This window comes from Chionomys nivalis, chromosome 8, assembly GCF_950005125.1.
Source record: "Chionomys nivalis chromosome 8, mChiNiv1.1, whole genome shotgun sequence".
NCBI lineage: Eukaryota > Metazoa > Chordata > Mammalia > Rodentia > Cricetidae > Chionomys > Chionomys nivalis.
In genome coordinates this window covers 78,490,788-78,634,966 of record NC_080093.1, presented here as the reverse complement: position 1 = coordinate 78,634,966, position 144,179 = coordinate 78,490,788, and the positions used below count along the sequence as shown (strand labels likewise).

The window sequence follows — 144,179 nt, the reverse complement described above, 5'->3', positions numbered from 1 at the left end:
TTCTGAATCTGGCTAATTTTGGTATAAGATGTTTTTACTTTTTTGTATATTTTTAAATAATAGAATTTATAAAATTAAAATAAATAACGAAGTTGGTCAGGTTCTTCTGACCAAAACATAGTCACTTGGTCACCCAGGGCCACAGCTGCTCATAAGTCTTGGCAGCTGCATGTCCAGCTGAGGAACTGGAAGCCCATCGCTGAAGATCATAGACGCTCACGTCAGCACTCAATGTTTTCGTTCAATTCTTTCTCGAGGGTGTGTGGACTAAGCATCCTCTCTCTACGCTGTGATAACCAAAACCCTTGGTTCCATGTGAACCATATTCTTTCCTGCAGAAACACTGGTGTGGTTGCTAGGTACATGGAAACAAGAGCTGACAGGAATGTTCAGCACAGTTGTGAGAACCCTTCTCTGGGGACTTTAAATGGTGCCTACTCTTGGTTTTGTGGTTTTTTTTCCGTTTGAGACAGGGTCTCTCTGTGTAACTGCCCAGCCTCCTGTGACCCTTCTCTCTTCCTGGTTTCAGAGCTTGGACCTCAGTGTGTGTGGGTGTATGCATGCCACACATGCGTCAGAAGACAACTTTGTGGAGCCACATCTGCCCTTCTACCTTTTTATAGGATCCAGAGGTTGAATTCAGGTCACCAGGTTTGCATGGCAAACCTTGAGCCGTGGCTGACCTCAGAAACTCTATGTAGCCAAGGATTATCTTGAACTTTTGATTACTTTCACCCCTCAAACGCTGGGAGTACAAACGCATGTCACCCCCCAGTTCATGCAGTTCCTGGGTCTTGAACTCAGGGTTTCATGCGTGTTAGACAATCATTCTACCAACTGATCTACAGCTCCAGGCCATCGCTAGCTCTTTTGATGTTTTTCTTTCATTAGAAGCCTCTGGTTCTCCAAGACACGTTACTGCCATCTGCTGGATGATGTGTCAAAGCAAAGACACACATCTATAGCAACACTCCCGTTGATGCAGGCTGAACTTACACAATGCGCAGCCCCACTCAGCTGGGAGCAACTAGCCTCAATGTAGGAGACAGACACCACAGACAGATGTTTATTGTGTGGTAGCTCAACAAATAACATGGGCTCCTGATATGGTGACCTCTGTGGCTTCTGGAATAGGGAAATGTTGGATGCCTGGAGCTGACGGGCTTGGGTTGACAAGCACCAGGTCAAGACAGAGACAATGTTTTTCTTTATCTTGTTTCTTTTGGTTCTTTGGTTGAGTCTTGGTCCTTGGCTTCATGGCCCCTGCAGAGGATTGTTTTGAAACCACTGAAGAGGATGCCTTCACAATCGCTGAAGAGGATACTTTCATGACATCTGCAGAGGGTGTCTTCAAGATTGATGCAGTGGGCACCTTCAAGGCATCTGCAGAGGGTGTCTTCATGATTGTTACAGAGGGTACCTTCATGGTATCCACAGAAGGTGTCTCCTTAATTGTTACAGAGGGTACCTTCATGGAAACTGCAGAAGGTGTCTTCATGGTTGTTACAGAGGGTACCTTCATGGAATCTACAGAAGGTGTCTTCATGACTGATGCAGAGGGTACCTTCATGGAATCTGCAGAGGGTGTCTTCATGACTGATATAGAGGGTACCTTCAAGGCATCTGCAGAGGGTGTCTTCATGACTGACATAGTGGGTGCATTCCTAGGAGGGCCCCGGGCTGGGTTGATATGCTTTCTGAACCCACATGTCTGATCTGTCAGTTGAAGCCTAGCTGTAGGATCCTCAGGGATATAGGTTTCTGTTGCCTTGGGGATAGGGACGTATATCTGAGGCTCTGCAGCCAAAAGCTTCCCTGTTGCAAGGAGACACAGGTTCAGGCAGTAGAAGTTTTTAGGTTCAGAAAGGTAGTATCCACAGTTCTCTGGGAGCTGCTTGGAAATATTTCTGACTGGGTCCTGTGCCTTGGATTTGTTGGTCTTGGAAGATATGGTGGATTTGGGGGCTTCTGAAGATGTCTGGAGCAGGATATAGGTCACTGGCGTTGAGGCTGGGGAAATATTCTTGGTTGTCATCATGGGGGGATGTCCTATCGCACATTGGGTGGCTTCAGTCTGGATCAGGATTCACAAGAGGCAGTGGCTCATGGATGGTTGGTGTGGTGCAGAGATTCCTGGAGATGGCTGTCGCTGAGATGACCTCAGAGGCCACCGCATTCCTACAGGAAAAGGAATTTCTGAGACCGGAGCAGGAATTCTAGGGAAACTCTCAGAAGGGAGGCTGTCTGTCTTTTTTTCATACTTCTCAATCATTTATCTACTTGCATTTATTCATAGGTTCACTCATTCAGTCCCCCCTCTACCTACTCAGTCATTCACTTCTCATTTCCTTGTAGGCTGATTCACATACCATTCATTCTGCATTGTTAACTGACTTATACGTTCATTAATTAATCCAGTAAATGCTGACCCTGCTGGCACTGGAAACATCTATAAAGGGTTATGTGCATGCCAGGTATACTGACAAGAGCTTAACATTAGCTTAAGGGCTGGGGAGATGCTCAGTGGTTCGGGGTTTGGGAGATGCTCAGTGGTTTAGGGCCAGGGAGATGCTCAGTGGTTCAGGGATTGGGAGATCTCAGTGGTTCAGGGATGGGAGGATGTTTGATACTCTTGCTGAGGACCTGAGTTCAATTCCTACCACCTAAACGGCAGTTTAAAAGCATTTTATAACTCCAGTTCCAGGGAACCTAGTAATTCTTCTTGTCTCTGTGGGCACCAGGCATGCATGCAGTTCGTACACATCCTTGTAAGTAAAATACTCATATACATAAAATAAAAGTAAACAAATCTTTAACAAGTTCAGCTTGCGCCTCTTAAAATTTCCATGAGGAAAGTGATTATTATAGACTGAATATTTGCAGCCCCACCCTCACGTTCCTGTTGAAGCCTGTGTTTGGGAGGTGTTGCGTAGCTATTTATTCTCACCTGGAACATTCCATGCATCCTGGAGGTAAGCTCCTTAAGATTCAGAAAGGGGGGTGCAAAGACTGTAAGAAAAAAACTCTCTGGATTGAGGAAGTCCCTGAAACTTAACAGATTCACAAGGCTCCACCCCCTCTAAGGTTATATAAATACTAAGAGCTGTGATTTGAGCAGAAGCTTTTCCAGTCCAAAGTTAAAACATACTCCCATGATCCTCCCAAAACACAGAGTTAGGTCTGTCACAGCAATGTCCCAAGACCTGGTATCCATTTCTGCCACAGCTATTTTCTGTTGCTGTGATAAAATACCATAATCAAAAGCAGCGTGGGCAGGAAAGGGTTCATTCCACCTTTCAGTATGCTATCCAGGGAAGCTGAGGCAGAAACTGAGGCAGAGCCCATGGAGGGGTTCTTCTTATGTCCTTGCTCCCCATGGGTTTCTCAGACTGCTTTCTTCTTTTTCTTTTTTTCTTTCTTTCTTTCTTTCTTTCTTTCTTTCTTTCTTTCTTTCTTTCTTTTCTTTTTTTTTTTTTTTTTTGTAGGTGGCTCTGAAAAGAGCCTTTGGGGTTGCAGACAGAGCGCTCACTTGGAGCTGGTGTACTTGGTGACGGCCTTGGTGCCCTCGGACACGGCGTGCTTGGCCAGCTCCCTCGGCAGCAGCAGGCGCACGGCCGTCTGGATCTCCCGGGACGTGATGGTCGAGCGCTTGTTGTAATGTGCCAGGCGCGACGCCTCGCCCGCGATGCGCTCGAAGATGTCGTTGACGAACGAGTTCATGATGCCCATGGCCTTGGAAGAGATGCCAGTGTCGGGGTGGACCTGCTTCAGCACCTTGTACACGAACACCGAGTACCTCTCCTTGCGGCTGCGCTTGCGCTTCTTGCCGTCCTTCTTCTGCGCCTTGGTCACGGCCTTCTTGGAGCCCTTCTTCAGGGCAGGCGCCGACTTCACTGGCTCAGGCATAGCGACACAGTCTAGTGGAACTGCTCTCAGACTGCTTTCTTATAGAACTCAGGACCATCTGCCTAGGGGTGGCCTCCCCGACAGTAGCCTGGGTCTTCCCACATCAATCGCTAATTCAGAAAATGCCCAAAGGACTTGTATACAGGCCAATCTTATGGAGGCATTTTCTTAATTGAGGTTTCTCCTTGTCGGGTGACTCTCTAGCTTGTGTCTCGCTGACAGGAAACTAGCCAGGCCAGCTGCTGAGGAACGAAGGCTCTCCAACCTGTAGAGCTGTCTGCTCCGAGTAGAGAGCTCAGGGCTCTAGCTTTCATGACCTGTCACCCATATTGGTGCGGGCTTTGGTGATGCAGTGGTCTCTGAGTCTTACATGCTCTTTTTTTTTCCTTTTTCTCCTGAGTCAGGGTTTCTCTATGTCACAGTCCTGGCTGTCCTGGAACTCACTGTAGACCAGGCTGGCCTCGAACTCACTGAGATCTGCCTGCCTCTGATTCTGAGTGTTGGGATTAAAGGTGTGCGCCACCACTGTGGGGCATATCCATCTCTTGTAAGTAACCCTTCACTCATACTCTGTAGGTAATCCCAGTGACTCATTGGTTCACCAAGTTAGACTTTGATTGTATTTTGCTTTGGTCTGTCTGGGATGAGGGATTTTTGTTTTTCCCCAGGAAGGATGTCATACAGCAGGAGGTCATAAAGGTGGGGCTCTATGGTGCGATTAGGAAGGAAGACCAGAGTGACAGTTGGCTGCCCTCCCTCGGACATAAAAGGACAAAACATGAATATGGCCACCTGTAAGTCACAAAGAAAGCCCTTACCTGTCGTGGAGCCATTTGGTACTTGCTTCTGAGCGTCTAGTCTCCACAACTGTGAGAAATAAATGCCTTCTGTTTAAGCCATCCAGCAGGAGGCGTTTTGTTACAGCAGCCTCAGCGGACTAAGACACAATTATGATCACGTTCTCTTTTTTGTCTTTCGGGGGAGGTTACGGGGGTGGAAGGTCACTGAGGTACCATTCATGCTAGGCAAGCACTGTGACATTGAGCTGCTTCCCAGCTCTGATCCCCACCTTCTGATCTTCCTTAGAGGATTTCTCTGCATAGCCCTGGCTATATTGGAACTCACACTGTAGACCAGGCTTGCCTTAAACTGAGAGATTTACCTGCCCCTGCCTCCTAAGTGCTGGGATTACATGTGTGATACCACCACCTGGCCTAATTCCCCACTTTTATAGGGAACTTGTTGTCACCGTTTGGAAATGTCCCCAAAGGCCTATGTGTTGAAGGCTGGGTCCCCAGTTTGTGGTGCCACTGGGAGGTGGCAGAACGTTTAAGAGGTAGGGCATGTTTGAAGGAAGTTAGGTCGTTGAGGCATGCCACTGAGGGGGATAGTAGGCACGTTCTCCCTTCCTTGTCCCCTTCTCTCTGCTTCTTGGCTGACAGGAGGCAAGCAGCTTCCTCTGTCCTACCTCCTCCACTGTGATGTGGTGTCTTGTCACAGGGCTGAAGGTGACAGGACCAAACGACTGTGGACTGAGACTTCGGCAACCATGAGCAAAAAGGACACATGCCATCTCTCTTTTTTCCTTTGGTCATGCTGAGGATGGAGTCCAGGTCCCGATGCTTTGCATTTGAGTTACATTCCCAGCGTCAGACTTCCTTTCCTTTTCCTTTTCCTTTTCCTTTTCCTTTCCTTTCCTTTCCTTTCCTTTCCTTTCCTTTCCTTTCCTTTCCTTTCCTTTCCTTTCCTTTCCTTTCCTTTCCTTTCCTTTCCTTTCCTCCCTCCCTCCCTCCCTCCCTCCCTCCCTCCCTCCCTCCCTCCCTCTCTCCCTTCCTTTCTTCCTCCCTTCCTTCCTTCCTTTTGGATAGTGTCTCCCTATGTTTCCTTGGCTGGTCTGGCCTGGAACTTGCTATGCAGAGATCCACCTGCTCCTGCCTCCTGAGTGCTGAGATTAAAGGCATACATCACTATACCTGGTTCCTGTCTTCTTTTTAAGTTGATTATCTCAAGTATTTTGCCACAACTATGGAAAGCTGACTAGCACAGCTGCTCTCCCCAGAGCCAGGTAACAGCAAAGCTAGGCTTGGAATCCAGCTGTAGTTCTGAGTGTAGCCTCTGCCTGGCTCTGCTCGACCATCTTCTGGAAACAAGGCCACCTCTCTGTTCCCAGGTCACCCTTCAATGGGGAGGGGTAAGACTTGGGGACCACACCAAGTGCTGTGGGAATCATAGGGGAGGCTCCCTCACTCACCTGAGAGGGATGTGGGTGACATGAAGGTCCTTGCTTCCTAGTTAATCATGCCCTCCTCATCTGTGACATCAAATCTATGCCTGGAAGAGGTCTTCATGCACTTATGCAGTGACATGTCGGTGACTCAGTCACCACAGAGCACTAACTGTGGCAGGGTTAGAGAAAGGGGCAAAATTACCTTTGTCCCTCTGGAGTGTACAATCAAGTGAATGGGACAGTCAGTGGCCATGCCGAAGCCATTGCACACGGTCCACTCACCCTCGTACGTCCTGTCTTGGTCTTTGGGGCCCATGCTCTACATGTGGGCTATGAAGGTGAGGGAGCTGAGAACCCTTGTTCTAACCCACCCGGCTCCAACTTTACCAAGCTGTGTACTCAATTGTCTTTGCCCCTCTGAGCCTTGATTTCCTAGTATCTAACATGGGGTAGTTCTAGATAAACTCTTAATGCTATTATCAGTCTGGTCAGCACTGCCCACATCTGCTTTCTGTGTTCTACACAGTCATGAGGTCTGACAGCACAGTCATGTATCATTTTAAAGAATTATTGCATTTAAAATTTATTGTGTGTGTGTGTTTCTCTGTGTGTATGTGTGTGTCATGGCTTGTGAGAGGACATCAGAGGGTCACTTGCAGGAGTCTGTTCTCTCCCCTCTACCATGTGTGTGCCAGCAATTAAACATAGTCAGGTCTAACAGCAGGTTTCTTTTTTTGTTGGGCCATCTCACCAGCCCCTTGCCTGTGTTTTAACAAATTAATTGGTTAGTTAATTATATAATTGTGTGTGGGAGAGTTTATATGCGCTCTCGGGACAGCACATGTGTGGAGGTCAGAGCACAGCTTGTGGAAGCTGGGTCTCGCATTTCACCTTGTTCTGAGGTAGGGGCTCTCTTGTTTCTGCTTGACTGGCCCACGAGCTTTCAGGTGGTTCTTCTGTCTCTGCCTCTCTCCCTAAGAATACTGGGATTACAGACACTCCTGCATCTGGCTTTTTATGAATTCAGGGGACCAGACTCAGGCTGTCTTTTATCTGCCGAGCCATCCTGCAGACCCTGGCTGAGTTATCCTGCAGACTCCAGACTTACCTCTCCTGAGTGCATCATTCCGGGCCTCCCTTTTACTGAGACGTTGTGACTTGAAAAAATTCTCATCTTTGGACAGTGAACCCAAGTGTAGTGGGCAAACATAGGCACCTCCCACTTCTAGGAAGACGTCCCGCTCTGCTCTCTCTCTTTCCCAGGGCTGAGTGGCAGTCAGGGAGGACACCATCTATGACATAGAACAAAGTGAGAAGAAATTTGGCCCTGCATGACTGTGTAGTTCAGAGTCACCCCTCTAGCCAGGACTACTAACCTCTGAAGCCTCCCAAAAGTTAGAAACAAAACACCTAATGGTCTGAGCCACGGGACTTTGGGGTTTCTTTGTTACAGCCACTTGGCATGCGCAAGGACATGGGACATCTGTGGTTTTATTATTTCTTTCTTGTCTGTCTTCCTTTTCTGTTAGCCTCTCCCTTCCCCAATTTAGCTGCAGATGACAAGCACCCTCATTTTGGGTTTTTGTCTGCTTCTCTAAGCATGGGTTGTTTACCCAGCGCATGGATGGGAAGCCAGTGTGACAGAAAGACAATGGTAGAACCCGAACTCCTTGTCAAGAGGCTCCTGCATCATCTCCTCCCAAGAGGGATGATTTCCCAGAGTGTCCATCCTCACAGTGAGCAGAGCCACGTCTCACACAGTTGACAGGGGAATGTCTCATGATTGTGTGATCATTGCATTTGTAAAAAAAAAAAAAAAAACCAGTGATCATAAATAATGTCTCTCTCTTCAAGCATTCAGCTCACTCTGGCTGGTGTGTGTGGGGGTAATAGTCACCGCCTCTCTTCTCCTTCCTGCTCTGTCTCCTTCCTCCCCACTTCACTCTCTTTCCCTTTTCCCCAGGGTCTTGCCATGATAGGTAAGCACTCCGTCCCAGAGCTATAACTCTGACCCCCATTATTTTTTTGTTTTGTTTTGAGACAGGGTTTGATGCTGTAGTCTAAGCTGGGCTTGAGCTTGTGATCCTTCTGTCTCGGCCTCCTGAGTACTGGAATCATAGGTGTGTATCACTGTGTCTTGTGGATCCTCCCCTTCGAACATTTGGGCTTGCTTGCGTGCATGCGTGCGTGCGTGCGTGCGTGTGTGTGTGTGTGTGTGTAGACATGATGCACATGTGGCCGTCAGAGGAGAACTTGCTGGAGTTAGCTCTCTCCTTCCACTTTGTGGGCTCTTAGGAATTGAACAAAGGTCATCAGACTTGGCAGTTTGACTGTAAATACGTTTACCCATGGAATTATCTCGCTCCCCCCTTCAGAGATAAAGTCTCCTGATGTTGACCTATGACTCTTGGGACTCGACCCATCCTCCTACTTGAACTCTGGAGTTGCTGGGCATACTGGGACATGCCATTGTGCCAAGCTGTTACTAATCCATCACCACTTTACAGATGAGGAGCCGAGATTCAGACAACACAGCAAACCCAAGATCACACGGCCTGAAATGGCAGAATGGAGTGGGCTGACGCCCTATAATAGTTGAAAGAATTTCACGGATGCAAAACTCAGTTGCCCTTTTCATGAAATCTCTATGATATTCTCAACCATATATTCCCAAACCAAAAAGAATGACTAGACCGCAAAGAACTGCCAGAAATGAGCATTCTTCTCAGGGGAGAGACTCCACCGCACAGTGGAGGGTCAACTGGTGAGCTGTGGAACAAGGCAGATCTGGGTTCAGCCATTTTCCAATTGAAGCCTTCTGTCTTCTCATCTGAGGCAGTAGAGGAGAGGGCCCAATAGTCATCTGCATGAATAAGGGGGCCTGTCTTGTCACCTGCTGCACTTACTTTTGTTTATATTTGGGATTTCCTATGAAGTGATGAAACCCAGATGAACCAACAGCAAGTGGTGTTTGCTGCTTTACAGGATTGGGAAGCTCAGTGTCAGGCAGGGGCTCAAACAATCGTGTCAAGGACCTGTCCTTTGTCCCAGCTGCTGTCATAGTTATGGTTTCCATGGCTGAAAAACACCATGATCGAAAACAACTTGAGAAGAAGTTCATCATCCAGGGAAGCCAGGCAGAAGCTCAAGCAGGAACCTGGGGCAGCAGCTGGTGCAGAGGCCATGGAGGAGCGCTGCTTACTGGCTTGCTCCTCATGCTTTGCTCAGCCTGCTTTCAGACGCAGGACCATCTGCCCAGGGTGGCACTGACCACGGTGGGCTGGGCCCTCCTACATCAATCGTTAATTGAGAAAATGTCCTACAAATTTGCCTATTGATGGAGACATTGTTTCTATTGAGGTTCCCTCTTCTCAGATGACTCTAGCTTGCCTCAAGTTGACACAAAACTAGGTAACATAGTTTCCTTCAGGGCATTGGTCTCCATGAACCAAGGGTCATGGGTCAAGTCAGGCTACCATCTTCTCATCTTGGGATGCAAAGGTAAGACAGATCTTCCTGCCATTGATGAAACCTCAGAGAACCCCAACAAGACTAGCAGTCATGTGCTTTCCCTGGAACAAACCAGTAGCTAGAAAGATGGCTTCTGCAGGTCTTTAATTTTTTTTTAAATTTATGTTTTAATGTGTATATTAATTTAAATAATGTATATGTATATCACTGTGTATGAGTACACACACCTGTGAATACAGGTGCCTGGAGAGTCCAAAATATGCTGTCAGATCTCTTGGAGCTTCATTTATAGCAAATTGTGAGTCACTTGAAATGGATGCTGGGAACTGAACTGGGGTCCTCTGCAAGAGCAGTGCATGCTCTTAACTGCTGAGCCATCTCTTCAGCCCCATCTCTTCGGTACATTTGTTTATGTGTGTGCACGCTTGTGTGCACCACGGTGCACATGTGGAGATCAGAGGACAGTAGCTAGTTCACAGCAAGTAGATACCACAGACATTACGTAGGTCACACGCAAGCTGATCACGGCCAGCATAGGCTACACAGGGAATTTTGGGTCAGCCTGTGCCAGAAAAACAACAGAGCTACAGGAACCCCACAAATGGGCTGGCAAGATGGCTCAGTCGGAAAGGTGCTTGCCACTGAGCCTGACAACCTGCGGTCAATCCCCAGGACCTACACGGTGATGGAGATTCTGAGTGCTAATATTACAGGTGTGCTCCCCCATGCCCAGTTCTTTAGATCAATCAGTGTGTTGTGAATGAGGGTAATAGCATTTCCCCCTGTGTGCCTGAGAGGCTTAGCTGAGATGCTGGCTCTCAGAGTTTCTCTGTGGCAGGGTTTCTTGTGGTAATCTAAACTGCTTTTATGTTAGCACATTTGTTCTGTACTGAGCTGCAAATCCCTTGTGGATGAAGGTTGGATTTAATCCAGCATTGAGTATTGGGAGTCTAAGAGCCAAGTGACTTTTCTTTTCTTTCCTTTTCCTTTTTGAGACAGGGTCTTCCTTTCTGGATCAGACTTGCCTCAAACTCACAGTGAGTCCACCTGCCTTCCCAAGTGCTGGGATTAAAGGCCTAAGTGACATTCCTTTAGATATGTCTCGTGCCTGTAGAGAAAGAATTCCTTCCTCCTTGGTGTGCCAGGAAGTTCCAATACATGTAGCTTAGAAATAAGACTTCACAAATCATAGGTCAGGCCTTCTGTGTGTGATAGCTTCTCAGGTCTGAATCGGGTCAAAAGCCATGGCACAGGGACTGGGGTGAGGCTCCATTGGTAGCGTGCTTGCTGCACAAACATAGGGATCCATTGCTGGGCAATGGCAGTGTGTGTTCGTAACTGCAGCCCTGGGTGGGGGGGCAGAGACAGATGGGTCTCAGGGGTTCACTGCCCAGTCAGCCTTTACAAATCAGTGAACTCTGAGTTCAGTGAGGGACCCTGTCCTAAAAAGTGAGGTAGAAATCAATAGAAGAATAAACCCAGGGCTGGAGAGATGGCTCAGCGATTAAGAGCATTGCCTGCTCTTCCAAAGGTCCTGAGTTCAATTCCCAGCAACCGCATGGTGGCTCACAACCACCTGTAATGAGGTCTGGTGTCCTCTTCTGGCTTTCAGCCGTACACACAGGAAAAATATTGTATACATAATAAATATTTTTTAAAAAAGAATAAACCCAGCGTCTTGTGGCCCTCACTTATACTTATATAAATAAGTGCACACACATATAATGTGTGCCCAATAAGCGTGTATAAGGTCCTTTTCATAGTGTCATCTTCAAAACCAGGTATTTTTTTTTTTTTGTCTTTTTACCTTCTGTTCATCTTAAGGGCAATATGTGACATTTTGCTGCTGCTTGTGCTTTTATTTCTCTCGCTGTGGAGTCTAGGCTCTGTTTCATGTGGCTGCTGGACCTTTGGGTCTCCTCCAGGATGCTTTGGAGCCTTGGGGGCTGCACGGCTCTGGCGAGCCCATTTTCATGTTCCCTAATATTTGTGCACCTGCCCTCCAAATGCATTATCTCGAAAAGCTAGACCCGGGCGGCACCTGCCTGTGCCCGCTGAAGGGCACCAAAGTCTCTTTGTAGTCATTCCCTGTAGCTGGAAATAATACAGAACAAATTGCAGAGTGCCTGGAATAAATATGTGAGGGTTTCCAAGCTGTGGGGACTGATTGTTAAGCTGGGCGCCTTGCTGCGGGGCAGGTTCCCTGAGATCGACTGCTCTCAGGCTGTGGATACTGTATGAGCTGGCAAGCCTGCCCCCAAAGACTCATTTGAAAGCTATACAGTGCAGTGCTGCCTCTCAGGGCATATTATTGAATATGGCAGTCTGTGTGAATCAGTGGCTTCTTGGCTGCAGAGAACCTGTGGGGTCCAGCATTACCACTCCTCGTACCTCCATGGCAGCTAAACTGGCCTTCAAATTACCTTCAATGCCTTAGCCTTGGAGACTGGTGCTGGCCTGACATCTATCCTCCCTCCCAACCCAGTGACCACTGTCTCTATTTTTCTCCTTGAGAGCTTTTGCTCCTGGTTCCTTGAATATGATCACAAATTTTGAAATCAGAGCTCTGCATTGGAGTAATGGCTTCACACTCACATTCTGCATGCTATGTGCAGCGACAGATACACAGTGGACTCAACAAACTGATTTTATTTATGTATTTTTTTCTAGGCAGGGTTTCTCTGTGTAGTCCTGGCTGTCCTGGAACTCACTCTGTAGACCAGACTGGCCTCAAACTCACAGAGATCCGCCTGCCTCTGCCTCCCGAGTGCTGGGATTAAAGGTGTGCGCCACCACAGCCCAGCAACAAATTGTTTTAAGACAAATGACTCCTGGGACCTGAGAGATGACTTAGTCAGCAAAGTGCTTGCTGCTCAAGCCTGAGCACCTGTGTGAGAAGTCGGTCCTGGAAGCACATTGTCCGTAACCCCAGCATCATAAAAACAGAGGTGGGGGATCCCTGCCACTCACTGTACAGACTAGCCACGTCTGTGATCTCTGGCCTCCACAAGCGCAAACACACACACACACACACACACACACACACACACACGCGCGCGCCAACCTTCGCATGTGGATTTTAGTATCTTTCTAGGATCATGGTTTTTGGTGGTGCTGGGGGTGGAACTCAGGGCCTAGCACATGGTGGACAAGTGTCCAACTCCTAAGTTGCGCCCTTAGACTTACCAATGTGGTTCTTAGGTTATGTAGCATGAGTAGGCTTATACAAATGGCCAGTCTGAAGCCCTGTGCCCTTCCATGCTTCTGTCTTATGTAAAATCCCTGCTAGAGGTCCTGCTTCATTTTTCTTGAGATTTCCAGTCATGTCTAGCTCCTGGCTCATATTAGCTGTTCAACACATTTTTTTTTTTTTGAAAACAAAACAACAAAAAACACAGGGTTTTATTTCCATCCCATTGGGCAGGGCTCGGCAGGGCAGGGAGCAGGCTCTCATGGAAGAAAGAGGCCTCTACTCTACTTGCCGGCGATGAGCGGGTTCCGTAGCACCACGATGACCGAGTCCCCGCGCAGGAACATCTTGGAGATGTAGCGGTCCTTGTTGACAGGCTTGGACTTCTTCTTGCCCTTGCTGCTCTTGGGGACCTCAGTCCACATCTCCTTCACATTCTCCAGCACCATGTTGCAGTGCCTGTCAAAGGCCTTCACCTGCCCCAGGAGCTTCTTGTTGTTGTGACAGTTAATGAGCACCTGTGTGTTGTTTTTGACCGACTGCGTGAGCACCGAGAGGGGGCCTGTGTTGAATTCCTCCCGCTTCTGCAGCTCCTCTGGGGTCATCTCACTCTTGGGTTTATTGAGGAGACTCATGGTGAAGGTTTCACTTGTGGATCACTCCCGCCGCCAGCGCGTTGCTCAGGTCTCCGGAGTAGAGCGACTGTTCAACACATTTTTAAGTGCTGAAGACTTAACATAGTTTATGCAATTAAGCAAATGTTTTTCAAACTGTTTGGTATGTTGGGAAAAGTTAGTGGATTGTAAACATTTTTTAAAAGCTACAAAAAGGTTCTAGGAGCATGGAAGACCAGCGAGCTTGACTGGACAATTGTAGTATGGAGCTGCGGGCCGCTTTCCGCCCAGCTTCTGCACGGCTAGCTTAACACCCGAAATAACAACACGCAAATTGTATTCTTTTAAACACTGCCTGGCCCATTAGTTCCATCCTTTTATTGGCTAATTCTCACATCTTGCTTTAACCCATATTTGATAATCTGTGTAGCACCATGAGGTGTGGCTTACCAGGAAAGATCTTTCTTTCTTTCTTTTTTTTTTTTAAAGATTTATTTATTTATTTATTTATTTATTTATTTATTTATTTATTGTATACACAGTGTTCAGCCTCCATGTATGCCCTCAGGCCAGAAGAGGGCACCAGATCTCATTACAGATGGTTGTGAGCCACCATGTGGTTGCTGGGAATTGAACTCAGGAATAGTAGTCAGTGCTCTTAACCTCTGAGCCATCTCTCCAGCCCACCAGGAAAGATCTTAACCTGCATCTGTGTAGGGTGGGAGAATCATGGCAACTGCCTGACTTGGCTTTCTTTCTCCCAGAATTCTGTTCTGTCTACTCCATCCACTTAAGGGCTGGCCTAACAAAGGCCAAGGCAGTTTCTTTATTAATTAACCAATGAAAGCAACACATAGAAAGCAACACCTCCATCAGACAATGAACTCTCTCCTTAACCAGGCAGAACTTACTGTCTGATTGAGCTGTTTCAGGAACTTGGCATCTGTTTTTCTTTGTTCTTATTTTGAAAAGTCTCACTCTGTTGTGGCGCCTGCTGGAAACTAAGCTGGAGACTTAAAAAGACACGCACATACAGACAGACAGAGACATAGGGACAAGACCTTGGTACAAGAGTGCCAACTTTATTGTGCTCCAGGGAAGCTTATATAGGGATCCTTAACTGATAGCCATGCCCCTGCTCTCGGGATCTTTCAGCTGCAGGCCTCATCAGAGTCCACTCCCCTGCCATCAGGGTCTCGTGCTCAGAGCAGCTGCAAGCAGAGGCATTTTGCTCAGTTCACTCCAGCAAGCAAAGGGTCTGAGGCAGGCAAAGAAAGTCAAGGGGCCAGGGGTCTGCAGATCCCAACAGCTCCTCCTTTTCTGTATAATTAGACCTGGCCTGTCTTGGGTTACATAAATGCATATTCACATCTTACCCATCATCAAGAACACTTGCCTCAGCATGTGAGGCCTGTCTTAGGTTGACTGTGACAGGCTCCTGTCTTACCCATCTCTGGCTCACTGGTCTTTTCATAGCCTGCTAACCCATAATGCTCTTGGAGGAAGCTCACTTTCTTGGGCAAATAGCGATTTACATTGCTGTTGCTGCTGCTGCTGCTGCTGCCTGTTGTAGAAGCAGAACAACAGAAACCCTCCAGCCACAGGAGTTCCTAAGACCAGCTGTTCAGCCAGCCTAGGCCGTATGGGAGTAGCTGGACTGGCATGAGCGTGGCACAAATATAATGAAAGGAAAGGGAGCAGCCAACCGCATGCTCGACTGTTCTTATAAAAGGAGGTCTATAGGTCAAACTGAAAAATGCCCTGGCGAAAATTATATAGGGAATTCTAGATCTCTAAGGCAGTGGCAACATGTCTGGCTAGGGGACCAAGAGTGCTAGCCACAGCAGTCATCTGACTGATGGCAATTCTGGTTGTCTCAGAGGCTGCAGTGGTGACAGTAGCAGTCTCGGTCAGGATGGCTCAGCACCAGTTGACTCACTAGCACAGGCACTCAGCCTGGAACCTGACCCATAGCAGCAGTTATCTCATTCAGCATCCCAACAGCTGTTCAAAAGACACAAAACTTAAAAACAGTTAAGGGCAGAATCATTAATGAGCCACAGACAGCCTCATGAGCAGCCTTATTTTGGCTCTGATTTTCCATCTTGCTGTGCTATTAAACAAGGTAGAATCCTTCACAGTCAAGGGCACAAAATTTAAATAGGCATGAAGTCCACAGAGATACCATCCCATGAAGGTAGACCCTACACCACATTGGGCTGGATTCCGGAAATGAAACTCCCTGAGAATCTTTGCTAACATTCTTGTAAAGTGATCACAGTCTCCATCACCATAATAAATAATGTGCTCTGGCCATAAGCCATAGTATCGGGCCAACATTTAGCACAAGGAGAAAGAAAACCCAGCAAAAATAAAACACAAACTACTAGATAGTTTCCACATACCAATAGCATTATTATGTCTCCAATCAATGGAAATGACTGGTTGTTCCATAGCTCAATCAATGGAAAGGAAGTACAGCCACACGGGAATATCCAGGCCTTTCAGCATCAGCACTGATGGATTCCTGACTGGGACCCATCGTACCTATTGGTCGTGGCTGATGGTCAGGAGAACCGTCCATAGGACGTACAAGCCATTCAGGAATCCAAATGGGGCTTTCAATAACCTGCAGAAACACACATACACTTCCATGCTCCCAAATGAGGGCTGGATCAGGCCCCTTCCATGTTCCAGTCAACACGTCCTTCCACACTGTACCATCAGAGGAGTAGAGCCACAGGGCTGCCAGTGCCACTGAGCAGTCGATGAGTGTGTGATTCAATCGTTAGAAAATTTAATATATAGAGACCATTAGAAAGGATATCTCGGGGAGCACTATACTCCCTCTTTTTTATTTTATGAATATAGTCTTTGAGAATTTGGTGAGCTGTTCCACTATAGCTTGTCCCTGGGGATTATAAGGTATTCCTGTCTTATGAAGGATGTCATAACTGTCACAGAATAATTGAAAGCCTTTACTGATATAAGCTGGTCCATTGTCTGTTTTAATCAATTTTGGGGCCCCCATGTAGGCAAAAGCTTGGAGGTAATGACTTTTTACATCCTTTACCTTTTCCCCTGAGTGGGCAGAGGGAGGTAAAGAGCATGCCTGAATAAGTGTCCACAGAAATGTACAAATCCCAATTTGCCAAAAGATGCCTCATGAGTAACATCCATCTGCCAGATATGATTGAGCAAAAGACCCAGAGGATTAACTCCTAGATGAGGAACAGGAGCAAGTTCTGCACACAAAGGACATGCTTTAACGATCTTAAGAGCTTGTTCCTTAGAAATTTTATATGTGAGCCTCAAAGAAGTAACATTAAGATAGAATTTATCATGAGCCTGCTGGGCAGAGGTCAAGGATTCCTGGGGTAGAGAGATTAAGAGAGCAAGGATCATTTGATCAACCTGTGCATTGCCTTCACTAAGAGGGCCAGGTAAGCCAGAATGTGCCCAAAGGTGGCCAACATAAATCTTATGAGATCTTTTCCGTAAAAGTAATTGAATATTAGTCAACAATTCATGAACTGCAGAAGTAGTGGCTACATTTCTTGCCATTTTCAAGGGGAGAAGAACCTTAGCAACATATATGCTATCAGTAAAAAGATTAATAGGTTCAGCTGGAAAGGTAACTAAGGCTAAATAAATAGCAGCCAATTCTACTATTTGTGCAGACTTATAGGGTACTTTTATTTTAACAGTCTTCTGGGCTATGACTATGGCAGCTGTGCCATTGGAGGATCCATCTGTAAATATATCAAGGTCACAGTCTAGGGGAGCTAGTGAAATAATTTTAGGAAAGCAAACTGGACGTTCCTCAAAAATTTTACTAATTTATTAGGGGGTAATGATTGTCAAATTCAGCAGACTGAGTGGTTAAAAAGATGGTCTATTCCAGGCTAAATAACTGGAGTCAGTCAAGCTGTTCCTTATGTATGGAACAATTGCTTTATCAGTGATTTTGCCAAACGTCCTAAGACTTTTCAGGTAGGCAGTGTGCAACACCTCCAGGACAGCCAAAAGATAGGGCTGCACAACCTTTTTGGGAGAGGCTCATCTGTGCACCCAGAGAATAGGTCCCTCCTGCCAAAAGACTGCAGTGGGCTGCAAGGCTATGCAAAAGAGCAGCAGAAACAAAGGCTGATGATAATCAATATAATTCAGATGAGCTTCTGCTAACCACTGTTTGACTAATCTAAGACATGCATAGCCTTCAGGTGTCGGTAGTCTGGGAGACGTGGGGTTTGAGTCACTTCTTAAGATTTCAAATAAAGGTTTTAGTTCTCCTGTTGTTAATCTCATTGATGGTCTAATCCAATTAATGTCTCCAAAAGCTGTTGAAAATCATTAAGAGTGCTGAGCTGATCTATTCTAAGAGTGATCTTTTGTGGTCGAACTCCAGTCTGTAGGAGCTGATGGCCCAAATACTGAAAAGGAACCATAGTCTATATTTTCTCAGGGGCAACAACTAAACAAGACAGTTGGCAGTCCCTCATGAAGTGTCTGCAACCCTGCATACAAATCACATTCCCTTGAGGCTGCAATAAGAATATCATCCATATAATGAATGATATATAACTGGGGATGTTGCTCCCTTAGGGACTGCAAGACTCTGGAAACATACAACTGGCAAAGAGTTGGACTATTAACCATGCCCTGGGGCAATATAACCCGTTGATACCTTTGGTGCAGCTCTCTGAAATTAATAGAGGGAACACCAAAAGCAATTTTGGGTGAGTCCTCAGGATGCAAAAGAATAATAAAAAAGCAGTCCTTGAGGTCATGTGACCACCATGTGATCATCCTTAGGGATAGCCACAGGTCTTGGCAGTCCTGGCTGTAATGATCCCATAATTTAACCTGGCTAAGGTCCTGCAATAGTTGCCAACTGCTAGATTTCCTTTTGATAACAAATATGGGGGTATTCCAAGGGAAGAGGGTGGGACTATATGCCCAGCAGCTAACTGTTCTTGCACAAGCTGCTGAGCAGCCAGTAACCTTTCTTCTGACAAGGCCACTGTTCCACCCATACTGGCCTACTTTCTCTCCATTTAGTGGGAATTGCAACTTGTGGCTCAACAGTGGCCCTCAGAATAAATTTTCCAACCTTGTTCTGTCCCTGTCATGTCCCACAGTCAACCCTTCCTCGGCAGTAGCCTGTGGATCCCCCCTGAGGATCTCTGCCCAGCCCCCACCCAGGACTAAAGCCCTGGTCTGCTAAGGTATGCTGCATGGGTTCAGTGGTCAGAATTGCCCCCATAGCTTACAAATCTTACTGATGTGTGCCACCATAACTGGCCAGAGCAGCAGGCAGGCTCAGGGACCCTCCGTGACTGCTGCCATCTTCTGGGCCTCTCTGTTAGTATTCACAGAGGTGGCTGCCCTTGTGAAGCTAGGCTCCAGCTGCCACCTCTCCACTCACAGGGACTCTGGGAAGCGGGTTCGGGAATCATGGAAAGGGCCCAAACTCGTCCTGCCACTGCCTTCTCCATACGCAGTGGACAGACTGGCAGCCCAGAAGGGTCTGAGCGGCTCCAGCCCTCCCTGGCTTGAACACTTGCCACTCATTCACTGATGCTCCTGGCACCACTGCGGTGTCCCCTTCACCCCTACAACCTTCAACAAACAATCACTTAGGGAATTTGGGCATCATTCCTCTATAAACTACTTCCTGCTGTTTATTAGGCAATGTATCTTTGGGGGTATTCATGGTGACCCTTTGTGGGGGGGTCCTGGTCCAAACAAATCCGTAGACTCAAACCCCAAAGTCAAAATACCTTTTTGCTGGTTTATCTTCGCAGCCCTTACAATAAAATGTCTCTTCTGTGTATATATTACTTTCTGTATATACTACTTTTTAAAAACTGTGTTTAATTCCAGTGCCCTGCTTCTCTAAAAGAACTACTAATTGACCCGAACAGAATTACTGGCACCCATCTTCAATCTGCCCTCACCATCAATCTCTTACTTGTTTGCTGGCCATCTTTCCAAGGACGATCTCCCAATGTCTCCCCAATTCCTGGTCTCATTGGGGGGCCTCCATCTGTAAAACTACACCATTTCTGTTCAGCATTTTACGGGAACTAGGCTGAAGATTTAAAAACACACAGAACAGACATAGACAGACAGACAGGGCCACAGGGACATCTTTGAGACAAAAATGCCAAGAATGTCCACTTTATTGTGCTCAGGGGCAGCTTATATAGGGCTCTTGCCACGCTCCAGCTCTTGGGATCTTTCAGCTGCAGGCCTCAACAGAACCCACTCCTCTACTATCAAGGTCTCGTGCTCAGAGCAGCTGCAGGCACAGGTGTTTTGCTCAGTTCACTCTAGCAGGCAAAGGGTCTGAGGCAGGCAAGGAAAGTAAAGGGGCCAGGGCTCTGCAGCCCCCAACACTGTGTGTCCCAGGATGACCTAGAACTTATTATGTAGCTCAGATTTACTTAAAACTCACTGTGATTGTCCTGCCTTGAACTTCTGCATGCTGGAATCACCTGCACAAGTCACCATCTGGAGTCTGTGCAAAGGATTTCAGTGCCTGAGGCAGGCTAGGGTTAACTCAATAAAACCGTAGAAGAAAATGTCCCCCACCTAAGGAAGGATATGCCTACTAAGGTACAAGAGCATACAGAACACCAAATGGACTGAACCAGAAAAGAATTCTCCAGGGCACATGGTAATGAGAACACTAAATGTACAGAACAGAGAAAGTCTACTAAAAGCTGCAAGGGAAAAGGACAAAGTAACATGAAGGCAGACCTATTAGAATAATACTTGAATTTTCAAAGGACACTCTAAAAGCCACATTCTGGTGGATGTGTTGTAAACTCTAAGAGACCACAGATGCCAGCCCAGACTACTATATTCAGCAAAACTTTCAATCACAGTAGTTAAAGAAAGAAGGCTATCCCATGATAAAACCAGATTTAAGCAGTATCTATATATAATTTGAACCTACAGAAGATGCTAGAAGGAAAACTTCAGCCTGAAGAGGCTAGCCACACCCAGGAAAACACAAGAAATAAATAACATAAGACCACCAAATTGAAAGAATGGGGAAAAACTCACATCATAACAACAAATTAGTGGCATTAACAAATATTGTTCACTGATAACTCTCACTATCAGTGGTCTCAATTCCCCAGTAAAAAGACACAGACTAACAGAATAGATGTTAACATAGGATCCATCCTTCTGCTGTGTAACCCTTCTGCGCATAACCCTGACAGTCCTAGAGAGTAAGGAACTCAAGACTGGGATGATTCTCCCTAGGAAGAAAAAATAGACTAGATTGTTATGGATGGATGGCAGGGGTTGGGGGTTGGAATGGGGGGATCAACCAGGGAGGGGAAGGGAAGAGAAGGATGAAGGGTGGGAATGGGGAGGGACAGCTAAAACTAAGGACTGTTTGAAATGTCGTATGGAAATCTAGTACTGCTGTGGAGTGTCTTCCTCTACACTAGGAATATGTTTTGCTCTCATTGGTTGATAAATAAAGCTGCTTTGGCCTATGGAAAGGCAGGATAGAGCCAGGTGGGAAATCCAAGCAGAGATACAGGAGAAGAAGGGCAGAGTCTGAGACTTTTTATGTGAATATTTTCTGTGTGTGAATGAATGTGTATATCTCTGCATCTATATGCATTTTTGTGCTTTTTCTGTGTCTCTTTTTTCCTGTTTGATTGTTTTGTCCTATTCTGATTTGTTTGTCCTGGAACTAGCTCTTGTAGACCAGGCTGGCCTCGAACTCGCAGAGATCCGCCTGCCTCTGCCTCCCAAGTGCTGGGATTAAAGGCGTGCACCACCACCACCCGGCTTGTTTTCTCTAAAAAATAATATGTGATTATTTTTGAAAGGTCTTTCTTTATGTTTTTGTTGAGACCTGATTTTTCTGTGTATCTCTGGAGGTCCTGGAACCAGTTCTACAGACAAGGTTAGCTTCCAACTCTGAGAGCTGCCTGCCTCTACCTCTCAAGTGTTGGGATTAAAGGTATGTGTGTTGTGGAATATTAATTGAAGATGTGTTACATTTGTTTATACTGTGAAATATTTGTTTAATGATGCAAAGATGTGTTGCATTCTTTTATGTTGCATTTGTTTAACTCTGTAAAGCTGTGTTACTTTGCCTGTCTAAAACACCTTATTGGTCTAATAAAGGGTAGAAGAGCCAGTAGCTAAGTAGGAGGGACAGGTGGGGCTTCCAGGCAGAGAAAATAAAAAAAGAGGAGAAGGAGTGAGAAAAGGAGAAGGAGAGGAAGACTCCAGGGGTTGCCACCCCGTCACACAATTAGCCATGGAATAAGAAGGAAAAGAAGGTATATAGAATAGAGAAAAGTAAAGGCCCAGAGGCAAAAGGTGGATGGGATAATTAAAAAAAACTGTTTAGAAATAATCCAAGATTTATTTATAAATAAGAACAAGTCTCCATGTATTTATTTGGGAGCTAGACGGGGGGGGGGGGGGGGGCTCAAAGACCTAAGAGTAAAAACAAAAAATCAACTACACATGTGTGTCATCACACCCAACTGCCTGTCTGTTTTCTAAGGAGAGACAGGGTGTTGAACCAGATGGCAAGGGAAGTGAGGAGGAAATGGGGGGGGGGGGGGAGTAGGGATAAAGGAAACTGTAATCAGAATATATTGAGTGAAAAAAATTTATTTTCAATGAAAGAAAATGAAAGTTAAGCTGTTTGTTGTAAGTTCAAAGTAGAGCTTTATGATTTCAGGAGATGAAATCCCCATGGTATCCACAGAGGAAAAAAAATACATACACATAAGTATGTAAATTCAGAAAAATACACACATGTAAGTGTGTGCATTCAGAAAAATACATACATCTAAGTGTACACATTCAGAAAAAATACATACACATAAGTGTGTAATTCAGAAAAATACACATAAATGTGCGCATTCAGAAAAATAATACACATAAGTATGTGAATTCAGAAAAATACATACATGTAAGTGTGTGCATTCAGAAAAATACATACATCTAAGTGTGCACATTCACAAAAATACATACACATAAGTGTGTGCATTCAAAACATGCATGCACACAAAAGGAAATAAGACAAAACATTTTACTGTGGAGAATCAGCTAAATACAAAAAGAGGGAATAATGCAGGAAATTAGGGGCAAAAAGCTATAAGATTACAGAATGAATTTACAAAAATATGATCCAACTACCCGTTATCCACAAGAAACTCATTTTAGAGCTACAGACACAAGAAGATTGAAAGTGAAAGGAGAGAAAAATATTCTGTGGAAGTATAGATAGAAGAGAGGAGGGTGGTTATAAATAAGCCAGGCGCCAAAAGACAAACAATACATGGTGCTACTTAGTGAGGGGTAGCCTGATGCATAGAAACAGAAATAGGAATGAGACAGAAGACATCCAATGTTGATCTCTGGCTTTCAAATGTATGCTTGGGCATGTGTGTATGCACACACACACACACGCACACACACTCTAGCGAACATGCATATGTGCACATGTATACAGGAACAGGTATGTACATGACACACACAAAGTTTAAAGAAAAAGCTGGGCACAGTGGCAGCTTTTTATTTTTTTTTTCCCTGAGACAGGGTTTGTTTGTGTGACAGCCCTGGCTGTCCTGAAGCTGGCTGTTTAGACCAGGCTGGCCTTGAACTCACAGGGATCTGTCTGCCTCTACTTCAGTGTGCTGGAATTAAAGGCATGCACTATCATGCTTGGTTTGGTGACAACTATTTTAAATAACAGAATATGGAAAGCTGAGGCAAGATCCTTCTCCAAAGTTATTAATAAAGAAAATGAAAGCTGTTAAAGAACACTACATGTAATAATATTTTATGATTTTTTTGGCTTCATTTTGTGTGTCTATAGGTGTCATTGTGGGGTATCTGTGTTAAATGCATTTTCTGATGGTTGTTATATAAAAAGTGTGAAAGCCAAGGTGTGGTGGTTCTGTGCCCAGGCTGTAGAGTCAGGTAGATGTGTATCCAAACCGCCTTCTACTGTTGTTGACTATGAACCCTTGTGCAAGTTCCTTAACCACTCTGGGCTTCATTTCCTAAAAGAAGACAAGTGTAAGGGCCCATGCTCTAGAACTATTGTCTTGTGCAGATAAAGCTGGGTGCTTAGAGTATGGACCGTCCCCTGTAAGCTCAGAAGTTTGCATGCTTGGTCCCCAGCTGGCAGAGCGAATTTAGAAGGCTGTGGAACATTTAGGGAAGAGGAGCTTAGATGGAGGAAGTGGTCGTTGGGCGCAGGTCTCGAGATTTTCTAGCCTGGCTCCACTTCCTGTCTCCTCTCTGCTTCCTGGCTGCAGACACAATGTGACCAGTTGCCTCAGGCTCCCTCTGCTCTTGTTGCTAAAATTTCTTCCCTTGGCAAGAGACACAACCATTTACTCCTCCTCCACAGGCCCCAACAATAGTGGAAGTTCTAACAAAGTTCACCACTGAGTGACCTTCCAGCAGCTCCACTGGGAGCTTTGTCCCCAGCAGGGATGATGACTCTCCAAGGCTCCGTAGACAGAAACTAATCCCCCTTGCCCACCCCCTTCCACCCACACCTATATCCTCTAGCTCCTCCCCCAAAACCAGGGGAAATTAGGGCAGAATTGCATGTAGCTGGGTAGGAGTGGGTGGCTGGATACTCAGGTGAGGGTTCGATGTCCCTCCCCACCCCTCCTTCCAAGAGGGATGTCAACAGTCACCAAGTCCAGCGGTGACCATCTTTGGTGAGCAGGCCAAATTTGGCCTGTGGCACTTTGGCTCTAAGGATATTTCTGTACAACAGCCTTCTTAGCCACAGTGGACTATACCTCCTCAGACTGCGAGCCACGATAAATCCCATGTCTCTTAAGTTGCCTCTTATTTTTTAAGATTTATTTATTATATATATAGAATTCTGCTGACATGTATGTCTGCATTCCAGAAGAAGGCACCAGATTTCATTATAGGTGGTTGCGACCCACCATGTGGTTGCTGGAACTCAGGACCTCTGGAAGAGCAGCCAGTGCTCTTAACCTCTTGAGCCATCTCTCCAGGCCCTTAAGTTGCTTCTTATTTGTTCGTGACAAAAATAAAAATAACCCAGGTGGCATTCTGCCTGGCACATTGCTGGTGTTCCCTGAATGCCACCCATTGTTACCCTTAAATTTAGTTGCATTTCCTGTCAAGATGTAGAATCTAGGAACAATATAGCCAGCTGAAATATATATGTATATATGTGTATGTATGTATGTGTGTGTTTGTCTTTAGGAGACGGTAGACATTTCCTTCAGGCTTTTGCATCCTTAGGTTTGGCAGTGATAGACTCCCTGAAGGAAGCAAGCCTTGGGGATATCCCTTAATGATGGAGAAGATGCAGGTGGATGGTGTGCAAGCTGTGTGGAAGTGTGGGGGCTTAGAAGTGTGGGCCTCTCCCTGGCTTTCAGTAACTGATGATTCTCGTTTCTCTCTCTCGTGTGTGTGTGTGTGTGTGGTGCTGGGAAGAAACTCGCCCATTTGGGGAGAAACTCTGGGTGAGGCTATTTTCAGTTGTGAGAACACTGTTTGGGATGAGAATAGAAATGGGCCTCCATCTGCCCAGCTGGGTTATTAGCATCCATTTGGAGGAAGGAGGTTTTGAAAGTGCAGGGGGGCTACCCACAGCTAGCTCTTTTTTTCTTCTCTGCAAACCCTCTGGATTTAGCCCTTGGAAGTTCTTCTGAATCAGACACTTTTGGAAGAAAGTCTTAAACACCTAGGAGGCCTTAAAGGGTTTGTTTATTTATTTACAATTGTCTAATTAGACACAGGACATTGGGTATGCACAGCCAACACTCTACCATTGAGCTATATCCTCAGCCCTATTTATTTATCTCCTGTCTGGATGCATGTAGAGGTGAGAGGTCACTGGCAGGTGTCTTCCTTAACTGCTCTTCATCTCTTTATCTTCTTTTTGTGTGTTTGTGTGTGCGTGTGTGGTGGTATGCACACAGGTGTGAGTATACAGGCCTGTGTGTGTGGAGGCCAAAGGAGGAGGTAAGACATCCTGTCTTATCCCTCTGTATCTTCTTCCCTTCACATAGGGTCTTCTCTTAGTCTGGAGCTGTGCTGGCTGCCAGCCAGACCTATCAGTCCTCTGGTCTCTGCTCCCATAGTGCTGGGGCGTTGGTGAGTGCTAGGTTGCCATACAGACCTAGGTTCTTATCCACAGAATCATCTCTCCAGGCCTTTCCACCTTAGTTTTTGGGACAGGTCTCTCACTGACCCTGGAGGTCACAGTTTGGCAGACTAGCTGGTCAGTGGGCTCTAGGGGCCCATTTGTTTCCTTCCCCAGCATCACTAAGGTTATAGGCACATGGTTCTGGGAACCCAAACTCAAGTCCTTATGCTTGTGTGGTAAGCACTTGGCCAACTGGGCAATCTTTCTAGTATTGATTTATTTATTTTTATTGTGATAAAATATAGTTGTCATAGACAAAGCGGCTACCATAGCCTGAGAAGGACTTGGTGGGTGGAGAGGAGATGGAGGCAAGGATGTAGCTGGATAAAGGTAATAACTTGTATGACTCTATAACACAGGAGGGTAATTGTGATGCACAGTAACCATACATTTCAAAACGTATGATTGAGAGAACTCTAGACATCCCCAACATACACAGAAAATGATAAATATCTGATGTGTGTGTGTGTATGTGCGCGCATGCCAGTGCTTTTTGCTGAAATGCCACACTGTAACTCATACATATATGCCGCTATTATTTATCAGGGACAGATGGGGAGATGAGCAGAGGCACCTGCCACCCAGCGTGACGACCTGAATTCAGTCCCCAGAACCTTCAAGGTAAGAGAGAGGACTGACTCTTACAAGTTATCCTTTGACCCTCACACAGCCCCATGGCACATGCAGCCTCCAAATAAATAAATTTTTAAATGTTTAGAAATTGTTATTCATCAATTAAAAATAAAAGTGTTATTAATATATAAACAAAATTCACTATTTTAGCCACTACTTTAAAAGGTTTTTGGCCATTTCATATGTGAATATAATGAATTTTGGTCATTTTAACCACTCATTATCTTTTTTTGTACCCCACCCACCCATGCGACCATGTGAAGCCCTTCTGTATGTTGAGTACCTTCCTACTTTGAAGTTGGTGTGTGTGTGTGAATGTGTGCATGTGCAAGTCTGCATGTGTGCATGCATGTGTGTGTGTCCCACTGAATTAACAGTGGCTGTCTGTCTGAGCACAGGTGGAAGGTTATTTACTGGAACATGGGCAACCGTTTAGTGGCTACACCACTGAAGAAAATGACAACCATCAACTACCCATAGTTCCTTGGTGCAGGAGTAAGGGGTGGGTCCTCAAGAGCTTTCCCTTCCACGTTGGACATTTTTAAAAACGTGAGGTTTAGTGAAATAGAGTACAGTTACAGTGCTGTGGAATGACCGCTACCACCCACTTCTCTCATCGACCCTACAGAGAATCTCTGTGCCCAAATGGTTCCTCCCATCTCCAATTTCCCACCTCCTCTGATCAGCCATTTGTCTCTGGCTTTGCCTGTTCTAGTTACCTCAATGGAATCATTCTCTGGCCACTCACCGTGGGTACATGCTTCACTAACCTCCTAGGCATTTAATTAGTCCCATCAAGACTAAGGTAAACCATCCAAAGTCCACCCCTTGTCAATTTGACACCCAGACTCATTCCCTTAAACCAATGAATTTCATTCTTTACCCCCCAAAGGCTCTGTCTTTGTTCTTTTATGTCTGGCTTATTTTATTTGCATGTTACCAAGTTTGTCTGTGTTGTAATAACCCTATACATCTTTATGGCTCAATAGTATTCTCAATTTTTTATTCATTTGTCTATTCACAACATTTTAAACGTTTAGTTACATTTAGTGTGTGTGTGTGTGTGTGTGTGTGTGTGTGTGATTGTGTGATGTGGTGATCAGAAGACAACTTTCAGGAGTTGGTTCTATCTTGTTAAGTCAAGTCTCTTGTATCTGCCACTCAGGGTACTCCAGGCTAGCTGGTTCGCAAGCCTCTGGCCCACTCTCCTGTCTCCAGCTACCATCTCGCTATGGGAGTGCTGGGATTACCACTCTGTACCGCTGCATCCAGCTTTCTATGGGTTCAAACTGAGGTAGTTAGGCTTACTTGGAAAGCTCTTTTCCTCAGTGAACCCACTCTCCAGTCTAATTGAACCCACTTTGTTGAAGAACAAGCAGAGGCTTGCCCAACTAGCTCAACTTACAGAACTAGTTTGTGGTAGGACCCCATAGGTTAGAGTAGGACCCCATAGTTTGTGGGTGGACCCCAGTGAGATTGGGAGGGGCTTTCTGGTCCCTCACCCCCCCCCCCGTTGTTATGTCTGGGTTTTCTCTCACTCCCAAGTTCAACAGCCCCCAAAAAGGCAAAGGGAATCTATCACTTACTTCTTCCTCTGATTCTGCCTCTTACTTAATGGCCCTACATGGTACCAGATTTATGGAGAAACATCCAGAAAGGCCCAGAGAACACGGTGACACCCTTGAGCTCTGTCTGCTGGTAAAGAAATCTGAAGGATGTTTTGAAGTGTTCTGACGCTGGCCTTGGCACTCCAGTGCTCTCCCCTTTAAAGGGGCAGGCATCAGATCGCTCTGTCTGATTTTGTACTTACTTCCTTTTCTATTTGTGCTTCTCAAAGATACGGTCCTAGCCTCAGGGAGATGGCTCAGTCAACAAAGTTCTTGTCTTATAAGCATGAAGACCTAAGTTCAATGCTCAGAACCCATAGACAAAAGTCAGACACCGTAATGTGTTTGTAACCTCAGTTCTGGGGAGAGCAGAGACAAAACATTCCCGCGGTTTGATGGCCAGTTAGCTTAAGCTGTGTAGTGAGCCTTGTCTCAAAAATGAAAAGAAAAAAAAAAAAGATGGACCACATCTGAAGAATAATATTTTTCCATGGCCTCTACACACCTGAACACATCTGCAGCTGCCCACATACACCAACACAGATAGACACAGAGAGAGAAAGACAGAAAGACACACAATAAGCTGCTACTCGGATTGGTTAGAGAAAAAGGATTGGCTAGGCAGATTCGTCAATGGTCAGAACCTGAGTTCACGGAAAGCTGCGTTAGGCAGTGCTCTCCAGCCCAAAGGAACCAACCAGATGTGTGGTAAATCAATCAGTGATGAATAAATAAATATATTAACATTTCTATTTTAATGAATTTACTGATGGAGTTGTGGAGACAGTTACTGAGTGAGGGCTTCTTGCCCCGCGTGACTAGAAGTCAATATTAAAGCACCGGGTTTTGATTACATACCCAAACAACAAAGAAACCAGATAATAAAATGTAACCCAAATGTCCCTCCCTCCCAGACCAGTCAGCAGAGGAGTGGCTGCAGGGAGGGAGGCATTTCTTGTGGATTGGATTGCGTGCTCCCTCTTGGAGTGAGTGACATTCCTTAGAGGAACCCCAGGGAACTATGGGGCTGTGACATCCTTTAGCTGATGACTTGGCATCTTCTGTTTGTCCATTCTTAAAAAGCCAGTTTTGAGCCGTTAGCCTCAGTAGCAGAAGGCTGGAGGCCTTTCCCGACAGACCTTTGTCACTTAGGACACCTGTGTCTGAATGTGCCCAGGCTGCTGCTCATTACGTCATCACCATTCCTGAAATCTCCGGTGGGAGCCGCTTTAGATCTTCAGTTCAGAGAGCTCCCCGGGAGGAGCTCACCTTCCATCTTCAGCGGTAATGACTTAGGGATCACTGTTTGTGCACACGTGTATGCAGGTACACACGTGTGCACATGTGCTTAGAGGCCAGAGGTCGACATCATGTGTCTTCCTCAACTGCTCTTACATTAAAATATTTTTAGATTGATTTTATTTTATGGGTATGGATGTTTTGTCTGTGATATGCCCACCGCATGTATGACTGGTGCCTATGGAGGTCAGAGGTGGCACGGTATCTCTCTGGAGCTGGAGCCAGAGCTAGTATGGTTGTGAGCCATCCTGGGGTGCTCTGCAAGTGCTCTCAATCAGTGAGCCATTTCTCTAGTTGCTCTCTTACGTTTTGAGGCAGGATCTCTCACTTAGCTGGAGCTCTGTGATTTGGCTAGACTGGCAGGCAATCTGCAAGGATTTACTTGGCTCCATCTCCCCAGTGCTTGGGTTACATACGTGTGCTACCATACCTGGATTTTTCTGTGGGCGCTGGAGACCTGAACTCAGGTCCTAATGCTTGCACAAAGAGTACTTTACTGACTGAGCCAACCTTTCCAGCCCTACTTAGTGATCTCCTGATTTCAAATGTTCAGAACAAGTATGAAAAACTCTGGAACAAAGCAGAAAGCTTACAATACACAGTTTCAAAATCCAATGGAAACTTTCAAGGGTTCTCTGGCTCCCTGGGGACAGATTTGACTCCAGCTTATTGGATGAGGTGTTGCCTTCCAGAAAATTGCAAGTGATCTTTCTCCTATAGAGATGGCATTCATTTCTTTTTTTTTCTTTTAAGATTTATTTATTTATTATGTATACAATGTTATGCCTGCATGTCAGACAAGGACACTAAATTCTCATTATAGATGGTTGTGAGCCACCATGTGGTTGCTGGGAATTGAACTCAGGTCCTCTGGAAGAGCAGTCCGTGCTCTTAACCTCTGAGCCATCTCTCCAGCCCTGGCATTCATTTCTAAGCTAAAGCATCTTGTGTTATCTTTAGCTGCATTCATAGCCATTCATTGCTCACCTCTGTGTCTGACCTAATATCCTTGTAACTCAGGTAAAACCTTTGGGGATGTATTGATAGACCACTAGCTTCCCCGAACCCCAAAGCTAGGAATGTTTTCCCATAGCATCTGCAGTCTATAGAAGAGATCCCCACTCTGCTGTAACCCCCACATAATGGGTTTGAAAATGCCTTGATCCATGCCTTTCTTTTGCTCTGTGCCATACAAAGCTCATTAAATTGTTCCCATGCGGGAGAATGACATCTGGGGCAACAGAAATATGCGGCCACGGTTCCTCACATTTGCTTCCAGAGTAAACTTACCTCCTCTGAGATGAGAGCTGGGTTTTGCACGGTCAATTTCTGGGACTTTGGGTAGTCTTACAGCCGAACATTAAGAGATGGGGTGTTATTCATGAGTTAAAGTGGGTGGCAGTCAGGAGTACAACAGAGATTTTCTGACAACAAGGCTTACTCCACCTTTCTGTCCTTACATGGAGTGGCCTAGTGTCAGAGGTATGACGACAGTAGCCAGTTCTGCAAGACCCATGACAAGGGGAACCCAGGGCAGTGAGGAACAGGTCTGTGACCCCGTGTCTTCATCAGTCACGGTGGTCACAACTGGTTTGTCATGGTCTGGGTGACCTGTTTTGCTTTTGTTTTGTACACCATTGTAGTGACATTTCGTTTGTATTTTAATAAATAAAGTTTGCCTGAAGATAAGAATGCAAAACAGCTGCAGTAGTCAGCCACACAGGTCAGGCAGTGGTGATGCACCCCTTTAATCCCAGCACTAGAGAGGAATATAAAGTGGGATGGGACAGGAACTCGCTTTCTTCCAGTCTGAGGATTTCATAGAGGTAAGAGCTCTCTAGTGGCTTGGCTGCTTTGCTTTTCTGATCTTCAGCCTGAACCCCAATATCTGCCTCTGGGTTTTTATTATTCATGCTACATACCATGATGTCTGGTGTGATGTAGCCCTGCAATTATATCAGCTTCTACCCACCATGCACTTTCCTTCTTTTTAAACTATGTCTGCCAAGCCCATATGAGTACCATTTTCTATTTTCTTCTCCTTCTCCTCCTTCTTTTTACTATTATAACTATTATTATTGTGACCCACACTCACGATGTGTCCGTGGCATGTGTAGACACTAAAAGACAACCTTGTTGAGCTGGTATTTCTGTTACATCATTTCGTGGATTCTGGAGATGGTGCTCAGGTCTCCGGGCTCGCACAGCAAGTGCATTTTACCAGAGGAACCATTTCACCAGTCCTTAGTAGCTGTTTCCTGTACTACAAAATACAAGACACACATATCATTTCCTTTCTTTATTTGTGCACAATGGGTGGTGTATGTGTGATCATGTGTTCATATGTTTGTGTTTACATGCTTGTGGAGGTCAGAGGTCAACATAGAGTGTCTTCTTCTATCGTAATCTGTATTGTTTTTCTGAGGCACGGTCCCTCACTGAACCTGTTCAGCTAGAATGGCTGACCAGTGAGCTTAGAGGGTCTTCCTGTTTCTGCCTCCCACTCCAGCACAGGTATTTTGTTGTTATTGTTGTTTTTAATCCTGTCTGTAGGCCATTTACTAACTGTGTTTAACTGGATGTTTGCTCTGCATTCTTTCTGCTGAATGTTTGCGTGGACACGTTCGTGCAGACGCTTGGTGTGGGTGTTCATCTCTCTGATCCTCTTTGGACCAGGTTAGGATCCTGCTGCTTCTGCCTTTAATGAGATAAAAGAATCCGTACTATGCCTGCGTCAGTGAATTGCAGAACTGCTTTTTTTAACCTGAAAACGTATTCTGAAAATGACACCCTGACAAATGGGACGGAAACTCCTGTGGGCTAGCTTCCTCCTTTATGCCCACCCCAAGTTTATTTATTCGTCTGCTTGTTTGAGAGGGTCTCTCTATGGGTCATGTCTGAAACTCACCCTGTTGCTCGGTCTGGTCTCAGATCTGCAGAAACCCTCTTTGATTTTCTGGGTGCCAGGATTATTGGCTGCACCATAGTTGGCTCCAAATTAATTTTGATCCCAATTTTGAATGTACACTCGTATGGCTTCCTCTTCCATGACCTCGACTGCCCTCCTCCACATCGAAGGCTTTATTAAAATGTTTCCCTTGGGGTGAGAGAGATGGCTCAGTGGTTAAGAGGAGACAGGCTTGGTTCCCAGTACCCATATCAGCTCACAACCACTTGTAACTTCAGTTACAGAGGATTTAACACTCTCTTTTGGCTTCTGAGGATACCTGCATAAATGTGGCACACACACACACACACACACACACACACCTAAAACTAAATATAATGATGTTTTCCTGGGGCTGGAGAGATGTCTGGGGAGAAGGGATGAGGACCTTTGTTCAGGTCTCAGTCAGACATAGTTGAGTGCTCCTGTGACTCCGGTGTGTTTGGAGTGGGTTGACGGTTGCAGGTTGCCAGTCTAGCTCCAGGTTCAGTGAGATACCTTATCTTATGGGAACAACAAGGTAGAGAATGATCCTGATGTCGTCCTCCGGCCTCTGCACAAAATTGCACAGATGTGTACACACATATACATATAAGTGGACACATAGATATTTTCATAAATAAAGGCGGTCTGTCCGTAAGAGGAATTCGGAGGCTTGCGATTCCACTACCATCCTATTATCACTATGAGTTCCTTCTGTAACACCCTCTCCAGGAGATGCCAGCAAGGACAAGTACCCAGCTCAGGACTGGGGCTGGTGATGGGCTGGCTTGCACGGGTGAAAGGTAATGAGTTAATGACACTGGGAGTGGGTGATGCACCAAGGGGCTCATCAAGGAGGTGCCAGGGACATCAAGCTGTCAACAGCTCTGTGGAAGAGAGCGGAGCATGCGGAGGCTCTGCGGGCTCCTGCAGGGCCTCTTCCACCCTCTTCTGGCAGCTGTGGACTTGCCCCTAGGGATCTAAGGTATCATTAGTGCAGGCCAGTGCATCTCAGCATCCTTGGATTTGACAGGCCCATGTGGCTGGTGGGTTCTTTCTATTGTAAAGAGAATAGCGGTGACTCTGGTGGGTGGAGGGCAAAGTATAGGTTCCTGCCTGGGGGTTGCTGGGTACCACGGTGGGACAGGTGTTAATTAAATGATCCTTAGGCTGTGGGAGGTGGGCTTTTCCTAACTTAGGAGCAAGTGGAAAACCTGGCGCTCTTTCCCCTACCAGCTCAGGGGGATGGCCAAGAGTCTATGGAAGAAAACAAGAGGCTCGGCCTTATTTTAAAAAATTACAGCTTGCTTTGCCTTCCAATCAAAGGTCACAGATACATTTTAAAACTGTACCTATCGACTGCTTAGAACTCCCCTGAATGAATGTGCTATTTTTACATGATCGGCAGCTTGTTACAAAATCAAATATTATTTAAAGTGTATGAGTATATGCGTGAAAGCTGGTATGCATGTGCCCCAGGCACGTGTGAAGGTCAGAGGGCAACTTGAGCCATGTACGTTCTGGAAATAGAACTAGGGTTGGCAGGGTTAGTTTCAAGCACCTTAACCACTGAACCATCTTGCCGGCCCCTAGCAATTTAGTTTAGATCACTGGTTCTCATCCTTTTTTTATGCCCTCTTCTGATGCTATGGATGATGCAGGAGGCTCACATTTGATGCTTTGGAAGTGCTTTTTTATCCCTCAGAGGTTCATGGGTCCAAAGTTTGGACTCCATTATGGAAATATTGGGTGGCGATGGGACCTTCAAGAGGCGAGGCCTTGCCAGGTCAGGCCATTGAGGGCATGGAACTAGGAGGAACTCATGCTGATCTTGCGAGGTGAGTTAGTTCCTAGGACAAAGGGTCATTATTAAAGGGTGAGGGAGCGGGGGAGATGGCTCAGCAGAAAGAGGGCCTGCCGTGCAAGCATGAGGGCCTGCCCTCACATCTCTAGCACACATGTGAAATTCCAGAAGTTGCTACCTGTGTGTTTGTAGCCCTTACACTTTGGAAGCAGGGACAGGAGGATCACCGGGGTTTGCTGGTCACCAGTCTAGCCTCAGGTTCAGTGATAGAACCTGTCTCAAGGGAATAAGATAGAGAGGGATAGAGGGGGGCACCAAAGGCCTCCTATGGCCCCTGGGAATCATTCACACCTATGCACACCATACTCACACGTGCATTAGAGATTGAGACTTGCCCTTGAGCCTTTCTGGTTTCCTGTCTCATCATATAATCTCATACTCTCAACATGCTTCTACCATAATGGCATCTTCATGTTGTGACCTGGCCAGAGGAACCCCACCAGGAGCTGAGCAGGTGTAGCTGTCCAGACCATGTGCACATCTAGGCACTAGAGACAGAGAGCATAAGAATGTGCTGTTCTGAAAACTAAGGCAGCTCAGCAAGGCTCTAGCACTCCACAGCCATCAACTGGGAAACCCGTGTCCTCCAGGACCAAGTCTGCCTGAGCACCATACATGTGCACACATATACTTCTCTACTTCTGTAGAGTAAATGCATTAAAAAAAAACAGCTTTGTCAACATGTGTCTTGGTTATTTTTATGTTGCTGTGGTAAAATACCATGACCAAAAGCAACTTACGGAAGGGAGAGTATATTTTGGCTTCCAGTTCCAGAGGGAGAGAGTCCAAAATAACAGGGAAACAGGTAGCTGGGGCAGGAAGCTAAGAGATCAGATCTCAATGTGAAGAATGAGCAATGTGAAGCAGTTGGACTGTGGGCCCCTTGGAAGTGCTTGATACGTTTGACAATGGATGTCTTTTTGTTGTGTCAGCAGTGGACAGTATGACATCCATCACCATCTTATACTTGTGACCGTCCTGAGACAGGGCAGCACATGTTACTAGACCAGTAAATAAACATATATAGAGGGGTTCAGAGATACTTGTGGTCCCACTGTGTGATGGTTAATGTTGACTGTCAACTTGTCATGATTCAGAATCAGCTAGCAGCAACCTTTTAGACACCACTGTGAGGGATTATCTAGACTAGTGAGGGTTAACTTAGACTAGGTTAGCCTCCAGACACACCTGTGAGGGTTAACTTAGACTAGGTTAGCCTCCACACACACCTGTGAGGACTTACGTAGACTAGAGTTAGTCTCCAGACACACCTGTGAGGGCTTACTTAAACTAGGTTATTTCAAAGACTCACCCCAGAGGAGGGATGCATGGTTACTTGGGTTTGGGGCCTGGGTTACATAAAAAGGAGTCTAGTTGAACATTCAGTCCTGTTTCCTGATTATGGATGTTATGTGAGCTACTGTCTAAGCTCCTGATTCCATGAAGGACTGCATCCTTGAGGTATGAGGCAGGATATACCTTTCTTTCCTTAGGTTTCCTTTGTCAAGGAATTTTACCACAGTAACAGAAAAAAGGACTTGAGAGACATCCTGAGCGAGGTGAAGAACTCTGCTTGGAACCCTGGAGTCCTGAACCATATTCTCGTACAATCCTTGCTGCCCGTGTCTTCTCTCTCATCCACCCAGTGAAACCATGCAGTCAGGGGGCAGTGTGCTGTGGCCCAATTTGGTTCAAAGCTTGCTTTTGTACAATGTGAGAGTTAAAAATAAAATTTATGTAATTGGAAGAAGGGGTCCAAAGAACAATATTTCATGACACGTTGTCACGGTCATGGTTACCTCCAGCTGTCAATTTGACACAAACCTAGAGATACTCAGAAAGAGGGAAAATCAACTGAAGAATTACCTTGATCAGATAGGCCTGTGGCCTATCACCCTCCCTCCCCCGCAAAAACTTAGTTTTTTGGACAAGATTTCTTTGTGTAGCCTCGGCTGTCTTAAAATACTCTTTGTAGACCAGTCTGGCTTTGAACTTACAGAGACCCATCTGCCTCTGCTTCCCAAGTGCTGGGATTAAAGGTGGGCACTACCACCACCCAGCACAGGCATTTTCCTGATTAACAGTTCATGTAGGAGGGCCTAGCCCATTGCAATAGGTGCCATCTCTGGGCTGCTGGGCCTGGGCTGTATAAGAAATCTAGCTGCGCAAGCCAGGGAAGCAATCCCATAAGCAGCGTTCCTCCATGGTTTCTGCTTCAGGCTTCTGTTCTGATTCCCTCAAGGATGGATTGTAAAGCGTAAGATAAAATAAACCCTCCCTAAGCTGCTTTTGGTTTTGGCAAACACAAAACCAGAAGAGTACCACAGCCATTCTACGAAGCTTAGCTTTTTAGACGCAGCCCTAACCCACAGCAGGTTCTGTCAAACATGGCAGAGTTTCACAGCTACAGACAGTGCATGAACCTGAAATATCTGCTGTATGATTCTTTATGGGAAAATGTAGTAGGAAGGAGGGAGCGGGCCATGTCCCACCGCCCTGGCTAGCTTAGCCTCCGAAATAACCACACCAAAATTGTATTAATTAAATTACTGCCTGGCCCGTTAGTTCTAACTTCTTATTGGCTAACTCTTGCATATTTGTTTAATCCATCTCCATTAATGTGTATCACCACTTGACTGTGGCTTACCAGCATGAGTCTAACCAGTGTCTGTCTCAGGCAGGAGAAACATGGCGTCTGCCACACTTCTCTTTTTCCCAGCATTCTGTTCTGTCTACTCCACCCACCTAAGGACTGCCCTATCAAAAGGCCAAGGCAGTTTCTTTATTCAACCAATGAAAGCAACACAAATACAGAAGGACCTCCTACACCAGAAAAAGTTTGCTGGCTCTGGGACAAGAAATTGCTTCTTTGAATGCCCTTTTGTGTGTTGGACGCAGCCCACTCTTCTGGCAAGGAAATATGGGAATAAAACCCCATTCTTGGCATTAATAACATTAGTAACAGAAGCTCTCATACACTGAAGTCCTTCAACACATCAGGCCCATTGAGGTCCACATTCCTTAAATGTTTATATTTCTTTCCCACCCACTGAACAGACCAAGGTTCTCACAAGAGAGAGGTTGTGTATTAAGGGGTGCCATTTAGAACTGAATCCAGTTTTTCTGCTTCCATGGACACTTTACAATCAAGCCTGCTCTTCTAAGCAGAACCAAAGCTCACACCCTCTGGCCAACAGTTTATCTTCATTATCCAGAGCCCCTCAGAGGGTCTCAGCTCCCACTCCGTTCTGCCTCAGTGATGCACATCACATCAGGGCTAACCAGTCAACCTGTGTCAAAGTGATCCCGTCAATCATGAACTGAAGACCTGACCAGGATGGGGACATTCAGTTCAACCCAGAATACTGGAACCTGTGTGAGCTGGTCTGCTGTCTCTTGACCACTGAACAATTAAGGCCAGCTTGTTGAGAATCTCCACTTGGAGGGCTTCCCTTTGATGTACATTTACATTTACTTAGCGTGAGCTCTGTTCTAGATACCACTGCAAGACACCTTGGTGCTGAGTTCATACCGGGCAACAGGAAGGCATTAGTGAATGCTCAGAGATGGGATCTTGCAGACAAAGGGGAACCGCCTGTGGCAGGCGTTACCATTCCAGGACCTCAGTGCTGTGAACAGAAGAAGCAGAGTCTGGGTGAAGATCCAGCTACTGCAGTAAAAGTCACCATGTCACTGCTCTGGAGTAAAAGTCCTCTCCAGCTAGCCTCACTTGCTGATGCTTTCGGAGACAGTTATCTGATCTTCATTTCCCTTAAAGTTGGGTTGATCTGCCCCTGGTCTGGGGAGGGTAAACTTCACCTAGAGACTACATGAGCTCCGCTTGTTGGGCTGCTGCAAGATGGCCCATTTCCCGGGAGAGGAAACAGACTCTCAGAGAGAGTGAATTACTTCCTGCAAGATCATAGCTACATTAAGTAATGGGGCTGGAATTCAAACCCAGGTGTGTGCTCTTCAGTGCCCATGCCTCCATGATTCTCCAGATACAACTGTGTTCTATCATTCACAAGTGCCAGCCTGGTCTCGAGGCACTTTGGTGCCCCTTGAGCTGACCCAGGAGACTAATTCTCAGTGCAGAAAATTTTTCTTAAAAAGGAATATAGGCTGTACTGTGCACATCAAAGAACTTAATGAAATCCTTGCTACACACTCTAATTCTCTAACGCCTTTTCATCCATTTAGAGCCGGAATGTGGGCGAACCATTACAGATCACTTCAAACACTCCTCCCCATTCCCTAGAGATGCTAGCTGCTCTCCAAGGTGCTGAAAAGGACAGCCTCTTAATCCTCATTATGCCAGTCCTATCCCAGGTGTCTCTCCATGCTACCTGATGCCTCCGCATGCCTCATGGTGACTCCATTCTTCACTGGAGCCCCCATTCTTCAGGGGGTGCAGTGATTCCCCATCCCCCATTGTGTCTTTCCAGCAGCTCTGTGAGAGTCCAAGTCCCAGGGTACCCACCACTACTGGGTGGGTACCACATCTGCACACAGTCTTCTTCTGGGTCTGTATGGATGCCATCACCAGACTGACTCCTGTCCCAGTAACTGAGCCATGAGGAGAACCATCCATCCATTCAAATTATCCTTCCTGGGGTCCATTCACAGCAAGAAGGTGGAGAGGAAGACCAAATGTTGGGTCAGCTCCAGTGTAGGGACAGTGTTATAGTACTTCATGCCTGCCACCTTGCATCATAGTAATTACTTGTAATGTGTACTCTTGTGAAGTATGCCTATACACTGTGTGAATATATGTCATTGTGATTGGTTAAATAAAGAAGATGACTGGCCAATAGCCGAACAGGATAAAGTTAGGCAGGAGAGCCAAACAGAGGATGCTGGGAAGGAGAAGGGTGGAGTCTGGAGTCCCAAGCAGATTCAGAGAGAAGCAAAATGGACATGCTGTACTGAAAAAGGGTAGCAAGCCACATGGTAAAACATAGATAAGAAATATGGGTTAATTTAAATATAAGAGCTAGTAACAAGGCTGAGCTATTGGCTGATCATTTGTAATTAATAGTAAGTCTCCATGTCAGTTATCTGAGAACTGGTGGATGGGAAAGAAACAACTGTCTACATGCTGTGGCTGGCAGCACTGCTCTTCCCAGATGCCTTTGGTCCTTACCATGTGAACTTGACTCCCTTTGTCCTCACTGCCCTGCACTGCAGGCAACATCATCTTCAGAAAACTGGCCCAGATCCATTAGTGTTGGCACTCAAACTCAGGTGGTCCTGACTCCAGTCCCCAGCCTAAGCACTGTCCTTTCTCAGCTGCTGAGACTTACTCTTCCCCACCTCCTTTTGTGCAAATGCCTGTGTTTTTCTCTCCTGGTCTGGAACTACACTGTCCAATCACAAGAGAAGTCCCGCTGGCAGTCTGATTGGTGCTGTAGTGAGCGTGCAGACCAACTGCGGGAAGAGTGACATTGGCAGGGGTGGGAGCAGGAGTCAAGCCTCCTCTTGTCATTTATTCTGGTATTTAGAGCAGTACCTCTCGAAGCACAGATGATTCCGAAGTCCTTTCTACACAGTGGAATACCAGGTGGAGCGCAGGGTTTCCTCTCTCTCCACCTTCCTTGCTCTGTGACCTGGGCACATTATTTAACCTTTCTGAGCCTCGGTTTCCCATCAGTACAGCAGAGTGAATACCCCAGAGAGGTTTGAGGATTGAGTGACTTTCAAAGTATGTGAATGGCAACATGGAGCCTGGTGTACAGTGCCTGGCCCCGAAAAGAAAATAAAGCCCTTTCTCTGTCTTGTTTGTTAGGGTTATTAAGTCTTATAATACACATTCTTTCCCCTTTCTTATTTTTCTTTTCTCCTCTTTTATTTTCCTTCCTTCCTTCCTTCCTTCCTTCCTTCCTTCCTTCCTTCCTTCCTTCTCCTGAGACAGGTTCTCTATGTAACCTTGGTTGTCCTGGAATCCACTCTGTAGACCAGGCTGATCTTACAGAGATCTGCCTCTATGAGGCCATAGAGATGTGTCTGCCTCTGCCTTCTAAGGACTGGGACTACATGTGTATGCCACTACCACCCAGCCTATAATACATATTCTTTAAATTATTATTTTATGTAGATCTAACCTAATTTTATTTATTTTTGTTGATTAGGATGATTTTAATAAAAAAAACTCTCAAGTCTCTGGGAAATACTCTAAAACACAGTTAAAACTGAGCAAGAGTATTAGCTGTACACTTTAGCTGGCGCACAGTGGTCACTTCAGCAGAAATTTCCACATGATTCCACACCCCTCCCCCTTTAGGAGTTCTTTCTAACAGGAGGACCTGGGTCAGAGGTAAGGAATTGGCATGGCGGCTAGTCTAGTCTTCACACTGCTACTTTAAGTGGCAATAGTCATTGTACCACAGGTTCGTTTGGTCATTAGTTTTATGGTGCTGGGGTTGGAGCCCAGAGCCTCTGTGTGCTCTGTCACTGTATCTCAAGTCTGTACTACACGGTCTTCCTAGATTTTTTATTTGTTTGTTTGAGGTTCTGGTAGGGCTGAGACAAGAAGCCTGAGCTCAGAGCTCACGGTAAGGAACGAGCCAGGCAACCAAAAGGCATTTCATCTCCAAAGAAACAGTAGAGTGATCTACTGTGTGCTGAGCCCTGGTTCCAGTGATGCTGAAGGGGGAAAAAAAAGACCCTTGTATATCTAACCACGTTTTTGTTTTGGAAAATCCAAGTCAAAACAAAGGCTTTTTCTGATCATTCTATACGTCCCGGTCACACCCACTTCCACGGCCTCATACCCACCTCCAGGGCTAACTGAGGTAGGTCAGTGTCATACTCACTTCCAGGACTAACTGGGACAGGTTTGCGTCTATGTGCTGGGTGCATAACTGTGACTGTCATTATTAAATCAAAGTGGAGGCTTGGTGGGAGTTTTCCCACGGGATCTGATAGCTGTGGCTTCCTCGCCTCACCTGCCTGTGGTCATGAAGGCCCATCCAGATGTTGGCTGGGATGTCAGGAACACAGCTGTTCACCAGGTCATCACAAAGACATCCTCCTTCCAGCTGTGGATGTAGGAAGCACAGCAGCAGTCAGCACTGCTCCTTCCACAGGATGAAGTCTAAAGCAAGCTTGGTAATGTTTCTGGACTACGTAAAAAGAGCACAGGATGCTTTCCTCTTCTGTTCTCTTAAGATTTCAGTTAATTAACTAACGTGTGTGTGTGTGCGCATGCGCACACACACACACGCCTGAGGGTGTGCACATATGTGTATATGGTTGTGCACACCTGTGTATATGTGCGGTAACCAGAGAGTCTTCCTCTACCACTCTCTGAATGATATTCCTTTGAAACAGTCTATCCATGAACTTCTTGGCTAGAAGCCGCAAGGCCCGGTGATCATTCTGTCTGACTATCCTTGAAACTGGGGCTATAGACATTTGCTAGGGCACCTGGAATGTTATGTAGATGCTGGGATCTGAACTCTAGTCTTCCCAGTTGTGAAGTGAGTGCCCTTAGCAACCGAGCCATCTCTCTAGTTCCTCCACCATTCTTAATTAAGTCAACCCTACATGGTCATCCACACCAGCTCAGAGAAAGACTCAGCACAACACTTACTACCACTTCAATCAAAAACACTTTTCTCTCTCTCTCTCTCTCTCTCTCTCTCTCTCTCTCTCTCTCTCTCTCTCCTTTTCTTGAAAATTCAGCTCTAGGCTTGAACTCGCTTAGTCCACTCAGTGTCTTTTTGGAGGAGTCCTAGCCTTGATTTCAAAAGTTCATCAACAAAGGAACCAGTGAGGGACCCTCGTGTTTGCTCTTTGTCTAAAAACAGTGAAGAAATAGAAATGAAAGGGCAGGCAGATGGGTGAGTGGAGGGAAGGAAGTAGGGAGGGATAAATGGGTGGATAAAAGATGGGTGATGAATGGATAGAAAGATAGAGAGATATAGGGAAGGAAGGCTGAGCAGATGGACACAGGGCTACAAGACATTTATGCTAGGACTATGCTTCATGTTACCAGCCATGAATTCATTTCATCCTCATAGCAAACTGGAACTGGAGTGGACATGACTGGCTGTCAGCCCCAAAGCCATTCCCACAAGATGATTGCATCTCACTACTGTAAATATTATAGCCTAGAAAGTCATATTCTTTCCCCAGTTCTCTTTGAAGCTACCATTGCCAAAGGACCCAGTTCAAACACCTAGTTGAAAGGCACGGCTTCCAGGGAGTATCTTGGAAGCATCTTTCCCCTAGTAGAAGGAAAAAGATGAGCCGGGCGGTGGTGGCGCACGCCTTTAATCCCAGCACTTGGGAGGCAGAGGCAGGCGGATCTCTGTGAGTTCGAGGCTAGCCTGGTCTACAAGAGCTAGTTCCAGGACAGGAACCAAAAGCTACGGAGAAACCCTGTCTTGAAAAATCCAAAAAAAAAAAGAAGAAGGAAGAAGATGTGTGGAGAAGGCTCTGGCCTCGCTCTGCCCTTCCTGTTGAGGAATTTTTTGAGGAACATGAAGGTAACTGCTCACCCAAAGAGTGGTTCACCTATTGCCTTGATATCAGCGAGCCCCGAAGAAGCCATCAAACAAAGTCAGGAGCTCAGAGAAAGGGTATGAAGGCAAGCAGACCAATGACAGCACAGGTCACACAGATGTCCACACGACCAGATGAACTTCAGTGCACCAGGGAAGTCATAGTGCACCGGTCCTGGACCGGAGGTCTATCCACTTCCATGAGCATGCTCCAAAAGTCCGCCATTTTGTGGGGGTGTCCACTATGGCGGATATCTCACCCTGAGTGGAGGTCAGAGGAGGAGGTCGTGCCTTCCACTTTGTTGAGGAAAGATCTCTCTTGTTTCTGCTTTGTTGATATCTCCAGAGAACCAACCTGCAAGCTTCCAGGCAGTTCTGTCTCTACCTACCACCTCACACAAGGAGTGCTGGATAGGGACATGTGTCAGATGCAAATGTATCTGTCGCCCCACCCCTCTGCCCCCGCCCAGGTTCTGAGGCTCAGCTAGCCAGGCTTGTATCACCCGCTTTTCCCTACCATGCCATCTTCCTGACCCACCCATTCCCGTTCCACACATGTTTATCAGGCCAGCTGTTTCACCGGATCAAGAGCGCCGATGCCCTGCAGTGCATGGCACAAACCTGGCGACTATAAAGATGATTCTCCCAGCATGCTCTTTGCTCCCACTGCTGAGTTATTTCCCCTCCATTTCACCCAGATAACTTCAATGACAACTTGTGCTGGGTAAAATGGAACTTCCGTGACCTGAACCAGAAGCCAGTTGGAGACATCAGACTCCAGTCCTTTTCCCAAGGGGCACTTGGCTAAGCCACAGAGGCCCGGGCAGTCCACTCACTCGTGAATGGAGTCCAGCTTGGCAGATTTCCTGCCAACAGTGAACTGAGAGCTGTGCAGGTCGGCTTCGGCCCAGGTCATGTTGATGGGGAAGAATCTGTAGCAATGACCTTTGAACCCTCTCCAGAACAGGAGCCTCAGCAGGGGCATCTGGGGCACCTCTGAGAGGGTTGGGGAGAGAAAGAGGAGTGGGAGGAAGATTGGTGGTGCTCATGTTGTCTCTGTGACTTATTACATATTTTTTAAAAGTAAAACACATCCATTATGATTAACACAGTTCTGCATCTGAAGTCTAAAAATACATGTACACCCCAGGGCTACATAAAAAAAGACCCTGTATCAATCAACAAACAAACAAACCAAAAAAGAGTTATTTTTAAATATTTATGCATCATGTATGTGTGTATGCTGGGTTTGTGCAGGCGCCACGTTGTGACAGGGTCTACTGAGCCCAATGGGGGCGCTAGCTCCCTTGCTGCTGTAGTTACAGGTGGCTGTGAACCACCAAGTGGGGGCTGGGTCAGAACCTGGGTTTTCTCTTAAGTGCTGAGCCGCTTCTGCAAGCCCCTATTAAGATTGTTTTAACTAGCTCATGAATAGCCCCTTTGTAGCCCTCCTAGAGTTTAATAACTGCCTTATTTTTGGATAATTAGATTTCTTCCTCCCTTCATTCCTTTGTTTCTTCCTTCCTCCCTCCCTGCCTCTCCTCTCTCCCCCTTCCTTCTTTCCTTTCTTCCTTCGTTTGTTCGTTACCTCCCTCCTTCCCTTCCTCCCTCCCTCCCTCCCTCCCTTCCTTCCTCTCTCCCTCCTTCCCTCCCTCCCTCCCTCCCTTCCTCTCTCCCTCCTTCCCTCCCTCCCTCCCTCCCTCCCTCCCTTCCTCCCTCCCTCCCTTCCTCTCTCCGTCCTTCCCTTCCTCCCTTCTTCCTTCCTCTCTCCCTCCCTTCCTTTCTAGATAAAAAGCTACTAGTAATAACTGAGACAACAGTTTCATGCCAAAAGCTTTGTCGGTGACAGTTTCATGTCTCAAACCTTGTCGGTGTTTCTGATGGTTTTCCAGGGAGAGACTTGGATGGCTTTGATACAATTTCTTTCTTTTTTTTTTCTTTTTTTAAATTAGGATTTGTTTATTTCATGTATATGGTGAGTTATCTGCATGTACACATCTATGCCAGAAGAGGGCACCAGATTTCATTATAGATGACTGTGAGCCACCATGTGGGTGCTGGGAATTGAACTCAGGACCTCTGGAAGAACAGCCAGAGCCATCTCTCCAGCTTCGCTTTGATACAATTTCCCCTCTCGCTGCCATGGCTGAGGGCACCCATTTCACTTGCTCGTCCTGACTGCCATCATTTCCTGGGGAATCTTTGCAAATTTTATAAGCAAGAAATGGTGCCTTGTTTTCAATTTGCAATTCCAGGCTAGCTGGCAAGTGCGTGCATTTACTGATAAGCTAGAAGCAAGACTTGTATCTTTTGCCCTCCACACTGCTGGGGTTAGGATCGGTTGTTAATTGTGAAAAGCAACACTGAAAACAACAGCAAGGTCGTGGTGTTTGAGATGATAAATTTCTCTCAAGTCTTGGCTCCTCTTCAAATTTCTCGGGGGTGTTGTTCTTGGACACAGAAGTCGGTTGTTGGGAGAGGCAGACAATTGAGAACCTTCCATCCACTAGGTTGGGAGACCCATGCAGTGAGCAGTGGTCGTTGGTCACCTATGTTCTGGTCAGTAAGCAGTGGCCCTTGGACACCTATGTACTGGTCAGTGAGCAGTGGTCCCTGGTCACCTACGTACTGGTCAGTGAGCAGTGGTCCTTGGTCACCTACATGCTGATCAGTGAGCTGAGGTCCCTGGACATCTGCATACTGATCAGTGAACAGTGGTCCCTGGTCACCTACGTGCTGGTCAGTGAGCAGAGGTCCCTGGACATGCACAAGCTGGTCAATGAGCAGTGGTCCCCAGACACCTGTGTACTGGTCAGTGAGCAGCGGTCCCTGGACACCTACGTACTGGTCAGCTTTGTGTTTGACCTGCCATGAATGAGAGGCACATTGTCTTCTTCCTCGGGTGTCCAATTGGCAGACACCTGGAGTCTCTTTTGTAACCACCCAGAGGCACAGAATCTCTGCCTTCAAATCACTACCATAGCTGACAGACTCTGAGAATCACAGAACAGGGAATAGGGGCTGAGAGTCAGATCAGTGGGTAACATACTTGCTGTGCAACCGTGAGGACCCGGGTTCAGATCCCCAGTGGCCACAGAAAAAGCTCAGCCTGGTGATGCATGCCTACAATCCCAGCGCTGGGGGTCGGGGAGGGGCATGTGTAGAAACAGGCAGGTCTCTGGGGCTTGCTTGCCAGCTGAATAGGTGAAGCTTCAGGGTTACTGAGGACCCTGTCTCACAAAGGACCCGGCATTGTGGCATGTGGCACACGCCTTTAATCACAACACTCAGGAGGCAGAGACAGATGAATCTCTATGAGTTCAAAACACAGTGAGTTCCAAGCCAGTCGGGGCTACATAGGAAAGACACCCTGACACACCCCCCCCCCCAAAAAAGAAAAACGAACATAGAAAATAACAACTCTCTCACACACATTCATAGAACAACACTATTCATAGAGCATTTGTTTATTTGTGTGTGTATAGTTGCACATCCGTATGGAGGTCAGAGGACACCTTCAGGTGCCATCCTCAGGAACGCCATCCACTTCCTTTGAGGCTCTCATCGCTCTGAATCTTGCCAATGAGGCTGGGCTGGTTGGCCAATGAGCCCTAGGGATGCCCCCGTCTCTGCCTCCCCAGTGCTGGGATTACAAATACAGTTACTATACCTGTTTGTTTAAACGTGGTTTCTGGGGGATTGAACTCAGATCCTCATGCTTTCAGGGTACCTGCCTCCCCCAAGATGGAGCACTTATGATGGGCCAAACGGGCAGAGAGAAGCCGAGGCTTCAACAAGATCGGCCTGGCCTTCCTCTGAAGCATCACATCCTGTTTCCTTACAGGACATCAGCAGGCTGGGGTTGGCAGGACCCCAGAGCTCACACCTTCTGCTTTCATCCAGGTTGACTCATCTCCTACCATCCTCAAATACCTAATCAGACCTTTGTGGGCTTGCCTCTTGCCTTGACTTTGGCTAATTCCTGCTTCCCTTCTAGTCTCAACTGCAAGGTTGCTTTGGGTACTGCCTTAGTCAGGGTTTCTATTGCTGTGATGAAACACCATGACCAAAATCAAGCTGGGGAGGAAAAGGTTTATTCAGCTCACACTTCCACATTGCTGTTCATCACCAAAGGAAGTCAGGACAAGAAAGCAAACAGGACAGGATCCTGGAGGCAGGAGCTGAGGCAGAGGCCATGAAGGGGTGCTGCTTACTGACTTGCTTGCTCATCATGGCTTGCTCAGCCTGCTTTCTTATAGAACCCAGGACCACCAGCCCAGGCATGGCCCCAGCCACACCTGGCATGGCTCTCCTCCATCAATCACTAATTAAGAAAATGCCTTACGGCCAGATCTTATGGAGGCATTTTCTCAGTTGAGGTTCTCTCCTTTCAGATGACTCAAGCTTGTGTCTAGTTGACGTAAGACCAGCCAGCACAGGTCCCATCAGGAGTGAATCTCTGGTAAGTGCTTATGCCCTCTGGCTCCCATCTGCACCCAGGATTTTTGTCCAGTGTCATCCCTGATTGATCAATAGTTACTGCGACCACTTGTCTTCTCCCAGAGTCTTGGCACACAGAGGGTATGTGAGACTAAGATTTAAGCATTTTTATTTCATTTTTAAATATGGGGGTGTTTACATGCATATAAATGTAGTGTCCTTGGTGGCCAGAAAAAGGCATTGGATCCCCTAGAGCTAGAGTCACAGGCAGATGTGAGTCACCTGATGTGTGTGCTGAGGTGGGAACTGAACTCGGGTCCTCTAAAAGATCCCTAAGCTTAACTTCTGAGTCATCTCTTTAGTTCAGGTTTTGAATGAATGCAAGCATGCAGAAATGTATTCAAACAGCACTGAAGGTTAGTTGCCTGATCTGAGTTTTCCAGATTGTTCTGCACTATCATGGAATGAGCAATATAGCATAGCCTGGAGTCTCGGTGGCCATACAGACTCTTGGGAACACTTACTCAGTTACCCATGTTTGAAACCTGGGAACTGCTGGTCTGTAAGTAGGAAGATGAAGCCTGCAAAAGACACTTCCTGGGCCGGGCAGTGGTGGCGCACGTCTTTAATCCCAGCACTTGGGAGGCAGACGCAGGAGGATCTCTGTGAGTTCGAGGCCAGCCTGGTCTACAAGAGCTAGATCCAGGACAGGCACAAAAAACTACAGAGAAACCCTGTCTCAAAAATAATAAAAAAAAAAGAAAGAAACTTCCTTTTCCTGTCCCTTTCGTTCCTCCCCTCTTTTCCTTCCCCTTTCTGTCTCTCCTCTCTTCTCTCCCTTTTTTTCTCCTTTCCTTCATTTTTCTTGTCCTTCTCTCCTTCTCCCCTTTCTTCCTGCCTTGAACAGATCTTGGCAAAGAGGAATTAATTAAACGAAGGGTAGCTGGGCAGAAAGAGGAGGAGGTAAAAGCCCTTGGTCTCAAAGCCTTTTTCCTCAAGGTGGAAAATACTTCCAAAGCGACTCTGCATCTTCCCAATCTGGTCCCTCTGAGGTTTCCCCTGCACTAAGGAAAAGGAGTTTCTGCATGCCTGGGTTGAAATAGACCAGAAAATGGGACCGTGGCAGGTCACTGTCCAATTGCTCTCCTTCTATCCAGGCAAGCAAAAACCTTTAATCGAAGGGTTGGGAGCCACAAGAATGAGCTCCTTCCTAGGTGGTTGGTACTTCCCCTCTCCCTTGGCCTCTCAGAGCTACGAACCTTAGAGGTTTGAAGGGCTTTCATCAATTTGACCCCTGACCAACCTTTGCTAGTCTGTCCATCTTTACAGGCACACTGCTGGATTTGTATATCGACCTTTAGAAAATGGTGGTAATTCAATAACCAGAACCACTTACTGTGTACCAGGCACTGTGCTAAGTGCTTTGAACATATTATTAATTTAATCTTCATGTCTTACCAGGTAGGCACCATAATCACTGCTATTTTACAAATAAACTCAGAACACACCGAGGTTGGCTACCTTGTCAAGGTTGCAGAATTACTCTGAGGTAACCTATGGAGCCCAAGATTTTCTCTCTCTCTCTCTCTCTCTCTCTCTCTCTCTCTCTCTCTCTCTCTCTCTCTCCCTCTCTCTCTCTCTTCTTTCTTTCTTTTTTCTTTCTCTCTCTCTTTCTCTCTCTCTCTCCCTCCCTCCCTCCCTCCCTCCCTTCCTTCCTTCCTAAGACAGAGAGCACAGAAATAATGATGTCATTAATATTTAACTTGCGGATGTGAATCTTGCAGGCAAAACTGGAAACTTGCTATTTGTTTGCAAGAATTGATGGAAAAGAATTGATGGCTCTCTGGTCCCTGACAGAAAGGACCTCACAAGTAGTTAGGACAGAATACCAAGAGGTGCCCAAATGGGTGATGGCAAGGGTTGTCCCTGGAGCATCTAAACAGCACATAAGTCAGACTTGAAGATCTGAGGGGCTTCCTGGAAAAGGTAACCAATCAGTAGAGACCTGGACGATGTTAAGAGTCAGAGACTGTTCCAGGCAGAGGGCATGGCTCAGGCAGAAGGTGTGGCGCAGGCAGAGATCATGTTGCAGGCAGAAGGCAAGGTGCGGGCGGAGGGCACGGTCCAAGCAGAGGGCATCGCCCACGCAGAGAGGCATGGCGCAGGCAGAGGGCAGAGGGTATGGCTTGAACAGAGGGTGTGGCAGAGGGCGTGGCGCAGGCAGAGAGTACGGCCGCAGGCAGAGGGCGTGGCCCAGGCAGACGGTGTGGCGCAGGCAGAGGGCGTGGCCAGGGCAGAGGATGGAGTATGTGGGGGACTGAGAGTAGTTCAACAGGGTTAAGAATCTGAGAAGGAATCCAAGGTGAGGCTGGAGGGAGCTAGGGGGATAGTGGGAGAGAGGCAGGCAGGAGATGCAGGGCAGGAGGAGGAGGCTTGTTGCTCAGGAAACCAAGAAGCCAAACTGCATGGTCTTTTTCTCAATTAGCAGCAGCCACGGGCTCCCAGCTGGGGGTGTAGGGGGAGTCAAAGCCCTTGGGAGATGAGCTTGTTCTGGGATGAAAACACATCCGTGGAATCCAGCTCTCCCACTTTGCAAGAATAAATTGTCACCTTCCCACTCAATCTGGCTGTGCGCTCCCTGGCCCCGCTCCAGCCGCCCACAGATGCAACACTCTGCTCTCTGCTGCCTCCTGCAGATGCACTGCTTTGCTGCCGTGGCCTCCCGCCAAGATCAGCCTGGGGACCAGACAAGGAGAGGAGGTGGGGAGGCCCTGAGGCCACCTTCGCCTCCCCGCCCATTCCCACAGTGGGCCCCCAACTCTCCTGGGAGCTAAAGGGAAGTGTCTTCCGAACTCCAGCGAGGTGGAGGGCTGGCTGCCTTTATCACCCATCTATGGCCTGCCTGGTCTCAATTCTTGGCAGTCCTTACAGCAAGCCTTGCTAATTTCATCTTGAGCTCTGCCTTGTCCTCTCTGAGACACGATGGCCCGAAACCATTGCTAAGATTGATCCTAGCAGGGGTCATTCACCGGGTGCTTAGTGCTTGATTCCTGAGGCCAGCCGAGGAGTGATATTAGATTTGTGCCCACTTTGTAGACAAGGATTGGAGAGGCTGCCACTTGCTATCAGGTTTGTGACTCTCTGAAACTCCCAAACACTTTAGTGCCACTGGAAGACATGGTTCCACGCTCATGGTTCTGTGGCTCATAGCAGAGTAAGGATAGTTGACCTTCATACCTACAGCCTCTGGTCCATGAGTTTAACAGTGGAAAGAAACCGTCTGGGGAGGCACCGCATTTGTGCTGAACACAGACTTCTGGGTGCTGAGAATCATGCCCGGGCATTTGCATAGGCAAACACTCTACCTAGGTCCCAGCTTCTGGTGTTTGGAAATAGGGTTTCACTCTGTAGCTCAGGCTGGACTTGGATTTAAGATTCTCTTGTCTAAGATTCCTAAGTGACATAGTTGGGGGTGGGGCAGCTTTTCTTTCATGTCATCCTTCTCGACACAGTGCACCCCAGAACTCAGGAAATGGGCATTGGTTATATGCGACTTCTGCGTCCTTCTACAGCAGGGACCCAGTATCTGAGAATTTTGGCATCCACAGGAATGCTGGAACCAATCCCCTGCAGATGGCTGAGGGACCACAGTATGTTAGACATCAAGTTTAACCAAGATTTAATTAAAGACATCAGCATTTACTGGGTTCCTGTATGTCTGTCTCTAAGTGTGTACGCTCATGCTGTTCCCACATGGTATAAGTTGTCATATGCTAAGGAGTACTCCAAAGTATGTGCAGCGTGCCCTGTGACAACAGAGGAGGAGCAAGAATGGCCAGCGCCTCTGAGGCATGCTCCAGGATTGGGTTACTCTAGGAGGAAGGACATCCAGTTGCTTGAACCTCTGTGCTCCTGGCACCAGATGGCCCTGATTGGAAACTCTGTTCCCAAGCCTGTTGAATCTGCAAAATGGGCATGGGTGGGGCTGGGCAGAGGCTCAGTGGGTAAAGTGCCAGCTGTGTAAGCATGAGGACTGGAGTTCATAAGATCTCCAGCACCAAAGGGGGGGAGGGAAACAGGCACAGTGACATATCTCTGTAATCTCATTCTTGGGAATTCGAGACAGGCAGATCCCTGAAACTCATTAGCCAACTTGCCTAGCTGAATCAGTGAGCTCCAGGAGCAGCGAGAGACCCTGCCTCAAAAACAAAAATAAAAATAAATAAGGAAGACACCAAATGCCAATCTCTGATCTCTACACAACAACATTTAACACACACACACATACACACATACACACACACACACAGTGGGCTTGGATGAGTCCTTATTTCTCTGGAAAGATGCCTAGACAGAGGGAGCACCATAACAGACTTCAAGTATTACCATAGCAGAAGCAGTCTGAGCCCCAGAACCTTCCAACAGCTAAGAACGCAATGCCGTATTTCTGAAGGGTCAGGAGAAAGTGGTTTGACTGATTGCTACATCTGCACCTTGAGGCTCTGCAGAGGCAGGAGCTGAGTTTCAGATAACTTTGCTCTGGATTCAGGAGCTGGGGAAGGAACCAGCAATGGCTGAAGAATCCTAATAGCACTTACCTTTGTTACTGCTATTAGGTTCTAGCTCTAAGTACTTCCCTTGCTCGAATCCACAGAAACAATGAAATCAAAGGCAATTTCAGAGGAAAGCCTGGGGGAAGTCTAGTTTGGCTAAATGCCGCCAGGCATGTATGAAAGACTTTTTTCCCCAAGGAAATCCAGGACTGATGGGGAGCCAGTCTGTGCGTAGATCAGCATGCTTAGGGGATGGATAATGACAAGCAGGAGCTATAGGAGAATAACTGATGGATGCCCTGCACTGCTTTGTATAGAATAGCTGGGGGTATCCAGAAGAGGAAGGAAATCAAGTTCATCCAACATAAGAGGATTTTGGGGTGCTCATCCACTCTCAAGGTCTGCAAGGAACCAAGGAGACCCTACTAAGTTCTTTCTAGTCACTCAGCAATGCATGCTCTCAATGTTGTGTCAGGCTCTCTAGGTTGATATAATTTTCCCAGAGTCCCAGTCTGCTCGGTGGGGAGTCTGGGGAATGCAATTGGTGCTGTATGAGTAGTGATGATCCCGGTCAGCAGTCTGCGGCCTCAGTTTCCCTGCTGTAGACCTCGGCCATTCTGCAGTAGGTGGAGGTCCGTTCCCCCGCTGTAATAGGGAAGGGTTGAGTGGAATGGATTTCTAAGTCAGAGGTCTCCAAGATGGCTGGGTTTCATATGATCTTGTATCTATAAAAGAGGGTGGCACATGGGGACAGGTGTGTTGCTTCGGAAGTTCCTGTTTCTGGTGAATCCTGTTTGTCACGATGAAACTCTCCTGCCTTTATCACCATAACACCAGCAACCACAATGACAGGGGTGTCGAAAGAAAAAATACTGTTTTTTTTCAAATGTTCGTCATGCAGTCAGCACCTCATGTACACTGTGATTCGTTATTATCCCCCCTCTGTTGTGCATGTGCATGCGCATGCATGAGGGTGTGTGTGTATGCACGTGTGTGTGGATGTGCATGTGTGCACTCGAGCCTGTGTGTAGTGAGATGTTCGTGTGTGGGTGCAGAGTGGATTTGGATGTATAAGTGATTGAAGTTGGGTTTCTACCTCCGTCCCTCTCCGTCTTGTTTTTGGACACAGGTCCTTCACAGAACTGCATCTCACTGGTTCAGCTGGGCTGGCTGACCAGCAAGTCCCGGGCATCTTCCTGGCTCTGCCCAGCTCTGTGATTACAGGCACACTGTGGAGCCAGGCTTTTTACCAGGCACTCGGGAGAGAACTCAGCTCCTTATGCTGTACAACAAGCACTGGGCTGAAGGACAAGTTTCTGCAGTTTCAGGCCCCAGTCTATTCTGCCATCACAGCCTGAGCTGTCTATATACACACAGAGAGCTTGGGTAGAAGCGAAGCCCCCAGGCTCAGCCAGGTGAGGCAAGGCTACCCACCTCCCTACCAGGGCATTGCCAAACAAATAAATAGAAGAGTGGTTAGTGACATCAGAATTTCAGATAAATAACAAATAGTTTTTAGTATAAATTTGTTCATGCTATAACTAAGGTACTCTTAGACTAACAAAGGATTCACTGGTACCTATTTACTAGTGTTTTTTGTTTGTGGGCTTCTTTTCAAGACAGGGTCTCTCTGTGCAGCCTTGGCTGGTCTGGCACTGGCTCTGTAGACCAGGCTGGCCTTGAACTTACAGAGCTCCACCTGTCTCTGCCTTCTGCGTGCTGGGATTAAAGGTGTGCACCACCACCACCTGACTTATTTGCTGGCATTTTAACTGGTAACTCTGAGCACCCCACAGTGCCACAGCCCAGTAACTGGCTTTATGACAATCTCCATCTGAAGAGTTCATTTAAATGGGGATGAAAAGGACTGGTCTCCACCACAGGGTTACTGAAAGATTACATAAACCTATAATGAAAAGTATTTAGAACTATGCTGATATATAGTAGGGGATTTATGAGTCTTGCCTCACAAATGTGCTGTTTGTGTCTACACACACAGACACACATATGTGTATATGTGTATTTAGGAGAGGAACACATATGTACCACAGGCTAGCCTGTCACTTCATCTGTAATTCATTCGGACTTTGAACTCTCTAGCCTCTTAACTCAGCCTCCCGAATGCTGGGTTTACAGATGTGTACCACTGTTCCTGGCATTAGTGGATCTTTTGAACAATGCTTGAAAGGAACTTGGTGGAGGCTTCAGATAAGAGCCTCAGGCACATGGGCACAAGGAGATGCAAGATGCCCTCCAACCTGAGAGCAGTTCCCTGGCCTTAGTGTTCCAGCCTACCCTTTGCAATATGGAAGAATTCAAACTCACTGGCTGTCCCTTGTCCCCCCAATGGCATATAGGGAGGTCATGTGCCTGAGGTTGATTAAGTCTTAGTTCCTGGGGACATCCCACAAAGTCCAGAGAGATGGATATCGTTGGAGTCAGGCTGCTGGGGAGGCCAGGAGAGGGACAACTGTATCCGTTCTACACGTCTGTTTCCAGGGCATGTGTATCTGAAAGTTCTCTGGGAATGGTTGGCATTGCCACAGCTGGAATGGGAGGAGGGTCCCAGAAATCAGATTCTGAACAAAAATAACATTTTCCTTTTCCCCATGGTGCCAGGTACTGTACTAGATACTTTCTCCATGGTCGAGAGAAAGCGGTCATCTTACTACCCACCCCCACCATTCTGGAGTAGGAAGCAGGAGGATTGAAGGCGTAAGTCATAAACAATCCCACACCAGTTTGGAATTATGATTAATAGGGTGGTATTTATTTAAAGGGGAAAAAAACTTACAGATCACCGTCCCAGACAACAGCCCTCTGCGCAATCAGGAAGAAGTCTAGTCGCCGAACCGGAGCAGGAAGTAAAGAGAGCGAGGAGGGAAGTAGCCGCTTTTTTAAAGGGAGAGAGACCACGCCCCAATGGGCTGGTATCTCAGCGGCTATTGGCTGGAGAAGCGGAAGGACCTCCCGCAACAGAGGATTGAGATTTCAAGACCAGCCTAGGATAGTAGCAAGATTCTATCTCAAAAACAAATGACTGAATAACAAAAGTTTAAAGGGAGAGAGAAGAGGGAGGGAGGGAGAGAGGGAATCAGTCTCCCAGGTTACACATCATGTAAACTGCAAAGCTGGGATTTAAACTTTAAGGCACTTGGGATGCTCCCTCGTTAGGCCATCTTAGCCCCCCAGCACCCCACCCTCCCTCAGTATTCCTGCAGCCCAGGCAAGCTGGCCTCACTTGTGGGTTCTCAAGTCTGGAAGTGACCTCCTGCAACCTGCCTTGTCCCTGGGCACTGTGCTCACCTGAGTGCATACTGGGCCTCTGGCTGGAGCAGAAGAGCTTGGGTACTTGATGGCTCTTCTAGGTTCAGGCAAAGCCTCCAGCAGCTCTGGCCCATGGCGTAGACCCCAGCTCCTCCTGCTCCCGACTCCCCCTCCACTCCTCTGCATCACTGAGCACAATGCTCAATGACATCTAAGAACAAAGCAGAACTCTAGCCCCCTGGGAGCCCCTGAGCCACCTGGGTTCCCAGTTCTGAGTTACGCCACCTTGTTTCTGAGCCTCAGTTTCTGCCTCTGTCAGACATGATCATGAAGTGGCCTGTGTTCCAGCCTGTCCACCAATCACCTCTGTCCTCTTGGGTGAAAACCTCTCAAAAGCTGAAAATACAAGGTGAGGTTGATTACACCCCAGCCATGGAGCTGATCTGCGTGGTCCACATAATGTCTTAAAATTAATATAAAAACAGGGCTGGTTCAGGACATGTCGCCAAGCCTGATGACCCGAGACTTGCATGGACTCACGCGATGGAAGGGAGATCTGACTCCTGCAAGTTTTCCTGACTTCCAAGCAGCTTACTTGACACACACACACACACACACACGCACACACACACACACCACTGATGTGAGAATATAAAAATCAGGAAGCTTTTGGCTAAGGGACAATTTCTGTCTCCTGTTGCAAATCTGAAAACTGGATGAGACTCGGTCCCCATTTCTGCAGCAGAATCACTACCCAGAGGTGAGGACGGCACCCACATCAGGAGGACTCTACGAACCCAGGTTTACCGAGGTCTTGTCCACTAGTCTGATGTTGAGGCCACCAAGGTCTCTTCAGCAGCTTGCAGGGTTAAAGGAGGCATCTGTGGAAGGGTTACACAATGAGTGATAAATGTCACAGTGGGCATCCTTTGAGCCCAGCTCTGCTGTGTGGTTTGTTCATTCTTCAAAGTCTTAAAGCCTTCTGGTGTTTCTATCAGGATCTCACTACATGTAGGGGGGTTCCTATTCCTTTCTTTTTTTAAAATTTTTTTTTAAATTTTTTTCCTTTTTTTTTTTTTCCTATTCCTTTCATTATACATATGTATGTGTGTTCGTGTGGCCTGGGCAGGTGGGAGCCTGAGGTTGGTGTCAAATGTCTCCTTTAATGACTCTTCACTGACTTGACTTTTAGAGACAGGGTCTCTTTCTGAACCAGGAGCTCGTCGAGGCTGCTAGACTGGCTGACCAATGAGCTTTAAGGATTCTTCTTTCTTCAACTCTGAGATTACTGGTATGTGTGGCTGAACATCTTTTTACATGGGTGTGGAGATTCAAATTCAAGTACTTTACCAACAGAGTCAAGTCCCCAGCCCCAGAACCCCTCTTTGTGAAAACAAGAATTGTTCTTGCTTCTAACCTGTGTGTTCTCAGGCGGGCCACTTTTCCCTCCATCTCATTAATAATAAATGGTATGTATCTCCAAGAGATTAAATGAAATTCATTCCTTTGCTTACACTATTTTTTAATCTTGGAATTTTTATAGCCCTGGCCTGAAATTCATGATCCTTCTGTGTTAGGCTCCCCATAGCAGGGATGACAGGTATGTGCCACCACAGCCAGGTGTTTATTCTGTTTACCATGGATGCTGGCCTGGAGAAGATGTTGCTATTATTAAGCTGGATCTCATGAGAAACTTACCCTGGCTCTAGCTGCACCCTCTCCATTTTGTATGCCCCTTATCCTCCCCCAAAGTGTGCTGCAGGGTGCTCTGACACTTCACGTAACTGGCATTAATGAGTAAGATGGGAATATGTCAACTTGGTTTCCTAGTCACTCATTTTCCCTCTGGAACCCCCACTGCTAAGCTTGTGAGGAACAACTTAGCTCTCACCCACACAGCATGCTTTGCCCCACTGGTATGAGCACTGAAGTCTGCCAAGGCATGACTCACTCAGCATTCAGGCTCAACTCAGGCCCAACTCCAGCTTACAGCAAGTCTGGGGTATACCAGTTGTCTCACGACCATTGTATTAGGGTAACTGCCAAAGCATGTATATTTATTCAGAAGTGGTGAACATTTAGTGCATGCTTATAAGAGTGCTGACATTACTGTGAATATAAATGTTAGTGTGGAACGGGCAGTGGTGGTGCAGGCCTTTGATCCCAGCACTTGGAAAGCAGAGGTAGGCAGATCTCTGTGAGTTTGAGGCCAGCCTGGTCTACAGAGGATTTCCAGGACAGGCTCCAAAGTTACAGAGAAATCTTGTCTTCAATAACAACAACAACAACAACAACAAAATGTTAATGTGTAAATATCAGTCTGCATCATTGACTTGACTGGATTTGGAACCACTTAGAAGACACATTTCTAAGTGTGTCTATATGTTTCCAGAGAAATTTACCTGAAGAGGAATGACCCATCCTGAATGTGGGTAGACCATCTGATGGACTGGAATCCCAGACTGAAAAGAAGAGGAGGAAGCCAGAATGGAGTATTTATCCCTCTTTGCTTCCTGTCTGTGGATTCCATATGGCCAGTTGACCCACCTACCTTCTCTCCCAGCTGGTGCTGTTCTCTCCACCACGTGTTCCTTGGTATCATGGACTATACCCTCAAAACCGTGAGCCCAAACAAACCCTTCCTTGCTTGAGTGTCTGTGTCAGGTGTCTTGCCACAACAATGAGCAAAGGTAGCTGTCATAACTTGCCATACTAGTCTCTCTGCTCCAAATACTCCTAACCTGACATTGGTGAAGGAACATAAAAAGATAAAGTAGACATTTTCCCGTCAGGACTGCTATCCGTGAGTAGAAATAGAGAGGCCTCTGCTGCTCTGTTATTTGGGGATACCAGGAACCCAAACACATCTGCCTCAATCCGTGTTTGATGCTATAACAAAATACTTGACATTGGATAATTTACAATGAAAAGAGATGCTTTGTTTTCAGTTTCAAGGTTGTAAAATTCAACATTGGCATATCTGCATCTTCTAGCTGCAGCATCACAGGTGGAAGGGAGGAAGAGAAGGAAAGGGAGGTGAGAGAGGAGGGGGCAGAAGAGGAGACAAACTCCCAAGATAAACACATTAATCCACTCTTTATGAGACCAAAACACGTCACAATGATAAAATTCAATATGAATTTTGGTAGAGACAAACATTCCAATCACAGCAACGCCCTTCTGAGTATGAATTTCTAGATGGGAGCTGGCGAATAGTCCAAAGGAGGTCTCTGGAAATTCTTGTGGAAGAAGGATGGATGGTAGGTAGCTAGCTTATAGGTGACAGATAGATAGATGATAGAGGATGACAGATTGGTGATAGGTAGGTAGATAGATAGATAACTTATAGATGATAGAGATATATGATAGATGACAGACAGATGATAGATGAAAACAGATAGATAGATAGATAGATAGATAGATAGATAGATAGATAGATAGATAGATAATAGACAGAAAATTTTAGACAGACTTTGCTGAATCCGCACCTATAGCCATCTGTCCTATAATGTGATGACTGAATGTTGTTGTCTATCAGTCCCGTCCCCTCTCTGAATGTGTCCATTGCTCAATTGCAGATGTGGCCTATGGAAGTATATCAGAATTGCAGAGTCTCAGGCCATGCCAGGAGTTACTGAGTCAGAAATTGCTCCTTAGTTTGCTGTTTCCCAGTTGCTTGTGTGCTCACTAAAGCTTACAAAATACTGCTCTAGATAGGGCTACAGAACTTTTCTATAGAGAAAGTACATTTTTAGACTTTGTAGGCTTTGCTATTCTATCACTGTTCAGCTCTAACAGAGAGCCAGGAATATGACTGAACGTGTTTCAATAAAGCTTTATTTATAAAGACAGGCAATGGGTTAGGCCAACTGCTAATCTAAGTCTCAAGTTTACAGACAAAAAAAAGTGAATGATTTTTTCCACAAGTATCATGTTTGCCGTCAATTGAAGATTGTAAAGATCTCTTTGTGGTACTCTGTGTGTATGTATGTATGTATGTATGTATGTATGTATGTATTTTATAGTTTCTTAAAAGGGCATTTACTGAATGATACCCTGTCTTCCCTCTTCTATACCTGTGTTTATTGGAGGCTGAACAAGTCAGTTAAGATCTGTCTAAAACATCTACCACTTATCATCTACCTATCTATCCATCTATCTACTTATTTACTGTATGTCTCATTTTTTTAGCTCTTAAAATGTTATTTATGAGGCTGGATAGATGATTCAGAGGTTAAGAGCATTTGATATGAAATCATGAGGAGGAGAATTTGAACCCCAGCACTCAGGTAACATGCTGGACGTCTCGAATATTCTAGCAACTGCAGCTTCAAGGGAGGCAGTGACAGACAGATTTATGGGGCTTCCTGGTTTTCAGTTTGACCAAGGAAACAGGAGTTTCAGTCACAGGAGACCCTATCTCAAAGGGATAGGTGGAGAGAAATATGGAGATGACTCCTGCTGTCCTCTTTCTGTCTCTGTTTGTTCATAGAGATACCCGCGCACACACACATGTATACACAGTCAAACATTTAAAAAGATTGCTTATTTAATAGTTAAAATCTTTTGTCCCCAACCATTATAAAAGAGGAGTCGATGCTAATACATCTTGTGAACTATGAGATAGATGTTTTCATGCTCTGGACTTGCTGCTGAGTGATTAGATACCAATTAGTACATCTTTCTAAGCCTCAGCTTTCTTGACTACAAAATGTGAGCAAGCTGATACATCTCCCATACAAGTGCTTAGAAAATTATTGGCACGTGAGAAGCACCCACAATCTGGAACCTTAAATAATCCTGGATAAGATGACCTAAAATTGGAAATGAAAGGAACTGGTGTGGTCTGGATATGGATTGAATGTCCCCCAAAGGTCCCTATGATGAATCAGAGTGACAGTATTGGGAAGTGCTTGAGCTTTAAGAGGTTGGTTCTAATAGGAAGTCACTGGGGATATCATCCTTGGATGAGGTTAAGGTCATTCATATGTGAACTCACAAGAATTATGAGATCAGCAAGCCAGCACCTGCCCTCTGCCTCTGCTTCCTGGTTACAACACTCTCACCAAGGTGTGCTTCCATCCACTGCCCTCGGCAGATGTAAAAACCATGGCCCAATTTGATCTGTCATACTTTCCCTGCCTTAGGTACTTTGTTCCAGTGATAAAACACTAACATACTCTCTGAAGGTTAGCCACTTTGAACCTTGAAGGCATTGCATTCCAACATTTTCTTCTAGGTGTAAACTACCAACCCTTCTGGAGTCATTTCTACTTGGAATGTCTGGACATAAGTGCAGATGGAAGTTTCTGTCCCGCCTGGTCCCACAGTCATTCAGTCCCAAATAAACACACAGAGGTTTATATTAATTATAAACTGGTTGGCCTATTGTTCAGGCTTATTACTAACTACCTCTTACAACTTAAACTAACCTATAATTCTTATCTATGTTTAGCCATGTGGCTTGGTACCTTTTCTCAGTAAGGCATTCTCATCTTGCTTCCTCTATGTCTCGCTGGTGACTGACTCTCTGACTTTCCTCTTCCCATAATTCTCTTAGTCTGGTCACCCCACCTATACTTCTTGCCTGGCTACTGGCATATTAAACTACTACTCATATTAAGTTAATATGAGTGACAAATCTTTGTAGTGTACAAGAGAGCATTATCCCAAAACATTCCTAATGAAGGGCAGTTATCTCACTGGATGTGGACAACAGGATACCCAGAAAGGAAAGGGATACTTCTTTCTTGCAGTTCTTGGTTTGTTAGGAGAAAAACGCCAGCTCCTCAAATGGCAGGCTGGTCTTGGTGTCTTAGATGGGACTGTTCTTCCAGTACAGGCAGGGCAGAGGTCAGCAATTTGTGTCAAGTCTGGGGGTGTGGTTGAAATCCCAAGATGTTCTGGAGTTGATCTGAGCTCAGAGCTGCAGCTGAGGAGGAAGAAGGGAATGCCTTCTCTTCCAAGAGATGAGGATACTTCAGGGCCCTGGGGAAGTGTAAGCATCTTTAAAACTCCCCACTGCTGCTCCTCACCCTCCTTTATTCCTTTAACTTGGGTCCCCACACCACACTGAGTGGTGAAGTGGTCCAGGCATCTCTTTCCCACCTCCTACCTGAGGAGGAGGAGGTTGCTAATTAAAACAATGGGTAGTCCAAAGCAGGGCACCTTGGGCTTCCGTTTCTATAGAAACTCAGTCCTCCTTTCACCTTTCAACACATTTCTCTGTCTCCTGACAGACTCTATTCCTGGAGATGTGGATGGCTCTGATCTGAGCTGCCAATGTTCCTTCTTGTGCCCAGCAAAAGCTGTCTGATGCACGCCAGGTAATAATAGCCACTGAGTGCTGTGCCAAGACTCAAGTGAGAACTTTGCCGATTCCAGCGTGTCCTTACATCTATCCCTTGGGGTTGTCACTGACTGTCAGACAAAACAGATCAGTGGGGCAGCTGGCCCATACCTACTCTGGATTACAGATGTCTGAGGGGGGCTGGTTCAAAGACACCCAGAGATACTGCAAACAACAGATACTCAAGTGTCTCCCATGAAGTGGTGCAGTGTTTACATAGAACTAACTAACTTTAACCCTACCATGTTACATAGGACATGCCCTCTGAAGATTGCATCATCTTTGGCTGCTTACAATACCTGGTGCTCTGGCCATGCTACCATTACAGTTGTTGCATAGCATCATATGGGGAATGATAATGAGAAAAGAAATATGTGTGCATCTAATACAGATTGTGGTGCTTTGAATCAGAATGACCTCCATAGGCTCATATATTTGAAAGCTTAGTCACCAGGTAGTTGGTGCTATTTGAAAGGATTAGAAGGATTAAGAGGTGTGGCCTTGGTGGAGGAGGTGTGTCTCCGTGGGTGGGCTTTGAAGCTTCAAAAGCCTTTGCCAAGCCCAGAGTCTCTCTCTTTACCTATGGATCAGGATATAGTTCTCAGCTACTGCTCCTTGCTGCCATGCTTCCTGCCATGATAATGGGCTAAACCTCTGAGATGTAAGCAAATCCTCAATCAAATGCTTTCTTTTATGATAGTTGCCTTGACCATGATGTCATTTCACAGCAATAGAATGGTGACTAAGACACAGATGTAAATTGAGAAGAATATTATACTTAATTACTTTGTGCATTGTAGTGCAGGTGCATGTGTGATATCACACTCATGTGGATGCTGGGCAGCTTCTGGGGAGTTGGTTCCCTCCCTCTACCTTGTTTTCTGAGGCAGGGTCTCTCTTGTTTCTGCCACTGTACTTTGTACTCCAGGCTAGATGGCCTGGGAGCTCCCAGAAGATTATCTTAAGAATCTTGGAATTGTAGAATTGTAGATGGGTACCACCACATCTGGTTCTTTCATTCTTGTTCTTCTTGTTCATTGTTGTTGTTGTTCTTCTTCTTCTTCCTCCTCCTCCTCTTCTCCTTCTTCTTCTTTTTCCTTTTGAGACAGGGTTTCTCTGTAGCTTTGGAACCTGTCCTGGTACTAGCTCTTATAGACCAGGTTGGCCTCGAACTCACAAAGATTTGCCTATCTCTGCTTCCTGAGTGCTGGGATTAAGAGTGTGTGCCACCACCACCTGGCCACATCTGGTCCAAACTTGGGCCATCATCAGTCTTATCTGGTAAGTGCCCCTTGGCTGGTCTTCCAGCATCACTAGTGACTCATTAAACTTTGACAACAGTATTGTCACCGCTGTAGGTGGGACAATGGGTTCCTGTGGGGAGAAGTCTGGTACTTCACACTGTTAGCCCCCTTGCCTTTATCTCCTGTCTGCAGTCGAGCTGAGCTCTTCAGTGGCTACAGTGGGTCAGGCTGTGCATGTGCACAGCTTACTCCATCACGCTCACGTGTGCCTCTCACTGCCCAGGAGCTTACCCTACCAGCACAGCACAGTCCCGGAGTATCAAACACTAAACACTCTCAGGAACAAGCCAAGGGAGAAGGCTCAGTACTTAAGTCTGCCACAATAATGATTCTGAGCTCCTGGTGTCCCTACTGTTAATGCAGGCAGCCTTTATCTGCCCTTCATCCTTCTTCTTCAACTTCTGTTTCTTGGATTGTTTCCCCAGTAGCCATTTACTTCCAAGTTGCCTCTGTGAATCTGCTGTTGAGGGACCCTAACTAAGCCAGCAGGAAGACAGAAGCTTGGAGGAGTTGCCTGGTTTCTGACTGTGGGCCCAGGATTTGGGCTATGGTTTCTTTGGTTCTAGAGCCCACAAGCCTGATCTTTGTCTATTGTATCTCTGGCTGATATGCCCGTTATTCACTTGACTCTCATGCTTGTCTTTTTTGCTTTTGTTCTCTTCTGTTCAGCCCCAGGATGGAAAGTGTTTTGTAGAAAAGGAAAACATCATCATCTCTACTTTTCTCTCCTGAGAACTCCGCCAACCCAGCCTTCCTGCCACAATCCTGTGACTTCTGTAGAATGTCAGGAACAGTGACACCAACAACACCCATCACAGATTCCACCATCCCTGTAGTGGCGTTTAGTTGTCAACTTGACAGAATCTAGAATCACCCAGAAGATGGCCTTTTGGGCATACCTGTGGGAGATTATCTTGATTACACTGATGTGGGAAACCCTTCTTAAATGTGGCCTGGATCATTCCCTGGGTAGGACATTTTGGACTGTGTAGAGAGTGAGCTGAGCATTGGTGTGTGTGCATTGCCCCCTGCTTTTTACCTGTGGATGTGACATAATTAACCCCCTCAAGCTCCCGCTGCCTTGACATCTCCATCACAGCTGTTCCTTAACTACATGACCGAAAAACCCAAAACAAAACAAAAAACCAACCTCTTCTCCCTTACGTTGTTTTTATCAGGGTGTTTCATCACAGCAACAGAAGAGAAACTCAGACAAATACTTTTTGTGGCCAAGAGAGGCAAGATGTGTGTGTGTGTGTGTGTGTGTGTGTGTGTGTGTGTGCATGTGTAGTATTTACCTAGGCCAAGCCTGAGCAGGGCATGGTTGATAAAAAGCTAAGCCATGACTCTGGTCTGGGACAAATGGGAAGGGTCTATACCTGACTACCGTATTCTGGCTAAATCAGGTGCACAGTGCACACACTCCATATTTCTGTGTGGCATTACAAGCAACACTTGGTGTCCAGATCTAAAAGGCAGAGGAATCATAATAGATCCTATTTCAAAAGGTTGCTGTGAGGACCAAATAGCACCTGGATTTATCACGGTGTGCAGCAGGCAGTAAGTAGTAGTTTTTAGTACTATAGTTAGATACAAACAGAAGTTTCCTGCTGTTGGGAGGACAGAAGGAGGTGTTAGTTCACCCTTGGAAAATCAGGAAGTTGAAACTTAAGATAGGTATGTAGAATACAAGTTGTTGCCTGGCGTGCACAGGGCCATGGGTTTAATGCAGAGGGTGAGTTAGGGACTATTGGTAGACACCAAGATGCTTATTAAGCAGGGAGAGGCTATCCAAGAGATGAAGCGAGAAATAAAGCCCGACGGAGCTCACCTGAGCCCCCAGAGCCAGCTATGTCTAAAGCTGTAACTTCTGTCACTGACAACCCAAGGCATCTAACATAAACACCATTTCCTTTTCAGGGGGCTTCGCCTCTTGGTCCTCTAATTGGTACGTTTGTTTCATTCATTCTTTCCTGGACCACACCCCGTACTAATGATGTTCAACACGGCCTTGTGCAGTCTGACTGCCCCACTGTGTGGGCTGTGTTTTCCAAAGATGGCTGCACTGCACACCACACACATTAAAAGCTTTCCATACACTCTAACTGCTTCTTCTTTATTGATATTCCCCCACATCCCCCCCATTAAGCAGAGCATGTTTGCGATTATTCGAACCAAGGCATAATGGTCAGCCTGGGTTGTCGACTGTTTGAGATCTATAGTCTCCTGGGATAGGGCATGTCAATAATTACCTTGATTAGGTTCACTGAGGAGAGAAGTTATGCCCTCAGGGAGTGGCACTATTCCCTGGGCTTAGGTCCCAGACTACATAAAATGGAGAAAGCTAGCAGGGCACTAGCGTGCATCATGCTCTCTGCTCTCTGTCTGTTGGAGCAATGTGGGAAGTCATGATACAGAAGTTCCTAAAGAAAAGCATGGGGGGGGCGGTGAGAGATGTAAACCATGCTTTTCGTTTTTGCTTTTTTCAGATGGGGTTTTCCTGCGTAGTTTTACCTGTCCTGGAACTCGCTCTTTTAGAACAGGTTGGCCTTGAACTCAAAGATCTGCCTGCCTTTGTTTCCTGAGTGTTGTGCGCCACCACCACCCAGCAAACACGTCCTTCTTATGCCCTGTCCTTAGAAGTCATAGAGAATCATTTCTGCCTCTGTAATGTTATTTTTCCCACTGTTGTGCTAAAATACTCTGACAAGTGTCTTAGGGGAGGAACGACTTATTTTATCTCACGGTTTCAGAGGATCCTATCTCTGATGGCTTGGCTCAGTCCTCGGATAGAACGCTACAGTGGCAGAAGTGTGTGGTGCCATTAGCTTGGGATCAAGCATTCAACACTTTGGAAACATTTCATATTCAAACTCTCACATCCGCTACCATGCTATGAGGAAGCCCAAGCTAGCCCCTAATAGAGGCATCCTGTGCTAAGGCCCTCCAAGGATGGGGAACAAGTCCTCAGCTGATTCCCCTCTGTATGCTATGAATATATTTTATTGCCATTGTTTAATAAAGAAGCTGCTTTCAGCCAATGGCTTAATAGAATATAGTCAGGCTGAAAAAGATACAGTGAGCAGGCAGAGTCAGAGAGATGCTGTGTAGCCATTGGAGGAGAAAGACACCTGCGCACTGGTATCATGAAACCATGATCCTTGTGGCAAAATATAAAATAATAGAAATGCATTATTTAAGATATAAGAGCTAGCTATCGATATGCTTAAGCTGATTGGCCAAGCAGTGATGTAATTAATACAGTTTCTATGTGAAATGAACGCGTAGTCTCCGACTACACTCAGCTGTCAGCCAGCAACAAGCACCAAACACAGGAGGAAAAAGTCTTTAGAGGGTTCCATGCCCTAGCCCTTAAGTATTCCAGCTTAGGTCCTAGGTACAGTGAGCCGAGCTAAGCCATCTCTGCTGGGTCCGAGCTAGAATTTTACCAAATAAAAATCTGTTACCAAGATAGACATCGCTGCTTTGAGTAGTTGGGAGTGTGTGTGTGTGTGTGTCGTAGATGTTTCTGTGTGTATGCTAGTATGTAGGTATGTGAAGGTCAGAGGTCAACAGTGAGTATTGTGTTTTATATTATGTTTTGAAATAGTCTCTCACTGGATTAAGAATTCACTGATTGACTAGACTGGCTAGCCAGTGAGCCCCACAGATTCACTTGGTTTTATTCACACACACACACACACACACACACACACATATATACACACACACACACACACACACAGAGTAGTGCAGTAGCTTCCTCCCGGACTGAAACATACCATCCTGCTGGGAAGTTTGTCCCTGAAATAGACCAGATTCCCTAGGCCCCTCACTCTGAAGAGTAAACAAAAAAGAGAGCTGAGGATCTCTCAGACAGCCAAAGTGCAAAGAAGACTCTAAGACAGACCAGCTGTCTGGAAGAAGGAGAAGCCAGTGCAGCTGCCTGGAGGCTGTGCAGTGTGCTCCAAGTTGCCAGCTTGTGTGAGCTGTCACCCATGCTGGGGTGGGCTTTGGTGACGCAGCTGTATTTGAGCTGTTCTTGCTCCTGTCAGTAACCCCAATAAAACTCGCTGCTTCTCCGAGCTGGATCTGTACTTTAGTCTGTTGTGGACCTCTTTTCTGGGGTGAGTTAGACATGTGTGTTGCATCTTCCCAAGTCTTGTCACACAACACACACACATAAGCACACAAACGAGTCATACTCCATACCAGGATTACAGTTACTCTTTGTTGGGTCTGTCTTTATATGTGGGTGCTGGGGATCCACCAGCAAGTAGTTCACTGAGCCACTTCTTGGCTCTGGCCGGATGGCCTCATTATGAACTGGCAGCCAAACCTCCTCCCATCTTCTATGTCCTGAACAAAACAGATAACTCCAATGCATGGCACAAATAAATAGTCTTTAATTTCAACAAATAATTCCCCATCACAGAGGATGATACGCTGTGGAGAAAGATACAGAAGCATCCCATGAGGGAAGAATCTATTCTAACTACACTAAAGCCTTAGCGCACGAGACATGACTGTGGTGCACACACAAACACGGAGGATCATTGGAATCTGATCGAGGGCAGAGGTCACGGTGAGGGATGTGGCACCATTTTCAGTCATGTGCCAGACCCCTGATGGGTCATAACCACCATGATTGTGTCAGGAAATATAACCTTTGCTCTATCATCACCCTATTGAAGGGACACACTCGAACTATCGCTACCCGAGGCGGGGTCTCTGAGGGATGGGAGGACATGGGGTGAACTCGCAGCAGATAAAAGGCAGGGATAAGGAAGCCGTGAGGATGGAGGCTCTAGTCACCACCTTGCTGTCTAACAGGGTGAGTGGCACACATGTGCTCACCTGTGAGGGCACACACAAACATACACACACACACCCACAGGGAATCCCAGGAATAAGCTAACGCAAGGACAAAGCAGGCGAACCTGGCTCCGGACATGGAGTTACTGTCTTTTGTCACCCCTGGTCTCTTCAAAGAGTCTAAATCTATTTATCACATTTACTAAGGAGAAAACAAAGATACTTACACCTTTTGGAGAAAGGGATCAGGTGCGGAGAACCCCAGGAAACAGTGGCACTATTCAGAAGTTTCCTGGCAAATGTGTTTGTGAAGTGGGGATCAAGTCCCCTACATACCAGCCAAACTCTTATTACACTGAATCAGGCTCTTTTCAGGGAGGCCTCCTTTCTCTGGCAGGAGGTTGAAAGGACATTTCGGGACAGGGTATGGACAAGAGCAGGCACTGCCAATAAGTCTCATAGTAGAGCCCACTCAGCCTGCGATTTATGCGTGAAAGGAGTTTCCGGAAACTTCACAAGCCTCCCTCAAAGAGGGGGGCTATTTCATGATCAGCCGTCAGCTTGCTCTCAGTGCTGAGAGGGCGTTATGTATGCACGTGCACATGTGTGGAAGTATATGTAGGTGTGGGTTGAATATTTATGTGACACATTTTTTTCTCTCTCTCTTTTTTAACAAACGAAGGCTGTCGTTCCCATGGCAATCAGGTCACCTCTAGGGAGGCAGGAGACACGCGGTCACACTCAGCCCGGGACCTGAGGCTGTGCCACTGTTCCACAGCCGTGCGGTGGGTGTTTAGCATCCGCCTCCAGTGGTTGGATTCAGAGGGGCCGGAGGAATACTGGCCGATGACAATCCTCCCGATGAAGTCATTGCTGCTCTTCATGTTGTGACCAAACACTAGAGAGCCAGAAGGATAAGGGCAGGCAGGGAGGAGGGAAGGAGCAGGGGAAGCGGGATGGGGAGATAAACACAAGACAGAGGTCATTAGTTCACACATTGCTTAGTAGCATACATGGGCTTGTTGCTTTGGGGACATTGCTTCTTCTCCTGGGGATTGTCTCCTAAGCACAGCGGAGGCTCCTGTTGTCCCTTACCAAGCCAGTCATGTTCCCGCTTACTAACTTTTGCACTGGCTGTCCCTTCTTTGATAGCCGGGCCACCCACAATGTGCAACTATAAGCTTACATCTCACTGACTCACATTTGGCTGGTTTGTCTACAGAACTCTATGAATGGACATAGAGTTTCAGTGGGACAGCAAGCTATCACCATAGTCCAGCTAAGCAGACAAACCAGAATTTCTTGTGTGTGTTACAAGTGCACATATTTGTGCAGAGACCAGGAGGAAACTGCCTTATTCCCTTGGGAAGGGTTTATCAGTGAACCTGGAGCTAGACTGGCGACCATGAAGCCGCAGTGATGCTACTGTCTCTATTCCTCCAAAGCACTTGGGTTACAGGCGTGCACACTCAGCCACACTCAGCTCCTTAATGAGTGCTGGGGAATTGGATTCAAATCCTTATGTGTGCACAGCAAGCATCCTTACCCACTGACTCATCTGTTAAAGGATTAGACAGGAGTATATCAACAGCATTATTGCTGACATCGTGGTCTGAATAATCCTTTACTGTAGAGGCTTGTCTGGGGATAGGGAGAGGGTTTAGCATCATCTCTGGGCTCTACCCACCAGATGCCAGGAGCAGCATCCCTCCTTCAAGCTGTGACAACCACAGACGACTCTTGACATGGCCAAGAGTCTAACAGAGGGTCAATTCAGCACAGATGAGAGCAACTACGGTTGAACTAAGGATAGGCATTCTGAGGTGAATCTTGGGACTTTGAAGCAAGCAAGGTGATTATTAGTCTTAGCTGTCAACTTCAAAGGATCTAGACTCACCCCAGGAGACTGGCTCCTGGGCATGCCTGTGGGTATTATCTTGTTTAGAGTAATTGAAGTGGGAAGACCCACCCACTGTGGGTGGCACCACTCCCTGGGTTTGGGTCTTGAACTGTATGGAAAAGGAGAAAATTTGCTGAACATATTGATTGCTGTGTCTTGCCTGGAACTCAGCCTAGTCAGCTCCCTCACCCTCCTTCTGCCTCGACTTTTGTCATGATGGACTGTACTAGAACTCTGAACCGAAATAAACTCCTTTTGTGGGTTGCTTTTGTCAGGGCGTCTTATCACAGCAAACAGGGAAAGTATCTATGACATAAGGTAAAGTCTCTTGTGCTTCCCTTCCCTCACCGAGTGGAGAGGATTCTCACTGTAGTTAATCTTGAAAGTTCAAGCATGGTGGAGATGAAATAATGTGTGTAGGGTTCTCAGCACACGGTGCTTAACACATGGCAAATGATGTATTGTCGTTTTGATCTTAAATTTCTGTCCATTAACTTCTTAAAAAGGAGATTGCGCACTTCCTCTGTTTCTCACAGTGGAGGAAAGTTCCCTGAGAGAAATGGCCACGGTAGTTTCTTCTGCCCCTTGTCACATCCTCTGTCTCTTGGAAGGAGTCTCTTAATTCCAATGCAAGCTTAATTAGTGTCTTTCAAACCTAATGAGATGGTTGGGCTGATTTGTCTTCATAGCCAAGTTCAGCCTCATTCTTTATCTGTGTGTGGGTAGTTCAAGTGTGCCATCGCACTAATGGGGAAGCAGGCTGTGCCTGTGTTATACATGAAAGGTTACAGAATGGGAAATATCACAGATTCACCCAGCATGAGCCAAGCAAAGGCAGGCTAGATCCCAGGAGGGGTGCTGATTATTAAGCAAAACAGCTCAACTCCACAGCTCCAAACTGAGCTTGAATGCTAGTAGTGAACCTCCATTCTCCCTTGTGGGGTTCGCTTAGAGAATTCCAAATGATAGAAATGGGGGTTCGGGGGGGGGGAGAAAAGTGAAAAGATCGAGAACACCATTCAGCATCTGAAAACCAAAACACCCACTAAAACAGGGCAGGAGAAACCCAATGCTTACTCAAGGGTGTCTGGTGCTGTCAGCTCTGTGGGGGAAATTGGAGCATGTATATTTTTTGTACAATTGGTAACGAGTTTTGTGTGCTTAGAAGGACCTCATTGCGTGAAAACCCCTATGACAGAAGGGCAGCAGTAGTGATGGACTCTTGGCTTAGTAAGGACATTGCTAAGGTGATGCACTGCAAACAATTTTTGAATAGGTAACAATCAAGACCTTTTTGAACCATATTTAGTAAGGAGCATACAGTTTTATCTTAACTGACAAAAACAGGTTGCCAGGGTTCCCCTCCATGTGAACTTCAGTCTAAAACAAAATCTTATCAGGAGACCATTTCAGGCTAATGTTCTGACCTTCTCTGCCTCTGCAAAGCTCAAGAATAATGGTCCTGTGGCTCATGCCTACAATCCCAACATGTGAGAGGTTGAAGCAGGAGAAAAATCCTGTGTCAAGCCAGAGTAGACTATAGACATAGCCTCCATCTTAAGAACTCCAGTGAAGAAATGGCCACACACAGCAGTATCCCTCAAATGAGCATAGGTTTTATATCCTCGAGAAAGAGGTTTTAAGTAGGAAAATCTTGGGCTGGGAAGAACTCATTTGGGAAAATGTTTACCCATGTAGCTGAGGACCAGAGTTTAGATCCACAGCATCCTCATAAACAGATCCTGTGTGCTCACTTGTCCTGGCCTATCCTAATTGGTGAGCTCCAGGTACAGAGAGAGATCCTATCTCAGAAAAGAAAATAGAGAGATATTGAGGAAGACACCCAACCTTGACCTCTGGTCTTCATGTGCATATGTATACCCATATTCAATTGAATATGTATATGCACACATACCCACACATACACAGAGAGAGAGAATAGAGACAGACACAGAGAGACATAAAGACAGAGACACAGAGGGAGAGAGAGAGAGAGAGAGAGAGAGAGAGAGAGAGAGAGAGAGAGAGAAGAAAGGAAAAATTTAAATGTTCTAATGTAATGAAGACTGAGTTGGTTCAACTTTTGGAGTTGGTTCAAAATAAAAAACAACTGTGACGCAGCACATCTGGTCAAAGAATGAGTCCCACAGCACCACCTCCAGGAGCAGTCACAGATAAATACACACAAAGATGTTTTATACAGCAGGAGTTGACAACAGAAAGCTTCCAAGACAAATGCAGCTCTTCACCCGCTTTTGTAAATAAAGTTTTATTGAAACATGGCCAACCCCATTTGCTTACATAATGATGCACTTGTGCTGCCTCATTTATCTTAGTTTGTTTGGGTTGCTGTGGCAAAACATCATCACGGGGGGGGAGGGCTTGTAAACGACAGGGATTTATTTCTCATAGTTCCGAAGTCTGGGCAGCACCAGAACAAGGCACAGCAAACTTCGTCTCTGGGGAGGGTCCTCTTCAGAGATGGAATCTTGCTGTGTATTCACACAATGGGAGGGACAAGCCAGCTCTCTGAGGCCCCCTTCATCAAGCCCAACCGTGAGTGCTCTGTCCTTTTGACTTCCACCTTCCCACAGTTCCATGTCCTAACACAATTACCCTGGAAGCTAAGGCCTCAACATCGGGATTCGGGGGCGCGTGTGAGGGTGAATACTGGAGTCCGATCACCTCACATCCCCTGGTGGTCCCATCACCCCTGGTAGCTCATGTGCACCGATGTCATCAACTTAGAGCATGCTTTGTGGATGTCAGCACAAAGAGCAGACAGTACTAATTAACCTCTGATGTAACAGAATGCCTTGAATCTACATGATTGCTGGGCATGAGACAGACACATTCAAAAGGCGGTGGGGTTGGGGCGGAATCTCTCAGACACACAGTTCACGAAGTCATCAAGAGAGCCTTTCTCTGGAAAATCCTACTTTTTGTGTTACATAAGTCTGGAACTTCATGTAAGAAGCACATATTATGTTGGAAGGAAGCAGAAAACAGCCGTTATTAGAGAATTCACATCTAAATCGCCAGAAGGGAAGGAAAAGAAACGGAAGCTGTAGAGCCTACGCTTCCCAGCCCAATTTGCAAAGTAACTTGGCTGGTGAATCGTCCTGGGGAGGTGGGGGCTCTCATGGTGATTCAGTCCTGATGGATGGGATTGGAAGGCCGCCTCTATGGCCAACCGAATTAACTGACAGGCATTGGCATCTCCAGAGTGCTTAGAGAAGTACACACTCCTGACAGTCTATGGGAAAATGCACCATTGCAGATGCACACATACTCCTGACAGTCTATGGGAAAATGCACCATTGCAGACACAAACATGCTCCTGACAGTCTATGAGAAAATGCATCATTGCAGACACACACATAAGTTGAGGTTGAATAAACCTAATGGCATGGAGTGGGAAAGCTGTGTGGGGAGAAGTCGAGAGTTGACATCACCACAACACTAAGTTCTATGTCACTAGAGAGCACAGAGAATTAAGATTAGAGACCAGGAGTGGTGGTGTGCGCATTTAATCCCAAAGCAGAGGCTGGTGTGTCTCTGTGAGTTCCAGGCCAGCCTGCTCTACATAGTAAGTTCCAGTACAGCCAAGGCTACATAGCGAGACCCTGTTTCTAAAACAAAAAAGATTAGACATAAAATTCAGAAAAGGAATGTAGTCTACTGGGGCATCCTGTAACCCAGCCTGTGAGTCTGGGGAAAGAGGATCCAAAGTTTGAGGTCAGTATAGACAGTGTCTCAGATAAGAAAACACAAAAGAATCCAGCACGGTGTCTGAGACAGCAGGCCGGATATCTCTGCTTCTCCATCCTTGGCTTAGAAAACCAAGTCGTACAGCTAGTGAGTGACCACACCCACAGAAGTGATGCAAAGGAAAGCAACCTCTAACTAGATCCTCGCAGTCCTTCTCCCTGCAGGCATTCTGTACCGGCTGTCACGGGGCACACAAGTGAAAGCAGATGCCAATCCATTACTGTAGCACACACAGACACACACACACACAGACACACACACACAGACACACACACAGACACACACACACACAGACACACACACAGACACACACACACACAGAGACACACACACACACAGACACACACACACACAGACACACACACACAGACACACACACACACAGACACACACACACACAGACACACACACACACACAGACACACACACACACACACACACACACAGACACACTTTTCTACTGTCCCCTTGTCATTCGGAATCAATTTCCCAGCAGCCTGTGTAGCCCAGACCATAGACGGTCAGGACAAATGTCACAAACTCCAAGGGTACCATGAGGAGGAACGCTCAGGCCCTCTCCAGGAACTTGTTTGAACACAGTTAGAATGTGTGCGATACTATGGATTGGACGTGGGTCGCCCTAGCGAAGTTCAGGTGTAGGCCACAGCGTGGCAGTGTTAAGATGGTGGAACCTTTACAAGGCAGAGCAAGGGCAGGCGGGTCATTATGGAACGAACAGTAAGCTTGAGTCCTGAAGTCTTCCTATCTTGTTACGTACCCCCCCCCTGGTGCCATCTGCTGTGAGATCTTCAATAAGAGACAAAAAATTGGGGCCACCCAATCTTGGACTTTCAGCCTCTCAAAATTATGTGTCTTTTCTTTAGAATATGCTCAGTCTTACGTATGTTGTGGTAGCAACAGAAAGTGAACTAATGAGTTGAAGCACCCATTTTCCCCATCTGAAACATGACAAATTAATGTAGTGGATTTTGACTATAAGACAGATACAAGGATACAAACAGGGAGGCTAGAACGAGGCTTCTGGGGAAGAGAATATCAACCTTTTTCTCCTTTGAAGAGAGGTGAAGGAGATTGTTCTGCGGTCATTCCTTTCTATAGTCATGACTCTCGGACCACAAGAAAGCTTAATGTTCCTTTGTGAGTCAAAGGACATAGGAAAAGACACAGTTAAAGTCCAAAGGGAAAAGTGTTCAGTATGGGGAAATTTTCCTTACACCAAATCCTTTAGGAACCTGTTCCTTGCTGTTCAGAGCGAGCCTCTGAACCACATGATCTCAGGCATTCTGACACCACACTCAGTCCCTGTTGGTAAACTGTACATTGAAATCCAGTTCCCTTCATTAACACACACACACACACACACAGAGAGAGAGAGAGAGAGACAGAGACAGAGACATGGAGAGAAAGAGAGACAGAGAAGCAGATGGACACACAAAAAGACAGACATACACGCACACAGAGACAGAGACAGAGGCACACACACACACACAGAGTGGAGTAGAGGGACAGAAATAGAGAGGCAGAGAGAGAGGGAGGGATGAGATGGAGAGAAAGACGGACAGAGAAGAAAGAGGGAAAGGAAAGAGAGAGCATAGAGAAAAAAGACATGTACGGGGGGGGGGGGGGAGAGAGAGAGAGAGAGAGAGAGAGAGAGAGAGAGAGAGAGAGAGAGAGAGAGAGAGAGAGAGAGTCTATTTAATCCATTCACCCATTTCACATCTGGGAAAACAGAAGTCCAGAGAAGTAACTAGAAATTCCTTTGAGCTTGGCCGAAATCTAGCTGTCTTGACCCAGTGTGGCAGGCGGCAGCATCCCATGTTGATACTTGCTATGAAAATGAGTTTGTTCTTCCCTGCTGGAGCTAAACTCTTTTGATTGCTAATTCCCTTTGTTGAGACAGATGGTTCTAGAAGGGAAGCTGGATGCCTTCAAATGTGGGTGTGATAAACACTACAAAGAAAAAAGGGGGGAGGAGGTGGTCTTCTGCTTCGTCAAGGAAAACGGGCTGAAGTGGGGAGGTGGTCCTCAGCTTTGCCAAGAACGGACTGGGGTGGTCCTCTGCTTAGCCAAGGAGAATGGGTTGGGGGTGGGGAAGTTCACAAGACCCACACTGGACAGCACAACCTTTCTGGTTCACCACAGGTGTGGGGGTGAGGGCGCCTGCATTTCAGGATGCTCACGAGTTAACCTTAGAGACCCACAGGAGCTGTGCTTCTGATTCCTCCACCTTTGCCCAGGTCAGTTCTGCACACCCCGACGAGGGGTTCCCATTCTCTTTACTTTCTACAAAATCCCCTCAGCAGCAAGCACTCCTCACTCTTTCTGAAATCAGCACGTTCCTCCAGGGCTGTCTCTACAGCAAGTCACCTCAGGAGGCTGGAGATGAGGCTCAGTCATTGAAGAGACTGTTGAAGCGTTAAGAACCCCTGTGAAGAGCTGACTATGACGGTATGTGCTTGTAACCCCAGATCTGGGGAGATGGATACCGGTGAGTCTCTGAGGCTCTGGGGAGATGGAGACCGGTGGGTCTCTGAGGCTCTGGGGAGATGGATACCGGTGAGTCTCTGAGGCTCTGGGGAGATGGAGACCGGTGGGCCTCTGAGGCTCTGGGGAGATGGAGACCGGTGGGCCTCTGAGGCTCTGGGGAGATGGAGACCGGTGGGCCTCTGAGGCTCACTGGCCAACCAGCCAGGCCTAACTTGCGAACTCCAGACCTTGGTGAAAGACTTTGTCTTGAAGGGTTGACCTCTGGCCTTCAAACACACAAGCACACATATGGATGAGCACACATATGAACACTTTTCCTCATAGAAGTTCTATCCAGCCCCTTTCTGGGTCTCAGTTTCCACACTTAGGAATGGGTGAGCAGATGCTGGTTTCATGTGCCCCTTCAGAAGCTGCTTCTCTATTCCCAAGACCTTTTCCTGGGCTGAGGCTGCAGTGCAGGGCTAGAGCACTTCCCCCAGAGATCTCAACCTGACTCGAAGCTTCACAAGCTTTCCTGGCTCCATTCATGACTCAGAGCAGCTGCTCAGAGAGATCTGTTTGCCTTTGCCTGTTTCATTCCCGCAGCCATCAGGACGGTCTGAGTAATCACACTTCAGTCACAGGAAACCAGCACCACCGATCTTCTGCCATCCAGGCACACAGAAAGCACTTAATCCACACCACAGTCCTGCTGGGAAGGTACCATTTACACCCCGCCCACCCCCACTTTGCAGATGGGAAATCCACCTCTCAAAGGTATTAGAGGTTCGGTGTCCAAGGTCACCCACACCCCAGGAACAGAAATAAAAGCTCAACACCACTTTCCTTTTCTTATCACAAAGTTAAAGGTCTCAGCTGCCCCCCCCCCCTGGCTCCCCCACAGGGATGGGACAAAATGGAAAGTACAATGTAATGCAGGATAGGACTTTGGGGGGATGACTCAGTCAGCACAATGCTTGGCGTACAATCCCAAGGATCTGAGTTCAATCCCCAGAGTGGGGTAGAGGAAGGCACAGCTGCAATCCCAGGGCTGGGGAGCTGGAGACAAGCGGACCTCTGGGGCTCGTTGCCAACCGTTCTATCCAGTATACAAGTTCCAAGTTATGTGAGAGACCCTGTCTCAAAAAGTATGGTAGAGACACCTGTGTGCAGCTCTGGCCAACACACACACACACACACACTACACATACACACAAACACACTACACACACACTACACACACACACACACACACACACACACACACATGGAATCGCCTTGATTTATGATGTGTGTGTCCCCATATACCTATCACAACTTAAGAGAAATGAGTGTGTGCATGCCAGGGCTCAGTTCACTTTCTCTACTCATATAGTTCAGAAATTCCTTCTTAGGGAATGGTGCCACCCACAGTGTGTGTGTGTGTGTGTGTGTGTGTGTGTGTGTGTGTGTGTGTCTGGGGTCTTCCCACATCAATAACTGGAATCAAAATACTGCCCCTCCCCATGCCCACAGGCAATACTTCACTGGGACACTCTACCTAGGTGATTGTAGGCTTTGCCAAGCAGATAATTAAAAATAATCATCCCAAATGGTTTATCAATTAGATCTCTTTTCCTTCCTTAAGGAATGGGAACCAAGATTAAAATCTCTTCAAGGCCCTTTGAGGTTGGGGGACTACTCTGCGCATCTGGGTGGAGTATGTGGAGTCCGTGTCTGCTGAGCTGATGCACGCGGTAAAACCCTGCTCTCAGATCTGGGTGTGAATCACATCTTTCTGTTGGAAGCCTCCGAAGGTGTGACTATAAAGTGATGTTCTTTTTTTCACACCAACCTCCAAATTTTCTACATTGGGCTGAAGATTGTCTCCGCACGTTCGTTCCAGAGAGGCTGGCAAGGCTTTGGCGAGAATGTTTGCTACCAACTGTCTACATGGCTAGTCACAAGACACCTCCTGATGTTCCAAGGACACATTAATTTTATCTTCCTTGCTCAGCCGACATTGCTTCAGAGAGATTCTGTTGGCGTGTAGACCTGGGGGACTCTTGCAGGTGTTTTTCAAATGCACCCCAAGTAATTCTCAAGAATCAGGCTCTGTGAAGAATAAAGCTTCAGGTGGAATGAGGTCTTCCATGGTATGTATACGGGGACCCATCATGGTCTGCTCTTCATGGCGTCTAAGACACCTTTAGTGTGTCCGAGGGTGTTTCCAGAGATGATCATGACAGCTCTGACGTCATCAATAGATTAACATCTTGATGGAGTCTTAATATGGTGGCTTTATGGAGAGGTGGTAAAAGGAGTAAGGGCCTAGTTGGAGGAAGTAGGCTATTGCGGGGGCGGGGGATTGTCCTTGGAGTTACATCTCACCCTGACCTCTTCCTGAACTCCCTCATCACTCTGCTTCCTGTCTGCCAGGAAGAAGCTCCTCAGCCACAAAGCTGGGAATGGAACCCACGGACACCGTGAGCCCAAACCCCTTCCTCCCTGCAGCTGCTCTCTCAGGTCTCTTTAACACTACTCCCTCCCACAAGACAACCAGGAAAGTGTTCACAGAAATTTACCCTGTTCCCAATCAAGTAAGTCATTCCTCCCCTGGAGGAGTGAGCAGGTACCTGGAAGAATGTGGAGGTGTTATTTCAGGCCAGAGTGCACACACTGTTTCCATGAACAATCAGATTGTGAAGATTTTAGGCTTTGAGGGCCACCTAATGTCTCTTCTGAAACAACTCAACCATGTTGGTGAAGGAGAAAGAAGCCATAGACATGGCTAGGTTTCAATAAAACTTTATTTGTAAAGCAAGAAGTGGGCCACATTTATACTATGGGCTGTAGTTTGCTCTCAAAGTGTGGGCCCCAAACCACAGCATCTGAAAAATAGTCTTCAAAAGCTAAAAAGTTGGTTCCCTGAGGTGTTATTGGGAGGTGGTAGATTCTTCAAGAGGCAGGGCCTCACAGAAAGAAGTAGGTCATTGGGGTGTAACCTCTCTTTTAAGTGGGGGAATAAAAGATCTTGATACAGGAGCAGTTCTAGCTGGCCTTGAATACAAAATTCTCTTGCTGGAAGCATTGATATGCAGAAGGCAGGCAGGAGGACTGCACTGGAGAAGCCAGCAAGATGGCTCGGCTGGCAAAGTGCTTGCTGCTGCACCAGTCTGAGCACTTGGTAGATCCCTGAACCCACAGTAGAGGGAAAGGATTGTCTGCTATTGCTGTGAAGAGACACCACAACCACGGCAACTCTTACAAAGGAAAGCATTTATTTGGTGTGGTTTGGTTTTAGATGTTCAGTCCATTATCATCATGGCAGGGAGCATGCCAGCTGGGGAGAACGGAGGTGTGCAGGCACACATGGTGCTGGAGAATTCTTCATCTTGATCCAAAAGCAACAGGAAGTAAACTGACTCGCTGGGCACGGCTTGAGCATGGGGAACCACAAAGCCTACTTTCACAGTGACACACTTCCTCCAACAAGACCATACCCACTCCAACAAGGCCATACCTCCTAATAGTGCCATTCCCCTTGGGGGCCATTTTCCTTCTAACCAAACAGGACTGCCTCCCAGAGTTTGTCCTGGCACAGGTTTATTCATGTGTGTGTGCGCGTGTGTGTGTGCGCGCACGCACGCACATGTGCACACACACACACACAATCACCAGCCCTACCATCACCACCACTGCCATCATCACCACCGCCATTACCACCACCACCATCACCATCATCATATCATCACAATCATCATCATCAAAAGACTCTCTTGCCTCTCTTCTCCTTCTCCCTCCCCAACCTGGTTCAAATCCACTTGTCCTGCACAATGTGCTGCCTCACCACAGGCCTAAAAGCCACCAGGCCAACCGCCCACTGACTGACACCACTGAGGCTGTCAGCCCAATGCAAATCTTTTCTTCTTTAAAACACTCTACCATCTGTGCTAGGGATGGAATGTGATGAATCTCCAGTTATGGTGAGATCTTGTTTATGATCTAACAAATAAAGCTGGCCTGAAGATCGGAGTGTGGAGCTAGTCACACCAGTCAGCCATAGAGGCCAGGCACTGGTGTCGCAGGCCTTTAATCCCAGCACTCGGGAGAGAGCAACAGACGATCTCTGGGAGTTCCAGGCCACCCTGGGCAACAAGAGACAGCATCAGTCTAAAAGAGAAACAGAGCCAAGCAGTGGTGGCTCACGCCTCTAATCCCAGCAGTAGGGACGGGGAGATGGGAGGTGATACAGCTGGGCCGAGAGAGGAATATAAGGTGGGAGGAGACAGGAGCTCAGGATCTAGTCTGAGGCTTCACAGAGACGGCATTCAGTCTGGGACTTGTAGAGACAGGATACCATTCTGTTTGAGGATTTCATAGAAGTAAGAACTAGTGGCTGGTTGCTCTGCTCCTCTGATCTTTCAGCATTTACCCCATATCTGACTTGGAGATTTTATTATTAATACTAATTAGAATTCACACTCCATCTGGTAGTCCGTCCCAGGGATGTGACAAATACAGATTCCCAGCATTTGTATACTTTCTTGGGTTTTGAGATAGGGGTGTGTGTGTCTCAGTAGGTAGCTCAAGCTGTCCTGGAATCAGCCAGAGTCTTGCTTTCGCCTCTAAATGCTAGGATTACAGGTGTACCCAGCTGGGCACCTGCACGCTTAAACTCCTTTACAGGTGATTCGGGACAGCCAGGTTCCACAGACACTGCTGGCCTAAGAACCTTTGCACCAGTAAGTTGGGGATTAGAATCCCCATAAAAATACCCAAAGAAATCGGCTCCTTGTCTTTGGAGTGGCAACTCAGTCTTCCTAAGCTAGACCCACGCTGTTACAGGTCTCTCATTTCAAAGGATGGCAGTCTCTACCACGGTACTTTCCTTTTCATGTGGTAGAGACTCTGAGATGTGATTTTAAGATACAGTGAAGGTTGCACTCTGTTAAAATTCCTTTGAGGCCCAGGCTCAGCGGGTAAAGGCACTTGCCACTGAGCTGACAAACTGAGTTTGATCCTCAAGATTCATACTGTGGAAGGAGAGAACCAATTCCTGCAAGATGTTCTCTGATCTCTCCACATGGGCTATCAAACACACACACACACACACACACACACACACGAATGATGTACACATGTGCACACACAGAGTAAACAAATGTAAAAATTACTAGTACATATAACTAGTGTATTTATAGAATTCACATAAAGTTATAAATTACGTAAATAAGTATGTATATATGTGCTCATATATACATACATCTACAACGTATGTGTAACTTGTGTGTGTGTGTGCATGCATGTGGATGAGTGTGTGGGTGCAGGTGTGCATGTGCGTAAAGGCCAGAGGTCAACCTCCGGTGTTATACCTCAGTCACCTTTTATTTTGAGACACGGTCTCTCATTGGTCTCAGCTTGCCAAGTGAGCCCCAGAGATCCATCTGTCTTCACTTCACCTCCCCTGCGCCAGGGTTCCTGGGAGTTCAAATCAGCTCCTTGTATTTGCACAGCAAGCAGTCAGCACAGAAAGCACTCTGCTCACTGTCTATCTCTCCAGCCCTGGTGTCTCGGGTTGTTTCTTTATAGCAATGTGGCCCCTTTGGGTCTCCAAATGCAGGTGGTGTGTACCCATGAACCACAGGTGTTGAAGGACTAGAGAGCAGCCTGGTAAAAGCTCTGCTCATTCCCCCAGAGGTTTCCTGCCCTCCTCCTTTGCTGGGCCCTTTAGTCTACCCGCCTGGGCCACGGCAGCTGGGCTATAGCATTTGTTTGCAGAGGAAGACATTTCTGTTTGCACATATTTTTGTAGGTGGAGATGGGAAGGCTGGAAAAATGTGCTGAAATCCACAAAGAGGAGCAGGCAGCACGGCTCCTCTGCTTCCTTAAGAGTTCTCTGCACTTGACAGGTAAGAAGAAACTCCTCAGGGAGAGTAGCCAAGCCCCAGGCAGGGCAGGCAGAAGGCCTTGAGCTCTGCCCTCCCTCTGACAATTTACCTCCCTAGACTGTTGTCAGAGGCCACACTTCCGTTCTAGCTCAGAAGGTCCTGTCTTGGCAGTACTGACGCTGGTGCTGTAACCTTCCCTACCCACACTGCCCTACACCACTGGGTGCTTAGCAGCATCTCGGGCCTTTACTAGATGCCTGTAGCATCTCCTGGGCTGTGACAGCCAAGAATGGCCCCAGACATCGCAAGACATCTGCTGGAAGGTTAAGTCAAATCAGCTGTGAACTGTGCGTCTAACTGGACTGCTGCTCAGGGCATCCCTGGTTACTACTGGGCATTAAGTGATGGGTCCCCCAAAGTCGGATCTGGCCCTGAACTTGGATGGCCAGAGAGGAAACAGGACAAGCTATGCGAGGCACAGGATAGCTCTGCTATTTGCTGACTGCAGAGAAGGCTGATGGCCAATCTCCCTGGCCTGCACAGCTGGACTACATTTCCCAGCGCCCCTTGCAGTGATCTGCATTCCTTCCAGTCCTGGCATAAAATCTCCCCCATGTAATAATAATCAATGCCTGTGCCTCTTTGGCATTCTGTCCCTATCTCTTGTTGCTATTGCACCAAGGGGTTGGAAATGAAAGCCAGAAAAACTTGAGATGATGGCAGAACCTGGGAGGAGCCTGGGTCACACCTCAGCATGGAAGCCACTTGTAGAAAGAGCCTCAGGACCCATGCTGGAAAATAGCAAACTTCTGCTCTGCAAAGCACAGAGCCTCACCTGGAGGCTGACGTATTGCAGCAGCCCAGTTCCCCCCATAGCCATACACAACCTTGCCTTTCAGCAAGTCATCTGAACTTCCTGGATTCAGCCCTGCAAAATGGGGTGATAACAGCAGAGTGTGCACCCCTCATTTGAACATCCAGCAGTCTCTCACAATTCTTCAGTCCAGACATGATGCTACAAGTGGAGGATGTCACACCATGAAATCTTGGTTTGCAGATTCTCTTTAGATTATGTGCATAAGGTATAGATGAAAGATAAATGGACTTCACGTTTAGACTTGGGTCTCATCCCCGAAATAGCTCATTATGAATATGCAAACAATCAGAATTTTTTTTTTGAAATCTGTAACACTTTTGGTTCCACGCATTTTGCACAAGTGGCATGTACTTCATCTGGTCACCGTGAAGATCCCTGAGACAGTTCTACAGAGTGTCCGGGACAGTGCCAGGCAGACACTGAGCACTTTATAAAGGTTGGTTATTACTACTGTGGGACTGTCCAGTCTCTGCCCCTCTCAGTTAAGAGTTTCCTAACTTCTGTTTTACTTTCTTGTCCATCTAGAATTTCAAACCTGAGCCACTGTGTCGAGCTATGAATACCTCTTGTAACAAAGGACGGGGGTGCTCTCATTTGAGCCCCAGGTTGTCCAGGCACAAGATAGGTGTCCTGCCTCTCCTACTCAGAGGCCACCAAAAGGTCAAGAGGGGACTTAAACAGAGATGGAGGGGATTTCCCCCACGAGTCACCTACAGATTCCTGAAGCCTCCAATGCATTAAACAGGATGAGGAGCACCCCACGGCAGACACAAGATAGGCATTTTGGCTGCCAGCTCAGTGGACAAGGCACAAGCATGGGGGCCCACTAGGTACTCAGGATTCTAAAGGACATGCCACAAAGTCTCTGAGTCCCTCCTGTGGCCAGTGTGGGACGCCTGCTGATGAAGCTGGAAGGAAGGCCTGTTCCCGTGCTTCTTATTCATCTGTTTGTTGGTGTATGCACATGTGAGTGTGCACACACGCGGAAGTGAGCAGTTGATGTGAGGTGTCCTCCTCAGTACTCCGCACTTCACTTTTGAGGCAGGGTTATTCACTGAACCTGGAGCTCAATGACTGGCTGCCCTGGCTGTCCAGCAAGCCTCAGGGATCCTGTGTCCATCTGCCCGGTGTTGAGGTTACTGGTGTGTGCTGCTGTACCCCACTTTCTGTGTTTCTAAGGATCAGAACTCAGGTCCTCAGGTTACCCACTGAGCCATCTCCCCAGTCAGCCCTGCCTGCCCTTCGCTCCTGAGTGTGCTCCAGGTGAATGGCACCTTTACCTACGCCTCTCCAAGACTGACTCCCGCAGAAGCATCCATGCCTTCTCTGATGCTGGGGGCTGAGGAAGCAGAGACCCGGAGAAGAAGTTTTCATGTCGACTTACAAACTGGAAAAGTGAGAAAGTGACACCCACGGAGCATCTGCTCTGTGCAAAGTCCTTGCATGCACACTGTCTTACCCAGTGCGTCCAGAGCCACATCTGTTCCCAGGGCTTGCGGCCTTGGGTACACAGTAGGGGTTGGATAAATTGTCATATCTTCCCTCCTTATCATAGCCCCGACTTGTTACATAATCCACTCCCTTCATTAATTCTGATCTGGTACTCTAGCCCTTCTCCTTCTTTTAAAAACAAAACAAGCTCACTTTTGCCCCGCGGACTTTGTACTTAACCATTTTCTTCTCTATCGAGAATGTTCCTTTCTTGCCTTTTTTGCATGGATGTTCTTTCTCGGCATCGATTACTGAATGGTTTCCCTTGGGGCAGTGTCTATACAAGCCTCACTATTACTACGGTCGCTTATTTGTTCATTTGAGGGGAGGGGTATAGCAGTAGGAGAATGACTTTTGGGAGTTGACTCTTTTCTTTTCCCACATAGATCCTGAGAACCACCCTTGGGTCAACAGGTCAATAGGGAGAGCCTTTGCCCACTGAGCCATCTCACTCACTCTGGAGATGGACTTTACTTGTATCTTGATAGGTGAAAAATAGGAGCTGAAGAGACGAGAAGGTTTTGCTCTCAGTGGCACAGTGGCTAAGCTGTGGGGCTTGCGCTCCCTGGTTCCCAAAGCCTAGGGTTGTTTCATACAGCAAAAGGCTTCCTGGAAAAGCAAGACAGGGACACTGGCCTGTGCCCTGCATGTTGTGCCTTTCCTGCTCACAGAAGCTCTAGGTGGATGCAGGCACAGGGGGTGTGTGGAGGGATTTTTGTTGCTCCTTGATTTCTAGCACGGACCAATCCCAAGGATGGCCCTGGATGCTAAACTCAAGGTGGCTTTGTGTAGTGTTTCAGGCAGATTTGGGTAAAGACCTGGCCTCTGAGGGCCTTCCTGTCTCACAACAGGCTTGCTTGATGAACTACTCCGGGCTCCCCAGGGCTCACACCTCCCCCACAGGGCATTAGGTATTTTGCTCATTGCAGAGATGAATTTCCTGAAAGAAGCCACTTGAAGGAGGAAGGGTTTACTCTGGTTGTGGTTTGAAGGCTGTGGTTTACCATTGGTGGAGGGGGTGTGGCGGTTCTCAGACACATCTGGGTGGAACTTTCTCTTGACCTGCCTCCAGCTTGCTAACTTCCTGTCTGCCATGGGGGGTTCACAGGGTGAGCATCTTGTTTCAGTTCCTTTTCTTTGTTGGCGGCTAACATGTTCATTCTTATCTTCTCGAGAGGGTTCGCCCTTCCTTTTTAGGGCAGTGGTGCTCAACCTTCCTAATGCTGCGATCCTCCAATACAGTCTCTCATGCGGTGGTGATCCCAACCATAAAATCATTCTCATTGCTACTTCATTGCTGCAATTTTGCTACTGTTATGCATTACAATGTAAAGATCTGATATGTGACCCCAAAGGGGTCGTGACCCACAGGTTGAGAACCACTGTCTTGGCGCATGGCTGTCATAGCTGCTGTGAAGTCCTGGGGGGGGAATCTCAACATCTGGACAGTGTTACGGCTGCACCACCAATTGTGTTTCCCTAGGAATCTGTCAAGCTGTCTTGGTTCTTTATAAATGAAGCCATTTTGAATTGTTAAGACGTACATTTGAATACTACAAGACCGTGGGTCTTGTTTAATCCCTATTAATATGTTGGTGTTTAAACAACTAAACTAATTAGCTTCAGATCACAAGTTCCACCTGGCCTTTGGTGTGACATTATTCCAGCATCAGCTCAATTTTCAATGCCTGTGCTATGGTATTTAGTCTGCCCTGGGTATGTCCCCCAGGGATCAGTGAAGGAGCTGGGGACAATCCAGCCTGTGCAGCTCAGCTCTCAAAGCCTCGGCTATACCGTCTGAGGGTCATAGCCACTCCCACTGAGCTTGGGGTCCACACACAGGTTGATGGGGACCCTTATCCAGCTCTCCCCTTTGCGAGCTTCCCTGGTGTCTGGTTGCCAGGGCGACTTTCATGGTCCTCTGGCTGGACTGAGGGCATTAAGCTGTTCACTCAGCCGCTTGCTGCTCATGAGCAGATCTGGGACTGGAGCCTGGTGGAGATGCCAGCTCTGACCCGGCTCATACCCTGTGGGAGGCTGCACTGGGCTCGTTCTGCATCTGGTGGCGTAGGATATGTCCGTTTCTGGACATGATGCCAGCTGGTAACTTTGGGGTAATGGGGATTAGATGAGAAAGGGCCGAGCTGTGCACATCCAAAGAGCCAACACTCAGCCCCTCACACACTGAGATGATTACAGACAGGATTTCTCTATGTAGCCTTGGCTGTCCTGGAACTCTCTCTGTAGATCGGGCTGGCCTCGAACTCACAGAGATCCTCCAGAATTCTTGGATAACAGGTTATACCACCACTGACCTACACCTTTAATTCTATAGCAGGAATAATATGCTATGTTTCACATGTGAAGACGTTGGGCTCAGAGAGGTAGAATGACTTGCTTAAGGTCACAGCTGACTAATGATGGGGTCACATTCATCCCAAGTCTTTGTAGCTCCAAGGTCTGGTCCTTCTGTGATAGGACTGTCTCACATAAGCACCATCATCACTATCACAGCAACAGCAGCATCACTACAACATCAGCATCAACACCAGCAGCAGCAACAGCAACAACAGCATCAGGACCAGCACCATCATCACCGCCATGACTAGCAGAGTAGCATCAACATCACCACTAGCATCGGCATCACCAAAACTGTCACATCTGGTAAGTCTTAAGTATCAGCCATGCGTGAGGCATGCTCAAGGCTTATGCTATAAAGTGTTGAGTTAGAAACTCAGAGGAGAAACTGAGGTATGAAAGAGAATATCATTTGCTTGGTGTTACAAACTAGGTGGCAAAGGTGAAATTTGGATCAAATCCCGTCTCCTTCCACTTTATAGTCTGCATAGCCTGGAGTCCTCTTTCTATGGCTCGGCTGGGCTTTGTGCTCAGGAAACCCAGATGCATGAGGGGAGATAGGAGCTGAGGAGAAGCATGGCAGGCAGACTGGGATAGGGCCAGAACTGTGCCCCAGAATAAACTCATGATATCTCTCCATCTTAGAACAACCACGTTGCTCTCAGACTAGCTTCCTTCTCTCTCCTTCAATGGATGTGTTCAAATTTCCACAGGCTTGCTGCCTAAGCCTGGTGTGTGTGTGTGTGTGTGTGTGTGTGTGTGTGCATGTGTGTGTATGTGTGTGCATGCTTGTTGAATCGTGTGAGGAGGTTAGAGATCAATGTCAAGTGTTTTCTTCTATCATACTTCACTGTATTTATTTAGAGATAGGGTCTCACTTAATTGTCCTCACTGGCCTTGAATTCACAGAGATCTGCCTGCCTCTGTCTCCCCAGTGTTGGGACTAAAGGCTTGTGCCACCATCCTCCATCTGGTCATCTACTCTATATTTCGAGACAGCTTCTTTCACTGAACCTGGGGTTCAGTGACTGGCTAGACTTGCTGGTCATTGAGACCCATGTACCACCCTCCCCCCTTCCCCCCCGTCTCTACCTTCCAATGCTGGGATTATAGCCATGCAGCACCACACTTGGCTGTTCAAACTGAACACATTTTACGCATGCCATCTGGTGCCCATCAGAGCCCTAGGTTTTTCCAGGGTAGATGTTGGAAGCACCACCCTCCGTCCTTTGATCTGTACCCGTTGCCTCCCCACCCATCTCACTGCTGCAGCAGATTCAATTAACTAACCACTTCTGCACTCCAGCTGCAGAGAGACAGGCAATTAGGAAACATAGACCAGGTGCCTTGGAACTCGCTCTCAAGTGGGGCCTGGGAGACTTCCAAACAGACAGTGGGTAGGGAGGGATCACAATAGACTCTGGGCAAAGTCTCCTGACATAGTTTGTGCAAGAGAGCCACCTCAGAGCTCTGAGAGGCAGATGCCACGACAGGGTTGGTAATCGTGAGCTGAGCTCTGGACATCGGGTTTTTAAACAGTCCTTGTCAGGCTCACTGCTATGGCTCCTGCTTGTAACCGCAGCGCTCTGGAGGCAGGGTGAAGGGAGGCAGGAGGTGATTTGAAGCCAGCCTGGGCCAGAGAGAGTCTACACTTTAGTTTGCTTTCTGTCACTGGGGAATTTATTAAGAACAGAGATTTATTTGACTCACAAGTTTGGAGGCTAGAGACTATGTAGTTCCAGCTGGTTTTGAACCCACAATCTTCCTATTTCCATCTCCTATGCACCAGCATCACAGTCATTGCCAACACTCCTGGCTAGAACCTGCATTGTACCATGTGTGGGAAACTCAGGGTTGGCAGTAGAGGAGCGGGAGATCGGGGAAGGGAGGGAGGCAGAGGGGGGAGGGAGAGGAAGGGAGATACCAGACATTCCTTGGCTTTCTTCAGAGCTGTCCATCACAAGTTATTATCTTAATGGGATGCCTGGACGTCTGTGTCCTGGGCAGGTTTTGCAGCAGGTACTCTGAGAGCCAGAGCAGGGCTTCTATATGATGCCTTACAGGCGTGTGATACCTTGCCCAGACTATAGAATTATTATTAATTGTTTTTGTTGTTGTTGTCTTCCCAAAGTGAAATTCCCCACCTTTAAAAGCAGCTCCCTGTGTACCCTGCTAGCAAACCCAGAGACCTCGTTCTCACAGATTTTGACTGCTCCATTCTGCTTGCCCTTTTCTGACTGGCTCATTCTACAGCACACGATTTCATGTTGTAGACCGCATCTGATGAGTTTCCTTTTTAGGTCTACTGGACGACATTTCTTGGTCTGGATAGGCCAGATTCTCTTTACCCTCTGTCCATCACTGGACACCAGGTGGTTCCCCTTCTAGCTGTTTGCAGTGCTGGGAACACAGGGACACAGACATCCGGGCCTCTGCTTTCAGTTCCCGTAGATTCCCTACCCCTTTTCTACACAGAGATGTAGAATGGGTGGATGGCAATAGAGTTCTATTTCTAAGTTTGTGAATATTAAATTGAGTCCCTTCCTTTCTCCCTTCTCCTTCCTCCCTTTTCTTTCTGATTCTCTTCCTCTCTCCCCCGCCTCTCCTAATTTTTCCTTCTTCCCTTCTTCCATCAATTCCTTCCTCCTCTTCCTCCCTCCCAATCACTACTGCCAACTCACAGCCCCTCCTCCCGCAGGACCTTTGTGGATTTTCCAGAAAGGTCCTGAACCACGCATTTCGAGGTTGGGAAAGCGATCTTCCCTTTTCTTTTTTTCTTTTTAAACCTCAGCTGAAAAATAAAATCACCTGACTGCAGGGCAGACACATCCTCCTGCCTTGAAAAGAAACTGTTCAGAGCACCCAGCCCTGAGGCTAATAACAGGTTTCCCCCTGGGAGTATCAGCAAATGCTTAAATTGCAGATCAACCTGACTTCCCCTGAGAAGTGTCTGGAAACATGGGGCTGGGCTGGAATTCAGATCTTTGGCTTGGAGGCAAGAACACTCTTTCCAAGTCAGCAGAGAAAGCAAGTCAGGAACCTGAGGAGCTGCATGGGTAGGGGTTGGGTAGGGGGAGGAGCTGCATGGGTAGGGGTGTGGTAGGGGAAGAAGATGAGATGGGACCAGTTGTGGCTTTGCCTAGATCCAAATCCACTCATCTGCCTATCTTTCTGCTTGTAGTTCCTACTCTCAGCTGTGACTGCACCCTTGCCTAGCTTAGCATTAGAAATATCTGGGGTACTTTATAATATCTTTATATATATAGTAGACCCCTTCGTCAGTAGGGAGACAGGCTGAGAGGCCCAGTGGATGCCCCAAACAGCTCACAGTACCACCTCTGTATGTTCTTTCCTATTCATACCCGTGATAGAGTTTAACTTAGAAACACAGCAGCGTAAGAGGTGAACACCAGCCACTAATAAACTAGAATACTGACGTCTGTAGACTGCCCTCCAGGTCCTGTGGACATGGTCTGTGGGATTTTCCACTGAGTGTTTTTGCACGTCATTTGATGATGGCTGGCTGAAACCCTAGCAGCAAAACTGTGCTGAGGTGAGGACCCGTTGCTGATACCCAGCCCCAGCACTCTGCTCCAGTCTCTGGGGATGAGGCTTGGCCAACGGCTACATTCTCAAGCTCCCTGATGACGCTGTAAGTAGCCCTGACATCATGGTGGGGGAGCCGTGCTAACTTCTTCCAGAGTGAATATTTGCTGCGGCACTGGTCCTGAGGAGCACGAGCCTTGGCGCTTGTATGGTTAAGCATGTTTTCTTGTGTGTCAAGAGCACAGGTCCTGGACAGGCAAGAGAGCTCAGTGGGTCAAGTGCCAAGTCTGACTTCAGTTTGATCTCGGGACTTACATGTTGGAAGGAGAGAATGGATTCCATCAAGCTCCCCTTCACTGACACCATGATATACAAGTGTACACACACACACACACACACACACACGTGTGCATAAATAAATGCAATTGGGGGGGTGCTTTTCTGATGGAGCTGACAATGCTGCCCAATGAAAACGGTCATCTGAGAGGTGGGGCTGTGTGTGTGCACACACTTGCACAGTCATCTGAGAGGTGGGGCTGTGTGTGTGCACACACATGCACTTTGAAAACCTTTTACTCACAGACTGTGTGAGATTTCAGGGGGGTTGAAACCCTCTGCAAATAAGTGCAAGCTGCTTCACACTTGATTTGTTTCCTGAGGAACCCGATATCTTCACAGATAATTTCAGAACAGCAAGCAGTAGAGTGATGGCTATAAAGAGGCCCAAGTGACCCTGAGGACCCAGATGAGATCAACTGGGTTTCTGCTCTGTCCTTAACACTTGGAAACAGTGTCTGGGCAAGGAGAACATGTTTAATACATACTCATTGAATTCATGAATAACTTCAAAAATGTTCTTTTCCATTTATTCTTTGAAAATGTATTCAGTGTGTGTGTGTGTGTGTGTGTGTGGTATGTGCACACACGCATGTGTGTATTGGTCATGTGTATGTAAAACCCAGAGGAGGAGGTGAATGTCATTCACCTCCTTGAGAATCTGATGACCACTGCCAAGGAGCCCCCAGTACTGAGGTTACAGGCTCCTGCAGTCATGCGTGGTTTTGATACACTGAGCCATCTCTTCAGCCTGCTCAGCCCCCTTTCTTTTCTGTTTTTTAGTTTCAGGAGAGTTAGGGCTACACAAAGAGAAACTCTGTCTCAAAAAAATCAAATACATATATATATGAAATTTTGTGAGTGTGACTGTTTTGCTTGCGTGTGTGTGTGTGTATGTGTGTGGACTGTGGGTGCATGGAGATCTGAAGAGTGAAGACTCCCCTGGATCTGGAGATACAGATGGTTGTGGACTGGGTGCTAGAAACTGAACCCAGATCCTCTGCAAGAGTAACAAGTGCTTTTAACTGCTGAGCTATCTCTCCAGCCCCAAGTAGAACCCTGTGCTACTACAGAGAGGACTCTCATCCACTGAGCCATCTCCTCAGCATTTCGTACAGATTTTGGCCAGGGCAAGAGATAAGGACCTTAGACTGCATCTACACAGAGGAGTTTCCAGTTGCTCCAGAGCAGGACTCCTGGAGGGTAACGTCAGCCCAGCCAGAACCACAGAGCACATCAGAGCTCTGCCTGAGCTGGGTTTTTGTTTGTTTTGTTTTTAAGAAAAGGCCTCATGCCCGGCGGTGGTGGCGCACGCCTTTAATCCCAGCACTCGGGAGGCAGAGGCAGGCAGATCTCTGTGAGTTCGAGACCAGCCTTGTCTACAAGAGCTAGTTCCAGGACAGGCTCCAAAACCACAGAGAAACTCTGTCTTTTTTTTTGTTTGTTTTTTTGGTTTTTTTTTTGTTTTTCGAGACAGGGTTTCTCTGTGGTTTTGGAGCCTGTCCTGGAGCTAGCTCTTGTAAACCAGGCTGGCCTTGAACTCACAGAGATCTACCTGCCTCTGCCTCCCGAGTGCTGGGATTAAAGGCGTGCGCCACCACCGCCCGGCCGGAGAAACTCTGTCTTGAAAAACCAAAAAAAAAAAAAAAAAAAAAAGAAGAAGAAGAAAAAAAAAGGGCCTCATGTAGCCCAGGCTGTCTACAAGCTGGTCAAGTAGCTAAGGCTGACCTGTGTTGGGATTACAGGTGAGCAGCACCACACCTGCTCTGTATGGTACTGGGCATTGAACTTGAGCCTCAGGTATGCTAGGCAAGCACTCTAGCTTGAGCTCAACCCAGCTCCTTGCTCAGGCTCTCGAGTGACAAGAGCTATTACATAAGGGTTTATGATTTATTTATGCTACTAAAATTTAGGGTGGTTTGTTATGCAGTAACAGATAACTAATAGCCCCTAAAATTAAACACAATCATATCCCAGAAAAGCAAATTAAATTTTACTAGAGAGTAACACACGACACCTGCACTTAAATATTATATTCTCTATGACTTTCACACCTGTCCTTTTTGAGTTAGGTGACCTCGCTTTCTTCTACACACACACACACATACACACTTAACTCTTTTTTTTTTTTTTTTGAGAGCTGGATTAATGGCTCAGAAGTTAAGAGCACTGTTTGCTCTTCTAGAGGTCCCGAGTTCAATCCCCAGCAACCACATGGTGGCTCACAACTGTCTACAATGGGATCTGATGCCCTCTTCTGGTGTGTATATATACAATAAATGAAGATATCTTTAAAAAGACTTTTTTTTTTTTTGACACAGGGTTTCTCTGTGTAGCTCTGGATGTCCTGGAACTCCCTCTGTAGACTAGGCTGGTCTCGAACTCAGAGACCAACCTGTCTCTGCTTCCAGAGTGCTGGGATTAAGGTGTGAGCCAACACCTAACCTTCTCTATTTATATTAAACCCATCAACTTGAATCATCATCATGACCATCGTCCTCATCATCAGTACTACCACCATCATTATCATCATCCCCATCATCAGTACCAACACCATCATCAACAAATCTGACATAATATGTATCAGATATTATTCAAGGGTCATAAATCATTTACTCGACACAGTAAACCTATAACACAAGAGCTAATATTATTCATATTTTATAGATGAAGAAACTGAGGCCCCAGGGAGTTAAGTAAATTATATGGTAGTTTCAAGGAATCCAGCTTGAGTTAGATTCCTGACAATTACATAACAACTGTGTTTAGGCTCTATAGGTCTTGTACAAGTTTATGGACAGGGAGTGGGTTCAAATCTAGGTAGTTGAACAACCAGATACCATAGTCTTAGGCATAACTCTCTCTAGATGCCTTCAGTTTTTATGTAACAAGCTGAACATTCCTCACCAGGGCTTCATTGGGGTCTAGGATGTCACCTTACCTGTGAATACTAGGCTGGCATTTTCCAGTTCTTCCTGGGGAACTTTGAAGCTGAAGGATTCGTTGTAAAAAGGGTCAATTGTACCTCTTAAGAATGACGTCTTCTTGGTCTTCACAAGCTTGAGTCCATGTACCAGCTGGATTTTTACAAATGGGTCTGAGGATTGGATATAACATTATAGAACACTGGGGATGAGGAAACAGAATCAAGTCATCTCTCCTCTCTTCAACTTCCCAAACATCCTCTTGCTCTCCTATTTTCCTGTCCATCCATCCATCCGTCCGTCCATCCATCCACCTAATTTTTGCCTATCTCAACCAATTCATCCATCCATCTATAAAAGCACTCATCTACTCTTTTGCCCATCCATTTCCCATTTATCCATCAAGTAGTTAATACACTCCCCATTCACCATTCTTTTATCCATCCATCCATCCATCCATCCATCCATCCATCCATCCATCTGTCCATCCATCTCCATCAAAGTTATTATCTATGGAACAGAATAGCCACCCATCCCCTCCCCATCTCTATACAGTTGCAGTGCTGGGGAAAGAGCCCAGGGCTCCCTGCATACTAGGCAAGGGCTCTACTACTGACATCTTTTTATTTTTCTATCAGTCTACCCACTGGTTCATTCCTTCATCTAACCACTCATCCACCTATTAATCCAGGCATCAATGTACTCCTGCTTTCTCTTAACCATTATCCCATGTATCCGCCCATCGTTTCCACAGCTGTCTTCTTATCTGCTGATTTCTTTTCTTCTTCCCCCACACATCCAGCACTCACTGAACTCCTTCCCATGTTTTAGGCATTGTGTTCACTTCACAAATGGGTAAACTGTAGATTTAAAGACAAGGAATGATTTCCTCAAGATCTAGCTGGTGGAGGCAGAATTGGGTTGGAGGCCACCCAAAAGCAGAAAGCCATTCGCAGGGCGGTGGGCTCACAGCTTATACAAAGGAGAAGAACAAAGACAGAACTAGAATTGCCATGCTTTGGTCATTTTAGAGTTTAGAAAGGCATTTGCGCAGGTGACTGAAGTTAATGTTTATATAAGCAAGCCAGGGAGATAAACACTATCATTACACAGTTTTCTAGATGAAGAAGCTGGGATATACAAAGGTTAAGTAACTGCTCCACGCCAACTTTGCAAGCTGCACAAACACATTTTATGTCAGGCAGTTTGATTTCCTGCTGAAGAGCATCCTGCCTCTCCATTGTGGTGAGTTGGAATGCTCCCGCCATGGCAGTACTCCCCCAGCCACGGCAATGCTCCTCCAGCCACGGCGGTGCTCCTCCAGCCACGGCGGTGCTCCTCCAGCCACGGCGGTGCTCCTCCAGCCCTCTTTAAGCCTCTACTTTCTACTGTGGCTTTTGAGACTACAAGGTGCAGTCTAGATTCAGCTGTCATCTCATTGTAAACAACTTCCTTTGGCTATTGGATCTGAGCTGAAGCGAGGAAGCCCAGGATGGTTTCAGTTACAATAGCATCCTCGGCTGTCACGGGAGAAGATAGAATGGAATCTGGGCTTTTTGTTAAATGTGTTTGAACCAATTTTTGCTAGAAAGTAAATATCACAATAGCTCTTTCAGAGCTGGGATTTATAAAGAATTATGGTATGCAGGAAACGAACTGCACCCCCCCCCCCAGGCTGGGCCCACCTTCCTTGATCAGAGTGCCAAGCTGTGCACTTCCACAGCCTAGAGCACGGCATCTGAATTACAGGCATAGGACGTGGAAAAAGCACGTTGCTTCTCAGTGGCTCCCAAGTTCAAAGGAAAGATAGATTTCAGAAGTTATCATTATCCGTCACGTGTGTGATAGGACTCCCACAATGAACTGTTTCGTCCTAAGACATAGCTGATCACTTATTTTTTTTCTTTTTGAATGAGTATTCTAGTTCTAGATGCTGTCCGCCCTTATCTGGACACCCTTATGCTATGCACCATCGATAATGTCCAGGACACACACACACACACGTGCACACACACACATGAACTGGGTCCCTCAATAAACAGAGAACCACTTAGAGATGTGGAGGATGATGGGATTGTGACATACCTGAACCCTGGCTCACGTCAGTCTGCAGGAGCTGCTTGGCTCGAATGATGTCCACATTCAGTCTCCCGGCACTTGGTAGGTAGTTTAGAGACAGAAGCAGCTCCCCCAGCTCCACTTCGTTCTGCAGGAAAGAGAATCATCAGACGGTCGCTTTGTCAGTCTTCCTTCTTTGTGTCCCCTGTACGGTGGCTGCAGGTGGGTCAGTTGACAACGGGTGCTTCTTTCTTGGATTTTTTTCTTTTGCACGTGCGTATGCATGCATGCACACAGGGGGGCAACACCTTTATGTGCATGTGTGCGAGTTTGCATGGAAGCAAAAGGACAAACAAACATGGGTGTCATCCTTATGAAAGCATCCACCTCCTCTGAGACAGGATCTTATCTGTCTGGAGCTCGTCAATTAGACTAAACTGGCTGGCCAGTGAGCCCGAGGATCCTCCTGTCTTTGCCTCCCCAATGTTGAGATTACAGGCACATGCTACCATGCCCAGAATTTTTATGGGGGTTGAACTCGGATCGTCAGGAATACAAGCGCTTCATCGACTAAGCCATGTTTCGATTTCTTTTAGTTTCTGCATCCAATTATTTTCTTGTCTATTTCAAAATTGTTGCCTGCTCTTAGGACATTTAACAGCAACAACAACAACCACTGTCACAACAACAGAAGTGACGGCCAAGGATGGTGCTAAGTGCTTTAGGTGGAACAGCCAGTTTAGTCTTCATGGCGAGTCCCAGAGGCAACAGCATTTACTTCGCTTAGTAGGTGGTGAAAATGAGACTCAGCCCAAAGTCACACGGCTGGGAAGATGTAGTTTAGACAAGACAAATTATGGAAGACTCTTTACATAGCAGAGAGCTACCTGAGAAAGATACCATTCTTAACCTGTAGCTAACAACAGAGCCCACCCCTTACCACAACCATGCTCAGCACATTGCTTCTCCTACCAAAGAACACAGGGCTATCTCTATGTCAGGGCTATCTCAGGGCTATGAAAAGTCTACGCAAGTACCTAGGATGGATGGCTCCATGCTGCCTAGAAAATAGGAGCCCTTATTTTCATGCCTCTATTTGAAAAAATTGTAAAAAAACTCAGAGTAGCGAGTCATTCCCCATGTACCCACTGCCCACCTTCAGTAATTAGAAACTTTTACCAAATGCTGCTTTATCTATACTTACCTCTATTCACAAAAAATTAGCTAAATGTTTTAAATTAAATCCCAAGTAGGATATAATTTTTCCTGTTTAATCCCCAAAAGCATCACTAGGTGATCACGGCACTAAAATATACTGTCAGCTTCCAGGCATATTAGCAGTCAAAAACGTCCAAGGAATCTCAATCTATACCATATCTCAGATTCAGGGATTACCTTGTAATCAATCTAGATTTCTACATCTGCATTCGACTCCATATGTGATTCTGGAGTAACTCCTAGACATACACCTTTTTATTAATAATATTTCAGGATGGGTCTCTAAAGATGTCTCATCCATCCCCCTGACCATCCAGCTACCTACTTGATGTGGGAGTGTCATATGTCAATCTGTTGATTTCATTGGTTAATTAATAAAGAAACTGCTTGGCCTCATAGGTTAGAACATAGGTGGGTGGAGTAAACAGAACAGAATGCTGGGAGGAAGAGGAAGTGAGCTCAGACGCCACGCCTCCCCTCTCCACGGCAGACGCGATGAAGCAAGCCGCCAGGTCAGACATGCTGAATCTTTCCCGGTAAGACTGGTGCTACACAGATTACTAAACATGGGTTAGGCAAGATAAGTCACCACCTTGTGGTGCTACACACATTAATAGAAATGGGCCAAGCAGTGTTTATATGATGGCAAGTGGCAATTCTTTTTTTTTATTTTTTGAGACAGGGTTTCTCCGTAGCTCTTTTGGTTCCTGTCCTGGAACTAGCTCTTCTAGACTAGGCTGGCCTCAAACTCACAGAGATCTGCCTGCCTCTGCCTCCCGAGTGCTGGGATTAAAGGCGTGCGCCACCGCCGCCCAGCGGCAAGTGGCAATTCTAACACAATGTTCATCACAAAATATTTCTCTATGGCCTGGACATGGTGGTCTGTGCCTTTAATCGCAGCATGTGAGAAGCAGAGGCAGGCAGATCTCGATGAGTTTGAGGCCAAGTTGGTCTACATAGGAAATTCCAGGCCAGCCAGGGCTACACACTGAAACCCTGTCTCAAACACAAAACAACAAAACTGGATTCCTAGCTGGATCAAGTTAACCTATAAACAAGAAACTACCTCACACTTAACTACAGATTTCAAATTTATAGTCCATGGGTGTATTTTGTTTGGCTCATATCATATTCAAACAGATAGTTACTAATCATTATGTACTTTTAAAGAGAAAACTAGTTCACATTTAAAAAAATAGGATTTCTTGCTTTGCTTGAAAAACAGGAAGGTCTGCTGGTGCTGGGCCCAAGTGCCCACTTGGCAATTGATGAAGGTTCTTTGATTGGACAGACTTTATCCTGGGCCCATCTGGGCACTTACTGTGGGAAGCCAGTTTTTACCCAAAGGCCTGCTCACTTCATTTACCAAGAGCCCCTCCCTTACTTTTTCATTATATTGTATTTTATTTATGTAGTAGTTTGTGGGGGTACCCTTACCCACTGAGCACTCTTGCTGGCCCTAAACCTTTGCTGTCAATATCTGAGTTCTCACTGTCTCAGGTTCCTCCTCTCCCACCATCCCAGTCGCCTGGTCCGTCTTCAGCAAGGCTGATTTAAACAGAGCCCCTCTTCCCTCAGAGGCACCCCCAGTAATTCCAGCTAAGGACTGAGCCCAAGCTCTGCCCCTCTACAAAATCTCATTGCTGTGCTCCTGATGCCGTCACGATGATCCTGAGTAAGCCTGATTGAGTGGTTTTTTTTTTCCTTTTGGTTTTTCGAGACAGGGTTTTTCTGTAGTTTTGTTTGGAGCCTGTCCTGGAACTCGCTCTTGTAGACCAGGCTGGCCTTGAACTCACAGAGATCTGCCTGCCTCTGCTTCCCAAGTGCTGGGATTAAGAGCGTGCGCCACCACCGCCCAGCCTGACTGAGTGCTTTAAAGTGCTGGAAAGACAGTTCTGCTGGTAAAGCATCTCTGCACCAGCCTGTGGATATGTGCTTAGATGCCCAGCACCCACATGAAGTCTGGGTGTGGTGGCACACAGCCACTCCAGTGCTAGGGGCTGGGAGAGCACAGAGACAGGAGGCTCCCTAGAGCTCCCTGGCAGACAGGTCACCCTAGCCGAACTCATAAGTTCTAGGTTCAGAGAGAGGTCCTGTCTAAAAAATAAGGTAGAGAGTGAATGGAAAAAATATTTAATATATACCCATACAAACATGTACATCTTCACAGAAACACATACATGTACATAAAACATGTACACACACATCTACACAAATATGTACACATACAAACATGTATATCCACAATCATATACATACTCGTCACACATGTACACATCCACACCAACATGTACACACCCACAAATATATACACACAAACATGTACACACCCATGCATACACAAATATGTACATATACAAACATGCATACCTACAAACATGTACACATCTACACATCTACACAAATGTATACACCCACAAACATGCAAACTACATATACATACATGTGTAACCATCAACATGTACACACATATATACACACTTACAAAAACATGTACACAATGCACACACACAAATATATGTAGACACATGCATACAACATAAACATGCATACACCCATATACACACAGATATGTACACACATAAACATGCAGACCCACAATCATGTGTATACCTACACAAGTATGTAAATACACACGAACACACAAATATATACACATATAAACATTCACACCACACACACCAAATATATATATATACACACATGCTTTCCCATAAACATACACACAAGCATGTACACATATACATACACACAAGCATATACACACCTACAAACAAGCGCATACCCATACAAACATGTACACCCACAAATGTGTACACCCACTTGTATGTGTGTGTGCATGCACACACACACACACAGTCTCTGATGGAACTGGAGATGTAGTTTAGTGATAGAGCATTTACCTAGCAAATATAAGGGTTTGACCTCAGGACTGGGGGAAAAAACTGTCATTGAGTATCTTTTCTTAACACCCCCCACTAACAGTTTGGTGAACTCTGCCCTTGTCAGGTTGTGTCCCCCGGTTACCTTTGCCCTTCCAGGTTTCTCTTACCCTGGCCTGGTTGGTCAGATTATCAAGACAGGAAATCTGAACTGGGTACCCTGGGTCATAAGAAAATCCCAGGGCCCTTGACATAGTTGCTGGTGGCCTCCTGCTGGTCCTTAGGGGCCTGGAGGGTGCAGCATCCTTAGCATCTGACCCCACAGGTGCATCTGTCTTCCTGTCAGTAAGGCTGAGGTTCCACAGGAGCCAGGCGAGGGGAAGCCATCTAGGTCCTCATGAATTTTCCTCTTCCCAGGTTTAAACCCCAAGCAACACCTCCCTCATTCCTTCTAAAACCTGCAAGTTCTCAGCTCGCAATGCCTTCTATGTGGACCGGGGGTGGTGCTGGGAGGGATTAGTAGCTCAGTCAGTCAAGCTGCCTAAACATGAAAGAATATGCTTGGTGTGTTTAAAGAACAAAATGAAGGCTGGGGTGTGGCATGGCCGGATTCTAGAGACGTCCATGTGAGCCATGACAAGCTGCTTGGTGGCTGTCCCCATGGGAGCCTGCTCAGCCTTGGCCATTCTTATAGGAAGTGGGAAGGGCTAGGAGGCCACTGCCTGAATCCTCAGTACCCAGGAACCTCTTGAGACCTTCCTACCACCTTCAAGAAGCCTTCAGGAGACCACCTTCAAGAGGCTTGCTGATTCCCTCTTCCGGGCCACCAACTGGCAGCTTCCTGGACTCATCCATCCCTTTCTGGTTGTTTCTTGTCTTAGACAAAGCAAAGCTCTTTTATCCTCTTGCTTGTGTAGGCTTTAAGCTTACTGTCCCCTCTTCTTCCCAGGCTCACCCCCACACCAATACCACAGCATCCACTCCTATCCTCCGAGGAAGTATGCGCATCGATCCAGCTGCTCTGCTGCTTGCTCATCACAGGAGTGATCAGTGTGCCGCCTGGGGGGCAGTTAGCAAGAACTAAAGAGCAGGCCAACTGAACAGCAGGCTTGATGATTCATTTAACAAGCTTCATTCAATAGTTCCTGGATCCTCCGCCCAGGGGGTGTCATGGTCGTGACCACCACAGCAAACTGTCAGTAAGACAGCGGCACAGGCCAGGCCCTGTCCCACGTGTGGCTGTTATTCTGTCCTTCCAGCAACTCCAGAGGCCCCCGCGTTTTAAATGAAAGAATCCATTCAAACCATGCAGTTCAGGTTAGGGATGACAGGCAGGGTGCAAGCTCAGCTCCTCGCTTTAATCTCGCATGATCTTCTTGACAGTTAAGGGGCAATAAGAGACATTCATCAAACCAAACATAGTCTACTGGGGGATAATAGGTGAAAAACATGTCACAGCCCCAGGGAACGCATGTCTACCTACATGCCTATCGTCAAGATGAAGAAATGGATCTACAGAGCAGAAAACACGACTGGTGAGATGGCACAGAAGCCACAAGGCAGAAGGACAAAACTAACTTTTACAAGTTGTCTGCTACACAGATGAACCTGGAAAACATGCTTGACACAAAAGATCATGTGCTTTATGATCCCGTGAACATACAGAACATCCAAACTGTGGTGTTAACTTTGACGGTCCACTTGAGGGAGTTGTAAGTCACCTATGAGATATAGTCCTGGGTGTATCTGTGGGGATGTCTACCTGAGTAGGGAAGACCCACCCTGAATATGGGGTGCACCATTCCATAGGCTGGGGTCCCAGACTGAATAAGCAGAAAAAGGATGCAGCAAGCTGAGGACCAAAATTCATTGTGTTCCTCCCTGAATACAGATGCAACGTGACCAGTTGCCTCTCTCCCCCGCCATCACGCCTGTCCTCCATAACTAACTGAGAGTCAAGTGATGACCCTAACAACCCTTCCTTCCTTAAGCAGCTCTTTGCAGGCATCTGGGCACAGAGAGTACAGGGATACTTTCCAGGCTCTGAAAGAGCGGGAATGCAGGGCAACCTCGTCAGGGATTCAAAGCCTTGTCTGAGTGACGGAATGTTCTGGAATTAGGTAGAAATTATGGTTGTACTCCACTGAGGGTACCAATGCCAGTAACTGTAGACTTTACGATGGCCACATTTATATGATGTGATCTTAACCTCCATTTAAACAGGCATCACAAGGCCTGTGGCAAACTAGAGAGCCTGAAGTTTGATCCACACTCACTCAGCAGGATGTGGCCACCAAAGCATCCTGGAGAAGGATGAACTGGGGACAGGTCTTAAAATGGAGGTAGGATTTTGTTTAGCTTATCCTGTTGTAGAAAAACATTTCAGGGAATTTGCTTCCCAAATACAGATAGAATAGAACCCGGGAGTCCTTCGCTTGAGTTCCGTTGCCCTTTCATGCTCAGGTCTTGAATTCTTGAGATTCATAACACAAGTTCCAAGTAACTTGTTACTAATAATAAAGCAGGAGAGACAGTCAGTAGCTTAGATTTTAAAAAAGAAATTAAGACCTTCCTATATAAATAACCTCACCCCAGGCGATTTCAAGTTGTTATTGTTGAGTTGGTCAGCGGGAAAGATAAGGATGTCTTCCCACGCAGGCAGAACAGGTGTGTGCTGTGGACCCCTGCAGAAGCAGGTAGGACCCATCTCTATTTCAAACAAGAAAGATGTATATCTTAGGGGCAAGAGTATGATACTTCACAAATAACTCTAAAGGAAGTGTTGAGACATTAGAAAGTTGGGGCCTGGGGGAGATGGGTAGATGGTTTGCTGCCCAGGCATAAGGACTTGAGTTCAAATCCCCAGCATTCATGTAATAAAAAGATAGACATGGCCACATACCTGCCTGTAACTCCAGTGCTGTGTGGGGGGTTAATGGGGAGAGAAAGGAGGGCTGGGACTTGGTGGCCACCAGCCTAGCTCCAGGTTCGGTGAGAGACCCTGTCTCAAGGGAACGAGGCCAAGAGCGATGAAGCAGGACACCGGATGCCTTGCTCCATGTGCATATGTCCACACAGACATGGGCATACACATACTCCATACACGCTCATACATGCAGAGAGAAAGACACAGGCAGACACAGACACACATGCACGCACACACACAATGAACAAAGGAAAACTTAAGGCCATGGCTGGTGCAGGGGTCCTGCAGTTTCCAGGGAATCTCAAATGTCACCTTCTCATCTAAGCTTTCCCATCGAATTAAAGTCAGCCTGGTCTCTCTATCGCACAGCCTTGTTTTATAGCCTGTGTGACACGCTGTCCTTACCAGATGTCTTCGTGTTCCCCATAAAGGCCAGCACAACGCCACCTGTTCACTCCTGTATAGAACAGAAGTGTCCAATCTTTTGAAACGATGTCATTTCCAAATGAGTCAGGCCACATTCATAGCTACCCTGGGACACACATGGCACGCTGACAGGGGTAGTCTCTAACTTATAATGATTCAACTTGGAAATTCTTTCTTCCACGTCTTCTTTGAATTGAGAATTTTGATCATCGCCTGAGCTGGGGGTATGTGAGCTTTCTCTCTTGCCATGTTGTGTGAGCAGTGAGTACAGCTTCCACCAGCCACAAAGGGACACTGGTGTGCTGTGCTACTAAACTGTGGCGTTTGGAAGGTTAGGTGGCATTTCTGTCATTCTAACTAAATGCCTGAGACAATCAACTTACGAAGAGAAAAGGTTTATGGGGGTTTCAACCCATCATAGGCTGACCCTTTGCTCCGGGCCTGTGGTGAGGCAGCTATCAGAGTGGCAGCTCATAGTGGAACAAAACCACTTACATCGCGGCTGCTGGAACAGAGATGTATTGGGGAATTGCCGTGTGTTGTTCAGACTCACTGAGAAGCTTGCTCTGGAAGCTGGCACCTTCTTCCCTCTGTTTCAGACCAAACCATGTTGGTCTCAAGTGTCCTCCAAAGATCCCCGTCTTGGAACACCTTGCCCCCTAAATCTTTAAGATGGAGGAAAGAGAACAGCAACCACTGTGCCTTTGAGAGCAGTGAAATACAAACCATCCCCAACAGAGGTCACTATGCATCCCAGAGCACAAAAATGTCTGCAGTGGGAATGGGAGCCAGAAGCAGGACCAGAGAGGGGCTGTGTTGGGAGCTTGTGAGCCCTGATGGTGTGTCCCTGTTTGTTCTCTCAGACCTCCGTCAGATGGCGTAAGCACCCGACTAGATGGCTTGCTATTGACCTAGAGCCTCTGTTTACCTGCTACTTGCTGCTTTTACGCTTTCGACGTGCTTAATAAACACACTCATTTGAAACCCCAAGCACAGCTACCATAGATCTGCCATAGGCCCTTCTCTGGGCCACACAGAACAGCTGGAATGCAAAAGAGAGGAGGAGAAAAGGTCCAGGGTCTCTTCAATGGCAGATCTCCACTAGCCTAAAAACATCCCACTATGTCCCATCTTAAAGGCCCAAACACCTCCCAATAGCACCCCACTGAGGATCACACCTTCGTCACAGCTGGAGTCAATGACCATGCAGGCTGCAGCAGGCAGGTGAAATAGGTTTTCAGCTCCCGATATTTCTAATTCCCGATGGATCTGTGGGAATGTGACTGCACTGTAAGCTAAGCAATACTCATGGCACCAGACACCACTCCAGTCTGGGGGATCCTGAGAACAAGCTACGCAGGCCCCCCAGATGGAGGTGGGACCACTGTCACATCTCAGTCCCAGAGAGGGCACGACACTGTTGCCACCTGTTCTTCCTAGCCTTAGGAGCTGGAAGCTGAGACGGAGGAGGGACTGAGTGAGGGAATCATTTCTCTCTTTTCCCTTTTAGGGGAGATGTCACAAATAAACAAGCCTCATTTCCTTTTTTATAAAAGGCCGATGAGCTTAATTGAGGAGTGCCACGTGGGGTGGGCTAGGGAGACCCAAAATAGACCGTCTGTAAATTACTCAAGCAAATCCAGAGCCCCCTCTGCCAGCTTCCTGGCAGCCCTGCAAACGCTGTGGCTCTCCACCCAGGCCGAAAGGAAAAAAAAAGAAAAAAGAAAACGCAAATCCTCTCCTGCAGCCTTTGAATACAGTCAAGCTCTAATCAATAAAAAGAAAATCATGGAAAAAGCATCTGGGACAAAGGACATTTTCCGGGGAAACAAGAGGCGGGCTCTCTCCTCACAGGCTGTCTTTGAAGTGCTTCTAAATGCTCCTGCTCACACTCACCTCGCTAGGGCTTCACAAGTGTGCATACACTTTTAATGGGGCACGAACACAGCTGCTCTGCAGGCCCCCTCGGCTTTTATTCTGACCATCCCGGAGAAATCTTTGTTTCCTAATTTACTGTAAAAAGCAACCTTTCTAAAGAAAATGATTTCTAAAAAAGCAAAATCCATTTTACATAAAAATACATTTTTGTAATTGTAAGATACATTTTTAAAAATCCCAGCATTTTACACTCTTCATCAATGTGCCCTTTACTCCTCCCGCCTCCGTCAACACACCTGCATGTATTTACACAGCCACCGTAAGGACACAAGCTGATTCTGAAATTTTCTTGTAGTAAACTTTAAATACATATTTTCCATGTAATGACCTAGCTGTACATCAGCCTTCATCTAACAGTGTAGTCTGATGATACCTAGGTTGTATGTGGTATGTGTATGTGTTCATTCACATGTGTATACAGAGTGTGTGCATGCCCGTGCCCGTGCCCGTGTGTGTGTGTGTGTGCGCACGTGTGCATATATGTGTGTAGGCCAAGGGATGACATAGGGAGTCTTCCTCCATCCTTCTTCACATTATTCATTGAGAGATGATCTCTTGATAAAACCCACAGCTCACAGGTACAGCTAGTCTTGCTAGCTGGCTTGCCCTGGGGATCCACTGTCTCGAGTCTGTTGCAATGTAGTTACAGGTGCACTGCCACGCCCACCGGGCATATACATGGGTCCCAGGGATCTAATCATGCTTGTGTGGTGATAAATGTTCCCAGGCCCCCGGCCCCACCCAGTTATTTGTAATGACATCAGTGGAATAGTTAGGATTTATTTTTTAAAGACTGCATCCTCATAAAAACCTGAGGTAGGATAGTTGGCTCAAGAAACAATAAGGTAGTTTTTGACAGTCACTATGAACTGGAGGATTGACTGCCGAAAGGGGTAAGCTAACTTTCTGGCCATCAGCATACAAGATGTGAATCTATGTGTCCGGGAGGGACTAGAGAAGGGTGTTATTGCTTTAGCAAATGGTTGTAACGTCGTGGAGACGTCTAACATACGACTGTTGCATTTCTCCAATTGACTATTGTGATGACTTGGATCTGAAACACCCCCTACAGGCGTGTGTGTCTGAATACTAGTCCAGCTCTCAGGGCTGTTTGGAAAGACTATGGAATCTTTGGGACAAGAGGATTAGCTGGTGGAAGTAATTAAACGGGGTAGGCCTTGAAGGTTTTATCTGCTTCTGGTGCCAGGGACCAAGATGTTCCAGCCACCACACTGTCCCTGCCCTGATAGTCTACACATTTGAACTGTGAGCCAGAAGAAACCTTCTAAGTTTCGAGTTTTTGTCACAGTGACAAGGAAATTAGCGCACAGAACTATCTAGTCAGGTGTCAATTTAATGTGCACTGGTCCCCTCTGTCACACATGTTTGGGGGATATGGTCCAACTTTCAGCGGGTACCCGAAAGCACAGGTAACAGCGAAGCCAATACCCGCCACAATTTCTCTATACATGTTTACCTCAGGAAAGCTAAACTTATAAGTTGGGCACAGTAAGAAACCGACACTATAATTTTCCACTTATAGACTTAGACCATGTTTGGCCCTGGTAAGTGAAACTATAGAAAGCAAACCCATGCATGGAGGAGGAATCCTGTCTTTCCTCTGTTCAGAACCACTGGTTTCTGACTTTCCATTAAGGCCAACGTCTTCTTCATGCCCACAATGCGGGTGACGATACAATGGGCTGGATTTTTCTGCCACCGTCAAGCTTGTCATCATTCTTGCCCAGTGAGGTATTAGTAACTTTATACCCGGCCAAAGCAATTTCAGAGGTTTATTCCAGCTTACAGTTCCAAGGGGACGCAGTCTGCCAGCAGGGAAGGCAAGGCAGCAGGAACATGAAGCTGATGGTCACATTGTAACACCTAAGAAATGGAATAACGCCAGGGGTGGGGCTCCAACTGGGGAAATGGGACAGAGCTCAGCACAGAAGGAGAAGGGTGGACAAGTCACACTGAAGTTGCTTAATAAAGACTCACAGAATCACATTATTTTACATTTACCTAAAATGGCACACAATGCATGTTAGTATGTATGTATGTACAAACATATACATTAAGGCACACATACATATGATATATCACATATATATGTGTGTATAAGTATATTCATATATATGTGTATATATACTTATGGAAGTTAAGACATTTGAGCTGACAAAGTTCCCCATAAGAACCACAGTCTAACAAAATCCCTAGTATGACATAGCAGGGTACAACCTTTCAAAGGTTGCTCACGGTAATCCATGTGACTCCCCCCCAAAAATAGAGATTTTCAATGTAGCCCTTGGTTGCCTCTCAGGGGTTGAAGGTCAGCCCTTACTACTGAAGACAGCACACACTTAGGACATAGGGCTCCAATGACTAGAGCTCGATCAGACCTGAAAGACTTTTCCTATAACCAAGCTTCCAAGGTTCCAGAAAACACTACCCAAACTGCCAGGGGGGGGCAATTAAACAGTCCTACCCGCTGCAGCATCTGTGAACCTCCACAAGTACTAGAGTGGCAAGATATGAATAAAGGTGCAGAGAGTGGCACTCCCATGTCAGTCACCAACAGCTGTGTAACTGGACCCAATGCCCACTCAACAGGAGGGAAATCATCCCAGGTACTGAAAACCTAGCCAGCTTCCTGGGGCTAGTGAGGAAACAGGCCATAGAAAAGAGTCTGCTCATAAAATTTTGCTAGCCCAACATAATTCCTTACTGCGTTCTAAATCTTAGACACACCCACAGAAAATATAGGTATAGTCTGCCTCTAGGCAGACAGTGTAGGTATATCAGTCTGCTGGCAGCTGGAGGCCCTCATAGAAAACCACAACTGGATGCAAGGCAGAGACGAACAAACCATGGGAGCCCACACCAGGGGTTCCATCTATACCACAGCTCCTGAATCTAACGCTCAGGAAACATTGAGCAAGGCGAGGTTTGTAGGAAACATAATATCAGGAAGTCTGCTGTGAGACAGTCTCTCCTCGAAACGGCAGCATAAACAGGACCTGAACAACCGCAATATCAACGGGCCCATTAATGTGGGAGGGGGATAATTTCATCCCACCCTAGACAAAGGACTATTGATTGCTGAGAGAAGGAGAATTAGCTTCTCCCAGGGATGAGGCTTCTTAATGGTTGTCCAATTCGGAGCTATCAGCCTGGAAATCATACACACACCACCAACAAAAATGGACTCAGCAGGTCATACGAGTGTGTGTGTGTGTGTGTGTGTTGGTGCACGCACATGTGAATGTGTCCATGCATGCACATACATTTATCTATTTACATGCGTGTAAGCAATATAACCAAAGAAAAAGAGACTACCGACTTGAGAGGGGTGCATGGGAGCCATTTGAGGGAGGACATCTGAGGGAGGAGGGGCTGGGTGGAGGAAAGACGGAAGTGAGGGCCTACTTGCAGTGATGTGTTTCTTCCAGCAAGGTATCTCCTCCTAAAAGTTCCACAACTTTCCCAAGCAGTACCACTAGTTTTCCCCCAGTGAGCATTCTGGGGACATCGCATACTCAACATATAGCAGATCAAGGAATTTAGTTTGGATTTTCCTGACTGCTGAAGAGAGTATTTGTTCAGGGTTATCAGCTGTTTATACACCAATGTCTGTGAAAATCCTGTCCGATTCATTTTGCCCATTTTTTTCATTTTAGGCATTATTCTTTTCTTACTAACAAAAAGACCTTCAATATTGCAGATATTAATCACTCAACAATTACATGTTGCTGGGGTTATGTTCCCTCCCAGACATATTTGCCATGCTCAATTTCAACTCCAAAGCGTGTAAGAAAGACCTTATTTTTAGACAGTTGTAGCAGGTAGTTAGTCAAGACAAAGCTGCTCTGGAGAAGAGGGACCCTGATCCAATATGACTAATGTCTCTATAAAGGAGAAACAGATTTGAACACAGAGACAACACACACAGATGACGGTAGTCACCTGTAAGACAAAGGATGGACAGAAAACCATGGGAAATTAAGAGAAGCTTGGAGCAGACCTTTCCTGTGTGCCTTCCTGGGGCACATGGCTCAAGCAGTACCTTCCAGAATTATGGGAACAGCTAGCCTCTCTTGTTTGAGCCACCAGAGTGTGGTTCTTAGTTATGTCAGCGCTAGCAAACCAATATGTTTGCACAAACCTATTCCAGCTCACCTTCAGTGTCCATTATGCGAGCTTCCGGTCAGTAACCACCAACCTGACATGGTAAATAGACTCATCTTCTCCCTTTATGGATTGTAATTTATTTTTAGCCATTTAAAAAGATGCTTAGCTGTGACTAAACTATAAGGATGTTCTTTATTTCCTTCTAAGGTGGACTTCCAATCGTAAGATCTTGACTATGTGGGCTTCTTTTGGAGAACAATACAAACAGGTAAGGATCCATTTTCTCTTTCTTTTCTTTCCTCCTCCTCCTTCCTCTCTCTCTCTCTCTCTCTCTCTCTCTCTCTCTCTCTCTCTCTCTCTCTAGATAAGTTTTCATGTAAGCCAGGCTGGCCTCAAACTCAACACACAGCTGAGGATGGCCTTGAACTTCTTATCTCCCTTCTTGCCTCTATCTTATGAGTACTAGAAATACAGGCATGATCCATCACGTCCAGTTACGCAGTGCAGGGGACAGAACCCAAGGCTTCATCCACACTAGGCCACACTTTACCAATGGAGCCACAACTCAGAGCCTTCTCAGGGTTGTGAGTTCATTCAGAGCAGAGCCTCCACCTTCTCAGTGATTCCGGCACAGAGCAGAGCGGCAATAAATGTTGCCCAGTACAATAAATGCTTACTTATATCTTTGTGTGTGTCACCCAGTCTTCCAAGAAAGCTTGGAGGGCAGGCAGGTCTGTATTCTGGTGTCTGAGAGTTTCTGTCTTAGACCGCATGGCTGTCCAGAGACAGCCAACCCCCTTCAGCTCCACTTCATCACAAGAGGGTAAGTTTCATTCTTCACCAACCAGGCAGCCAGTGTCTTATTGTAAGCACTCTGCCCCTACCTGTAACTAGGCTGGCCATACCACCTGGTCCCTGTCTACCCAGTGATCTCAGTGAAGAACCAGGCTAGCCATACCGCCTGGTCCCTGTCTGCCCAGTGATCTCATTGAAGAACCAGGCTAGGTAGACCGCCTGCTCTCTGTCTACCCAGTGATCTCAGTGAAGAACCAATAAGGACAACTCTTTTAGACTGTGCATGGCTGTACCAAACACTGGATATACCCAACTGAAGGAAAGGAAGATTTATTTCAGCTCATGGTTTTAGAGGTTTCTACTCACCTCATGGCAGACAGAAAGCTGAGTGAAAACAGTGCAGGAACGGGAAGATAGGGCCCTTGAGGACATGTGTGTCCCCTCCACCCCCTCCACTCAAGCCAGGATGGCCTCAGGGACCTTTCAGGGAATTGACTGAAAGACGCAAAGGGAGAGGCTGGATCAGGAGCCTTAACCTTTTAAACCATTTCCCCCTTCCGTTTTTGCACAGAAAGCTTTTTTTCTGCCCTGCATTGCACAGCCACTCAGAGAAACGACCACCTGTCAGGCCCACAGAAATGCATAGGAGGTGCTCGTAGTGGTCTGAATGAGACTGGAACCCATATGCTCCTATGTTTGAATGCTTGGCCCCCAGCTGGCGAAACCATTGAGGAAGGATGAGGAGGAGTGGATTTATTGGAGGAGGTGTGTCACTGAGGGTGGGTTTTGAGGTTCCAATAGCCTACATCATTCCAGTTAGTTCTCTCTACCTAACGGTTGTGGATCAGATGCAAACTCCCAACTACGGCTCAGCGCCACACCGCCCTGCTTCCTGCTATGTGGCCATGGACTCAGCCTCTGAAGCTGTGGCAAGCCCCCAATTAAATGCTTTATTTTATGAGCTGCCTTGGTCCCTCTTCACCATAACAGAGAGTAACTAGGATACTGTTCAATAATTATCCATTGTCTCAGTGACCCAGAGATACAGCAGTGACAAAGACCGGCAGGGTCCTGTGATGGTCTTTCTAGTATATAAGCAACTCACATAACCAATGCACTAATTATGCAATGACTTAACTCGTGCTAGAGAGAGTAAGACATGCCATGGGAACTCACCTTCCCAAGCCTCCCCCACCCAAATGATGCTGAGCTAAGAAAGGAAGAGAAAGATGAGTTCAGGGATTGCCATAGTTTACACAAGAAAGTTCTCTGAAGGTCAGGTATCAAAGGCTTGGTCCCCAACTTGGTGTTATTCAGACTAGAGCTTTCAGAGCCCTGGACTATTTGGTGGCCTTTGGATGCCTCGGGGGTTTGTTCTTGAAGGAGAACGCAGGACATTGGTCTCTCTCCTTTTGTTCCCCAGCCACTTTGGGAGCAGTTTTCCCCTTCAGGGACACCCAGTGTGAGGTACCATCTCAGGCCCAAAGCAGTGTCGCTTCAAGTCACTGGATTAGACCAGATCACTGAGGGACCCCAACTCTGACCCACTGCAAATCACAGGGGTGCTACCCTATCAACTTCAGCATCCTGCATCCTAGATCAAATTAGTCATCATCATTACAGCTGCCTCTTCACCCACATCCTCTGCCTCCCTGACTAGCACCCAGCTCAGCAAACCTCTCGTGGGCAAACTTGGTGACATTCTAAACACCCCTCCTTTGAGGTCATTCCCAACTCCTCAAACCCACTAACAGTGAGTTGGAGCCCTCACAGCAACCTCGTATGTCTAAGTCACCAGACCCCTGGCTCCTCTCACTGAGGGGTACTGCTCAGGTCTGAATAGGAACCGATCCCGAGGTCCACAGGCTGCATGCCTGGTCCCCAGCTAGTGGTGATCCTTTCGGAGGCTGCAGACATTTAGGGCAGGGAGTCTCACTGGGGGAGGTGGGTATCTGTGAGTGTGTCCTTGGAGAGTGTGTGTTGTGGCTTTCCTTCCTCTCTCTCTCTAGTTCCTGCCCACCAAGAAGAGAAGACCCACACAGACTGCTGCACCGTGTTTCCCTATCGCAGTGAACAGACACTGGCTGGAGCCCCCGCTACACACTCTGCCACCATGATGCCCTCTGCCGCAACAAACAGGACCAAGCAAACATGGTCTGGGGCCTCTGAACTGAAAGCTAAGATAAATCTTCCTGGTTAAAGCTGCTTCTGCCACAAAACATCAACAACAATCCACAAAGACAACAAAAAGCAAAAGACTCACTTTGTCAAAAAAAAAAAACGATGAGAAAAGTGAGTAATACAGTTAGTTACCTTGTCCCTATTGTTAGTGTGTATATCTCAAGATCAATAGATATCAACTGCAGGACTGTGTCCCGGGGGAGGTTTCATGAGGCCTAGAGGCAGTGTTATTTTGGTTGTTTTGGTTTGGTTTTGATAAGCAGGGAAGGGCCAGAGACTGGCTTCCCACAGAGAGAGGCCAGTATCCTCAATGGACAGGATAGTCTAGCCTGGGAAACCAAGTGCACCATGGTGCAAACCTTGCTCTCCCTCTATCTCATGTTCTGCCCCAGGAGCAAGTAAAAAGGTAAACCAGCCCGGAGACTCCCAGCGTGACATCTTTTAATGACTTCCATCTCCCTCAGGAGAAAGTTGAAATCCACAGCTTAGTCTCTGAGGCCCTTTCCCCTCTGATGTCCGCTGCCTTTAATCTCCTGTTCCATCACAAGAGCAAATCACATGCCGGGCAAGCCAACTATTCTGGAAAATCCACAGCGAGGTGGTGTTCACTCACATGTTCTTAGCCTGTTAGGGAGAAAGCTGGCGGCTGCTGCAGAGAATGTGTGGAACCTGGCTCCCGTGCAGCCCTGGGCATGGGGTTGTGAACAGGCCTCTCAGAAGGCCACTTCAGGGAAATGCCGGCGTGGGGAGCAGGTTAGGACTCTGAGTTCTGTCACTTTCAGTCTAGACGTCAAGCCCCCAGTCTCCCCTCCATCCCCAAGACCCACTTGGCTGTGACACATGAGAAGCCTGCTGCCTTCAGTGCCCAACTGAGCCACCGTCACAGCAGGCAATGTACCCTGGGAACGGCACAGATGTGTTCCCATCCAGCTCTCAGGGGACCTTTTGGGTGAAGGAGGTGATGAGGATGGTCATGGCCATGATTGTAGGTTTCGGATCCAAGTCTAACATCACCCAGTAATTAGGTGACAGAGCCCGGATGTAAATAAGAAATTCACATTTGGTATCCGGACCCAGGTCCTGGCACAGAGCTTCTGGGGTATCTGGAACCCTTTCAGCAGGGAGAGTATCTTTTGCATACCAACGAGGTTCTTTGATCACTGGGGACCTTCAGGTAACTTAAGGGTGGGACTGGCTACCAGAAAGACCATGAGGAGAGAGCTCTGACCTCCAGGGAGGGGTGGCTGAGTGGAGGCTTAGCTCAGCCGCCAGCTGACAGTAGTTCAATTCATCACACTTGTACCACGGCACCACCACCAAAACTCACAAGCGTCAGGGTTTGGAAAACTTTTAAGCTTGGTGATTGCAGCCGGGTGTTAGTAGTGTGTGCCTGCAGAGGGGTGGAGACGTCACACGTGCCTCCCTCAGGCCTTTCATGAGACATCCCTTCTGCTCTGGCTCCCAGGTCAGATTCTTCACAACGAACTCCCCTAGTCAAGATGCTCTCTGTCCTGGTACCAAGCCACGGACTGAACCTTGCAAAAATGTGGGCTAAAACAAGAAGAAAAGGGCTTTGCCTGGCTCCGTATGCCTTTCTACAAATGACTAAACCTGAGCATTGGGTCCTGGGACTTTCGCTTTAGCAGTCTGGTCAGCCAGAGTGGTGAGCTGGGACGTATGACCGCATGCACTGACTTAGGGAGGGTAGAGTCCGAATTGGCTCAAAACATAAGACAGCTGGTGTTCAGAGAAACGGAGACGTGGTTGTTTGAGGGCAAACGTCCACATTCGGTGGCAGCATTGCGAGTCAAGCAGCTCACAGTGAATGCTCCTGAGATTGAAATAGAGGCTGAGTGACGGCACGTAACCCTCCTGAGCACCTCTAGCAGGCGGCAGAGTTAGAACTTGAACCAGGGTCTGTGTGAGTGCAGGGCCCAATGCTCTTACCCACCACTATACTGTATCATCGGGAGGTGTAAAGAAGATTAGCCTAGTAGCAAGACATGCATGGGAGTCAGGCAACCTAACTGTAGTCTCCGTTCTGCCATGAAAATCTGTGTGGCCTTAGACTGGTCACTCGACCTTCCTGTGATGCAGTCTTCTCGCGTACGCGATAGGGAGGTCCATCCGCTTTGTTCCTGGCTCCTCCTTTATTACATGCTATAACTAGGGGTCAAATCTCATGCTGGGGTCAGTGAGGTGATTCAGCAGGGGTCCTCATTGGGTTTTTGTCAACTTTGGACACAAGTTAGAGCTGTGTCAAGAGTAACTCAGTTGAGTAACTCAAGGACGAGTAACCTTGATTGAGAAAATGTCTCCATCAGATTCCTGAAGGCAGGTCTGTGGGGCATTTTCTTGATTGCCAATTGATTGAGGAAGGCCCAGCCCACTGTGGATGGGGCTACACCTGGGCAGAAGGTCCTGAGTTGTATAAGAAAGCAGGCTCAGGATGTGGGGGGCACACACCTTTAACCCCATCACTCAGGAGGCAGAGACAGGCGGATCTCTGTGAGTCTGAGGCCAGTCTGGTCTACAGAGTGAGTTCCAGAACAGCCAAATATACAGAGAAACCCTATCTCTAAAAACAAACAAAAAAATAATAATAATAAAAATAAAAAAAGGCCAAGCTGGACAATCCGTAGTAAGCAACACTCTTCCGTGACTTCTGCCTTCATGCCTGCCTCCATGACCCCTCTCCATGGACTGCATCCTATGTATAAGTCAAATAAACCCTTTCCTGCCCAAGTAGGCTTTAGTCATGGCGTTTGTCACAACAACAGAAGGCAAACTAGAACCACAGGTAAAGGAGCTTGCTGAGGAGGCTCAGGGCTCCAGTTCGTATCCTGGACCCCACACAGCTCCCACGAGTCGTCCTCTGACCTCCACAAGCACACCATAGTATATACACACTAAGTAAATAAATAATGTAATTAGAAATTTTAATAAGCTCTCAAGTGTGAAATTGATTTTTACCGAGGGAGGAGGGGCGCACGGAAACTTCTAGTTCCCGTTGCTCTGCCGAGCTCTGAATTGGTCCCCAGCAGCATCATGGGGCTGCCTATCAGAAGCCGAGCCTGAAACGGTTTTAACACACACAGGGGCCAGGGTTCTAAAGGTCACGGCTGACAGCAACTCAGGGCAAGTTGAAAACATTGCCATTTGCCTGGCTGAGGGCTGGACGGTGACAGTAGCAGTTGGTGAGGAATCTCAAAATACAGAAGGCAGTTAGGAGTCTCTGTTTACCAGGCTGTTTTTAGCCATCCAGAAGGCAGGCTGGGGGCGTCTATAACTCCAGGCAGTTTCCAGTACTGGGTCCAATCAGCACAGAGCGCCAAGCATCTCCAATTATTTTTGCCTTGAGAACAAGCCCTGGTGACACCACTCTATCTGCTGCCATCACAGTGGACATATGTCACCAGACATTTGCCCGGATCTATAGGATGTGCGCGTTAACAGCGTACCCCAAACTGCAATAATGATGTGTTAACGTGGGTTTGTCTCTGGTACCAAACACACTGCGTGGCGAGGGATGCCGGTAATGGGGAGACTGCGTGGGTGGGGGTGAAGAGGAATGATAGGAAACCTATAAATCTCCCTCTTGATTTTCCTGTGAGCCCCAAACAGTACTCTGTGTGTGTGTGTGTGTGTGTGTGTGTGTGTGTGTGTGTGGTATGGAGTCGTATATGTGTATGTGTTCCTTTGTGTGTGCATGCATGCATTGTGTGCATGTGGGGGGAGGAAGGGTCAAATGTCAATGTCCAGTATCTTCCTCAATAATCCTCCACCTTATTTTTGGAGGCAAGGGCTCACTGAACCTAGAACTCACCAATCCAGCTAGACTGGCTGGCTGTCCAGCGAGCTCCAGGGATCCTTCTGCCCCTGCCCTGCAACACTGGCATCACAGATGCCTGCCTTGAACCTGGGTTTTTAAATGAGCACTGAATGCGGCTCCTGATGCTTGCACAAGAAGCACATTATTAGCTGAGCTACCTCCCAAGCCACCCCTCAAAATCAAAGATAACTGTAGGCAGACATGACGATGCGTGCCTGTAATCCTAGCACTCAGAAGACCGAAGCGGGCAGACTGCGAGAAGGCACGCTTGAGGAAGAACGGCTAAGAGTAAAGCCCTCTGCATCTGGGTTCAAATTCTTTGAATGCCAAGCGTTGTCAACTATTGTAGAAGGCACAAGAAGTACCCAACCTGATGGCACTGCAAGAGGGAAGAGCTGCCCGGGGAAGGGTCTTTGGATGACGCTGGGATGGCAACAATCTAGGTGCCTTGCCTGCTCTCTTCTTCTCTTCCCTGCTTCAGCATGAAGGCCTGTGTCCAGATGCCACTCCCACCACGGGTGTCAGAGGCTTCTTGCCTGCTAGGACCACGGGACAAAATTGCCAGGGAATTAAGCTCCCAGGTCCCAGTTGCCTTCACTCAAAAGTTCTGGGGATGAATAACACTGGGCTCCTGCGTGTGCCTTGCAGGTTTAAGAACTGGACAACGCCTGCTGTGTTGACCTCTTGTCCATCACACAGCCTTACGGACTTTCCAAATCCCTCCTGGTGTTCCCTGATATAGGACCAGCCTTGTCTCAGGACCTTCCTCATGGGGAATCCATACGACGAAAGGGGTAGACCTTCATCTTGAAAGACAAACACACACACACAATAGGACAGTCTTGCCCCTGTGCTGGAACCTGTGTACTACTGGGATATGACGTAGTTCAGAAGAGGGTACGCTCAGCATGCACAATGTTCTGGCTTTAATCCCCAGCACATAACTCACCATAAACCAACCAGCCTGCCTCCCAAAGGCATCCCTGGGTCACTGAATTCTTGATCAAATCTGCATAGCTTTGAGATGCCCCAGCTTGTCAATTTACAACTGCTCTGTCTCGTCTCCTTGAGCTGGGCCATCCTCACCTGTGCAGTGTGAGGTACGTCTCTTCCTGCCTGGGCCTTCCCCTTCCTGGCTGTCCAGCTCTCTGTGTCCCAGGGGATGCACTCGAGAGTACTTAACAGCCTCTTGGGAGTCCCAGCCCAGCCTGTGGCCTCAGAATGGGGTCCCCAGCAGCTAATCATATCCCCCTCAGGTTGGACATGAGGCAGGAATTTGGTCACCACAGTGGGCCTGAGAAACATCCACACATCATCGGTTCCATTTCCCCTATTTTTGTTTCTGGGTTTTTTTTTCCAAATCACTTTCTGAAAGTCAAAATGATTGATATCTTTATACCCTGGGTAATCACTCTCCTGAGGAAACTGTTCAGCATTGGTGGCAAAGCATCTCTAGGGTGGCGGGGCCACGACTCTGTATATACGGTACGATTTTACAGAACTGGGGCTGAAGGGCCTCAGGAATCCTTGCTTCATAAGCATGAGGGTCTGAGCTTGGACCCCAGAACCCACTAAAAACACAAGCGTAGATATGCATACTTGTAACCTCTGTGTTGTGGGGAAAGGGACAGGAGGATCACTGGGGCAATAAGGTAGAGAGTGACAGAGCAGGACACGTGACACCTCTCCTGGTCTCCACACACAAATGCACATTCATATACCTTACACACTCCACACATACACATCCCCATACACAAATCAAAGAGTGAAAAGATTTCATAGAACTTCACATGCACACATATACACTCTTTCTCACACACATACACGTGCATGCCCATGCACACACACATTCATATTCACACACACTTACACATGTATGCCCAAGCACACACATACATGCACATGCATGTACGTACATACATGTGTACATACTCTCTCACACACACAGATGTCTACATGCATGCTTATGCATACACATACACACTTACCCATGAATGTATATGCACACACATACACACTCATATGTGCATGCCCATGCACACACTTATACACGTACACACATATTCTCTCTTACACACACAAACTCATACATGCAGCCCCTTGAATACACACACATACTCACACATGTATATGCATGCCCCCACATACACACACATTCATACATACATCATGCACATGTATGTCCATGCCCTTGCATGCCCATGCATACACACACACATTAGCCCTTACATGCATATGCACACACATTCACACATGCATGCCCATGCATGTATACACACGCGTATACACTCATACATGCACACACATAGTGGGGGACACATATAAAAACCCCTGGAATCTGAACTTGGTCTACTCTAGTTTACGGTGTTTGGTGGTTAATCCTACATTCTCTGGGCTGTAAGACACTGTTCTGGGGACAATGGAGAAGAGAATTGGAACTCTATGCTGTATTTGAAACTTCATATGAGTATATCATTTCAAAATAAAAACAACTTAAATACAAAATAAGTTTTTTTGTCTTTGGCTTTTTGGCACAAGATCTCAAATAATCCAGGCTATCTTCAAATTCATTACATGGCCAAGGGTAACCTTGAACTTCTGATCCTAATGACACATCCCAAGTGCTGGGATTATGGGAATATATCACCAAACCCAGGTTCAAAAGAAAAAATTAAATAGTAAAATAAGTTAAAACAACAATCTTAAGAAGAAGAATTCCCAGGAGGCGACGCAGCAAAACTCAAGCCTTACCTGCGAGCTGGGGATCAGAGCCTTCCACCAGTGGCCACCCTTCACCAAGTCCACCTCACACAAGGGCACCGCCACTTTGCCAATCACACAGTGGCGGGAGAATTTGTCAAAGTCCACCACAGTGAGCAGCAGGGTCCTCCTCTGGGCTTCTAGGAAAGGAATCTCGAAGGTGTAGCGTTCCTCAAACACAGGCTTCTGCGTCTTGCGCTTGACGCCTGTCTGCTTGGAGTTCTTCTGGTCGGGCAGGAGACAGATCTTGACGTAGGGGTTGGAATGGGCCATGTCCTGGCGAGAGCCATCGTGGGAGATGGGGGGCGGCAGGTCCCGGGCCTCGATCACCCGCACTGTGAGGTGGTTGTGCAGCAGGTCGTATTGCGTGCTGAAGTGTAGCATGCCCAGCTGGTACTTGGACATGATCTCCTCATCAGTCAGAGAGTCCACATCATCAAGGTTTGAATCGAGGGAGTAAAGTCGGGGCTCAAACTTCCTGAAGTAGTCATCAGGGGTGTAGGCCCGGCGCAGCACCGATGGCTGGATGGGCTCCTTCTTGGCACTGAGAACCCCGAACTCAATAGGTTTGATGTCAATGAGTGGGGAGCTGGGGCGCCGGGAATCCAGACCTAAACAGCCACCAAGAACAATGATCACCACCACTGGTCACCCGGTGACATCAGCAAAGGTCCCCAGATGCCCACGTGGGCCTCTCTGCTTCAGTGGGCTCTTCTGTGCACACTGGAAATGCAGGCATTCCATGAGCTCTGGAATCTGTTTCAGGACCCCTGACACACCCAAGCCCTCAGATGCTCAGAGCCTTTACTGGAAACATAGGGGCTGACAAGATGGTTCGCCAGGTAAAGGCACTTGCTATGAAGCCTGGGGGCCTGAGTTCAATCCCACATGGTAGAAAGAGAGAACCAACTTCCAAAACTTGTTGTCTGACCTCCGCATATGCACCATGCACGTTCACACACACACACACACACACACACACACACACACACTTAAATAAGTAAAAGAATATATAACCTATGCACAGTCATCCATATATGTTCATGCATGTCCAACCTGAAGCCCACAGACAACATGTACCCCAGGTTAACTGTGAATGAAGCTCGTACACTTGTAGATGATATTATATCTCAGTGCCGAAAGGCTGGATACCCCTGCACTGTCTCCAAATAGGCTAAATTGCTGAGTGCAATCCAAATGCCATGAAATGAAACTTCCTACGGTCTTCCTTTTCCTGCAGTATGATGGATTTAGTCCAGGGCTTCACACATCAGTGGCTCTACCACTGAGCTGTAGACCTGGCCTCTTTCCTTTTTACTTTGAGATAGGGCATCACCAAGTTCCACAGACTAGCATTGGACTCGTAGTCCCCCTGCCCCAGCCTCTTGAGTAGCTAGCATTATAGGTCTGCACCATCAAGGTTGGCTATTCTGCCATATTGCCTAGGAAATAAAAAGCATGAGAAGAAAGTCTGTGTTAAGTATAGACACACAACACACACACACACACACTCACAATCTTTTTTCTTGGCTCTTTGAGACAGGGTTTTGCTAAGCAGTCCCCAATGGCCTGGAATTCACTTTGTAGCATGGGCTGGCCTTGAATTTATGATTCTTCTACCTTGGGCTCCAAGGGCTGGGACTGGGTGAGCCCGAGGGTGCAGAATGTGTGCACACGGAGAGATAACTGTGGTCTTATTTATTGTGAGAGGTGGTTGCCCAGTGGTAGCCTGGAGCATCCCACCATAATCATCAGAGCAGCTCGGTGCCCGGTGGCGCTCTAAATGCATGCCATGCCCTGAGTCATCCACTTTTCACCATCCCAGGGATATTAGAGGAGACCTAGACGGTGAGCTCTCTCCAGAGCCCTGCACTTGCGAGAGCGAGAAGCAGGAGGGAAGAGGGAAGGTGACCCCAGGGGCCAGCGTGTCTGGGGGAAAGCCCGGCTAGCCTATGAACAGAGGGAGATCATGAGGTCTGAGGGTGCAAGAGCCCTCCTTGGTCTTCCCGTCTCGAGCCCTTGCATTTGTCACCCTGCTTCCAGGACCCTAAGTGTAAGCCCTGCTGTTGTTTTGAGACAGGGTCTTAATTCTATAGCTCAGGCTAGCTTGGAACTCACTCTACTCCAGGCTGTCCTGGATCCCCTGTCTCTGACTCTGAGTGCTGGGATTTCTGGCACGAGCCACCAAGCTCAGGTAGCTCTTTCCCTATACTAAGAGAATGGGCCCCCTCCCCCCCCCCCCCCGCTGCCCAACCCTAACTGTCTCCAGGCACTTACTGGAGATTCTCCGAGTCAGGCTGTAGGTGGACTTTGATGTGTCTGAGGACGAGCGTCTCCCATCAGGGGAGTTGGTCCTTGGGGTCAATGGGACATCACTGGCTGTGTGGACGGAGTCGCCATCCTTGTCATTGCTCCGACTGGCTATCCTAGAGGAAGAAAAAGGTTTCAGTGGCCACTGAGGCAACCCCCAGCAGAGTCCCACGTGGGCCTCCAGCTGCTTGTCCACAGTTCAACCGCTATAGGCACTTTTCCCAGAGCAGGGCAAGAGCTCCATGGCTGAATAAAGGAACTCCTATCTCAGAGCATGCATGGTAATGATACAGCCTCTGACCCACACTGCATCACTCAGAATGATGTATATAGTCTTGCTTTTCACATAAACTGTGAAATAATTCAAAGGTATCATCCCTGATTTAGAAAATGGCTTCAAGTTGGAGGGCAGCAAACCTACACTATGGCCACATGGGGGCGCCACTGTGGCAGAATGTAGCTGGAGACCTGTCAATCTTGGGTCTGGAAGGAACCATGTGGTTGTTTAGATTCATCTGAACTCGTGAAAGTGCCCTTCTGTTTCAATAGTCTCCACGCTTCTGATTTAACACCCTTGAAATAAGTTCTCACAGCCATGCAGTGATGGCGCACGCCTTTAATCCCAGCACTCAGAGGCAGGCGGATCTCTGTGAGTTTGAGGCCATCCTGGTCTACAAGATCTAGTTCCAAGACAGGCTCCAAAGCTACAGAGAAACCCTGTCTCAAAAAAGCAAAAATAAGAATAACAAAAAGTATATTAAAAAATACGTCATCGCAATGCTGCTCTAGGATGGAGCGATGGGCGCATGGACTACAGCGGTCCTGTGAGTCGGTGACTTGAGAACAGAAGTTGGAGGTGGGGAAGCGGTTATGGATTAGCAGCAGCGATGACTCAACAGGATGCTAATGAAGATGGGAAATGCTAAGAAACTGGGGGAGGCATGGGCAAGACTCGGGACAGATGGCAAAGGAGATGAGAGATGATGAATGAGATGATAGATGATAGGTAGGCAGGTAGATGGATGGAGAGGCAGACAGATGCGTTTAGTTGGAACCCTAGCTAGGTGACCCTAGGTGATTCCCTTCTACTCCCTGTTCCTCCATTTCCCCATCTGTAAAATGGGAATAACCACAAGACCACCTCCTCTGGCTGCTAAATTCTCAGAACGAGTCAACAAGCACCAATTGTTACAGTAGTGACATAGCTGGGTACTTGGTGTGTTTTAGCTGGTATTACAATGGGGTGGCTCTAAGATCCTCCCAAGTTGGGTCTGGTGTGCACCTGTAGTTCCAGCACTTAGAAGGCCAAGGCAAATAATCCTGGGTTTGAGGTCAGGCTGCCAAGAAAGACCTTGTCTCAAACAAGTAAACATCACCATTACCCCAGTTGGGCATGGGCGCTGGGGCAGGGACAGACAGAGCGGGGAGCCCGCAAAGAGATGTAGGAGCCAGCGAGACCGCGCTTAGGGGAACATTGAACACAGTGCGCCATGAGCCATAATGGTCCCATCCCATCAACTTGACATTTAAGCCTACAAGGAAACAAACATGTCTTGAAACAACAACAACATTGAAAAATACAAGCTTTGAATTCTAGAGGGTTTTCAGAGACACTTGATGCGTGAGATGAGGCTGACTTAGCCACAAAGGAATGAAGGCAAGGCCAGGGCAAGACAGGACAGAAAGGGGGAGTGGACGCCTGCTGGCTGTGTGTGGACACAGATGAAACGTATGGGCAGGCACATGGGGACAGGGGGCAGGATCGACTGGGGCAAACACTCCCTTAAAGCAGAGCTGAGGTTTCTGGGTGGAGACTCCGGCCCTGCTTCCCAGCTGCCAGGCTTCACTATGACAGCCACCTCCTCCCGTAAGAACCACACACCTTCAGTGGTCAGCTTTAATGTCACCACTCTCTGGAGCCACTCAAACGCAAGTGTCTGAGTACAGGGCTGCCTCACCTCCCTGTCCTCTCAGACACCCTGGGCCTCCCTGTCCCCTCTGCCTAAGACGCTCCTCCAGGCTTTTCTTGCCCAGTTGTTTGTTCTTTTACCCATTCAAGTTTTTGGTTCAGTGGTCCTTCCTCCAAGGACTGTAATCCTGTCCCTGTGATCTCTCCCATCCATCCCTCTGCTGCACGCTCGTCTTCAGGGCGGACCCACTGGGGTCTTTTACACCCCAGAATCAACTGGGGTGCACACTGGGTGTTTTCACGGCACTCCTGAGCTCACTGACCAAAGGGAGCAGAGAGTGAAGAGTGGCACCCACACTGCCCATGAACACTATCTTAGGTCATCTGAGCAATCCTGCAGCCAGCTGCTAGGGACCCCCTCCCTCCCTTACTGATGGGAAGTGCAAGCTTGCGATGGGAACTGATTTGCCTGTTGAACTGTGGCGCCCCAGGGGATCCCAGCTATGCTCTGGTCCAGACACCCACTCCCTGCCACATCTGGGTATACCCTGTATAACCCATGAGAGCCATACATAAAGCAGGTACTCCATATAGGCTTGATGGACAGACAAACAGCTGGGCTTCCATAAGGACCCTTTTGGCACTGCTCCAAAAGAGCCGTGTAGACTGCAGTCACCGAGATCTACACCTGTCCGTATGACATTAATACCCACAATGAGTACTGTGTCTCCAGAGATCTCACACAGAACACACAATGGCCGCTTCCCCCACCACGTCACTATATGGAGACAGGCCCCAGATGTCACGGTAGAAACGGCTCTGCACAGCCCAAGCACTTGACATTTCTCCTTCCTGTCTGTTTGATAACATGCAACTGCCCACTTGGTAAATAAATCTGGAGCAAATGCAAGCTGTGGATCGGCTTTCGGAATGATCGAACCTGCTTTCCCCCTTACAGATTTCTGTTCCGCCTTACATTGTGTCAGAGGCCAGGAACAAATGAGGGGCTACGGGAGGGTCTGGGGCAGCCCGGCTCACCCTGGGAGGCAGAAAGGTCATGTACGGCTGTTTACAACACAGCTTGTCCAACTCCAGACGGTGCACTGCGCAACACCATAGCATAAACGGTACTGCTTGGAGTTCTGAGGTGCGCTGGCCCTGGAAGGAACATTCCAGTCCACTTCTCTGTTTTTGTCTGCACACAGTATGAACCTCTTGCTCCAAAATGAATCAAGGGTCAGTATTTTTTTTTCTTTTTGTTTTTTTGCACCAAGGGCCAGTATTCAATGTTAAACAAAACTGTCTCCCAACTCAAGAGTTACAATGAGGCTGTATACTTGTAACAGGGACTCTCTGGGTGTCTGGGGACGGGGGAGCCTGCACCTGACTGACACTGGCAAGGGGGAAGGAGGTAGCAGCTGCTGAATGAGAACGAGAATCCAGATCTTTAAGCTGGCACTCGAAGCCCCGAACAAGCCAAACTTGAGGCTCCTCTCCCGTGACCCCAGGCCTTCAGTTGTGCCTCCACTTTAGCCAGGCTTCTTTCTTCCTCTCTGGTTTAACACTGGAAGCATCTGCCCCCAGGGTCTGTGAGCTAAAGGATTGCACCCACTGCCTGGCTTCCTACCAGCCACGACCCTCACTTCTCCTCTGTCTGTGGTGGTTGCCGCACACTATGGTGGGTGACTAGTCGCCTCATAGTCGTAGGCCCTGGAGGCTAAAATAGCTACCCTCTAGCTCTTCAGACAGGAACAGCCCTTGCCCTAGCTCCAGGTGGATGGCAACCTAGCCCAGCAGCTATTCTCCTTGCCTGAAAGTGGGCACAAGTGACTGGCACAGGATGAAGGCTGGGCCAACGCAATTTTCTGTCTTTGAACCTTTTTTCTATGAAGTTGATAGAATGCGAGTCAAACGTAGCAGCGAAGAATAAGCAAGCTTAAGAATGAAGCCAACTCAACGGAAGAAAAAAAAAAAAACTAGAGAACCCATGTGAGCCCCTGGATCCAGCCAGGCCTGAAGTCATCATCCCTGGATTGTCCATGAGACCCTAGGCTAGGTTGTCACATATGGTATGCTAGGTGTGAAAGTATGGTCCTAGGAGATAAAATGGAAAAGTCCCCTACTCATAAAAGCCCATCTAAGCTCATGAAGATGACAGTGTCCCCCATGCAATGTGCACTCAAAGAAACAAGTACTGGGCTGGGAAGGTGGGTGGGAGGGTGGTCCTTGTCACATGCTGCTGAGGGCCTGAGTTCAGATCTTCATGAAAGTCAGCATCCCTTCTGTAAGATAAGAGGTGGAGAGAGGGATGTCCCCAGAAGGTCTCAGGCCAGCTAGCCTGATGTATGCGGTGGAGAACAGCAAGGGGCTTTGTCTTGAGGTGTAAGGCGAAGACTTGGGGTTGAATCGTGGCCTCCACAAAACGTACACATGTGCACACACACCACATATGCACCAAAGATCAAGGCTGGCTGCCAAGGACATTGAACCCCACTTGTCTGTGATGATGGCTGGATAAGAGAGCACTTTCAGGGTTCAGTTTCTTCCTCTAGGCTCGTCAGGTGACCAGCAGACTTTGGAAACTACATATACATACACACTCACACACAGTGCGTGTATATTCGGGTGTATTTTCCCTTCTGTTTTGACTCCAGTTTGAGAATCAAACCTTGAGCCTCACACATGCAGCAAATGCTGAGTTCCATCCCTAGCCCTTGAGCTTCTGAGACAGAGCCTCACCGTGCAGTCCAGGCTGGCCTGGGACTGACGCTCCTCCTGCCTCCATCTTTAGGGCTGGGAATACAGGTGTGACTTTGTACCTGGTCATCAGCTTGTCTTTGAAGTGACTAAGACATATGGCTTTTAGGATCCAAATGATCTCAGCCACTCTGTTACAAGGATCCTATGAAATGGGACTGTCTCTTCCGTCTCAGCTCTGTGATCACCTACTGGAAAGCATGGTCTCGAAATGAGTGAAAGGTTCCTGTTGACACCAAAGAATGAAAAAGAATGCTTACGGATCTCTCACCCTTGGACTAAATGCCTCCTGAAGGCAGTTCATTCAGACTTGTTTGTTTTTGAGACAGGGTCTCACTACATAGCTCAGGCTGGTTTTGAACTCACATCCTCCTGCCTCTACCTCCCCGGCCCTGTGATTAAAAGCATGCACCACTATAGCTAGCCTTCTTCACTTACTCTTAATTACAGTTCTATGAAATAAATTATTTTACTATTCTTATTTTCTAGATACGGAAACCAAAGCCAAACCAGGGTTTTTGCTAGGTGGTGGCAGCACACACCTTTAATCCCAGCATGCAGCACGGAGGCAGGTGAATCTCTGTGAGACAAGGCCAGCTTTCTCTACAGAGCAAGTTCCAGGACAGCCAGAGAAACTGTCTCCAAATAAATAAATAAATAAATAAATAAACACAACAAACAAACAAAAGATGTCACCCACAGGGCTGGGGACATAGCTCAGTTGGTGGAATGCCTGGGTAAGGTGGCCTGTGCCTGCAATCCCAGCCCTTAGGAGATAGGAGCAGAAGTGTCACAAATTTAAGGTCATCTTTGGCTACACGTAGCAAGTTCAAGGTCAGCCTAGGCTATCACCCTGTCTTAAAAAATAAAAATAAGCACGGCATGGTGGTCTGTGCCTTTAATCCTGGCACCCAGGAGGCAGAGGCAGGCAGACCTTTGTGAGTTAGAGGTTAACCTGGTCTATAAAGAGAATTCCAGTCCTGTTAAAGCTGCACAGTGAGACCCTGTCTCTCTAAGTAAACAGATGTCCCACTTTTGACCATCAACAAAGTCTCAAGTACTCTTTTTTTTTAATTTATTTATTTATTATGTATACAATATTCTGTCTGTGTGTATGTCTGCAGGCCAGAAGAGGGCGCCAGACCTCTTTACAGATGGTTGTGAGCCACCATGTGGGTTGCTGGGAATTGAACTCAGGACCTTTGGAAGAGCAGGCAATGCTCTTAACCACTGAGCCATCTCTCCAGCCCTCAAGTACTCTTAAATACTTTTCTAAACACAACTTCAACAAACCTATTTGGTAAATACTATTCTTTTTTACCATCTACCGCCCCCTACGTTTTTCTTACCAAGACAGGGTTTCTCTGTGTAGCTCTGGCTGTCCTGGAATTCATTCCGTAGACCAGGCTGGCCTTGAACTCACAGAGATCTGCCTGCTTCTGTGTTCTGAGTGTGGGGGATTAAGGGTGTACGCCACCACCTGGCTTTTATTGTCACATTTTACAGGTGAGAAACCAAGGCACATAGAAGACAAGCAACTTCCCCGGGGTTAAAGGACTAGAAAGCTGTAGCCAAAACTAGATTTGAACTCATGTAGGCTGACATGACTGCGTTCTGGAAACATCTGAAACTTGCTTCTAAGAAGAAAAAAAAAAATAAGAGCAGGCATGGCAGGATTGCCAACCCAGAGGAAGGGGCTCTAGGGGCTTCTGGGGTTTCAGCCCAAGATTCAGTCGAGACAGTTCTAAGTGCTACCCCTGGACTCCGTTGGTACCCGGCACCATCTCCTTTCTGGGCCTCCCTCCCAGAGTTCCCACAGCTGTTGTCGATTATTTCTAGGTCTTTCCCAGCTTCTCCCCAGACTCTGACCACATCCCTCTCCCTGCCACAGTGAGGTGGATCAGACATGTGGCCAAGCTTCAAAACTGCCTTCCCAAAATATCTGAGCAACCGGCAGGCAGATGGAGATGGTTATGAGGGCGCAGGAGGGGAGTGGATTAGAAATAAGCCGGAAGATGCCAGTGTGAGCACCACCGGCATTGGAGGCAGGGTGGGCTGGGCACCCCTCCCTGTGGCCCCAAGGATACAGGCCTTGCTCAGGTCAGCCAAAAGACATCATCCAAAAAGTGCTAGCAGCTAAGATTTACTAAGCATCTACTTGGTGCAGGCCTGGGGTTGGGCATTAGGACAGTCTGTCATGCTTTCTGGGAAGGGGACACTCAGACACTGGTCCTCCTTTGGAGGCTGTAGCCTTCAGGAAAGTTCTTCAGAAAGAGCCCAAGTCTTTTTCTGCTTGGATACTTAGGCTACTTAAAGTGTCCCTGAGATTGGCATCACCCGGCTGGCATCCCAGAAGCTTGGTGTGAGAAGGGCTGAGCAGGCGCCTCACCGCCAGTTGGTGCTACCAGCTGGCCCACCACTGAGGGGGCACAGAGAAGCCCTTCTTAGGTATGTCCATGGTAACTCAGCCTATCCCACCCCACCCTCTGCCCGTCTTGCAATAGAGAGGATGCTGCGAGGTAAATTTCCAAGTGGGTTACTCACAGCCATGGAGGAGTCTGGGCAGGGAAAGGTCCTAAGATCTCCACTTCATCTTCGCTGGACTGGCAGCAGCTGGACTCGTAGCACCTCTGACAGCAATGTCGACAGGTCCATCCGCACAGCAGCACATCAGAGATTCTAGACAGAAATCCCTGAGGCCATAGGGGGAAAGAGGAGGTAGGGAGGAGGGTGAGGAAGAGAGAGAGGAGAGACGACACCCCGAATTATAAGCAACCCATCTGGGATGTGCCCCACCCATGACAAACAGGCACCCCAGAGCAGAGTTGCTCGTAGGAGAAAAAAGATTTTTTTCCCCTCTCCTATTTATGCACCGTGGGCACGGGATGGCAAACAGAAGTGACTGCAGCCGTTTGGAACAAGCAAAGCACTTGCAGGTGTTTGCCTTTGGAGTTTATGTGTGTGCCTTCCTTGACAGGTGGGCGGTTATTACAACATGGAGAGGCCAGGAAATATGTTCTCAAACACACATGCATAGGGTTCTCTCCCGGCAAAAGGAAAAAAAAAAAAAAGATACTTCAGGAAAAATAGCCCCGCGGACATGCAACTAAACTGAGGGAGTCCAATTTAATTGGGACACACATGCTGTCCAGGATGTCCCCTTGGCCAGGGGCTCCCTTTTGGTAGGAAGGAGCAGAAAAACTGTACCCTTGCTAATACCCTGTGACTCAGTACTCAATCATGCCCCAGCCCCATACCAGACTCCAAACAGAAAGGCAAGCATTTGATTAGAATCCAGACCAAACAGATGATTGAATTAACCCACCTCGTTCAGTGGTTCCAACTGCCCTTTTAGAGAGCCACGGTGAAGCCAGGGTGAGGGGTAAAGAGGAGAGAGGGAGAGAGAGAGGGAGAGAGGGAGAGAGGGGAAGAATGGGAGAGAGAGAGAGAGAGAGAGAGAGAGAGAGAGAGAGAGAGAGAGAGAGAGAGACCAGTTTAGCAATATTCCAGCAACTCAAAGAACAGCAAGACAAAAACAACAGAAAGCAGCATCCTGCGTCTTTGCACTCACCATTCTGGGGAGGGAGCTGACTTTACTACCAAGGTATGGCTATGTTTGCAGGGCTGCTGGGAGCCTCTTGGTTAACTAACAGCGAATAAACGGGAAATGTGAGCTTTTCCATTGGATTTGCACCGTGTGCTGTTATGAATCAGAGCGGGCAGACAGATCGTCAAGCTACTCAACATGCAGCCACACTTCAGGGGACTCGCAAACCTTCCCAGACTGAAATAGCCAGAAGCCAACCCAAGAGGGCCTGATTAGCTAAACTGACAGGCCCACTCCCCCGCCCCTGCCAGGGCCCTACCTTCCAATTCTGCTCCAATCCTGCTGGTGGAGAGCTTCCTTCGACCACCCACAAATGGGGGAGGGGCTGGAAGGAAGCCAGGAGCTGGCCTTCCCTCCCTGATGTGGTTCCACCCCTACCTCAATCTCTTCCCTGGGTCCTCAAGCCCCAGACTCCCTCCTCTTCTTCCAGAGAAGCGCTTCTCTGCATCCAGGAGTTCCTTGTTTTTTCAATAATGACATTTCTTTAATGCGTCTGTGCATTTGTGTCTCTGTGTGTGGTCACAACCATCCACCACACTACGTGGCGGTCAGAGGACAGCTCTCAGGAGTCCATCCTCTCCGTCCTCCCCCTGTTTCCAAGGATCACATTCAGGTCATCAGATTTTGCGGCAAGCAACTTTGCCAGCTGAGTTATTTTTACAGTCCCAGGATTTTTTTTTAATTAAATCAAACACATAATCAAAATAATCCACCAGGCAGGTATCAAATCGTGCAGACTAGATTAGGGCAGTTCCTAGACTGGCTGAAGTCAGGGTGCTGGAGTACACAGGGGGCCAACAGGGAGGAGACAGTCTGGGTTTGTAAACAATGCGAGAGGAGTCCCAGAGGGCTGAGGCTAGCCCGGCCCAGCTCAGATTTAATGCTGAAGCAGTCCCCTTGTGTTTATCTTTCCAGCCACCTTCTGTTTCCATCACGTGATCCTGACTCCCTTTGCCCACAGGTGATTGTTTCCTTCTCAGACCTTTGGTGTGCTTGGTGGCTTGCTGGCTGTCCTGAGACAGGGTATAACTCTGAGCCCCAGACCTGGAACGCTTCATCCTCCTGCCTTACCCTCCCAAGTTCTGGAATAATAGATATGTACTATCATGCCTGACTTGGTTTTTTTTTTTGTAAGTTAAAATAAAAAAGAGAGCTAGTTTTTTTCACTGTGTATGCATATATATATGTGTGTGTGGCATGTGTACACCACTGTGTATGCATATATACACATGTGTGTATATGTATATACATATATGTATGTATATGTACATATATGTGTATATATACATATGTGTATATGTGTGGCATGTGTACACGTTCCTGTGAATGCTTGTGCACATGCATGCACGTATATGTGTGTATGTGGAGGACAGAGGTCAATGTCAGCTGTCTTCCTTATTTTGACACCGGGTTTTGACCATGAATTTGGAGCTCATTGACTCCAGGCTGGTTGGCCAGTGAGCCACGGGGACTCTCCTGTCTGCCTCCCCACATGGGTGCTGAGGATCGGAACTCAAGCCAAAAGAGTCCAATTCTAGAAAAAAAATGTCAATTTATAATAGCCTAGGGATTGGTACTATTAAGTACAACTCAGGTTCTTTGAAGTCCCACAGGTGGTCTTGTGGAAAAGCACTTAAAGTGCTCATCATGGGTCCCCCCCCAAAACCCAAACTCAGCCAGGTACAGGTGCTAAAGGTCACAGATCATATGACCGAGTAAGCTGGGAGGGAGGTGGGCTCTGCACCTGAATCACTTCTTTTAATGATTTCTTAATATAGAAACTCTGTGTGGCTCCCAGCCAAATAAATGCACCCTCCCTGTGGGTTCTGAGGCAAGACACCAAGAACCACCCTGGCAACTTTCAGCCATAAAAACTGCGCCTTCGTGGGGCTCACACAAGAACGGCTTGAAGATGTTTGCTATAAGCTGAGCATAGCGCTGTGTGCCCACCATCCTGGCCCCAGGACGCTGAGCAAGCGAGGCTGTGAATTCGAGGCCAGTCTGGACTGCACAACAAGACCTTGTCTAGAGAGAAAAAAGTCAAACAACTGAGGGCTGGTGAGACAGCTCAGTGGGTAAGGGTGCTTGCCACCAAACCCAATGACCTGGGTCAAATCCCCAGGACCCCGTGGTGGGAAGAGAGAACCAACCCCACAGCTATTCTCTGCTGTCACACACGTACTGAGATGTGCAGTCCTCCCCAGTCCTCCAGGTCCCCCAGTCACCACAAAGTGAGAAGTTTAATGTAAAGTCATGCTTCCAAGCGCCAGTGGCATTCCAGCAATTCACGGGTATGTTCTCAGGCTTGGGAGGTCAGAAGGGACCCATTGAGCCATTTATACGCCGTGCCAAGCAGAAAAGCTGCCTGACGATGAACCCCTTTCTCAAAGCCCAGGTAGAAGATGGTCCTGCAGGAGCAACCCAAGGCAGGGAGAACGGGAATGGGAAGGAGGCCCCGAGGTCGGGGTCTCATTCTGCCTCACTCTATCCTCCGGGTTCACTCTTTAGGTACCAGCGGAGAACTGATTCAAGCCAGGAAGCATAAAGAGAAATCTCCAGGCATCCTACACAGAGGTGCGCAGACTCCAGCTCACAACCCAGTAGTAGGCCACTACCCAGTTCTCCAGTAAAGAAGGATTCCTATTTTGTTTATTTTGTTTTATTTTATTGAGACAGGGTTTCTCTGTGTATCCCTGGCTGTCCTGCAACTTGCTGTGTATATCAGTCTGGCTTGGAACTCCCAGAGATCCTGCCTACCTCTCTGCCTCAGAAGTACTGGGATTAAAGGCATGCGCAACCACAGCCCGGCAGATTTGTGTATTTTTAAATGGCTGCAAAACACCCAGCTGACTATTTCCTGACTTTCAGAAAGTCTCTGAAACTCACTGACCACAACAAATAAAGCTTCGTGGGTGTATAGCCACGCCCACTCTCCGACCTCCCTCTGTGCGTGCTTTAGTACTGTTTTCCGATTGAGAAGTTGTGACAGAAGAAAAAGAGTTATTACTCTCTGTGATCCGTAGACATTCAAAGGCTGTTTCTAAGAGGGAAGCCAAGACCACTGAGCTGCAGGACTTACACATCCCCCTCCCAGCCTACAGTTCAGAACCCACTGTGACTGCTAAGGAGTTCCGTGACCTTGGCAAATGACAACTTTTCTGTGCTGAAGTAAGGTTTAGGTAGCTGAGTAGTGACTTACCACTGTAATCCCAGCACTTCAGGAGACAGAGGCAGGAGAATCACAGGGCTAGCCTGGGCTGTATAGCAAGAGCCTGTCTCAGAAAAAGAAAATGTATGAATTGGATGAAGAACCACAAAAATTTGTTTCACTGTTCTCTGCTCACTCCCTTGGGCATCAGAGGGGCAGGGACTGTGACCTATGTCCTAAGTGCTGTTCCGTAATTGGTGTCATCCCGGTGTCCTTGAGCAACTGTTGAACAGTATCACAATATACCATAGTAACAGTGACCTTCAGTGAACTTGAAATCAGAACCTAGGCAATCTATGAAAAAGCAAGACATTCCTGGGGATCAAAGCCAGAGGAGAGGGTCAGGTTCCACCAGGTGGCAGACTATCTGAGGATCAGGGGACAAGGGATCATGGAGCCCTAGGGGCTCTGTAGTCTGTCCCGCCCCTCTCCCCATACACTAGGCTGAGGCTGGGAGGCTAAAGGTGAGTCCCTGACTCTGCTCCCTTCCTCTCTGGGTAAGAGCAGGCAGTCCTAGAACCCCGCAGCTCCTCCGATCTGTTTGCGGGTCCGACTGCGTGACCTTGGCAATGACCTGCCACCACTTCTCAGTTTGTAAAAGAAACGTGTTTCTTCTCCAAGCAGCACAGTCCATCCCCACCCGTCCCCTCCAAAGCGCGGGGGTGGGGGGAGTACTTGGATATCCTCTCCGTCTGGGAATCTTGGGGGCGCTCTATGAGAGGGATGGGGGGGGGGGGGCTCCTGCACTTCTCAGACCTCAACAGACTAAAGTAATCGTCCTCACAGCCCTCACCAGTGTGCTCTGGCCTCTGGATGTTCCCACCCCTCTGCACCCAGTGCCCGGGCGAACGATGTCCTTGTCCCTCCAGGTCTGAACAGCTGCCTCCAGCTGGCTCCACCGGCCAATTAGCCCGAGCCGTCACCACGGCAACGGGCACTGGCGGGCCGGGTGGCTGGCGAGCCCCGGGCCGCCCTCCCGCGGCCCCTCCCCTGGGGTGGGTGCCAGGGGCACGGGGGGGGGGGCGTGCAGTCACCCTACAGTCTCCCCTCCCAAGGAGGCAAACAGGAGGATGCAGGTCCCACGTAGGTCCCTCCATACCGGATCTGAGTTACCCTGCCCTACTCCAGGACACGCACAGGTGCCTGCTCTGGGGCACCCGTTGTTTTGTTGTTTTTCTATGGTTTGGATGTTTTTCTTTTTTCCTAGTAAGTTTATGGGAGCTGGGTGGTGCGCACTCCCGCGTCGCGCGCTCCCGGCGGAGGGGGCGCGGTCCCCGATATCCCCTGGCGGTCGCCCCCAGCCACAGTCCTACCTGGATGTACGCCATCTTCGCCCGCTCTCACTCACTCCGGCCCGGGCATGGCGTCGCCACAGCCCCTTTGCCCTCGCCGGTACGGCGAGGAGGCACGGCCAGCCGGCAAGACACCAGTGGGCGGCCGGGTGGCCCCAGACGTGACTGGCGTGACTGATGAGCGCCGCCCGCCCCTCTGCCGGCCGCCCCGTCCTTGCCCAGCCCTGCGGGGCCGCCTCCCTGGAGCGCAGAACCGGGATGCCCCGAGGTCCCCTGCTTCAGCCTCTGGTGGACCAGCACCCACACTCACACCTTGGGGAGCTCCCGGGTTGCAATAAAGCTAGGACGCCTAGCCAGGAAGTCCCGAGCGAGCCGCGGGGACTGCGGCGACCCCGGCGCAGGCGGGGCCGGCGACGCTGGGGCCCGAGCGCGGGAGGCGGGGGAGGGGATGGGGATCGCCAAGGGGTGGGAGGGGGCGGTGCCCCGGTCAGCGCCGCCGGCAGGCACTAAAGTGGTACCGATCCACTGCCTGATCGACAGCAGGGCTTCCGGGGCAACTGAGCGGCTGAGATGACACCGCGCAGCCCTCTGTGGGGTCTGGAATTGGAAGGTCCCCTCCATCCCGCCCTCTTCCCCAGCGGTTTGGCGAAGTTTTATGCCAGCCGCACCCGACGCGCCTAGAATCGGGCTAGGGTATGTGTAGAGGGTGAAGGGCAGGCACCACCTATTTAGGGTGGACCTGGCAGTCCCTAGGACAGTGCTGGGGCAGGGGGACTCTCACCCTAGCTCAGTTCTGCGTGGGCCCCTTTAACCTAACCCGCTCGACTGGAGTCCGGGGCGCAACAGGTCTGGCGCAGGGCGGCCGCGCAGCGCCACCCAGCGCCGGGCTGCGCCCGGGGCGTGACTCTGCCCGAGGACAGCTGGGACCCCAGTGTTCAGGACCTGTCGCGGTCGGTCGGCTTCGCCTGCCGCCCCCTCCCCCCCGCACTGGAAGATCGCCAGCACATCTCCAAGCCCAGGGTCTCCGTAGAAAGGCCACCGAGGTCGGTGCAACCCTCCGGCTAGGGACTTGAGGCGGAAGGTGGCCCTCCTCGAGTTTCTATTTTCCATGCCTGGCAGCTGGTGTCGCTGCTCACCAACTCATCAGGCTTGTCATTCCAACCTCTTGGCGGCCCTGTCTTTTCACCAATAAAAATGGGGTCAAATTTCTGCCCAGGCTAGCCTCCGGGGGAGATAAATGAGCAAAGGAATATGGAAGTAATTAAGTATGTAATGCGCACAAGGAAAAATCTAGCATTTGGGAGTACGACATTTGTAGCACAGCATGCAACATGTTGAATAACTCGATCCTCTGAACCTAACAGCCATCACCTTCATCAGAACAGCTGTGTCCTTGTAAGAGAACACGGAGGTAGGGCTTGTTGGTTGGCGGCCTTCCTTCACTTAAGGAGGGCTTGGGGAGAGTCGCTGGACCCTCGCCTTAGATTCTGGCTGCTCCCTCCTGCACCTCCCAGCCATTCATACATAGCTCTGTCCTAACTGCATGCTGCCTCACCGGCTTCTGAGATTCTAGAGTGTGCAGACTGTGGAAGGTTAATTAAAGCCAGTTGGATTGATGGGACGACCTTCATATGTGCAGCTAAGGGGAAGTGAGATTTTTTTTTTCAGTAGCACAGTTGCTTTGGGGGTCACCCACACTCCTGTAAGTAACCCCTCGCCCATGCTCTGTAAGTAAGCCAAATCAGCTGCGGTTCTCCAGCTGGATTTTGGTGAGCTCATACTTTGCTTTGTCTTTGGAGTCCTTTGTGGGGAATGTTTATGTTTCCCTTGGTAAAGAACTCATTGAGTGTGGGTAATGGGTCAGGCAAGTCCATGTTTCCAGATTGCAGGCATCACTCTGGTAGATCCTCAGTAAGCTGTCTACTTACTGCTGCAGATTCTGTCCCCTGTGCTGGGTTTAGCCCCTGTTTAAAGATGGGGAGGCTGCCGGGCGATGGTGGTGCACGCCTTTAATCCCAGCACTTGGGAGGCAGAGGCAGGTGGATCTCTGTGAGTTCGAGACCAGCCTGGTCTACAGAGCAAGTTCCAGGACAGGCTCCAAAGCCACAGAGAAACCCTGTCTCGAAAAACCAAAAAAAAAAAACAAAAAAACAAAAAAAAACAAAGATGGGGAGGCTGAGGTACAGAGAGGTTAGGCTACTCTCCAAGGCCCTGACTGCCTTCCTCACACTTGGCCGACTTAACCACATTACAGTATTTACCTGTGTATATTGTGGGGCAGGGGGCTTCACAAAGGAAACACACTTCTTGGAGAGATGGGAGGGGGCTAGAAGAGTTTGATAGACGTTTATATAAATAATAATATATAACTTACATATTATTAACTTTGAAATCAGTTCTCACTATGTTGCCCAGGGAGGTCTCAGACTCTAGCATGCATTACTGTGCCCTGCTAAACCCAAGCCTGTCTCCACTTCTGTCTTTTATCCTTGGCACACATTCAACATTTTAATTTTCAGATAAACTTGAAGTAGACTCCATTATTATCCCTCTGCTTAGATATGCAGAAAGGAGGCGTATAGAGGTAAAGAAACTTGTCTAGAGGGCTCATGGGTTCCAGGAGCTCGGGTCCAGTAGGAAGCCTAAACTTGACTCCTTCCCCTAGCCACTATGGCTGTTGGTTCCATAATGCTTGATCCTAAGGGGGAAGGGAGATGCTTATCTTGGAGCAAGCTTATCTGATATCTGTCCCCTCCTCTATCTGTTCCCTTTCCCCCTTTCCTTTCTCCTTCACCCTCCTCTCTGCCCCACTGCCACAGCCCCATCATCATAATCACCATAACCACCCCTTTCCTCTCTTCTCCCTGGTGTTTTGCAGATAAGGTCCCACTGTGTGCCCCAGGCTTAGCTCAAAGTCCTTATGCAGCCAAGGCTGTCCCCAAACTCTCCATTCTCCTGCCTCTGCCTCCCTAGGGTTGAAATTACAGACATGCACCATCACACTTGGCCTTTGGTATCTTTATCTTTTAAGATTTGAGGTCTGTGAGAATACTAAGGACCCTGGTGTGGGGATCATAGAATCTGCTAATCTACTTCTGTTAGTATTAAATGTCTTGGTTGTATGCTAATACCTAACACAATGGGTGCTAATAAATGCCTAAGTGCTTGCGGAGTGGGTAAATGGACGCCCACGCTCGGGTGCTGAGCACATCACACTGGTCCTGGTTTAACCTCTGCTGGAATTCTACAAGTTGGGACAGTGGCAGCTCTCTCCCTTTTACAAGTGAGGAGGTTGCAGTGCTGGATTGGAGGGCAAAACAAGTTAGGAAGGGATAAGCTGATCTTTTTCCTAGTGACTGCCCCTCCCTCAGATGAAAGTGTCACCCAGAGGTCAGTTTAAGGCCTCATCCGATGACTGTATATGGTCACATGGTCACTCCACAGCTAGATTCCAGGGTCCTGTGACCTTTTGATCGTCTCTGTCCTTCATGCGTACTTGCAATCCAGCTTTGAGTTATCACCTGGACTCAGACCAAGGTTTCTCCTGACTACTTGTGGAGTGCCAAGGGGAAGCCCCAAGGGTACAGAGCAGGGACGCTGATTCAGAGTGATGAGGGTCAGGGAAGCCTTCCTTGAGGAACTGTCCTTAAACTGAGTCCCAAGAACTGCAGACTTGGGATTGTTCTAGGGGCTAAGGGTTGAGTTCAGGATCTATGGATAGATGTCTCTCTCTCAGCCCTGACAAATTCTACTATTTACACTACAAAGGCAGGCAACAAAGCAGAACACGTGCTCTGACCACCGGAAGCCTGCCTTATAGTTGCTGTAGACACTTGAAACGCCATTTGTATTCTTCTTTATAATGTTCTATTTTATAAAATTTGTCTATTTATTGTGTGTAAACATGTGTGGGGGGAGTGGCACAGGCATGCATGTACCACAGGAGGCACACAGGGGTCAGAGATGACTTTCACGTACCTAATCTTTCCCTCTACCATGTGGGTCCAGGGATCTCAGGTTGTCAGGCTGGGCAGAAAACACCGCCATGTTCACAGAGCCCATGTTTGGACTCCTTACAGCTTAAAAAGGCAATAGCTATCATGCCCGCTGCTAGATCTTTGCACTGAGTGTGTCAGTAAAGAAACATGTATAAGTTGGGTTTGATGGCATATGCCTACAATCCCAAACACTCAAGAGGCTAAGGAAAGAGCATTAGGCATTCTGGATCAGCCTGTGATATGTGGTGACACCCTGAATCAAAACCCAGAAGATAACACAGTCTAAATATTTGTCTCTATACCCACAGGTAAGTATCGTGTTCACACCTCTGCAAAGAAACTGTTCCTTGCAACAGATGAAGACCATTACAGAAAACCACAGCCAATTAAAATACAGAGTTATGAAACTTCATCCCAGCGGATACATCTACAGGACAACTCCTGCACCTAAGGCATAAGGAACTTTTCAGAAGGGAGGGTGGTGAGATCACAAGAGCCAAAGGATCAGGGAGTTCGTTGTGAGATTGTTTGTTCTGGGAATGTCAGAAACACGGCTGTCTAAACGTGAACGGAACAGAAGACATGCTCAATCGAACAGGAGAAAGACCTTGAGGCCTCAACCCTACACAAGAACTACAGGCAGCTAAGGAAGGCTGAGAGGGGGAGAAATGGTCTTCCCCAGGGAAGAGCTCATCAGTTGTTTATCCAACACCAAACAGTCAGCCCTGAGAACACACATTTGGGCAACACTATTCAAACCAAGCAGGTTGTATCTAGGCATGTTTATGTGTGTGCATAGGCATGGAACAACAGTTCGTGATAAAAGAGGCCATTAATTTGAAAGGGAGCAAGGAGGGGTATATGGGAGAGTCTGAATAGAGGAAAAAGATGTCATTATGTTATAATCTCAAAAGTTAAAGGAAAGCATAAAATATACTAAAATCCAGGGGAACGAGGAGAAAGATAAATATTACTATATTTCAGTTTGCCTAAATACTTTGATAACTGCATATCCAAGTAGTTGATTTCTCTGATGTCTGATAGGCTATGTCCTATACTCATAAACCGTTCTCCTGAAATTCAGCCTACAGGGCTTCAGCGGATAAAGAACCTCCCTTCAAGGCAGCAGGTGCGTTGGTTTAGCAAAGTGGGAACAGCAAGCAGTTCTCAGATCACAGTGAAGCCAGTGAGGGTCCCCAGGTGCAGAGGCCAGAGGTCAAGCAGTTTCCCGTCACTCTGTGAGAGAGAAGGCACTCATTAATGGGGTATCTAAGGGCAAGTCCTCCAGACACAGCTGGAATCGGGTGTCTTAGAAGCTGTGGAGTCTGCATCTGTCACCTCTCTCAGCTTCTTTAAGGTTGGGTTTGGTTCTTTTTTTTTTTTTTATTGGCCCCCAGGGTAGTTTGCTTCTTGTGGCAAAAGTGGCAGGGGGTGGGGGGAGAATGGGAGTGGGGGTGTCCTTGATTTACATTTTTATGTTTGTGGTCCCAATAGAGATTTTATGTCACATGCTGAGTCAGAGGACCCAGCACCCTGCTAGAGTGAGACTGGGCAGGCAGCCAGCTACATGTGCATTACGAATCACTGCCTGGTGAGGACCACAGAGGTGGCAGAAAGGTTGGCTTTTTAAGAAAAGATGCTGGAGACAGAACGTCATTCCCACCATGAGGTAGTCATGGCCCATCTAGGCCAGAGGGAAGCATAATGTTTGTGGACTCCTAGCCCTCCTAAGGCAGGACACTGGAGACTGGTTTCCAGCTCCTCTCGTGGTACTGCTACCGTCTCTAGCTAAGATGAACCATCCTAGAGCACCAGGCTTTTGGGTGGCAGATGCGTCCACATAATAACAGTCTTCAGAAGGGAATTAGAGGTGGGAATGCAGTCTCCAGCCCCTACAATGCCTGTTATCATTCAAAAGTGCCAGAGTGGCAGAAGCAGCCGTCGCCACCCATCTGAACGGTGCAGCTTCTGGTTCAGGGGCTGTCAGTTTTGGCTGTTCTCCCTGAGGGAACCTGTTGCCTAAGTCCATTTTAATTCTATGACATATAAAACATGTTCTTCAGATCCTGCCTTAGCCATGCCTACGTTCCTCCCTGGGCTCTGTTTCTACCCAGAATGCCAGGGTAGTCAGAAGGCTCAAAGCTAATCAAACAGCCATTCTGAAATAGAGAGGGAGGTCACCTGTCAAACAGGGTCTCCAGAGCACAGGCTATGGTGCATGGTCGCAGAGTTCTTTTGGTCTCTGTCTTTGCCAAGGGCAGAAGCTCTGTCTTGTCTGTCTACTGGTGTGTGACTAGGGACAAGCCATTTCACTTCTGTGAACCTCAGTTTTCCTCATCTGCAAACTGGGGCTGGATAGAACTCTAGGCACTGGGAAAAATCCACAAAACATGGATACAGGCCGGGCGGTGGTGGCGCACGCCTTTAATCCCAGCACTTGGGAGGCAGAGGCAGGCGGATCTCTGTGAGTTCGAGACCAGCCTGGTCTACAAGAGCTAGTTCCAGGAAAGGCTCCAAAACCACAGAGAAACCCTGTCTCGAAAAAACAAAAACAAAAAAACAAAAAAAAAAAAAACATGGATACATAGTGCACCAGAAATGGTTCCCTTTCTTTCCCCCAAAGCACATATTTAACTTGGGGCTTCTTGTTTTATTTTATGCTTGGAAAACTGGAGTTTGTCAAGGAGCAAAGGGGACAACTTGGAGGTTGAAATCCTGGCTAGCGGAGTCAGTTAGTCTGCCTAAAAGTCCTGCTTCTCACTTCTCATGAGCTGTGAGACCTGGAATGTCTTTCTCCATGGGCCTCAGCCTCCTCCACAGTGAATGGGGTCAAAATCAAGGCTTCACGGCATCAGCACCCGCCTGGCGGTGCATAGAATAACTCTGCATGTATCCCATAGCCCTGCACCAGCCCCCAGGAGTTCTCAGTAAATGCTCTCCGCCACTCTCTTTTTATTCTCAAAGTGTATGGGCTGAAGATATAGCACTTCCCTAGCAGTGTGAGGCCCAAGGTAGCGCACATGCGCGCGCACACACACACAAACACACACCACACACTCACACACAGGCACACATATGCATGCACACATTCACACACATGCATACACACAAACACAAAGGCACATACATGAACACCCATGCACCCATTCGCACACATGCACACACATGCATACATTCACACACAAATGAACACACACACTCAACCTCCAAGACAAGTCCCTATCAGTGTGAGTGATCCTGCAACTTGCGTACCCTGAATAGTTTTCCTTCTGGTCATGGCCCAGACTGAGATGACAGAGCCACCCCAGACACAGGTTATTCTTAAACTGGACTGTACAGAAATGGGTAACAATCTCATTAATCTCCCTCTTTGCAAACTCACATAGACACTGGAATGTAGTAGGGTTAGGGACAGAATCTAGGGAACCCCAGTTCCTCCCAGTTTTCCAGAGGATGCTTACAGAAGCAGGTGCTACAAAGTTCAACCTTGACCTTAGCAGGCTAGGACATCATTTCTGAGGTACTTCTGCACCTCTCAACTAGAAGGATGCTGTCCGTCAGCCAGACTGCCTCTGAGTGATGTTTACACATTGGCCGTCAGGGCTCGGGGTAGGAGATGACATGGAGATGGGGCATGCACCCAACAGACGGATGGGACGGGCATCAGCTCTGAAGACACCCGACTCACCCGTGCTGCTTGACCTCCCGCTGGTCCCTGCAACCTACCAGACATGGCTTCATCTTGCATGCTGTCTGCTGGCGTCTCCCCCAAGGATCCTGCTTAGCTGAAGGGGTCTGATGATCTAGTCTGTAAAAACCTCTGGAACCCTGGCACTAGCTCGACTGAGGTTGGTAACTACAGTCAGCCAAACCATCTCCACCTCATGATTCAGAAAGGAGAGCTAATGATTTAGTCTTCAAGAAGGAAAATCTGAGGGCGATTTAATAACAGCCTGCACACATGTGAAAGGGTATTTGCGGGGAATGGGTGACCACCTGTTCTCTCTCTCTCTCTCTCTCTCTCTCTCTCTCTCTCTCTCTCTCTCTCTCTCTCCCACACACACACACCACATCTAGGACGAATAGAGATGTGATTTTAACTGCAGAGATAGAAGAGGATGCTAGGGTTGGCATGGACATGACAACACAGCTGTGACTTCAGGGGCAGCACATGATGTCTGCTTTGCTGGGTTAATGGCAAGACATCAACTTGGGATCTGCTGTGTAGTTTTCTCCCAGAGGCAGGAAGAGGATCTGAGGCTGGAGGTTACTGCCACATGAGAATGGCACTGGCACCATAGTCAGCCTTGCTCCCTGGCTTTTGTGCCCTAAGAGCAGCAATGATTTCTCTCTCTCCCTCCCTCTCCCTCTCCCTCTCCCTCTCCCTCTCCCTCCCTCCCTCCCTCCCTCCCTCCCTCTCTCTCTCTCTCTCTCTCTCTCTCTCTCTCTCTCTCCCTCCCTCCCTCCCTCTCTCCCTTCCTTTCTTTTTTTGTTTTTCAAGACAGGGTCTCTCTGTGTAGCCCTGGCTGGGCTGGGACTCACTCTGTACACAATGCTGGCCTCAAATTCACAGAAATTCTCTACCTCCAGCTGCCATGGTGATTTTCAAGATCCATTCTCTGGACCCACACCTGAGGCAGCAGCTGGGTGACAGACAGGACCCTCACCAGAAGGACAGAGTCTTACCTGGCTGAATGAGATGCCCTGGGCACCGGGAGAGGTCTGTACTGGTACTGCCCCTGCACCCCTGCAGGAGGCTCTGATGCTGCTCCCAGAATGCGGACCACAGAGACTCCTGCTTCGTGGTGCAGTCCTCACTTGGAATTCCCCATTCAGGAATTTGGGGGCAGGGCCTTTGAGTCAATCCTATTTTTCTAGCAAGTTCTACTGGGTATGTCTAACTTTTTCCACACTGATATTACATTGTCAAATTACAAAGAAATCTCGTACTGTGGCCCCGGTGAGCTGGCTCAGCGGCTGAAGGACTTTGCTTTGCAAACCTGGAGACCAGAGCCCAACCTCTGGGACTCACATGATGAAAGGAGTTAGTGGACTCCCAAATGTTGTCCTCTACCTCCTCATGTGACTGTGGTGGGTGTGCATGCTAGCACACGCGCGTGTGCGTGGGCACGCACACACACACACACTAAATTAATTCATCTAGATTTTTTTTTTAAAAAGAATGATCCCCAGGACTGCACTTTTGGGAGGCAGTAAAATCTTTGAGAGGTGGGAGCCTGATAGGATGTGCTCTTAAAGGAGATCATGCTCTTTGTTTCCTCCTTGTTCTTCTTTTTCCCTCGCTAGTTTTGAAGTGGGTAGGTTTGTTCTGCCATACTGAATTGCTACCTTACCACAGGCCCAAAGTAACCAGGCCAGTCAGTTGAACATAAACCTCCTCCCTTTCTATGTTGGTTAGCTCAGGGGTTTCATTGCGGTGATGGGAAGCTTGTTTGTGCAGATACTGACGCTGTTGCCTCAAGGACCACTGTCTGAGTAGCAGGGGTCTAGAAAAGAGCCCCTTTAGATATGGGTGCCTTTTCATCCATAGCCTCCTCCCATAGAAAGGAGAGTAGACAGGTGGACCATGTCCCTCAACAGGTGGAACACAGAAGGCAGAGTGTGACTCACAGAGACCCAGGTTCAGACAAGGAACAGATCCACATTGGCCGGTCTGGGGACCCTTAATAAGTCCTTTGAATGTGCACAGCAGCTTAGGGGAGCAGATGGATGGAAAAGTTGGGAGCCCTGGGTATCTGGTTGGCATGCGGCATGCAATTTTTTTGTTTCTCAGTCATCAGCTGCTACTTATTAGGTGGGAGGGGGCGTACCATCAGGGAGGCATGGCAAGAAATCCTCTCCCTAGCACCTTCTCTCTTCTAGGAGCTCACACGGGGCAGGATAGCTACTTAAATCCCTCTCTTTCCCCTCACCTGTGTGTGCTTGCCCTCGTGTCTGTGTGTGAAGGCCAGAGGCTGGTGTTAGAGTGTCTACCTTATGAGGTCTCACACTGGACTCAGGGCTAGCTCACCACTTCATCTAGGCTCGCTGTCCAGCAAGCCCAGGGATCTGCCTGTCTTCATCACAAGCGCTAAGGTTATACTACCATGACCAGTTTTTTTTTTTAACATAGGTACTGGGGATCAAACCCCGGTCCTCATGCTTGTGCACCAGACACTTCACCCACGGAGCTATCTCCCCAGTCCACAGATCTACCTGTTTTCCATGGAAGTCAAGCTGATACCTGTACCCTTGATATGTGCGCCTGAGGGTCAGACGGAGCCAGTTCAGAACATCCACGCTGCAGACTCTCCATCTCCAGCTCTCCTTCCGTCTTCAGGCTGTCTGCACAGATTCTCCAAATGTGTGCGCAGCCCACATGCCTCCTCGGATCACCAAAGGCCCCTCCATAAGCAGCTGCTCCATTTCCCCAGACGCGGGCTTGAGAATGGGGCTCAACGAACTGACCAAGCGCGGCTTTACTGGGATGCATGCGTCTGTGACAGAGGCCAGGCAACAGCAGCGAGGCTGATGACCAATCGCAGAGACCTGGTGCTCTGCAGAGTCCAAGCTATTTGCCATCGTGGAGAAGTGTGTGACCCCTGTCTGTGTTCTGGGGCTGGCGTTCAGCAGGAGAATACCTGCCTAGCCTATGTGAGACCTAGACTTGAGCCAGTGCACCCCAATAAAATAAAATGGTCAAGTAAGACAGCATAATACACTGGATATTAAAAAACCAAATTCCTGACCTGCCCTCCTTTGTCCTAAACCTGCCTCTCCCACTGTCTTACTTCTCCAAGTTGCTTGAGTTGGAGCAGAATGTTTCGCCACAATTACAGTCTGTACAACAATGGGGCTGTATTTATCAGATATGTGTTGCCGGATGACACTTTGTGAACATCAGTATATTCATACAAACCTAGACAGTGTAGGTCAGCCGTTACACATGCCCCCCCCCATGGTTGTTCGTTGTTTTATTTTGTTTTGATTTGATTTTCTTTGAGACAGGGTCTCATGTATGTCAAGCTGACCTCCAACTCACTATGCAGCAGAGGATGACCCGAATTCTTGAGTCTTGCTTTCAATTCTGGGTGCTGGGGTAACAGGATGGTACCGCCACATCTGGTTTCTACAGTGCTGGGGATGAAACCCAGAGCTTCATTTATGTTACACCAGCACTCCACAGGCTAAGCTACACTTCACGCAGTCAATGTGACCTC

At 47.5% G+C, this 144,179-nt stretch overlaps 5 protein-coding genes across 7 annotated transcripts; all 5 read right to left on the bottom strand.

The window, feature by feature from the left end:
* Positions 1-1,081: 1,081 nt before the first annotated feature.
* Positions 1,082-2,035, bottom strand: LOC130879916 (uncharacterized). Its single transcript, XM_057778741.1, has one exon. It carries the CDS (start codon positions 2,033-2,035, stop codon positions 1,082-1,084), a length of 954 nt encoding a protein of 317 aa, XP_057634724.1.
* A 1,490-nt stretch (positions 2,036-3,525) lies between these two features.
* On the bottom strand, positions 3,526-3,906 carry LOC130879539 (histone H2B type 1-C/E/F/G/I-like). Its single transcript, XM_057778169.1, has one exon. It carries the CDS (start codon positions 3,904-3,906, stop codon positions 3,526-3,528), a length of 381 nt encoding a protein of 126 aa, XP_057634152.1.
* A 9,073-nt stretch (positions 3,907-12,979) lies between these two features.
* On the bottom strand, positions 12,980-13,429 carry LOC130880457 (small nuclear ribonucleoprotein Sm D2-like). Its single transcript, XM_057779490.1, has one exon. It carries the CDS (start codon positions 13,427-13,429, stop codon positions 13,079-13,081), a length of 351 nt encoding a protein of 116 aa, XP_057635473.1. The 3' UTR covers positions 12,980-13,078.
* Positions 13,430-37,491: 24,062 nt separating this feature from the next.
* On the bottom strand, positions 37,492-44,606 carry Clec19a (C-type lectin domain containing 19A). The gene is given in 7 exon segments (XM_057778740.1): positions 37,492-37,571; positions 38,423-38,515; positions 38,518-38,551; positions 40,887-40,957; positions 40,960-40,979; positions 43,283-43,490; positions 44,570-44,606. Coding segments are annotated over 7 exon segments (543 nt in total).
* A 22,137-nt stretch (positions 44,607-66,743) lies between these two features.
* Positions 66,744-133,360, bottom strand: Syt17 (synaptotagmin 17). 3 transcript variants are annotated; one of them, XM_057779880.1, is made up of 8 exons: positions 132,983-133,360; positions 128,180-128,197; positions 127,399-127,547; positions 120,156-120,304; positions 117,870-118,489; positions 94,820-94,940; positions 92,752-92,907; positions 66,744-68,072 (listed from the first exon to the last, which is right to left on the bottom strand). In XM_057779880.1, exons 1-8 carry the CDS (start codon positions 132,995-132,997, stop codon positions 67,876-67,878), a joined length of 1,425 nt encoding a protein of 474 aa, XP_057635863.1. In that variant the 5' UTR covers positions 132,998-133,360; the 3' UTR covers positions 66,744-67,875. The 3 variants fall into 3 exon arrangements, with proteins under 3 accessions (XP_057635863.1, XP_057635864.1, XP_057635865.1); XM_057779881.1 differs by lacking the exon at positions 132,983-133,360 and adding an exon at positions 128,426-128,663; XM_057779882.1 differs by lacking the exon at positions 128,180-128,197.
* Positions 133,361-144,179: the final 10,819 nt, after the last annotated feature.

Excerpts from the sequence above, each read along its gene's own strand:
- LOC130879916 (XM_057778741.1), bottom strand. The coding sequence starts at position 2,035 with ATGACAACCAAGAATATTTCCCCAGCCTCAACGCCAGTGACCTATATC.
- LOC130879539 (XM_057778169.1), bottom strand. The coding sequence starts at position 3,906 with ATGCCTGAGCCAGTGAAGTCGGCGCCTGCCCTGAAGAAGGGCTCCAAG.
- LOC130880457 (XM_057779490.1), bottom strand. The coding sequence starts at position 13,429 with ATGAGTCTCCTCAATAAACCCAAGAGTGAGATGACCCCAGAGGAGCTG.
- Syt17 (XM_057779880.1), bottom strand. Across the intron at positions 120,305-127,398 it reads GCCCAGACTCCTCCATGGCT|GATAGCCAGTCGGAGCAATG; the intron begins GTGAGTAACCCA and ends TTCTTCCTCTAG. Across the intron at positions 118,490-120,155 it reads CCTGACTCGGAGAATCTCCA|GTCTGGATTCCCGGCGCCCC; the intron begins GTAAGTGCCTGG and ends GTGGCTGTTTAG.